This window comes from Chionomys nivalis, chromosome 19, assembly GCF_950005125.1.
Source record: "Chionomys nivalis chromosome 19, mChiNiv1.1, whole genome shotgun sequence".
Taxonomy (NCBI): domain Eukaryota; kingdom Metazoa; phylum Chordata; class Mammalia; order Rodentia; family Cricetidae; genus Chionomys; species Chionomys nivalis.
The window spans coordinates 34,856,725-34,958,087 of record NC_080104.1 but is presented as its reverse complement, the minus strand read 5'-3'; the positions used below and the strand labels follow the sequence as shown (position 1 = coordinate 34,958,087).

The 101,363-nt window shown below is 44.6% G+C and overlaps 1 protein-coding gene across 4 annotated transcripts; it reads right to left on the bottom strand.

Moving 5' to 3' along the window:
• Nucleotides 1-9,278: 9,278 nt before the first annotated feature.
• Il1r1 (interleukin 1 receptor type 1) lies at nt 9,279-85,370 on the bottom strand. Of its 4 annotated transcripts, none has more exons than XM_057751857.1 (12): nt 85,116-85,370; nt 36,975-37,050; nt 31,640-31,703; nt 24,933-25,167; nt 24,629-24,818; nt 23,428-23,596; nt 21,033-21,098; nt 17,520-17,637; nt 16,583-16,734; nt 15,246-15,389; nt 12,927-13,094; nt 9,279-12,471 (listed from the first exon to the last, which is right to left on the bottom strand). In XM_057751857.1, exons 3-12 carry the CDS (start codon nt 31,695-31,697, stop codon nt 12,053-12,055), a joined length of 1,719 nt encoding a protein of 572 aa, XP_057607840.1. In that variant the 5' UTR covers nt 31,698-31,703; nt 36,975-37,050; nt 85,116-85,370; the 3' UTR covers nt 9,279-12,052. The 4 variants fall into 4 exon arrangements, with proteins under 4 accessions (XP_057607840.1, XP_057607839.1, XP_057607841.1 ...); XM_057751856.1 differs by lacking the exon at nt 85,116-85,370 and adding an exon at nt 47,301-47,556; XM_057751858.1 differs by lacking the exon at nt 36,975-37,050.
• Between the last annotated feature and the right edge of the window lie 15,993 nt (nt 85,371-101,363).

Genomic DNA, 101,363 nt, shown 5'->3' with positions numbered 1-101,363 from the left:
TTTCTGTGAGCTGTCCCAAGCTCATAGAGTTAAGGTGAGCAGGTGCCAAGCCCTGTGCCTTGCCAGAAGCAACCACCCGAGACTTACATTTCCGGGAGGATCTCCGTGTCTAATAAGTTTTTTTTTGTTTTTTTGTTTTTTTTTTTTTTTTTTTTTTTTGGTTTAAGAATCAATGTCTGGACTTGGAATACGAAATAGATGTGAGGATTGTGTGCTTTTCCATAAACAACATGGTGTTAAGCAAAATAAGAAACGGAAGAAATAGGCGCTACATAATGGAAGTTACACAAAAAGAAAGTGACTTCTGGGTAGATGGAAGGAGCCAGTAAGAGGAGGCTGGATTTCATCGGTGTGAACCGAATCCCAGTAATGTAAACAATTAGCACAGAACTGACGAAAACTTTAAAAATGAAAATGTGAAACTATAACCTGTTTGCTTGCGGAATCTCCCAGAGAAACAGAAGGACGCGAACGTGTGCTTGCTGAGGACAACTTTGGCTGTGTTTGTGACAGCCAGAGAAACCCTGCTTTAGTAGAAACTGGCCGAATTCAGTTTCTTCTCTTGTCCTCTCTGCTTTTCACTGTCATGGCTTTCCATTTAAGTATGCGCCACACAGTTGTTATGCGTGACATAATTCCAAACAAGTCATGTCATGTAAGCAACAGCCGAGGAAGGAATCTTCTCCCGGTTTCCTGTGACTTTCGACCATGACTAAACTGTCTTCTTAAATTGGAGGCTTATTCTCTCCTCCTCCCTAATTAGTTTAGTGTGTGTGTGTGTGTGTGTGTGTGTGAGAGAGAGAGAGAGAGAGAGAGAGAGAGAGAGAGAGAGAGTTCCTTAAGTAATATAAGGTATTCTTATGTAGGTTTTCTTAGCCACTATAAAATTTACTACATTGCATACCGATACTACTTACGTTTTCAAAGAAGCATTATAGTTGTGAGATGTAAACGTTCGGGGTGTTTTCCTTCTTAATGCAGGCTTGTTGTATAGCATCCCATTGTATGAGAATGCACAACTTACATGTCCCTCTTCTTTGGCCATTTTGTTGTTCCGACTTTACATTTTGCTCTTTATCGCAAGAAATGTTGCTGTGTCGATTTCGGCGATGTCCTCTTGCGTGTCTGAGAGCAGTTCCGGATTATTAAATGAATGTGTCTTCATCTGCATTGGCAAGCCTCTAATTGTTTCCATGATAGCATTCTCTAGAAAAGGATTTCATTGCCTTGTGTTCTTGGCAAACATGAAACACATTCCCGACGTGCTCAATGACACACTGAGAACTGGAAACACAGCTCCCAGAGATGGGCCCTTCTACAGCTTGCAGTCATTATCTTTAAAGGATATTCAACTATCAAGAAGCACATATGATGCCAAATCCAATGAAAAGATAGAAAGGGTGTCATGGTCATAGCCTTGCTCCTAAGCAGTGGCCTGCAGCCCAGCAGGTAGATGACTGGGAACAGAGCTCTCCTTATACTTTTTAAGGTTTAATTTTAATTATGCATGTGAGTGCCGGTGGCCATGGGTCTGGAAGAGGGCATCAGATCCCAGGAGCACTCCCCCATACCAGAGGGACAGCTCAGAAATGAAGAGTGTACACAGCTGTTGCAGAGGATCAGAGTTCGGTTCCCAGAGACTGCAGCAGGTAGCTCACTACCACCTGTAATTCCGGCCCCAAGAGGCCAGAAAGAGAAGATAAGAAAGCCTGGGATCAGGAGGTCTTATACAAGCTACATTTATGTCTTGCAAGCTTATTAAAAAAGCACAGCATCATATATACTTTTCCAGGGGAGAAATGGGTTGTTGGAAGGAGCTATCCCAAAGTGGGGCAAAGTCAGCAGGAAGATAATCAAACGTGTTGCACAAGAGGAACACAGAGTATCTCAAGAACCTTACAGACCAAGCACACAGAGGCCTTGGAACTGATAACCAGTAGGTCCACACTGTGGGAAGAATTGGGTTCTCTGCATCTAAAAACACAACTCCCCCAGGGCCCTGGCCCTAAGCCACAACTGGCTCAGCCAAGTATATTCCTGGTTTAGAAAAGGAATTTTGTTCCTTCTCCATGCAGCAGGCCTCAGGGAAAGTCTCGGTTGAGCAGTCAGTCAAACTATCAACAAATACCCAAGGAAGACGTTCCCTTGTTGGGGCCTTTTTGGGAAATATATGCTTGTGACATTAGTTCTCTCGCTTATAGCCTGTGTTTTCCAAAGACACACCAATAAATCATGAAGATCCTTTGTGAAAAACTCTTAATAAGAGGTGGGGTTTTAGGGCCCCAGTCAGGGGACTCCTGAACAGTCTAAGAAACAGGTGAAGTGACCGGGTTTGCCAGTGATAATGAATATTAACATCTGGAGACATATTTCAAGTCTGTACCGATGTCCCAGCTCTTTCTCAATTTCAGTCTAACTTATAGGAAATTTAGAGAGCCACAAACCACACATTGGAGTAGAATCTAAAGTCTGAACATCTGTTGGGTGGAATGGCAAATCCTGGTTTTAGACAAGGCACTGCCTGGTATAATAACCAGCATTATACAATCCACTGATACAGAGATTCTGTGTTTACATTCACACCCATGAATGCACACCTTTTCAGAAGTTCTTCAGTTTGTACTAGAAGGAATTCACTACCTCCAAGAGATCCCACTCCAAACTAAAGTCCTATTAGCAAATCACTTCCCCTATAGAAAAAGGAAGCCTTGCTGCGTGACTTCAGTTAGGGACTCTTGTTCCATCCTCTAGGTCTGTAGAAAGAGGAACCTAGTTTGTCAGAGGCTGTGCATCTAATGTTTCCACCATTCCTCAAAGATCCTCCTTTCCAGAACAAGAAACCAGAGTTAGAGGCGTGGAAAAGTCTTCAGGACCCTCGCTTTAGCAATGTCTCCTGGCCCTTCAAGCCTGGACAGCAGGGAACCATCTGTCCTGGCACTCTCATAGTCATGGGGCCCATGAGCTGGTTCCACCCAGCCCTGCCGTTGACAGCCCAAATTCTTTCTCACTCTTGCTGCTCCTGGGCCATGTTTTCAAAGCACCTTTGACATATTTCCTTATCAAAAATAAAGGGCTCATATTTATCCCTCCTCGATGTTATCTGGAGAAAGTGGGTGCTTAGGAAGAGCAGCTGGCTATCCGGGAGTTAGAGTCCCTGCATCCTGTCTCAGCATCACTAATAAGGGCTAGCATAAACTGGGAGCAAAGGCTGTCCCAAAGGCCACATACTTCCAAGTCAAGTTTTTAAGCACATTAATACTCAACTGGCAAAAAACAAAAAAAAATGTTCTTTTAAAAGGATATTGTTATTGGCCACCAAATTTGCAATGATTTCCAGATGAATGCTCATTCCCACTGCTGCCCTGCATTTGAGAGAGTCGTGCAAAGTCCCTGTGGAATGTTGTTAGTCAAGAACCTGAAGAACCTCTGTCCTTCTGCAACCATACCACGTAAATTCTCCGGAAGGGGAACAGGGTTATTTTTAGGGAGGGCGGTTAGGCTGTGTATATTTAAAACCTGGGGAGGGAGGATCTAGATAGCTAACAGAAACAGAAAAGCCATCCATTTAGCAGGCTTAATAACAACTTATAGAGCATTCTTCAAATATAATAGCACAAAAAAATATTTGGACTAAGGTTTTGTGTGTATATGGATATGTGTGTATGTATAGGTGTGTGTGTGTGTGCGTGTGTGTGTGTGTGTGTGTGTGTGGGCATGGTTCACATGCAGAAGTCAGAGAATAACTTTTGGGAGTCAGTCCTTAACTTTCAACCTTTCACTTTTAAATTTATTTTATTTTAGTTAGTTAGTTACTTACCTATTACTGTCATTATCTTTGTCATCTTGGATGAACTGGAGACAGGTAGGGATAGGAACAGAAGGGATCAGGCTTGCGGGAGGGATGGAGGAAGCGAGAACTGGGAGAGACTATTGGAATTGGGAGGCATTTGGGAGATGAGGTAGAAACCTAGTGCAATGAAAACTCCCTGGAATCTACGAGGGTGACCCTAGGGAAGGTGTCTAGTGATGGGGGGTAAGGAGCCTGAACCAGCCATCTTCTGGAACCAGGCAAGACTTCCACTGAGGGACTGGGACACCAACCCAGCCACAAAGCCTTCTACCCACAATTTGTCCTGCCTTCAAGATGTGCTGGGATAAAGGTAGCAGGTGGCACAGATCTTGTGGGAGTGGCCAAACGATGATCTAACTTGAGACCCATGCCACAAGAGGGAGCCGATGCCTGACATGCCTGGATGGCCAGTAGCCAGAGGCTGGATGTTCCAGAGACCTAGGATAGAACAAAACATGACTGGCAAAAAAAAAAAAAAAAAAAAAAAAAAAAAGTGCCGGGCGATGGTGGCGCACGCCTTTAATCCCAGCACTCGGGAGGCAGAGGTAGGCGGATCTCTGTGAGTTCGAGGCCAGCCTGGTCTACAAGAGCTAGTTCCGGGACAGGCTCCAAAGTCACAGAGAAACCCTGTCTCGAAAAACCAAAAAAAAAAAAAAAAAAGTCAATGAAATGATTCCTAACGATACTCTGCTATACTCATAGACTGGTGCCTAGCATAATCGTCACCAGATGGGAGGAGAAGTAGCGACCCACAGCCAAACATGAGGCTGAACTCCGGAAATCCCGTGGAAAAATTGTAGGAGTCAGAGGGGTCAAGGACACCTGGAGGACATAACCCACAGACTAACCAGGACTCATAGTGTCTCACAGAAACTAAAGCCACAACCAGGGAGCCAATATGGGTTTGACCTAGGTCCTGTTATGTTATAGCTGTGTTGTTTCGAGTACCTGCGGGACTCCTAACAGTGGGAATGGGGCTGTCTTTGTCTTTTTTGCCAGCTTTTGGGACCCTTTTCCTCCTACTGGATTGCCTCATTCAGCCTTGATATGAGGCATGTGCCTAATCTTATGTAACTTGCATGCCATGTTTGGTTGATATCCCTGGGAGGCTGACTCATCTCTGAAGGGAAAAGGAAGAGAAGTGGATATGGGGGGAGAAGGGAGGTTGTTGGGGAGGGGCTGAGAGGAGAGGAGGAAGGGGAAACTGTGGTCAGGATGGAATATATGAGAGAAGAAAAAATAAATACATTTTTAAAACGAATTACTATGGCCACTGCCTAATAACTTTTTTCTCTCAGTTTTTGTTGTCTCGGATGTGGGACAAGAGTCTGTGAATAATAGACAGGCATTCCAGGGTGGAACCTTCTTTTTCCAGTCACAATAATGCCACCTGATTTCTCTATGCCTATCATGAACACTTAACCAATGACATCTGACAAAACGTGCTCCAAAGGTTACAGTCGGCACGGTCAGAATATATCAGTACAAGAATACAGGACTTTTTTTTATCACACTGAGATGGTTAAGGGGAGCCCAGTGCCAAATTGAGCATCATTGAAATCTGTTAAAAATGACTATTGGTATTCATGTTGGAGTCATTAAGATCTTGTTGTAAACATAGTAAACACTCCTGATGAGTTGCTTGTAGACGAGCAACGCTATTTAGGAAGAGGCAATCTGACTACCTAATTTGCTCCTGCTAACCTTACTGCTCTGGCTGCCTTCAGGAAATGGACTGTCAGCCACATAGCCTGACTGTACTTAGGACAACAGAGACCATTTTGAACTCTCCTTGAATGCCTTGAGGAAGCGCCCTAAGATCTCTACTGAGTGTGCTGACTTCTGATGGTGCAGCCTTGGCCAGACAATTCCAAATCATTGTACTTGATTTATCATTACTTTGGGCCTCATTGAACTCTAAAGAACAATGCATATTCTTCTTCTACCCAGAGAGGGAACATGTGCCCTGGTGGCCTCGTAGAGGGATTGCCATGACATGTGTACAGGTGATATCACTGTGATCAACAGTGTGTGTGGCTGCGATTGCTACAAAATGCTTCTCTCTAGCTAAGCATTCTGACCAGACTCGCTTTGTATCTGGGAGGGGTCGCCATCCTGCTGCCCTTCAGTTGCAACACTATGTCAATGGAAGGATTCTCCTGCGTGGTCTCTTCCTGCCAACTTAAGAACCGGTTGAGCTGGTTACATGAATTAGAAAGCAGCAGAGACAGCTGAAGAGTAATCAGGCTAGACAGGCATTGAAAATGGCCTGGCAGCTGGCTGCCCGCAGAGAGAGGAGCTAGTGACAGGACCAGCAGCAGAAGTGGAGAGCGGCTTGGCTGCCTAGCTGCTGGAGAGGAGGAGAGAGATGACGTTTCCTGTAATTTTCCCCCTTCCCTAAAACTTGTTTAGGCATATGCACGTGGGTTCTCTCTCCTCTCTCTCTCTCTCTCTCTCTCTCTCTCTCTCTCTCTCTCTCTCTCTCTCTCTCTCTCACACACACACACACACACACACACACACAAACATCTAAATTCACCCATTTTCCCATGACTTCATTTTTTTCTAGAACTGAGTAGGATTCCTTTCTTAAAATGTGAACTGCATATTTATTATCCATCCACCTGTTGATGGACAACCAGGTTGGCTTTGTTTCCTTGCTATAGTGAACACGGCAGCCATGAACACGGGGGTGCAAATACCTCTATGGGAAGGTACAAAGTTGTCTGGACCAATGCCCTGGAATGAAATAACTGGGTCATAGAAGAATTCTATTTTTTAACTCTTAGGAGCCTCCAAACTGACTTCCATCATGACTCTACTACCTTGCGTTCCCAGCAGTGGAGAATAAGGTTCCTCTCAAGTTCTTTCCAACCCTTGTCTCAGATTTGTTGATGTAAGCCATTCTGACTGAGGTGAGATCCTATCTCAAAGCAGTTTTAATTTGCATTTCTCTGGTGACTAGGGATGTTGAGCACTTTAAAACGTATTTATTGGCCATTTGTGTTCCCTTTTTTGAAATCTAGCTATTCGATTATTAATCATTGGTTGGTTGGCCATTTTGGTTCCTTGGCGTTTACTTTTGGCAACTCATTTTAACATATGGAGATTAGCCCATGAATCTTATTGTAAGGGAAACACAGGACTTCAGAAGCAATCAAGCAGAATGGGGAACTCTGTTTAACTATTAAAAGTATTCAAGGGAGACAGTCACTGTCCCCAGCCCTCAAGGTAAACAGGGTGCTGCGTCTTACTTAGGCTCAGCAAGCAAGCAAGATGGCTGACTTAAGAGGGGGGGGGGAGAAGGAGGAGGAGGAAGAGCCAGGCAGAAAAACAGAGGCAGAGTCCCAAGTGAGCTGGAAACAATCCCTGTGAGCAGGTAAGTCTGAGGGGTGTTATCAATACATGCTGAGTGACAGAAAACCAGTAAGCCCCCAGACACTTCCTAGACCAGGAAACAAAGCCCAAAGGACACTCACAATCACTTCTAGGTAAAAGGTCCTTTAAAAGGTTGAGTAAACATGGCTCCCAGCAGGTTGAGCTCAGAGCAGGAGTCTTCCAGCCTGGAGTCTAGTCATACAGGCCCAACTGGTCTAACAGCTCCACAGTTCAGAGAGTTTCGCCTTCAGCTTTAAGAGGAATGAATGTACAGGAATCAGACCCTTGAGTCTGCCAAGCCTTTCTCAGCAGACCTCCCGAGCAGCCTGGGTAAGAGGAGCAAGCCTTTGTTTGAAAGATTAGTGCTCACTTTAAAGTGCCACCTACTTCCTGGACCGTTTTTCTTCTCTAAAATTTATTTGGGCACACAAACACACACACACACCTCCTCCTTATACACAGGAAGACCTTGATTCTGTTTATAAAATAAATATCATTACACTGCCAAGTGCCTCCCCCACACCCATCTTGCATGCCGTTTCTTTGTATATGGTTTCTACTCCCATGTGTTCTTGTTATGTAATCATTCATTTCTGCACATGAGAAACCTTTTCAATGTACCATTCACTAGCTGCTAAAATTAGGAAGGTATATTTGGAGATCCCGTCCCAGATACTGGATTGAGTGCTCAGTGTGTGACCTAGATGCCTACGAAGTCAGACAGAGGTGCTCCACATGTGACCTAGATGCATAAGAAGTTTTACCATAGCGAGCAAAACGGAGGTTTAAAGCAGCCGGGTGCTCTGCTGTCATTAAGGATTATAAATGGTCAGGAATTCATTACTCAGGTCTTTTTACGTAGGCAGCACTCTTACAGAGAAGTAATCCCAGAGACCTCTACTCCAAGAGAAGCTAGTTCAAAGTAAGCAGGGAATGCCATTTGACGGAAAGGGGTTCCATATGCCTTGTTAGCAGTGTTAGAGCTGACCTAACACATTGCTAAAACAAATATTAATTGGTCAAAGGACAGAAGCACTCTGGGACATTAGTTTCTTTTGATGGGAAATTTAGGAAAAGTAAGTTCTCTAGATACCAGATTGCAAATTTTTGTTTTCCTACATTTTAATTTTTTTTATTGAGTGGCTTACTCAATAAAGCTACGAACACTCTCTGACCATTGAAGTCAAGCAGCTGTACTGCATCCATTTTAGATGCCTTGCTCTTGTCTGAGAGAAAAACACATGGATATTTGCACGAAGCATGAAGGGTCAAGGGGCAATAATAATAACAATAATGATAACAGTAACAGAATATATGGGCTACATTTGTTTACTGATAATTTAGTGCTGTGTTGGGAATCAAGCTCCCGCACGCTAGGCAACTGGCCTACTACGGAACAACAACCTCGCCCTTAATCCACTCCATAAACAAAGGAACAGATGGGGCTACATGAGGGAAATCAGGGCTTATGTGACTGTTTGACCAGTGACCTTAGATCCTGTCATAGAGCTATCAATGTCGTGATAAACACCATGAGCCAAGCCACCTTGGAAGGAAGGGGTTTATTTGGTTCATTCTTCCACATCACTGTTCCTCGTTAAAGAAATCAGGACAGGAACTCAAATGGGGGAAGAACCTGGAGGGAAGAGTTGATGCAGAGGCCATGAGAGCTGTTGCTTACTGGCTTGTTCCTCGTGGTTTGCTCAGTCTGCTTTCTTACAGCACCCAGGACCTCCAGCCCAGGGGTGGCACCACCCACAATGGTATGGGCCTTCCCCCATCCATCGCCAATTAAGAAAAGATTCTACAGGCTTGCCTACAGCTTGATGTTATGATGTTATGGATGCATTTTCTCAACTGAGGCTTCCTCCTTGCCCGTGACTCTCACTTGTGGCAGGTTGATATGAAACTAACCAGCACAGACCTCTACTCCCCTACCCCCAGAAGAACATCCTGAAGAAGGCAGAGTTCTTCGTATCGGGCCTTGGGACGTGCATGCTGAAGAAAGGACACACAGAGAAACAGAATTTCCAATGGTATTCAACGGAGGGTTTGACAATTTATTGGGAAACAAGTTGAGTCTATTGTTCCATAATACACACTGTACATAAATTTGGTAGTTTGTGATACATACTTGGCATCTGCTGAATTATAAAATTGAATTTCTTTAATAAAAAACAACCTTCATTATTGACCAGTATAAATATAATTGATAAAAAAATGTCATTGAAATGGCTCAATACTTTTTCTTTCATTATAAGTGAAATTCAAAAGGCAGGAGAGAGAAAACCATACATTCTGCTAAACCAGTTTTAAACACTGGTAATTAATACATCGTTGCATGTGCAAACTTCTGCAACAGTTGGTTGGCCTTTTTAAAACGCCATCAGTGAACTCTGAATAATGGAGAAAGCATGAAAGATGGCTGAAGCCAGGTACTTCTGGAAAGGAGGGGGATAAGTCAAAGGAAGCCTCCACTGCCTGCATGTGAAGTTACAACTTCATTCTCCCCCCGTGGATCAGGAATGACACTACCCTCCAATTCAGGGTCTTTCTTGGCCCAGGTTTATCCTTGTCTCCACCCCCTACCCCACCCCTAGTTCTTGGTGCCACACTATTTGTGGTTCTCTGCTATTGCTCTCTCCTTATACTTTCTGGCCCAGTTTCCCATTGGCTCTGGATTCACTCATAATATACATGTATGCCAATATATTTTTTTTGGATGACAGACAAAAAATTATCAGCAAAATTAAACTTTTAAAGCATCATGGGTAAAGGATCAGACTTCTGGCTGCCATCTGGGACAACCGTTCTTTCTCTGACCCAGCAATCCAGTGATCCATCCATTCAGTGCTCTCAAGCTGGATCCAGGAGAAAAGAGGTCAAAAGTGGGGAGTTAAAATCCCAAGCCATCTGCTTTTGTCTACCTCTGTGTAAGTGAGAAGTCGCCTTTTAAATAATGTTTGTGCTCGCCCATAGCAGATGTTCAAAAACATCAAAGACAGAAGGGTACTCACATTCATACAATCCTTAAAACTGTGGGTTTCTTCTTGGCGTGTGAACCTGGCTTTGCAATCTTCCAGAACTATTCAAATTATTCTGAAGACAGTCATCGAGTTAAAAACAAACAAACAGAAAGCTTCTGTACCACAAAAAACGATTTGCTTTCCTTTTTAGTTACAGAAGAAATGTTGACCTTTAGGGAACCAGTACTGGGAAAGAAAAACATCAGGCTGAAAATTCTAAAGCTGGTTTTAGTAAATCCCTACACTGAGAAGGAGCGTTGTTTGCTCCTTCTGTGAAAACATTCCCGGACTTGGTTGCTTCCTATAAAACACTCACATCTTCTCCCATGAGGACTGAGGAAGGGGAAGCAGACAGTGATGGATCTGAAATCAAAGAATTGGAGCACAGCGACAGAAGCCAGAAAGTTCAACTTCAAGGCCTAGTTCCAGGAGAGTTAAAAGAGCAATTTTGCCAAATAGGTCAGTTTCCCTGACCTATATATAAAATTAGAATAACTGCAAAATTTAAATGCGATTATCCAAGAACATTTTAAAATAAAGGTCGTGGCCAATCTATGCCATATGTTCACGTTGCAGAAAGTGAAGGGCGGAAACACTCTCACGACAGATCTCGCGCTCAGAGAGGTCTGATTCCTGCTAGCAAAGAAACCACCTTCTGAAGTGAGCACCAGCAGGCAACACTGTCGGCGTGACAGAATGGCTGTAAGACTTAGAGTAAGGAGAGATCAGGCACTTGAGGATTTTAGTACTGAAACAAACTTAGAACTTTAGCAAATTCCTGGGCAGGTGAAGCAAAGGAAAGAGCGAATTCTAGTCACTGGAAGTGGGCGGCACAGCACAGATGGGGTGTGGCAAAGGCGAGGGCTCCAGAGGCAGTGCTGCAGTCCCAGGGCAGGATGGTGGAGAGCAGGCTTGACAGGAGAGGGCTGGGACTGGGAACAAGATGGGCGGGAAGGCTGTGCAGACTTCCGCATCTGCAGCCCCAGCAGGTGAGGTAGGAGCTGAGTCTCCTGCATGAGGCTGACTCCTCAGGCTGTGCTTGCCGCAGAGTGCAGGGAGGAAGCGCTGCAGAGCTGCATCTCCAGAGAAGCCACAAGCAAAGTACAGAGAATAAGGATGATGCAACAGTCGTTCCAGAGTGGACCTGCAAACAGAAGAACCTCGGGAGTAGCTCCCTTCTACAGTCAACTTAAAATTCACCCTCTTCTGCGGAGAGCTGAGATGACTGCCGTGGGGGAACCCATGGAATCCTTCTTCATTGAAATGACAGTATGCACAATCTATAAATAAAGTTTAGTCTTCGAAAACTAAGTTTGGTGGTCAAGATGTCTGGAAAAGGCAAGGAAGTTATGCCTCCTACTGGGGAAGGGGGTGTCAGTAAACCTCACCCGCCTTGGGGCTTAAAGGAGCCACTTCTTTGCCAATGATCCCCAAAGTATTCTCAGATAACCACAGTCCCAACTGCAAGACTGCACGGAATTTACTTAAGTCACCCACAGATGTGGCCATCTCCTGAAGCTGACTTCCCCCGGTTCACTGCCTCCACAGTTAGCAAGCATCCCAGAGAAGCATCCCTGAGCAGCCATTGCTCCGGAGCGTCCCCAATGCTCGCTTCCAACTGACCTAGCCCACCATTGTCACCAAGTCCTATTCCCCGAATGGTGTGATTCCAGGTGACCTGGGGATAAGGGACTACATCGGCGTGTTTCATGACAGCACACGTTCCTGGGAGGCACAGCCTAGCTGCAGCACCGTATGACAGGAGGGATCCCAACGTTCCTGGTCCACTTCTGCCACGTTAGCCGAGAGGCAAGTGAGTCTCTGCCTGCTGTTTCCCCTTAGTGTCCAGCACAGGATCCGGGGTTAGTAAATGATGCCTGGACAGCCGTGATTGCCGTTGGGCTGGCATGTGGTATCGGACGTTTTTCCAGAACATGGTCTTTGCGGACTGTGGTCCCTCTTTAAAGTCCCCTGACCAGCGAATGGCTCCGTGTTTCCGCTTAATGAACTGAATAGATTCTGGCATTTTCTCATAGTCTTGGATGCTCTCCAGCTCCAGCAGGACAACTTTAATTCCTTCCCGGGTGAGAGCATTATATATGGCGATCTGCTCTTCAGATGAGTGGCCCAGCCAGCTGAAGCCGCCCATGTCTCTCACTAAAATGATAATCAGCCTCCTGCTTTTCTTTACGTTTTCATTAGTAACCTCGAAAATATCTGCAAGACACAGAGCACATTGGGGTCAGTCTCGCTTCCATCTAGACGTTCTTTCATGAACCCAGCCCTCGGGAAGTCCTTGGTAACCTCTGCTCTATGACTCCCATCGCTTTTGCCTTGCCTTACTTGAGAGCCAAAGACAGTTTCATTTTACAGACTAGCTTAAGAACTAGCCCACAAAAGATGGACTCTGCTCTTGGAACTCAGAAAACCCTCAGTCAAAAATTTGAAAATGGCTTACGAAATTACTATAATACTCCTGGCTTAGCAAAGTAGTTATTAGATCTAACTAGTTATTAAATTTTCCAAAAGAATAAAAATCAATTAAACGTTGACCCAACAAGCTAAGAGAAAATTTAAAGAAATTCCCTAAAGTCTTCAGATATGTCCAATGGAGCCAAGCCTAAGAACTGGAACTCCGCAGCTAAGTTCACAAAACATCTGGATCTCCATACCTTCCCCAGCAAAGTCGTCTCTTCCACAGATGAACAGCTTGTATCCAAACTGATCCTCCAAGACCTCAGGCAACAGTTTAAACACAAAAGTATCTAAGTTTGAGGAGGCTCCCCCTCCTACAGTCTTGGGATAGAGAATATATGCATCATAGATTTTTCCATCTGAAGCTAAGGGGGAAATAAAATGTATTTAGAACCATGGGGAAAAATAGAAGATTTGATACAAAATCAACACCACAAACGTTCGTTTCAGCTTGGTACAGTCGCCTCACAGAAAAGAACAATACTACACATCTTGATGCCACTTTAAATTCAATAGGGCAGCAATGTGTACTTTTGTTTTCATAATTAACCCTTAACATCACAAGGAACAATAGGCCTTCTCACACATGTTTATGTGTGCATTTGATTTTTTTCCCCCTTAGATATTTAAGTGGTATCCAGATCACTTGTTATTGCTGAAACAAGCTAGCTGCCATTCGAGAAGACAGGGCTTCGGCTGAGAAAGTGCTCACTAGGCTAGTTTGCAGGCAGGCCAGTAGGGCATTTTCTTGATTGATGGTTGATATGGGAGGGCCCAGCACCTTGTAGGTAGAACCACCCCTAGGCAGATGATCCTGAATTGTATAAGAAGTCAGGCTGGGCAAACCAGGGAGAGCAAGCTGTTAAGCAGCACTCCTTTCTGGTCTCTGCTTCAGTTCCTGCCTCCAGTTCCTGCTTGAGTTCCTATCCTGACTCCCTGACTACAAGCTATAAGGTAAAACAAACCCTTTCCTCGCCAAGTTGATTTTGGTCGGGCATTTTCTCATGGTAACAGAAACCCTAACTAAGACCAATAGTCACGAGGCCTGTAATCAGACTGTGATCTTTGACTACTAACAGAAACCTGTCATAACACTCTTTTGAATGGATAAAATATAATCTAAATAATGGAATGCTTTATATACACTAACATTAAAACTTTAAAAACATATGAACAACCTTTTTCTCTTTCAAAAATACATTTCATTCACTCTTTATGAATTTTACACATATGCAGAGTATATTTTGATCATATCTACCTTCCACTGATCCTCTTCAGATCCTCTCCAGCCCCTCCCCTGAGCATTTCCCCTCTTAACTTCTTGTCCCTTTCTTATACCCTACGGAGCCCAGTTAGTGTTCTCTGTACTGGCGTCAGCCTAGAGCCAACTTCTGGAACATGAACAGCCAACCAGAGTCCAAAACATCAAAGAAAACTGACTCTCCCCGGGAGCCAGCAAATGGCTCCTCAGGTAGGAGTGGGGCTTCATGAGCTTCTCATCCTCCATGGTGGGATGTTCACTGGCTGGATCTTGGGCAAACAGCTTCTGCTCTAACATTAGCCATTTGTAAATCGCTCCTGTTTCCTTTGAACTTATCCATTTGACTTTACCTACGGAATAGTGTTTGCTACACTTGAAAGCTTTTTACTCTTCTGCAACAAAAATTACATGTTGAGATTTTTTAGCATCAGCATCTGTTTTCATTAACATATATTAACCCTAAAAATTACGAATTTCATTATGACATTTCCATAGATGTGTATAAAGTACCCAGATCACACTCATCCTCAGGACCCTTTCTTTCCTCCCCTCCCCATAACACCTTTTTAAATTCTCATGTCTTACATGTTTCTTCTTCTTTTTTTAATATTTTTTATGGTTTATTTAACTTTATTTTATGTGCATTGGTGTGAAGGTGTCAGATCTCCTGCAACTGGATCTTCAGACAGTTGTGAGCTGCCATGTGGGTGCTGGGAATTGAACCCAAGTCCTCTGGAAGAGCAGTCAGTGCTCTTAACAACTGAGCCATCTCTCCAGCCCCATGTTTCTTCTTATGTTTTATGACAAAATGGTCCTCACATAGCAATTAATGCACCCCTATATACTTTCAAGGCAACTGTTCCTTTATCACGTTTTTCTTACTCAATTCTCCAAACATCTCAAGCCTACATTCTACTTATTCTTCTTTCTATATTAGTATCATTCTGTAATATTAAAGAAAAAGGTATAGAACTCTCTTTCATTTGACTGTGGACCATGGATCCATAGGGCACACACAGAGCATGCCCTAACGATGGATTCTGGGTAACTAACTTACAAACAGATGCTCTAAACACCTGTGTATCCTGCCAATAGGGAAGCTAGGGTGGTAACTAGCATCGAGGCATATCAGTTATGAAACTAAATAAGAATCAATGTGTCTAAGCCAACACCATGATTAAAAACCTTCAGTAAAAATGCTAGGAGTCATCTTTAACTCTTCAGAGGAAACATTTCATGGGATATAAAATTATACCTTTTGAGGGTAGAAAATGGGAGAAAGAATCCCTGTACCAAAGGACAATGTCAACTTTGAAGATTTTATAGATGAAAACACACGATATAATTATAGCTGTTAAGAAGACAAAGGTCCCAATGATGTAATTCTTGAAATCAGGGGCTACAACAAAAAAGAGGAGAAAATCATGAGAACCAAAAGGAATGAAAACTTTGGTCACGGCAATTTGAATAGGTTTACTGCAAAGAACATGCATTTGGGAACCACTTTACACCCAGAGCCGTGGCCGTGCATCCACTGTCATTGTATCAGTGGACACTAATGAGGGGGGCAGCGAGTGATGCTCAAGTCCATAGAAAATGAAGGTACATTCTTTTAAGTTTCCACCTAAAGCATAATGCACAGTAAGAGAAAACCTTTTGGGGACCATAGAGACAGAGTTCAATATAGCACAACAGGATAGGTCAAAATCATACAAAGCCTGCATGATTCACTGAGGGAGGAGAATCTGACAGGAAGATCTTAAAGATGGGGGACAAAAAGGAAGTGGCCTTTCACATTCCCACATTCGTGTGGTCTCTCCTCATAATTCATCCAAAGAAAAAGAGTGTGGGTGAGAGAGGTGAAGGAAGAGGGAGGTTAAGAGGAAGGAGGGTAGAGAACAATCGGGAAGAGGAAAGACAGAGGAAGTGCCTTTTGGCTGTCAGGGAATGGGTAGCATCCAGAAAATATCTAAATCCTCAAAGACTTTACTTTTCTGCTTTATTTGTTTGTTTATTTAAATTATGTTTATGCACATATCCTGGCTTTTAAGCCCTGTTTTAAATACTGTGGAGTATATTTAAACAATATTTTCAGCACTGGGTTTTGATTATACCAATTCTTGAAAACCAGTGGCTTCAGACATCCTTGTTACAAACAGGATAGTTAGGCTTTCCCTGCATAACCATCTTGTTTGGTCCTCTGCTTTAAAAAATTCATGAGATAATGAATATGAAGTCAATATAGGTAGCTACAGGTCCTGGGAAAAGAATAATGTTAAGAGAAATGGAAAAGAGTTGCTGCGACCAGAATGCATGATGCCTCCACCTGTGACCGGGATGCATGATGCCTCCACGTGTGACCGGGATGCATGATGCCTCCACAGTGGCACCCAAACAGAGGTAGGGAGGCAGGCTCAGACCAGGCAAGAGGGTGGGAAGTTTCCTAACAGAACAGAGAATTCAGGCCAAGAAGCACAAACGATGAGAAGCTGCAGCTGAAGAAGGGGTGAGGAATGTTCCAGGCAAAGGAAACCACAGAAGAATCCACTGGGTTGTGCAATCGGTGAGGTTAAGTAAGCACTTGTTACTTACTTGGATATATTAATATGACATATGCTGACTCCATAACGTTTGTGTTCCTGACGAAACATGTAAATGGATATTTATAAAAGTGGCTCCGGACCGCTGAAATGTTAAGTACTGTAATGAGTGTATACTTTCTTTTGGATGAAGGATGTTTTACACTGTTCAAAAAGAGAGAGACAGAGAAGGGGAGTAATTACGAGTAGGTAAGCTCCGTCAATAGGGAATAAGACCTATGGGTCCAGGTAATTGCTCTATTTGTGACATAAATTATAGCTCAAATAATCACATCCACTCCTCCCATCATGAGCAAACAGTCTATTGGTAAGACGAATCTGAAATTGTATAACCACAAGGTCAGGAATACCCAGTAGCAAAGAAATCAAGTTAAAATTACCAGCTTGCAAAGGAACACACACACACACACACACACACACACATACACACGGGGGTTGAGGGGAGCCTTAAACATTCTGGCCTCCATGGGTGTTCAGGACTGGGGCAGATGACAAAGGGCTGCATATGAAGAGACCAGAAGGAGGAGTTAATAGATCTTTATCCAGCCCATGGAGATTGAAGCAGAGAGACTGATTCCTGATTCCTTCCATAGTCTTTCCAAAGGATTTAATACACATGAAGAGAACCTTACTGCAACGCAGCACAAAACAGAATGTGAGGAAAGAGCTTTGAGCTGGTGTGCAATTTGTACAGTGACACGTATTTTTCTCTTAGGTAATATTTCTCTTAGGTAATATAGTGACACGTATTTTTAACAACAACCACAAAATACAGATTCTCACAAATATTATCTAGATGACTTAGCCAAGCCCAAAGTGGTCAGCAGAAGGCTAGGAATAGTCGAGCACCAGCTAGCTCTCGGTATTAGATTCAAAACTAGAACAAGTGTGGCACAGAATTTAATATTGACATTGACCAGTAGACTCACAGCTGGTAGTCTTCCACTAGGAGAGGATCACCCTCTTCGATCGCTGATCCATTCCACTTCCAGTAGACAAGATCCGATTCCTGGCCTGTGACATTGCAGATCAGCTGTATGCTGGATTCTGAAAAGCAATGTATTTTGAGTCCAAAGACTAATTGGTCCTTTATTACACTCTATGTCTATTTGTAAATGGCTGCTGGATAAACATTTGAGGTGTAGAAGAGCAAAATGAAAGAGGAAAACTTCCCTAATCCTCATCACCCAGAGAACGCCACTGCTTGTTACTTTATGTATCTCCATCTTGGTCTTTCTCCTCACACATCGGCAAGAACTTGAATGGGATCTTATTGTCTATCACTCTGTAATCATTGTAGCCTGGAAACTGCGGCCTCCGTGATTAGTCCTCCTGTTGGTATGAGACTACCTAGCATTTCATAATATAACTATACACTAACAATGTAGTTACTGCTGGACAGAATTTCTGAAGTGTCATTTTTATGATTCATATTTTAAAAATACCCTGCTTATATTACTGTTTTCGCCTATCTGCAAGTATTACTTGGAATGAAAGTCTGGAGGCAGAATGTGCTTACAGTGTACGCCTTGTTGCATTTCCAGTCCTCCTGGGAAGATACAACTTCAAAGCCAAACTCCAAACAAGTAAGGCTGCACCAGACCACTCCCCCTCCAGCCACACATACAACCATTATTCGACACAAACCCCCAGAAAAGAGGGGACATTCAGCAAGCATTGCTCACTGAGAGAAGAAAAATCAAACTCAATTTTCATTTAATTTTTCTTTCTTCCATGAGTGTCTCCAGAGCAGGAACTGAAGGCCTGGAGCACACCAGATGGGCTCTTCATCACAGCCTAGCCGACCTGCATTGTTTTTCTTCAGCTTTATTTATTTTACGTGCATGCATGTTTTGTCTGCATATATATGTCTGTGCACCACATATGTGCCTGGTGCCTCCAGAGGCCAGAAGACGGTGTTGGATCCCCTGGAACTGGAGATCATTGTGAGCCATCATGTGGGTGCTGGGAATTGAACCCAAGTTCTCTACAAGAGCAGCCAGCACTCGTAACCACTGAATCTCTCCAGCACCCCAATCTACACTTCTTGAACTACTGGTAAACACATTTTTCCTAGCTTAGTGTTCGCTGGACCCTCACTGCTCCTCACACGTCCGATCCATTATTTAGCCTCTTTCTCGGAACAAACTCACAGGTTGTCAAGTTGTTCTTCCTTAATCAAAGACACTCACTCTTCATAGACATAAGAACTCCCCAGAAAACTTTCTGGGCTAGCTGTCAATATTTTTGTTTATGAAAACTCTTTGACCTAGACCTTTTGTTTTCTCATGATCAAGATTTCTAAGAGCTATTTTTTCTTTTATCGATCTTCTCTCACTTCTTTCTAAAAACCCTCTCTACTACCAAATCAGGAAAGGACAGAGGTACATATTCAGGGTGTCTGAGAATTCCATTGCCTTTTGTTCTCGAAGCTGTCTAGGATGTAGTGCTCGATCTTCTGGTCTACCTTGAATAAAAAGTTTTAAGCCAGGTAGTTGGATTTAATTTTAGACCATTGGTTGACAGGAAGTTTCTTCTCTAATTTATGCTGCCTTTATGATAGGATAAATTCTCGTTTTTTACTTCAGTCAGAATAAGTATGTATACTTATACACATCCTCCTTCCTGGGTATGTGTGTGTGTGTGTGTGTGCATGTAAGAGTGAATATGTATCTATGTATAGATGTGTGTGTGTGTGCATGTAGGAGTGAAGATGTATCTATGTATAGATGTGTGTGTGTGTACATGTAAGAGTGAAGATGTATCTATGTATAGATGTGTGTGTGTACATGTAAGAGTGAAGATGTATCTATGTATAGATGTGTGTGTGTGTGTACATGTAAGAGTGAAGATGTATCTATGTATAGATGTGTGTGTGTACATGTAAGAGTGAAGATGTATCTATGTATACATGTGTGTGTGTGCATGTAAGAGTGAAGATGTATCTATGTATAGATGTGTGTGTGTGTACATGTAAGAGTGAAGATGTATCTATGTATAGATGTGTGTGTGTGCATGTAAGAGTGAAGATGTATCTATGTATAGATGTGTGTGTGTACATGTAAGAGTGAAGATGTATCTATGTATAGATGTGTGTGTGTGTGCATGTAGGAGTGAAGATGTATCTATGTATAGATGTGTGTGTGTACATGTAAGAGTGAAGATGTATCTATGTATAGATGTGTGTGTGTGCATGTAGGAGTGAAGATGTATCTATGTATAGATGTGTGTGTGTACATGTAAGAGTGAAGATGTATCTTTGTATAGAGGTGTGTGTGTGCATATTTATGCATGTAAGGGTGCAGGTACATGTGTATACACACATGTGTGGATGCTGGACAGCAATTTTGGACATCCTCAGGAATAGTACCCACGTACTGTTTCAGATGGGTTTCTCACTGGGTAGAGCTCACCTATTAATTCTAGACTGGCTGGCCATCCAGCAACAGGTCTGTACCCGTGTCTGCTGCCCCAGCACTGGGATTAGAGATGGTCAACCAGAGACAGGTCTGTACCCGTGTCTGCTGCCCCAGCACTGGGATTAGAGATGGTCAACCAGAGACAGGTCTGTACCCGTGTCTGCTGCCCCAGCACTGGGATTACAAGTGGCCACCCAGCGACAGGTCTGTGCCCGTGTCTGCTGCCCCAGCACTGGGATTACAAGTGGCCACCCAGTGACAGGTCTGTGCCTGTGTCTGCTGCCCCAGGACTGGGGTTAGAGTTGTGTATCACCACCCCCCCCCCCAAGTCTTTACAGGAATGCTGCATCCCAAACTCGGAACCTCACAAGCACGGAGTCACCCCCTCCTCTTTCTGTTTCTGTTGTTTTTAAGTCAGAACCCATTTGTTATCGAGGCTAACCTCAGGCTCACTATCCTTCAGTGCACACCACCACACCTAGCTAAACACAGCTCTCTTCCCAGGAGGAACGAAAGATTGGCTCCATATATGACAGGAAAGGGAATTCCTTGCTGTACTGCTCAAGATGGGTCTTTCTTCATGATATTTTAAAAAACTGACTAACTTGAAAAAGCATTTTTTTAGAATAACTTTCATTGTTTTTGGCATATATAATCTTAGCCTTCTGCCTAAAAGATTGACTCCAATGACAAAATATTCTGTGTCAATTAGATAAATTATATATTATATTCTTAGATATTTTAACTTTAGCATGTGGCTGCTGTTTGCATAGTCAGAAAGGCTCCATTGCAAAGCAAGGGTAGGAAAATTGGATGTGGCTAGATTTTTGCCATAAGAGGCAAAAACTTAAAAAAAATAAATTTAAGAAATAAATTCAAAACATTTTAAAGCCATTTGAATATATGATTTGTGCCACTGTCCTTCCATAGGTGTATCTGGTAACTGTGTGTTGTGAAGGTCATGTTATCTTCACCTTGAGTTTGGAATGATGATCTCGTCACACCTGCCTGGAGCCTGCTTACCTGGTTCTACTTCCATCGTCTCGTTCCGAGGGCTCAGGATCACTGGCCTTTCGCTCTTACTCTCACCTGCAAGGAGAAAGGTCACAGAGCTCCTCAGCTTTTCACCAGACAGAATCCCAAGTGGTACCAGCACTCAGCGAGCACTGAGCTGGATCTGGCCAGACAGATCAAGGGCAGTAGGAGGTAGGTGAGAGAAGACGAGAACCACCAGAAATGAGCGAGCAAACAGAACACCCGAGGCTTGGCTGGACCATATACTCCGTACACATGAATCATACAGGAGTCCCCCAGCCTCCACACATGTGTACACAGGTACACCTACACTTTTACATATATGTAAGTACACACACACACACAAACACACAAAGAGAAAGACAAATGAGCATAATAACACATATCTCTACAAAGTACGAATAAGAATTTATTCTATATACAGCACCTATGTGGACAACCTGGAAGCTGGAAGGTTCTCCTCTCCCTGCAAAGCAGGAAAGGCAGTAGCTAGGACAAAAGCACCTCCTTAAGCAGAAGTGGCCAGTGCTGGGCCTGATATGCTGGGTTACTGTGGTACCAAGCAAACAGTCACTGGTGAGTGACAAACCACTTGGCAGAATTGATTTAAATAAGACAGAAGGCTTTCAAAAAGTTCCGAAGAGGGGGCTGGAGAGATGGCTCAGAGGTTAAGAGCATTGCATGCTCTTCCAAAGGTCCTGAGTTCAATTCCCGGCAACCACATGGTGGCTCACAACCATCTGTAATGAGGTCTGGTGCCCTCTTCTGGCCTGCAGACATACACACAGACAGAATATTGTACACATAATAAATAAATATTAAAAAAAAAAAGGAAAAAAGCTCTGAAGATTAATCTCCTGCTTCTTTACAAGATCAGTTCCGTGGGCTGATCCATGGCTGAGAAGGAAGAATTAGACACAGGCTAGAATGCCTGAAGTCCTCCACAGTCAGAGAAACGAAAAGCACAGGGCAGGAAGTTGGCTTTCATCTTTCCTATAGATAGGGCAACAAGTGCTTGATAAATGATCGCTGAAAGTTAGATCCAGCTGATGCTTGTAGGGCCACGTGAGGGATACATTTGTATTCAATGAAATCAGTCTTTGAAAAAGAAATGCCTTTAATACTGGAAAGATACAGCTATATGTATGTTGATCCTGTTCTGGGTTTGCCTGGGAGAGCCACAACTGTTCCCCAGCATACTCACTCAGAGATGATCTCTCTCTCCCCACAAAAACATCCTGGTTAGGTTAGCTTCTTATTACTGGAAGCTGCCATTTACAGAAAGGTTCAATATTCTGCCTATTCCCAAGTAACTTGTGAAAGTGCAATTTGGTTCATGTTACTGTGAAATAGTTTTTAATGCGCTATATGGGTATGACAAGATTGGGCACCCTGGAAACATTAAGAGCATTCATTCTGCACCTGTTAACTGCCCACCCATTGTAGCAAGGCTTGTTGTGCAGCAGGCACAAGACCACAGGCTGAGCCTGCCTCATCTTTAATCCTCCCAAAACCTTTCAGGCCACACCATCTTCTTACAGATACTTAAACACATACTTAGAGAAGTAGTGATTGAGCTAACAAAAATGTGCATTCTGGATACAGAATATCTCCAGACTTAGGAGGATCTACCCCATTCGTGACTATTCTGTTGGACTTTGGGGTTTGTCTTATGCTGTACTGGGATTTGAATTCAAAGCTTCATACACATGAAGCAAATGCCTCACCACGGAGTTCTTTCCCTGATGTCAGTGACTCCTGTTCAGTTAGATTCCCCTAGGGCAGGCTCACAAATGGTGACATAAACCCACTAAAGGGAGTCCTGAGCTCTCGAAGATCTTCCTTCTGTGATATCTAAGAATGTTACAGAACCCCTTGGAAGGCATAACTCATAACGTGATGGTCTAAGTAGCATTGCATCTGAAGCAGGAATGGAAATGGAATTATAGGACGTTGTGTTGTGGTTTGAAGATGAAATGACACCCCCCCCCCCCGTGGGCTCATTTGTTTGAATACTTGATCCCCAACTGTATCAATATTTGGGAAGATTCTAGAAGATGAAGCAAAGCTGAACAGAGGATGTCACTGGGGGTGGGTCTTAAGCTTGACCCACTTATGGTTCTCTCTCTCTCTCTCTCTCTCTCTCTCTCTTTCTCTCTCTCTCTCTCCAGTTGCCATGCCTTCTTCATCATGGCCAGATGGATTCTCTCTCGAACTGTAATCTAAAAACAAACCCTCTCTTGGTTCTTGTGACTAATCAGTCTTGTGAGTCACTAGCCAATTCCTATATTCAGTTCCTTTGTAAACAATGAAGTAATGGCAACCTGATGGTCTTCCAGCTGTCCCTCATGCAAACCCCTGTGGGGTCAGAGCTACGACTCACCTATCGTGATGAACTCTATCGCTCGGGTGACTGGATACTCCTTTCCCAGGTACGTGTAGGACACGCGGCAAATGTAGTTCCCCCCATGCTCTTCAGCCACATTCCTCACCACCAGCTTATTCTTGGCCCCAACGAAGTTTTCGCTGTCAAGAGGCAGTGGTTTACAATCCTAGACAAGAAGAGAGAAATAGGAGCCTTGGAAACGTCAGGGACTCCCCTGTGTAACCGGAACAGGAACTCTAGTTTTTCACCTTCACAAGTTCCTATCTGAAAAAAGTGACTTGCTTGATTTGGGGCAAAAAATAAATCAAATAAAATAGTTACACTTCAAAATTTCAAGCCCAGAGACCTAGGCCATGAAGACAAGTGAAGACAAATTTATTTCACAGAAGACACAACAGAAGCAATAATGTTGACATTTGTCAACAGCATGGTCCATTCCCGAACTGATATTATTTATTTTGTATTCATTAGTCTCTAAAAGATGACTTTCCTGTAAAAGTTCCACTAGGCTACTAAATTAAAGCCACCAAAGTATGCTGTGCCCACCCTCATGTGTACATGACTACAGACACTACCAGGCTATGTGTGGCACATTTAACTTTTAATTAGTCTTTTAGGATTTAATTTTGTGTTGTCTTTAATTATGAGTAGGTATGTGTGCAATTATGGGTTTGTGCATATGAGTGCAGGTACCCGTGTAGGCCAGAAGGGGGTGCCAGATCCCCTGGGACTGTAGTTAAAGGTAATCGGGAGCTGCCTTCTGTGGATGCTAGGAAACAAATTCCAGTCCTACAAAAGAGCAGTTCAAGCTCTTAACCACTGAGCATCCCTGCAGCCCCAGCACGTAAGTGTTTTTAATTAAACACAAAATAATATCTGCTATTGAAACAAACCATCTCTTAAATGGCTTAAACATCTAATCCATCTTCTCAAACGTGTTGAGTTCTATTACTTTCTTGAAACTGTATCTTAGTCAGATAGAAACAACCATAAGATTATCTTAGAAACAACCATAAGATTTTAGATAAGTTGTAAAAACCAACAGACACAGGCTAACATTTTTGTTTGCTTCTCCGAAGCTGCACCGCCACAGAGCAGAAACAGTATATGAACATGTCAAAGATTTTTGTGGACATATTTCACTGTTCAAAGCAGAAAACGGTGTAAAAACAAATTATCATACTTAAAGTGAAATTACCTTATACCACTGAACTTTGGGTAACTGGTTCTTTTCATCTTTAAAAAAATCCAAATAAGGGCACACAAGACTTCCATCCCCTGCTATGTAGAGGCGCTGTTTGAAGGTGGCTTGTGTGTTGTAACACAAGCCAGGGTCGTTCTCTAAAACCTTCATGGTTATTTTGGTTTTGAGACAGTGAGTTGAGTTTCTAAAATAAAGTAAAATATGAAAATTCATCATTACTAAAGTGATTTTTTTTTCTGTCCTTAACTACCATCGAGGCTTAGGACATGTGTCTGTAATGTATCCATCCCTTCCTTACCTCACTATGCAATAGTAATGTCCCGAGTCCTCGATCTTGGCAGGAACAAACCAAAGCCGTTCATTTTGCTGATGAATCCTGGAACTCTGTTGTACTGATACGGGTGTCTCGCTGTCATTTTTATACCACATTATGGTGCCACGTTTTTCATTCGGGATAAGAGGACAATCACGAATATCAATTTCATTTACATATGAAAATAAAATGATCTCATCTGAATATTCTTTACAGTCATCTTTAAAAGAGAAAAAAAGGGAAGCAATTTCTATAAGAAAAAGTCTCAGTGTTTCTTCATGCAATATCAACATTTGAGCGCATTGGTTAGTAAAGATACCAGCTCCTGCCAGATCTACAGTTCACGGCTGTGTGGTTAAGAGCAGTCTTCAGGGTGGAGACCATTTATGTTCAGTTCCAGCTCCGCCACGTGGTCCCTGTGGGCTGTACCTTGGGCAAATGACTTACCCCCTCTTACTTTCTGCTTATTCATCTAAAGGGAGGAATAATAGAGGAGAGACATTCACTCTGTACAGTGGAGAATTGCAAAGACTAAATATGGTCTCCCATGTGAACAGCTAACAAATGGGCAAGCATAGGAAACAACACTGTTCGAGGCATGACCTAACTCTATCTCCTATTTACTCAAGACACTGAAAGAGACATAAGGCATAGTGAATAGAGGCATAAAACAATTCAGGAAAAAATTTCTAGTAATAAAAAATGCATTGCCAAGTTGAAAATATTCTGGGGAAATAAGAAAACCTGAAGGCATAACATTAGAAAACATTCAAGATTAAACAAGAGGTGGGGAGTGAGCAAGCAGGGCATCAGATCGCTTAGGGCAGCTAGAAAATGTCTAATATGAATGGCTGGAAGAGTGGGGAACACAGAAAACATATTGGAAATATAGGCTGAAATTGCTCAAGATGTGATAAATAAGCTTGGGTCCCAAGACACAGTGAACTCTAAGAAAAGGCAAGACGGCTGGAAAGATGGCCAGAGGTTAAGAGCACTGACTGCTCTGCCAGAGGTTCTGAGTTCAATTTCTGGCAACCACAGGGTGACTCACAACCATCTATAATGGGGTCTGATGCCCTCTTCTGGCCTGCAGACATACATGCAGTTAGAGCACTCATATACATAAAATACATAAATAAATAAATCTTTGCGCCAGAGAGTGTTGGTTCCTTTAATCCCAGCAGGAAGAGCCAGGTGGGTCTCTGAATTAAAGGCAAGCCTGGTAGTGAGTTCAAGGACAGCCAGAGCTGTTACACAGAGGAATCCTGCCTAAAAACAAACAACGAAAAAGAAAAGATAAAGAAAATCACACCAACTGCCTAGTGATTAGATTAACACCAGTGACAAAACAAAAATCTTAGGTAGCCAGAAAGCCTTTAAAAAAATTTTATTGATTATATTGAGCTATATATTTTTCTCTGTTCCCCTTCCTTCCTCTCCACTCCCCTTCTACCCGCTCCCACGGTCCCCATGCTCCCAATTTACTCAGGAGATCTTGTTGAGAGTTCTCTGCTTAGGACCCTACTCCATTTTTTTTTAATTGGGGAACCTGGTACCCTTAGACCGCAGCTGTGACACTCTCATCTGTCTTTGTGACAAATCTGGAGCAGCAGCTTCCCAGGCAGCTGTGTGAGAGCAGGGGACGCCTCTGTGATGTTTTCTTAGTTCAGGCTTTTTCCTTTCAGTTGGATTAGCATTGTCACCAATTAGAGTTCTTTGGATAGGATGGGTCTTGCTGTCAGGGCACCTTTCCTATTATCTCACTGAAGAGTAGGGGTCCTCTTCAACAATATGGATGCATTTTTCTCTGCTCCCCTCTGCTTCTACCCTCTCCCATGATCCCCATGCTCCCAATTTACTCAGGAGATCTTGTCTTTTTCTATTCCCCATGTAGATTAGATCCATGTATGTCTCTCATAGGGTCCTCACTGTTGTCTAGGTTCTCTGGGATTGTGTACTGTAGGCTAGCTTTTCTTTGTTTTATGTCTAAAAGTCAGTTATGAGTAAAAACATATGATATTTGTCTTTCTGGGTCTGGGTTATATCACTCAATATGAGGTTTTCTAGATCCATCCATTTGCCTGCAAATTTCAAGATATCATTACTTTTTTCTGCTATATAGTACTCCGTTGTGTAAATGTACCACATTACCACATTTTCCTTATCCATTCTTTGGTAGAGGGGCTTCTAGGTTGTTTCCAGGTTCTGGCTATGACAAACAATGCTGCTATGAACATAGTTGAGCACATGTCCTTGTGGTATGATTGAGCATCCTTTGGATATATATCCAAAAGTGGTATTACTGGGTCTTGAGATAGGTTGCTTCCTAATCTTCTGAAAAATTTGACATTCTTTTAGCCACGGCAGCTATACTAGTTTGCATGCCCACCAACAATGGAGGAGTGTTCCCTTTGCCCCACAACTCTAACATAAAGCTGTCATTGGTGTTTTTGATCTTGGCCATTCTTATAGGTGTAAGATGGAATCTCAGAGTTGTTTTGATTTGCATTTCTCTGATGACTAAGGATGTTCAGCATTTCCTTAAGTGTCTTTCAGTCATTTGAGATTCATTTGTTGTGAGTTCTCTGTTTAGATCTGTACCCCAAAATAACAACCCAAAAATTTCTGTAAACAGTTCATCCATAAAAGCAGAAAAGGGATTAGATTTGTTTTCTCAAACAAAGGTTTCCAACATTCAGAGAAGCATTCATTAGAAAGAGGAGGAGAAAGGAGAGAATGCTTTATTGCTTCATGAATTAGCTACCATCCGCCTCCCCTCAGAGCCCTAATATGGTGATAACCAGGACCCGTGTGCATGTAGCGACCTTGAACACCAGCAGCCTTGCAAGAGCCAAGCAGGTCTGGAGTTTCTCAAATGTCCCAGGTTACTGACCTGACTCAGAGATCCTTAGCAAGAGTCCTATCCCTGGCATGTTGTTGAACAAACTCAGTGTCAACTATTTAATAAGGCAGCAACTATTTAATAAAAGCTACAACATAGGCTAGAACATGAGAGCCATAACCTAAAGGGAGATTTGAAGGTTCTGGCATATTCGTGAGGAATGAAAAACATATATATCATACATACATACATACATACATACATAATACGTGTGTGTGTGTGTGTGTGTGTGTGTGTGTGTGTGTGTAGATAGATATAGATACAGCTGCTCAACCGGTCCAGAAAAGGTTTCAGACTCACATCTGAGTAACTCTGAGATCACATCTGGGCAGGAAGGCTGAGGTGAGCTGTCTCAGCCCATATGCTGTCCCTTCACAAGGGGTAGAGAATACACAGGCCATAGATCGTCTAATCATTAGCCAATCACAGAATTTACCAGTGACTTCAGGGACCCTACAGCACAGACCTTATGAGGCTGTGTCAGAAAATCCATCAAACAAATGAACAGAGAGAACAACAACAATTTGAAAAAAATGTAAAAACCGGTAACAATGGACTGGAACGATAGCACAGCGGTGAGGTGCTTACTGCCCTGTCAGAGAGCCGGAGTTCAGATCCCGGCACCAACATCAGACAGCATAAGGGCCTATGTTTCCAGCTCTAAGGGATCCAACACTCCTTTCTGGAGTCCGTGGGCATCTGCGTGCACACACACACACACACACACAGGCACATGTGCATACAACAAATTATGATTACATAGGGAGACATCTGATAGCCAGAATTATACATTATGCTTTGAAGAATGTCTAATTATCAGCAAAATGCTGGAGAAGAAATGGGAAAGTGGGGTCCATTCACAGGGCGAACAAAGCTTCCAGTGGAGAATGATTCAGGTGAGTGGGGTGTTACATCACTCTACTCAACAAAGACTCACAATACCTTTTACAATATATACAACACTATTGGAAAACTACCTAAAATATAAAAGAACTATATGACAGCAATGCTTTCCAAGGAGAATATCAAGAGGAAGATTAAGAAGAGAAGGAAAAAGACGAAGAGGAAGAAGGAGGAGAGGAGGAGGAGGTGGAGGAGAAACCATGAAGAGAACTAACTGGAGTCTGGGGTGCAGACATCCCATAAGTAAGATGAAGATCATTTCACTGTAAAAGACTGTACGGCATGTGTGTGGTGCCACAAAAGAAACTTATAAATGACAATAAATCAACTGAGAGTCTTTCATAGTTCTGAGAGCAAACTGACAGGTATATAATGGGAACCCCAGGAGGAAAAGTGTCAGTACAAATACACGAAGAAATAATGTCTCCCCCACACCACATTAATCTACACATCTAATGAGCTTTATAAAATGACAAGAAGGAACTAAAAGACACTTCTACCTAGTACCTCAGAGTCCAATCGTAGAAAGAAAGGAAACTTTGCTACAGTAAGAGACAGATATCTTGTTACACACGGGAGTTCTCCATTAAATGTAATTGTTTCTCTGAATCCACCAGGGCCAGGAGGAAGTGAGATGGCATTTCAAAATGAAGAAGAAATGAAAACATTTACAGATAAACCAAGACTAGGACAATCCAAAAACCATAACTTTCCTATAAACCAAAGAGACCACTTCAGAGAGGGTCGTTCAGGCTGAGACAGTCCAACCTAGACAGCAACTCCTAACCACACAAAGAAGCAAGCAATGCTAGGAAAGGAAACAAATCAGAAAACAAAGCCCAGGTTTCATAAATGTGCAAATAGGCCATTTAAGTAGTTTTTAAGGACATAAATAGTTTCTGACTTATAAATTCTCTTTTTATCATTTGTTTCAAAATTGCATGAAACAATGAGTCTAAAATCACTTTGTTAGAGCAGCATAATACCATATTCTAAGTCATATGCTTATACTGATAGAGAAGTATATCGACCACACCCCTTATCAAAGAAGCTTCTCTGCACAGCAAAAGAAAATCACAACTGGACACAATGTAGAGACCAGTGGATTGTGGTAAGGGGCTCTGCTGCCAAGGACACATCTACATCACAGTTCATGTGTCTATGGCTCAGGGAACATCAAGGGAGAGGGGCAGAAAGATTTTAAGAGCCAGAATACCAGAAAGTCAGCTATGAAACAGTCTCTCCTGGAAATGGCTGCATACACAAGACTGAAGCAATAGTAACATCAGTGGACATTTAACTTGGAAGGGAAAATTTTCATGGGGTTCTATCCCTAGACAAAGAACTACAGTAACCAATGACTGTTGGAAGTGGGGGGACTTTGCTTCACCTAAGGCTGAACCCCATTATTGGTTATCCAATACAGAGTGCTCATCCCTGAAACAATATATGCACAAACTTTTAAACTGCAAAATTCAATAACTCACAGAGGGCATCTTACTCAGCACATCTCCAGTGGACATGTTCCTACTATATTCTCTCACTCTGCTCGGCTCCAAATTTCTGGTCAGACTTGTACTAGTTCTCTGACCACTGAAAGCTTGATAGTCGGTCGCCCTGGAGGAAACCAGGCCTCAGTTGTTGATACAATCTTTCCTTACCACACTCAGTGACCTCATTCTGTCTCTCAGCTCTCACACCAGCTGCTTTTAACCTCTTGGCCTTTGCACGTGCTGCCAACGACATTTCTCCCCTTAGCCTGGAATCTACATTAGTGTGGGACAATTGTCTATATTCTGTCAATTATGTTTTAAATAAACGCTGATTGGCCAGTAGCCAGGCAGGAAGTAGAGGCGGGTCAATGAGAACAGAAGAATTTTGGGAAGGAGGAAGTCCATTCCTCCGCAGTCCTGTTCAGACACGGAAGAAGCAAGATGTGACTACGCCGCTGAGAAAGGTACTGAGCCATGTGGCTAACACAGATAAGAACAATGGGATAATATAAGTTATAAGAGTTAATAAGAAGCCTGAGCTAATGGGCCAATCAGTTTATCATTAATATAGACCTCTGTGTGATTTCTTTGGGGCTAAATGGCTGTGGGACCTGGTGGGAGGACAGAAACCAGGCAGGACGGATACCCAGAAACACTACATAATTGCTTTGTTCTTTACTTCAGGGTGTACTCACAATCAACCTTCCAGTTGAAAAATTTTTGTGACCAGATACAGTATGGAAAAATGAACGTTTTATCTAGTCCTGGACACACACACACACACCCGCCAATATTCCTTGTTTTCCTAGTGTTTCTGCCTAACTTATCTACAACACTGCATGGCGTATGCGATGTGTCCTGCCTCCCCCAGAAGGAAGGTCGCCTGTAAGCAGCTGCTTCCATATATATTATTCCCTGCAGCGATCTCAGCACCTTCCAGCTGATGCATTGTAAAGGCTCAATGCATTTGTGGCAGGAAATGAAGAAGGAAAGGAGACAATGAAGAAACTGGGAATACAGATGGAGTAGCCATGGGTCCATGATTGGTGTTCGACACCTACTCCAGGGTAAGCAGCCCTTACATGGTCCCATGAGCACTGAGGTGATGGGAGGCCTGGACTAGACCCAGAGTCCCAGACAGGAGCTCTTATTGCAGATCTAGAGACACGACCCTGGGTTCTTAATCTCACCAGCCTCAGTTTCCCAAAACACTAGGCATAGAATGAGAGATGAAGATACAGAAAAGGACTTTCAGATGGACAGTTCTGGGGCCAGGAGAATCCTAGGTGTAACTTAAAACGGGAAAGAAAATGTCTCTGATACACGAACACGGCCGTGCATTCTCCCTTGTCCTGGCCTGGAGATGACAATGGTAGAGGAAACAGCAGACTCACCGGTCTCCAGCGACAGCAGAGGGGCGATGACACAAAGGAGCCCAAGTAGCACTCTCATATTCTCCTGGGGAAACAGAAGAAGGGAAGGAGGGCGGGATGTTAGTAACCTGGAAAAGCTCTCGGTTTCCTGACCCCCACCTGCCCTCACCCATTACCCCCAGGTCCCACGGAAGAGCCTTCCTCACCATTCCAAGTTATGTTAGACTTCTAATTAGAAAGTCAGGGTGTGTGTGTGTGTGTGTGTGTGACAGAATTGGGGACAACTTCAGCTTGAAAGCAATTCCAGTATCTTTCCCCAAACACATTTCTAAAATACATTCTCGTCTTCTATTCCACTTGAATCCCCTCAGAATACATCTTACAATCAACATAGACTACGGCCAGGTCTCTACACCCATGGGAGCTACATCTACAGATCCAACCAACTGCCATGTTATATAACTTGAAAGACTGTGCTTTTGTGCTGAAGACGCATGGCTTTTAGGAGGCTGTCAGTCCCTAGAACACAGGAGAACAACTGTGGACATGATACTGACCTCTCATGAGATACGGTAACTACCCCAGAGATGATAAAAGTACATGGGTGGATATAGACAAGGTTTGAGTGTGCACAACTCTTGTGGAACCAGTCTCCCATGGGGAAAGAGGTTAAGTGTACTCACTAAATCCAAAGTAGCTCCCTCTACCTTTGTACAGTTGTGTCCAACCAGAAGGTATTTCCCACACCCAAGACATGCCTTCATTGAAAAACCCCCTATCAATTACCTGTATAACACAATACATAGGGTTGTATCCAAAAATGACTAAAATAAATCATATCAACATATTAGAGCTGCACTTATTCTTGTGGTTTAGGTGGATTTCCCCTTCGCTGGGGATTTTTATACTTTCCAGAAGGTCTATGATGAACGTGTATGAATTTTTTCACAGAGAAAAAAAAGTACCACTGTTTCTGTAAGTGGCTCCGAAGGCCTCACCGGCAGGACCATCAAAAACAGTTAGCATTGGGGATAGCATCCATATTAAACTGAGAGGACTTACTCCCCTTTTAAAATTCTTATCGTTATGTATTGACTTTATGAAGTGTTGAGTTTCAAGATATTTTCATCAAGTGTATGATGTACGTTGATCCTTGCACCCTTTATTACGCTCACCTATCTCCTTCCAATGTCATCTACCCCTCAAACCCCACCTTCTCCCGCCATGTCATATATGGGTTTTTGCTAGGTTTTTGCATATGAAATAAAACACATTTGCCTTTGTTTCTGATAGTACGATCTTCTCCTGTTCCATCCACCTTTCTACAAATTATGTAACTTGGCTCTTTCTCATGACTGAATGATGCTCCATTGTGTATATATAGAACATGTGTGTTACCCATGTTGATAGACACATAGGCTGATTTCATACCTTGGCTATTTTAAATGTGTGGCCCTTTGTCCATCTGTATGGCAGGAAGTGTAACCAGAGCAAGTATTTGCTTAGCCTACTTCAGGGCATGCTCAGCACCTCATATACAAAACAAAGTCCCTAAAACAAATATCAAATTAATAAAAAGAAAAACACCAGACTCGCAGTTTTGCCTGCTACCTCTCAAGTCCCAAAGGAAGGAAACACACACCATAGTCCCCCTGTTCTGCTCATTTTGTTCTCCTCAACAGGTGCCTCATGATGAGATTCAGTTAAGTTCCAGCCTCGTGACTCCATCGAGCTTTTCTACAAATTCACTCAGGGGCACCTGAGAACCCCAATCCCAATAATACAGCAAGTGTTCATACCCCACCAATTTACCCTCCCCTGGAACTCCCTGCCTAGCTGACAGCCATACAGGGATCTGAACCTACTGGGCATGCCCTTAAAAGGGACCTGAGGTCTCTGATTGTGATGCAGCAGTTTCATTATAACACCAGGCTCCTTATTTTTCTCTTTCCCCGTGGATTTATATTTTTGAATCTTATCAACTACTCAATAACTCCCCTAGCCTCCTGGTGCATGGAGAAGAATCCCAAGCATAGGGTTACTCTGTTCCTGGCTCTTTCCGCTCCACCAAATGTCCTTCCCTCCCCCAGATCACCCCACAGCAGCCTTCCCCATGCGCCCCAGCCTCTTAGCCTTATATTTAACTGTTTCCTCTACCCTTTAACTCACTCACTCCTACTCCATCAGATCTCCGCACCCTAGGGTGAGGGGCATCCCAGAGCTCCTGCTTGGCTTCTCTTGGCCTTCCCAGCAACCTGCATGCCTGCTATGCCCTGTGCATAATCTTCCACTTCACCTAGGATGGGGAGCCTCCTGAAGGCAGGAACATGGCTTTCTCATCTCTGTCCCCAAAGCATAGAACACTGTACTTGAAACCCAGAAGTCCTTAACAAAGTCTCAAGGAATGAATGAGAAAAGATGAGCAAAATAAACAGCTGATTCCTCAATGCAACACTGAGCAATGTCCAGAGAAGACTATGAAACTCTTGGCTGGGAAAACAAAGCAAAACAACAACAACAGCAACGAAAACCTGCCCTTGATTCTACGAGACACTAAACGTCTATATTCTCACCTGTGGCTGTACGTAAGGGGGAACACAGAGTCCTTTAACTAAGATGACACTCCTGGAGACCAGCCATCTGACTTAAAGATTAACTGGAAAATGTTCTACGTGAGGAATTACATTAGAAAGTATACAAACGTTATGACACACTTGTTAAACAAAGGTTGATGGGGGGCCAGGTTTTAGCTGAACCTAGCAGACACACCCATTCAGTTCTCGGGACTGTAACCCCAGCATCAGGATGTTGATTCTGGGGCCCGGCTTAAGCTTTGAGATCTACCTTAGAGCAGTAAGACAACATTCCTGACATATCCTGTAACTCTGATCCTCCACCATGAAAACTGATCATCTACCACAATGTCAGTTAACAGTGCTATTGCTGTATCTACTTGACACTAGGTTCGGATGATGACATAAGACAGAAGGCCTTGAAGCTTGTGGCTCGACTTCTACCCTCCTCCTGGGAGCATATGGAAGTGTGTGTCAAGTCTTAGGAAAGAAAGGGTTGATGGGCTCCCCAGTACCGAGTTCTGGCTATTGACTCAGTCATCTTAGGATCAACAAGCGTATTTATAAATAAATCACGTGGATGCTGCTGGTTGCCAATTCACTCAGGGACGAGTTCGGGCTTGTCTGATTATTAGGCAGAAGAAGAAAAATATGCCAGGCTGTCTTTTTATAGTGTGCGGCTCGCAAGTTGGAATTCTAGGTTAACTGCAGATGAACGATCCTTAACTATTTCAAGTCCATGGCCAATGACCTAAGACCACTTCCTTCCCCAGTGATTTATTTACTAAGTGGCAGAGGGACAGGGGGACAAGTTTTCCATCTGCCCCTACCCTGCTCTAGGGAAAAATAAAAACTGAAGCCAGATGTAGGAAACCCTTTGCCCTCAGCAGTAGCTTGTCTGAGCCCTTATCTGTCAGCAGGACCTAGGGGTGGAGGTTCCACACCAAACTGGATTGGGTACCAACGAAGGGAGGACTATAAACCAGCACCTGAGATAGTACTAACTGTGCTCCCAAGAAAAACCAACAAAAGCTGGGTGTGGTGTTCCCTGCCTATAATCCCACCACTGGGCAAGCTAAGCAGGAGAGTCATGAGTCTGCGGTCAAGTTGAATGACCCAGAGCAACTGTCCCTCTAAAACAAATGGGCAAAACAAAACACCAAATAAGCAAACAGACACCGCCCCAAATCAGCACTGACCCTTGACGTCCACCAACAGCGATGTAAGCCCCAAGACAGAGATGACCTAGACTAGACACACTCCAGGGCCAGCAGTTGAAAGACTGTCCAAGTCAAGCTTCCCCACAGAGGTGGCATGCTGGATAAGCTCAACACCTGTACTCAGTGCCCTATGTGACCATCAGAGCTGATAACGGTATCTGTCACTGAGGGCCCTGATGAGGATGAAAGGAGCTGCCACATGGAAACCATGGGTAGCCAAGGTCCCCTCTGCCATTCTCACGAGCACCCACACTGCGATGACAAATTCTGATAGATCTCCAGTGTCCATTGACGTCTTTTCTACCCACTGCCCTGATGAACAATTGTTTATGAAAGCCCATATTCACACTTGGTTCTGGACATAGAAACGGGAATAACGGACCGGACCACAGAAGACGGGCTCGTGGAGTTGGGGGCCGCAGGGGAAGTGAGTGCATCCCTATTCATCCCATCAGATCATGTGTGTACCTGCAGGATGAGACCCGCCCCCCACACAAGGGTGAGAGAGGATGGGGCCCCAACTTGCCTGTGGGCAGGAAGGAGGATATTAAGAAATGTCTCCATTCTGGAACATACTCGGAAGACAGGTGCCAAGAAATGCATCAGGAAAGGTGGGGCTGCTGGTGGCTGCAACAAGGGGTGCACTGAGGGGCTGGCCTTTCATTTGCAGATGGTGGAAAGGCTCTTAAAGATTTCACACAAAGGAGTGGGGTTTGGGTAGGTTTTGATTTTTCTACAGATGCTTTAACCACAATGTGTAAAATAAGTTGGAGACAAGACGAACAATGTGGAGAACAGGCTTCTTGGAGGCCCAGATGAGCAGCAGGGGAGTGGGCTGGGAAGAGAGACTGTGAGTAGCTGGTGGACAGATTTCCTGGGGAGAGGGCCCAAGGAGGATGGCATCACAGGTAGGTGGGCGGGGCTAAGACATGGACTGCTCTGACATGAGTGGAATAGGTTTCCTGCTCCAACCAGTGCTGGGCCCCTAGGGAGGAAGCCAGGCGAGTTCTTTCCTACTGAGATTTGAGGGTGGGATGAAAGAGGCCCCAAACATTCTGAGAGGGCTCTGCTCCCCCACCACCCACCCGCCCGTGAACTCACTTCAATCTGATGGCTGAGGAAGAAAGTCAGCAATGACCACATGACTGGGGGGCAGCAGGACCTAGGGCCACAGACTCCCTCAAAAACCTGACAGCACCTCCCTCTAGCCTTCCCTTCTCCCCTCCCCAGCCTCCGGCATCCACTGCCCTGTCTTTTCTTCTCTGCCATCAACTTTTTGAGCTTCCTTCCACACATATGTGAGATCCCATGGTCCTCGTCTTATTCTGCCAAACACTGTGTCTTCCAGTACCTTCCTGTGTTCAAATGCTGTGCATCCATATAAAAACAAAAATAAGAATTTATCTGATAAAGACACACACTGTCCCCCAAGAAAAATGTGCCAGCAAACATTTTTTTGCATTCAGGGGAGTTGTCCCAAGACTGCCTACAGCTGAGGGCAGAGGTTTCCATTGCTTAGGAGAAAAGACAAACGAATCCTACGGCAACCCAGCCTGTTGTTACCTTGAAGAAGGCTGCTTCCTATATGTGTGGTCCTGCTTCTCAGGAGGAAGTGAGCATCTTTAAGGGGCGTGTCTACCTAAAGAAGAGGAACATAGGTATATTGAATAGGCAGGTAAGTGGAAAGAGCCCCAGAGCCACCCACAAACCAAGTCAAGTCTAAAGGTATTACATCCTCATAAAAAAGTCAAAAAGTCTGTGTCCCGAGGCCCTCCAGGACAGAATGCTTTTAGGAAAACAAGTCAAAGGAGTCAGGAATACGGAGCTAGACACACGAAGGGTTAAATATATGCACCGTGCATTCTACCAGTCAGAGGGACTCAGAAATTGATATAAAAAAAAAATCCCTCAGTACTGATGGAACACAGGGCTAAAAGACTTTGCCACATGCCTGGAGAAAAAACAAAAAAACATGGAAAAGTCCCTTTTAAGAGCAGGCGCAATAGTTTTATAAATAAATATATTTTTCCCTTAAACCAATCACATTCATATGCCTACCCACCATATTACAGAATTTAAAATAATTCCCCCAAAGCTGTTTGCGATTGCCTTTCTAGTATCACACCGCTCATTATTCAACACTGCAGTTTCCTCTAGTATTTTGGAGTCTTTTTTTTTTTCCACCTCTGAGTCATTTCCTTACACCTATAAAAAGGTAGTGGGACCTTTTAAAGTCCGCCACTGGCACAGATGGACCAGATTGATGCTAAACATTTGCATAGACTAAATAATGAAATCCCAAGCTATTAGTCACGCCTTGGGAGATGACAGAACACGGCACCACGTTCAGCGGTCAGAGGCACGGTGGCACCTTATCGTGGGTCCTGTTACAACACGGAATCAAAGAGCACACTCAAGGTCTTCCTGTTCCAGCCAGAGGCCCCTGTGCCCTAATCCCTAGGAGCCTCAAAAATGACTATAGCTGATGGGAACAACGGAGAAAGTATCACCAGGAGGCTCTTCAAAGCGGAAGAAGGGGGCAGGGAAAGACGGACAATTGGGTAAATCTAGGGACCTTCTGCAAAGATGCTTAACCATTCACTCTGACCTGTTTCACTCCTCACCTTCCTCTGTATGCCTGTGCCTTCTTCACACACACACACACACACACACACTCCCCACTTCCTCCCCATGACTGAAACGCCAGCACCACAATCAAGATAGCACTACTGCTGAACGACACTGCCCAAGCCGATGGCTCCCCTTATTTCTCCAGGAAAGGGACCCTTCCATCTCTAGCTCATGTCACCCCGTCTATCTTGACTCCAGGGATGATGTCAACCTTCTCTTCCTTCACAGCTGCTATCTTGGCACTGGTCCTAAGGACCTGTACCATTCTGCCCCCCCGATGCTTCTCTTCAGTTCTCCTCAGCAGCAGCCAAGGGGCTTAAACAGCTTTGAACTGATTCTCATCAGAAACTGACCCTGGGCTCTCAAAGATACCCCCCTTCTCCACAGTCAGGTTCTAGTCACACAGCCTCTCCATGGCACAACACACAGGGGCCCGGAGAGCTGAGGCAGCCCAGCTAGCACCCCAGCAATGAGACTTCTCTACTCAAGATGGGAGAAAGCAGGACAGACCGTCTCCCCATATTCCTGTGAGGAGGGCCCCATTCTTCACAGCTTCCTCATGCCAGGTGTATGGTAGCTATTAGAAGAGAGGAAGGAGGAAGTAATCCCCGACCCGCCATCTTTGACGTCTCCATGAGCAGGCTGTGACAGAAGCAGTCCATCTCTTACTCGGTCTCCTCCACAAGCACCCACTTGCCTTTGCCTGTATCTGCCATGCTAGGAGGCATCACGGGGCCCCCAGCAGATGCTGCCACCTGGCCCTATAACCTACATAAACTATTGTTTACAGATGATCCCTGGTCCAGTATTCTGTGGCAGCAACAGATGCAGCCTTAAAACACAGTGCTGAACTCAGACTCTGAAGCAGAAATGTGAACTAAATTATAAAAAATAGAAAATAAGTACAAGAATCAGTATGACCAATACCGATTCCCAGCAAAGGCCCCTTTCCAAGAAGGCGAGAGGCCAGGACAAGAGCCGTGAAGGACAGATGAGCTAGCAGCATGTGGGAGTGTGCCGTCCTTCATCCCAGGGGTCAGAAGGGAAAGGGACTTTCTCTCATTCTACAAGATCTCCTTTGTCCAAAGCAGGCACAAGAAAAGTGGCAGCTGTGGGCCCTGGCATGTTCCGCAAGGCAAGAGCAGGCCTGAAGAGGGCATTTTTCCTGTAAGTGGCCACACCGAATCTATTAGATACTTTCTTTTATGAATGAGAAATTTCCCACGAACTTGAATTCTCCTCCTCTTCCTGAGGAATTCCCCCACCCTGTGAATCTCGCCTTCCAGGACAGAAGCTAGCTAGGCACAGGCTCTGTCAGATGTATTGAGGCCACACATTGAGTGGGTCCACAGCAGAGGAAACTCCTAACTGTTGCTGGAGGAAGCGTGTCCTGGGACTCAGTGTACAAAAACAGGTTGTACCGGCCCTGTAGTGGGATCTTCCCGGAGCAGGCCTAACAGTGGTCCCTACTGTATCTAATTACTCCCAAACCCTCTCTCCAGCCGGCTCTTTCCACATTATGAGGGGCTCTGAACATATGCACAATTTGAGCCCCTAGTCTCAATTTGGGTACATGTGGGTACATTCCCTTCTATATACCCTGCCCGGGCCTCCAAGGCAGGCATATTGACAGTGGCATCCCCCAAGGCAACTCAGGACAGCCTATGGCAGCCATGGATTGGAGTTCAGACAGTTGGGGAAAAAATTCCAGGGTTCTCTAGAACCTGAAGCATGACCGAGAGGCAAGTGTGATGGTCAGGTCTCTAGTGGGCCTATCCTTTTGGCCTTCTGGACTCTTCACTATGACAAGGGACGTGGCTGGTGAGTTGCAGAGCAGATCTGTACAAATCACTGGACTTTGGGGGAATTTTAGAGGAAATTCTAAGAAAGTCAAACCTCAATGGAAACCCAGGAGCATGAGTATAAAGCAAGAATAAGTTCTTGCTTCTTCTAGGGACCTGACGGAGCCAACCTCCAAATCTGAAATTTATGAAGGAAATCTTAACCATTTTAATCTCTCTCTGTGTTGTTTGTATGTTTTGTGTTTTGTTTGTTTGTTTAACTACTGTGACAAGATTCCTGACCCCAAGCAACTTAAAACGAACAGAAGATTGTTTGGCTCATAGTTCTGGAATCTGGGAGCATGGAGCCAGAATCTGTGCTACGTCACCCATGGCAGAAGGCAGAACAGGGAAAGGCAAGAAAGGGCGAGAGTGAGCAAGCAAGGGAGGGCTACACTCACTTTTATGACAACCCCACTCCTGCCATAATGAACTCACTTCCCTGGGACTGGGACCAATCCATTCATGAGCACAGGGCCTTCGAGAACTAATTGTTTCCTAATGAGTCTTGCCTCACACGGTGGCAGTGGTGATTATATTTCTCACCTGTGTGCTCCGATGACCACACTCAAAGCACAGCACACACACACACACACACTCCTCATTTCTGCCTTCCTCCCTACATGCCTGCCATTCCCAGCAATGCCTCATAGAGCAACAGCAGTTGTGACACATTTGTGACCTCTTGCACCTGACATGTGACTGTATCTGTAGATTTAATATACAGAGACATACTTAGACAACTCAGCTCCCCTTAACTTGGCCATAACTGAGGAAAAGCAAGAGTTTAAGCATGCTTCCCAGTTTATGAAGTGTCAATGCCTCTGTATCTACTAAAAACCTGGTGAACAGTGTGGGTTTTAGTATTGAACTACGTCCACAGGATGACATTTTGTTATAAGTATTCAACCAGATTCTCAATAGCTGCTGACATCCAGACCTAAAAGGTCAGTGTGGTAAAGAAGGCTTAAAGGAATGCACAAAGCCACAAACTATACAACTACAGAAACTCCAATTCTGTACTCACAGGAGCCCTTGATTCTCAAACCAGAATGGGGACCTTTCCAAGAAACTCTACAGCCACACAAAGGACCCGAGTCTATCCTATTGGGGTCATCGTTTTACCCAAGGAGATCTAGGTTGGGGTGTGTGTGGGTGTCAGTTTTATACTGAAGCAGAGGTGGGTGTGCACTGAGTGGAAAGGAAAGAGGCCTCCAAGATCTCCCAAGGAAAAATCAGGAGGCATCAGAGAAACATCCCATAAGGTAAGCCACTCCGTAGGGCCGGATTGGGCATTCAATTTTGATTTCTCCAGTTCAGTCTTTGTATTGAAAGTCTAAGCAGCGCTATCTTAAGTAAATATTCCCTTATCATCTCAGACTTTCCCACTCGTGAGAAATGGAAGCATTGAGGTCCACAGGCTCAAACCCTCAGGACAAGCTAGAGTACCTCCCACTAACTTCTCAAAAGTCCACCTATGTAGGAGTGTCCAGACTCAGGCTGAGAAAGGAGAGGGTGGGGGTGATCTCAGAGGCACCCGGGGACCTCCGTGGTGTGCTCTAGATGGTTTCCATTCTTCAGAGATTAGTAACAAGGAGTCACAGACACTCTAACCGTGGGAACCACTGGAACCACCGGAGAAATTAACTTTACAAAACTACAAACAAGCCTTCCACACAAGAAGGGTCCAAAGAGATTCACTTCTTGGAAGCCCCAAAGAACTTCAAGACTGCAGTTTTCAATCACAGTAAATGGATTTGGCTTCTTTACCCACACAAAGAGGGGGAGGGAATGTCTTTCTAATCACAGAAGAAATATCTTTCTAATCACAGAAGAGTATCTTTCTAATCACAGAAGAATATCTTTCTAATCACAGAGGAGAAATGCTTAAAGATGAAGATAAGGTAAAAATGGCCAAACAGGTTTCACATGCTGGGAAGAAACGTCAATACTCAGCTGTGCAGGGCGCAAAGCCACCAGATGGCCTATTTCAACTAAGGCACATGGGTTTAAGAACAAAAGGGGAAAGTGAGGCAGAGACATGGATACGGTCACAAGAAAAAACACTCAAGAGTAGGCCAGTGGGGGGTGAGACTAACTCTGACTCTTAGCTGAGGATCTACAGACAGCCCAAAGGTACAGCATTCTCCCTCAGAATTGTCATTGTTTTCTCTTATATACTGTTATTGTTATACCGAGCTAACACGGGTGCCTTAGGTGCTCAGTTCCACAAGCTACCAGGAATACATCCTTTATTTCCCACTTTCATCACCCGCCAAAGTCCTTTGTGCTCCTCAGCCATCACCCCCACGTATATGATGCCCATTATTCTGACGTCCATTGCCACCTTTACATGTGATCCTGACAGTTTATGCTCAATGCATCCTAGATGGTCAGCTCCTATACCATGAACTCCTACAGTTTCTCTGCTGGTAGATGGGCCATGCCAGGCTCCACACCCTGACAGGTGCCTTAGTCACACTACAACACGACCCAGTCAGACAGAGAAGGCAGCGGTTCTCAGCACAGCAGGACCCCTGGGAGAGCATTCCAGAAGCTATACTGAAGGAAACACGGGGAGCCAGTGAAGTCCTGAGTGAATGGGTATGGTTGACACTGGCACAGCTATGTCAAGGATGCCCATGTCTGAAGTCCACGGGAAAGCAAAGCCTTCCCTCCTGGGCCCAGGAGTGAATGTTGACATTGTGTGCAGAAAATATCCATCATAGCTTTCTCCCCTCTGGGTGTTTACAGCCTGAAGACTGCTCCCCTTCAGAGACCGATCCTACCAAGACCAATGGAACCTGCTTCCTTGCTCAGTTATAGATAATAACCCCACTTCCTTGTTTATCCATATACAATAAACTCTGTTCCATGTCTATCTGTATACAATAACTCCACCCCTTGGTTCAACTACATATATAATAAACACTCTGCACTTCCAAGGCAATGGGGCTTCTCCATTATCAGAGAGCTCAGTCCACTCAAGTTCCAGTTTTACTCTCTGTATGTGTCTGTCCTTTCTCCATCACCTCTTCCGGTCAGGCCAAGTCCCTGGAGACATGCAGGACGTGGCAGGGGACACCTTGGATGACTATCAAATACTAGAATCAGGTGACAGTTCATGAAGACTTGACCCTGGTCCTTCATGACCACCAGGTGCCCCCCAGATACAGCTGACAATGTACTTGGTGTTTTCGGCTTAACCCTGACAGCATCCCACATTTATAGAAAATGTGGAGTTGGCACAATTTCCATACATACTGAAAGGCTTGGGAATGTTAATCACTGCTGTAACAACTGAGAGGACTCGCCTCTGACTACACCGAGGCCTTGACTAAGAGTTGAGAACCTGCTAAAAGGGTTCATGTGGCCACCGGCTCACCTGTTCCTCTAAAGACTTGAGTTTGCCCCCACACTATTTATTCTGTGGTCAATTCATACAAAGTGCTGCATAGTTTTACCCCAATGTTGTGGGTGGGATATTATTTCAAGATGTGTTACATTTGCTTATGCTGTGGAATATTTGCTTAATGGTGCAAAGATATGTTGCATTCTCTTATGTGGCATTTGCTTAACATAAACTTAACAACAAAAGCTTAACAAAACTGTGTTGCTTTGCCTGTCTAAAATACCTGATCGGTCTAATAAAGAGCCGAAGGGCCAATAGTGAGCCAGGAGAAAGGATAGGCAGGGCTGGTAGGCGGAGAGAATAAGTAGAAAGAGGAATCTGAGAGAGGAGATCCAGGAGCAAGAGAAGGAGGGGAACTCCAGGGGCCACTCACCCAGCTGCACAGCAAGCTGCAAAGGAAGAAGTAAAGAAAGGTATATAGGATAAAGATAAATGCCCAGAGGCAAAAGGTAGACAGGATAATTTAAGAAAAGCTGGCTAGAAATAAGCCAAGCTAAAGCCAGGCGTTTATAAGTGATACTAAATCTCCATGTGTATTTATTTAGCAGCTGAGGGGCAGGCCCCCAAAGAGCCAAGAGACGAAAAACTACCAACTACAGCCGGGCGGTTGTGGCGCACGCCTTTAATCCCAACACTTGGGAGGCAGAGGCAGGCGGATCTCTGTGAGTTCGAGACCAGCCTGGTCTACAAGAGCTAGTTCCAGGACAGGCTCCAAAACCACAGAGAAACCCTGTCTCGAAAAAGAAAAAAAAAAAAAAAAAAACTACCAACTACACCTCAAGTATCAGCATACTGAAATGTATAAGTTTATTACAAACTGTTTTTAATTCTTCTTTCCATTTAGACATTACATCACTGTTTTGAAAACTGTCGTCAGCTAAATTTTATGATGTTATCTTGCACTGCAAACAGACTTTTTAAAAGTAACTGGGCACAGAAGATGAGGTAAGAAGCCGTGACTGAAAGTGACAGGGGGACACTTTTCCCTTCTCTCCCGTAGGAGTCACGGCTGTACTTTCAGGTGACCATGAGGAGGCCAGATGAGCAGAGCTGGGCTCTCTAGACCCTTCCTGTCAGTTCAGCGCCAAGCTGCACTGGAGTTGCCAACCCGCACGTGTGGAATGGGTAACTTCGAGAGGCTTTAACCTTGCCTTCCTTTCCCTTTAATGAGAACCAGATGAACGTTTCAACCCAACTTTACACCAAGAATCCTCTCATTCCCCGCAAATATTACACATTTATCTTGAAGACACTAACAGCTGTGGCTTCCTGGGTCATTTTAAACATTTCTAGCCATCATGGGCTCCATGTCTGATGCCCTCTCATTCTCTTTTAATTAATGATATCTTCTAAATCCTTTCTCAAATGGATGAGATAGAAAAAAATGTCTCAATGGTCACGCACAAGGAGGAGACAGCATAGAATCTCAAAGGCAGTGAGTGACCAGGGACTTGGAAGATCCTCAGGTGCTTTCAACACTTGGTGACAACTCTCTCTGGCAGGGCCCCTCTGCCCACTCTCATGTACTAGGTGTGGCTAGGAATCTGGCACTTCCGGAGGCCCCAGCAGGCAAGCAGAGGCAAGCGAAGTTGCTAACACTGCAGATCCTTCTGCTCCAGCACTAACCACTTCACAACCACACGGAGAGGCGAACGCAAACCAAATGCCGGCTTTTAATGACACGTGGGTAGCATTGTGGGGCAGGTCATGGCCCATGAGTCAGGGCTCCCGACAACTTCTCTCCTTTGAAGTGGCAGGTTCACTACAGATCCATCATACAGAGCAAGACACTGATGGCTTTTGCTCTTCCCTCTGCCAGACCCTAGGCCATGGCTGTCTCGCTGCAATGGTCCGGCTTTGCCCAGCTCCTTAACAAGGTGTTCCCTCTACAGAATCTCCATGCAGGTGAACAGACACTCCCTGATCGCACCTCCCATCGGCAGGTTTTACCATCTACCCTGGTTCTCTTGCATAGCTGGCTCATGAGTATATCTTAGCACCCTTGCTATTCCTTGGAGGATCACTGGGCTGTATGTACGACCAATGTCTCTGTGCCCTCTCTATCGGTGATGCTCACTGTCCTACAGGCTATTCAGGCCCACACTCTTTGCAAAGTGGCGAATTTTAAAGTACTGTCTTAGAAGGGAAAAAAAAGGAGCCTTCCAGTATTTTCTAACTTGCCAAGAGAGCCCATGTATGCGAGGAGACAGTGATGGTCATTTGTCTTATTTACTTCATCTTCCCTGGTACTTCCCCCAGTGCCTGGCACATTAGTAGCATCCAATAATTATTTGTTTGATAAATGAGTAAAAGTAATATTAAGCAGTGTCTCACCCGGGACAGAGGATTTGCCAGATGTGACGAGCTTCGGGAGCATCAAGAATACTTTCATGCCTTATTATACCACTGATATATTATACCAGCAAAGCCTATGAGGAATGGGAAGTCTGCTCCTTCCTTACCAAGGCTGTGCAAGAATTTAGAGCAAATGTCCTTTATTGAACTGCACGCTGGCCATCCAACGGTGAGCCTACGAGCAAGTACTTATGTGCACCAGAATGGTAGACAGCTCAGACTAAAAATAAGGCAGATTCCAGGTACCTTCCCCCATCTCAATGGACACCATGTTTCCACCTAGCTTAGGAAGTAGTTGAGGATGTGGGTGTGTATAACATTAAATAAAATACAATGTGTAGAAAATTAAGAAACTAGAAGAAATCAAAGAAGAGAGAGATAGCAGCAGCTGCTTGGAAAGAGGGAGGAGAGGTAGCACTTGTCCCCAGCACCAGGCTGATTCCTCTAGCTCACAGCCATGGGGGTCCATCTGGTGTATCCACCTCCCAGGAAGACTGGCATCAAGCCAGAGTGACTCAGGCACCCGTTCCAGTGACAGATGGACTTCGGCTCCTCTTTATCGTGGCTTGAGTAGCCCAGCTGATTAGATTCTGTTCCTCAGGGCCAAAACTTACAGGATATGCCCATCTGGTGAACGTCCCAAACAGTGCAAAGAGATAGCCTTGGTAGGAAGAGGAGTCCCCCTGTCTTCCTGGGCAGCCTCTCTCACTCCCTTCCCACCCCAGAACTTTAGACACAGGGGTTTGAAGACCCAAGGGCACCAGTCCTTAAACAAAATAGCTGCCACTTAAGCTTCTGCTATAAAACGATGTGATCCTGGCAGCTCACCCACAGGACTGCTGGGAGGATAAAGGGCAGTAAGGGGACATGGCCCTATAAACTGTCAGGCACTGGGCATGTTTGTAAACAATGATCTACATTCCCCATGATCAACCTGTCTGGAGAGAGGATTCATCCCACCTCTTGTCTAATTAAGACCTCTTTTCTAAGCCCACTATGTTAAGTAAAAATAATAAGAAAAGGGCAGCTCTATTGGCGCAAGAAATCCAATTAGGTCAAATCAAGCCAAATCAAAATGTCCATGGTTTTATTAAGAATGACGCTCTCAGGTGGCAGAGCTCATGGTGGGGAGGAGACAGGACAGCAGGGAGCCCACGCAGACCCGAAAACCAAACCACGCGTTTCTCCTCTGGGAGCACACTTAAATACCCTGTGGGAGTGGTCCTGACGCCCCCAGGGAGGGGTCAGGAGCTAGCATGCTGGGATTTGGAGTCCAGACCAAAGCAACTCCCAGGCCAGGGAGGCTGGGATGGATGCCAGGGGCTGGGGGCTCTATTCCCAACTTCTAAGAGGGTTAGTTAGTTACAAGTTAGTTACACTTGGCCAGATCTCAATGCCTGGGAGCAATTTACACAGGGAGACTAGTGTACCTAGAACAAACCTGAAGTTGGGCAATTTAAATTATTTAAATGACCTTTACTCCTGCATGTGCTTTTTCTCTCTTTTTCTCTCTGTCTCTGTCTCTCTCTCCCCAAGAAGACTGAACTGCCATCACCTTTATCCTTCATCCACAGACAACGCTGACCGAGTAACTTAAGAAGGACATTTGTCTGGCCACCCCATCTCCCCAACTCTCCAGTTTTCTCCTACCTGGGCTTCCCCGGGTGCCCCAGTGGGGGTGAGCAGGGAATCTAGCAGCTCCGAGCCGAATCCGCCCAGACCGGGAGCAACCGGAGCCCTGGGAGCCGCGCGAGGGGTGCTCCGGCACCGGCATTCATGGGTCACATTCCTGCCACTCTTGGGGGCAGGCGGGCACCCGCTGGTTTCCCGCCCCTCTTAATCAGAGCGGCGCGCTCTCAGGCTGCTCCCGGGCGAGGGGCACGAGCTGTGTCCGCCAGAGCGACACGCTGCTCCCACTCCTAACCCGGCCCGCGGGGGCGTGCTGCGGGCGGAGACTGCTGGCCGGCCCTGTTAAGCCGCAGGCGCGAACGAGCTGGCCTGGTGCCCATGCCCCGCCCTGGGAGCCGGAGAGGTTGGGCGTTCATATCCCTGACAGGCATCACAAAGTCTCAACACCCTAGCCAAGCATCCTAGAGTCTCTATATCTCCCCCACTTCCACTCCGGGGCATTCCACCCCAGGTTCTCCGCGTCCCTGCCGAGCAATCAAGGGTCTTTGTATCCCTGCCGGGCTTCCTAGAGTCCTTGGGTCCCTGCCAGGTGTCCCGGTTCCCAAACCACTTGGCTCCTCTGAGCAGCCTCGGTGTTCTTAACAAAATTAGCTGAAACAACTGACCTCTACGTAGCAACCAGCTTGGACCACCTAAATAGGATCCGAGCGGTAGATCCCGAGACAAACAACAAACAGTTCTGTGCCCAGCACAAATTCTGGAGCCTGGTGCAGGGTGCCTCCATCTGGCTTTGAGAACTTGGCCAAGTCACTAAGTTTGTGATACCTCGATTTCCTCTTTGGTTATAGAGGCATGCAGTGGGATTTTGTGGAAGGGTAGAGATTGAGTGAGCGCCGGTATAGCCATGGTACTGCAAAGACTTTATACTTTGCTGTGTTACCACTATACACCAAGCTGAACAACACTTTGACTTGTCTTACCATAACCCTGTTAATTCTAGTACTAAACTAGGCAAAGGAAAATTCACGCCCAGAAGAGAAAAAAATAAAAAATAGCCAAGGTCATACGAGACTGATTGCTTCTTTCCTGGTCATAAGGAGCCACCCTGCAATGCAACAGCAAATAAACAATGATTGATTGATTTCTCCTTCTAGAGCACAGGGCCATTTCCTGCCGGTCTTCCAGGCTGGACAGGCCTTGGATTCCCTGCCATACTCCCTTAAGGATCTTTCGGAAACTCTAGGTTGAAGTCACCTGGGGGCAGTTCTGAATCGGGAGACACCATAAAGGAACAAAGCAGCAGCAGTTTATCATAGAGGCTCCCAGTGGCCTCGGAGTTTCTCATTTATCTGTTTCCGGAGGTTTGACCTGTTCCCTTTTCTGAGAGAAGCGGGCTCCGGTCTGCCAGTGACATGGTACTGTGTAAAGTCAGTAACTGTCCAGCCGGTCAGTATTCCACAGAGGTGGTTCTGACAGCCTTGGTTACATTCACAACTGTAACCAGATTTGACCCCTCCCGTGGTCAGAAATGGCATGGTGCAATTACTGAAGACTACCGGTGTCAGTAATGTTGACAACTTCCAGGTGACTGACTCCATTGCGCAGCCCCCATCATGACGCAGGCAAACCGAGTTTTTCACCTCAAGGCTGTTTCAACAGATGTGTCCTGTGGAAGTCTCCACCCCATTTCTTTTTTTTTTAACTACATTTTAACAATGCACAGTAATTCTAGGTTAAACGTGACAATTCACACATACATAACAGTTTGATCGTGTCTACCCCCAGTATCTTATAGTCTCCCTTCTATGGGCATGTCCTTTATTTCTCTTTCATATCTCATATATGAGAGAAAACATGATGTTTATCTTGTTTAGTCTGGTTTAGATTGCCGAACACGATTATCAACAATTCCATGCATTTCCCCTAAAATATGTCTGATTTCATCCTGACTGTATTTAATTCTTTATATTGAATAATACTTAATTTTCTGTATATGCACTTTCTTTATCCATTTATCTATTAAAAAGGTCCCAGACCGATTCATGATTTGATTGTGGTGAATAGCACAGCATCAAAGATGGGTATTCATGTCAGTATCTGCATGCTGGCTTAGACTCTTCAAGGGCCGGATCCAGGAGCAGTTAAGGAGGGTCACATGGTAGTCCTATTATAAGTGGTAGTTTAATGAATGCTAAAAATAGGTGTGTCTAACTCGAAACGGTAGACTGGGGATGTCACTTGGTGGTGGAGCACTGGCCTAGCACATGCCAGGCCCTGGGTTTTATCCTGACTATCACACACAAAACAAATAAATATATGAGCCAGCAATATAAAAGCTTTATGTTGGTAAAAATAAACTTGCCTTAATGTTTATGCATTGATATACTGAAAGATCTTAAAGCAATTTACAAGCAATAAAATTGATTTGTGTGCTAATGTAGAGATGAAATTCAAACTTCATTCGCACTTGGGAAGGTCTCACTGTGTTATCTAGAGTGACCTTGAAATCCTGAGTGGACTCGAGAGCCACCCTCCTCAACCTCCCGAGTAGCAGGGCATGTACCACAGAAATTTCTCCTTTTTGCGTAGCGACCCGTTCCCCCTACCTGTGCCCTACATGTCCTGGAGACACACAGGCCTCTCCATGAAGGCGCAGCTCTCAAATGCACACTCCAAGTGACAGGTTTACACAGCTCCACTCTCCACCTTATGGTCTCAAAGGTTTTACCCAAGACCTTGGTGTCGTCTCCTCCCTCAGACGTGTTAGATACTTTCCCTCGGACCTTTGACCTCCTTTGACTCCCTTTCTCCAGACAGTTTAAGTGTGGCCACTTTACTCAACCCTTCAGCAGAGATCTGTGTAAACACAGCCACTTTCACGTCACCCCTCTCAGTCCTTGAGCGTGCTCACGTGTGTCAGCATGAGACACACCACTAGCTCTGCTTTTGCACACTGTTGACAGCCCTAGAGTTCATCAAGCATCATAACAAAGTCTGGCATGCAACATGGCCTGAGTCAAAGAATGCATTCTATTATAGCCCAGTGTTCAGTAAAGCATCCACGAGTCTCCAGACCTTCCTAAGGGGCCAGGCCTGAAGAGCCAAAACCTGCTGGGGTATTTTTTTAAAAAAAAAAAAAGAAAAAGAAAAAGAAAAGAAAAAGCTACAGAAAATGAGGCTGGAAGGATAATCATGGGCTCGGCTACAGTTTGTAGAAAACACAGGCTGATTTATGGGTCAGAAACCCTCCCTGGAGATCAAGCAACCCTTAATCTCCTTCACTACCCCCAAAGACTTCCAGTTAGAACACCATGAGGGGAAGAATTATGAATAATGTGTTGTTCCTGGCAAGGACTCTGGATCTTGAATCAGTAAATGTGAAACAGCTCTGAAGCAGTAATTTTTTTCAATCACCATAAAGAGTGAGAATTCATAAGAAACATATAGAGAAATGCACATGCATTTGTAGACCATGGTGTTTTGACAGACAGGGCCTCTGTGGCGCTTAACTTGCTACGCCTATTTTTGCTGCTTGTGGGACTTCCAGGAACCTCTCGCAGAACCACAACGCAGATGTCCCAGATGTCCTTGAACAGCCCAGTCTTCCTGCTCCTGTCACACGTTTTCCATCGACCAACATCCAAACAGGCACTTCTGAGCCCGTGCTTCAGCCCTGAAACATCCTAGCCTGAAGCAGTTCAATGCCCCCCACCCCTCCGCTTTCTCTAAGCAGTTTTTCACGGACTCCTGAGATTGTCTTTCTAGTCAACGCACTGTGATTTTTTTTTTTCTTTCAGCCCTTTATCAAGCAGAAAGCCCGTCGGCAAACTGGATGAAAGCCAACGTGACTGCGTAGCAGACATCGGGGCAATGAGCCGTTTCTTTTTAACTTCCTTCAGAAGTAGAGCTTCATTGCAGTTGGATCTTGCTCAATGAAGGCAAAAAAACTGAAAGAGCTTTGGGGGCCTGACGGGTATCATATATCATCAGGGACGCACGTCCACATACTGATGCACCTAGCAGAACCAGATAGGCGGAGGGCGCTCTCCTCCCAGCTTCCTGTCACCCTCCTCTCCCTGCCCTTTTCTTCTTTACCCTCTCCTTCCCCACCCCCGCTTCTCTCAACATGTGTCTGTTCCATGATTGCTCAAACTCACAGCACCAATAACTGAAATTTTGTGGCCCAGTAGGCTGTTTCCCATGATTCTCCCCGTTGCCTAGGAAACACCTATTGAAGCCATTGGACTCAGTTACATGCCAGACAACAAGAGCATGCCCCCCCCCTTAAGTCCCCTTTTATTTACTTTCTGTGTGTTTATACTGAATGTAGGTGTATATATGTTCATGTGTGCAAATATGGGGAGGGATAGTTTCTGTACATGTATGTGCATGCATGTTAGGGTCAGAGGGCAACCTCGAGTGTCATTTCTCAAGCTCTGCTTTTCTGTCTCTGCCTCCCCAGCGTGGATATTACAAGTGTGCCAGTACCCCATGCATGGCATTTCTCACTTGGGTTCTGAGGGTTGAACTTAGCCCTTGCGCTTGCCAGATAGACACTGCACTGACTGATTCTCTCCTTGGACTCCTAACTTACTGTGAAAGTTGGAGCCTAAATGGCCTCACCAGCTTTGTTCCTATAAACAGTCTTTAAATTATGTCTGTGTTCCTTTTCTCTATAGGCGTCTGTCAAGCCCACACTTCCATGTTGGAGTCTTTCAATTTGCTGATATTGTCTAAACACAACTAAAATGTAATTTCTCTAAGTGGCCTTTCTTTAATTTGATCACTGCAGTCAGTTAAAGACAACTCTTTAACCTTGAGGAGCTGTATTGAATTGCTCCCCACAGAATATGTAAATGTAATATTTACTTACCTTCCCTTGAATCTGGATTGACTTTAGTGAGTTACTCAGCCAATAGAAGGAAGGAAGTGGAAATGGCTTCTGAGGGCCATCAAATAAAGTTGTTTAACTAGTGTTAGAGAAGGTATGGCGTGGAGTGGTGGCGAACCTCTGTACCATAGCATACCTCTGTACCCCTGTGCAGTCAGAGGCAGGAAGATGGGGAGTCCGAGGCTACGTAGTAAGCTGCACATCAGCCTTCTTGAACTGCACAGCAAAGCCAAATGAATGGAAGGGAAGGAGGGAAGGAAAGAGTGTCAGAGGGAAAGGAGAGGAAGAAGAGGAGAGGGAGAATGGGAAGGGAAGGGGAAGGAAAAGAGAGAGAAGGGAAATGAAGGAGAAAGGAGAGGAAAGGAGAAGAGGGAATGAAGAGGAAGCTTGGGGAAGGAAAGAGGAAAAGAAAGAAAAGAGGGAAAAGGAGTATATCATGTTTTTCTTTCTTCCCTGTCTATGGAAGTTGCAAGACTGGTACTTGAAAGACCCAACAAAAGGCAGTGATTTGTGGATGACCTTGAAACAGACTCCTAGAGAGGATCTAAACCAGGTGTGATGGGGCAGACGATGCCAACAAGGACACTGTCAGGTACCCTGTGCGCTTAGGGGCACAGGCCTGTCTGCCATTGCTACCACCTTACATATAGAACTTATGCATTTTGTCAGATTTATATCTAACTTTTCATATTGCTGACATTCTTGTGGAAGGTATTATTTTACATATTACTTCCTGCATGTTCCACTCCTGATGCATGGTTATTTTTGTACATTGTAACCCTCAAAACTAACTAGACTAGTTACATTATTTTTTGTGTGTGTGGATGCCTATCTAGAGACCTATGCCAAGGCTGTGGCATCTGTCTCCTTCAGCAGCTACATGGTGCATCTCTTTGACTCCACCTGCTCTTCCTGTATATCTCTGTTCGGATTTCCCTCCTGGCTGTACTCTGGTAAGCGTTTGGCTGAAACAGCTTTATTCATTATCCAATAAAAGCAACACATATACAGAAGGACTTCACACATCAAGAATACAAGCTGGATTTTGTTAACCCCTTCTCTGGCATCTATTTTTCAGTTTTGTTTCTATGGTGGATTACATACATCAGTTTTCCAGGACTGAGCCAGTCTTGTTTTTAAAGATAATTAATCATTATGTATTTATCTTTTTAAAGGGTGCTGGATTTTGCTTAGTAGTATTCTGTTTAGAATTTGTATGTCTTAAAAAAAATTGCATGTCTTAATTCATGAGAAATACTGACCAATAGTGTTTCTGTATCATATTCCATAAGCATTTCTGTATCATATTCTCTAGTTTTGATGTACAGGAAATAGCCTTGGAGAGTTGGGAAGACTTTACAAATTGAAAATTATTGACTCCTCTTCAGTTTTCTATGAGTTCAAATAGAATTGCTGTTGTGTCTTCTTTAAGGGCCTGGTAGAACTGTTTGGGACTGTAGTTTTCTGTGTGGGATAGGTTGGTATAAATACATTTCATACCTTGGATTACTCTGCTTATCTCTTAGAGAACATGTAATACAGTTATAGTTAACTTTAATGCTCATGCACTCTAATTATAACATTTGTATTAATCTTTGGCTGTCTCGTATTGATTTTTCCCTCTGGTTTGCATATCTGAACATTTTTAGGTGGATGCCCAACATCGTGAATATTCTGGACTTTGAATTCTTTTGCCTTCAGGATACAGTTGATTTCTTGAACATTGTGTTTTTGAGGCCTTGCATTTAAGAAATTAGGTGGGAACATAGCAAGCAGCATTTGGTCTAAGACAGTTTCCCTATTGCTTGCTGCTTCTGAGTCCTCTATAAAATGTCTTTGAATCCAGACATTTTATTGTCATCTTGTGGCAATGATGGTTGTTCCTGGACTCGTGTACTGTTTTATCAAATGTTCTTTTCCTGGATAGGATAGCTTTTCATGCGGGTATGGGTCAGTGCTCTGCTGAGTTCCTACACAGGACTCTGATGGTCTCTAAGATGCCTATTCTCTGCATCTGTTCCACCACAGCCTCCTAAGGTCCCTCTCATCAATTCAGAACTTTGCTGAGCTCTGACTGAGTTTCTTTCCCTGTACTATGACTCATGTTGGTAAACAGAAATGGTCAAGGGCTCACTCAGTTGTTTCTTGACTCCTAGGATGATGGACCTTCACCACTGACATCTAGTATCTTAGAACCCTGGCTTCATGTGCTCTCTCTTGTTACTTGGTTGTTTCCGGTAAGAAAGTTGCTCCAGGCTCTCTTACTCAATCCTGACTGGAAGTAGAAACATGCCAACAGCTTCTAACTCATCAGGAAAACTGACTGGATTCTTCACCTCTGGCAAAATATTTGAAAAGGGGACTTGAACTCTTCATAAAACATAAATCATAATGCAGAATTGATCGATTCTGGCCAAGACTAAGATTTTTGAGGAAAGAAGTTAACTGTGCATACCACAGACAAACATCCTGGCTACTTTTGAATCCAAGAGGCAGAGAGACAAGTTGCGAGGCCCAGGCCAGGGAGGAAAGTCTCCCAAGATTGCCAGCGGAGATCCAAAAGAAAGAAAGACTGTAAGGAAACAATCAGAAGAAGAAGGAGAAAAAAGATGGGAACAGACTCTAATCTACTCTTTTGATCTGGCAAATCCAAGAATTTTGAAAGATGAATCATTAACAATTGCCATTTGGAAGCATATGACAAAGGGAGAAGCTGAGAGGGGATTCTGAGATAATGGCTAAATCACTAAATGTCAGAACATGGTAGGAAATCAATCCATGTGTCCTGCGACAGATGATCAGATAAAGAAAATGAGCACAATGAGTGCGCATGCTTATACACAATGAGATCCTATTCAGTCCTGGAAAGAAGAAAGTCCTGCCATTACCGCATCTTGCGTGGATGGAACTAGAGGGCACTGTAAAGTGAAAACATCAAGAACAGGAAGACAAATACCATAGGATCTCGCTTAGACAGGAATACTTGATTTCCTATTAGTAGAGAGCAGAATGTGTAGGGAAGGGTGGGGAGGAGGGTGGTGCAGAAATGTTGTTTAATGAGTATAAGAAAACAGGTAAGAAGAATGGGTTCTAATAATCTCTAGCATGTGGAGGTAACTATGATAGATGATAACTCATTGTACAATCCAGAAGAGTTAGCCAAGAGAACTGTGAACATTTCCAGAAGAAATGATGAAGGCCTGAGGTGAGAGACATATTGCATTCTTACCCCTAAGGAAGGACAATTGTCAGATGTTGACTAAAAATCAATTTTACATTAGCAAAGAGAAAAGAATATTCTATTTTAGTGATTCTCACAAGGTCCCAAGAGCCACTCCAAGGGTCCTGAAGGTCATAAGTACTTTCTTAGCAGTTCAAAGAAGACTTTTACATACACCCTCTCACGGCATTCAGTAGAATTTCCCGCAAGCTATATGGCATAAAGCATAAAAATAAAACAAAGGAGCATATTTTTAAATTTTTTGCTCTCTTGTGTTAAGCTAAACATGCAAGAATTTCCCATAACAAGGTATACATTGTAAAGCAATGCTACTATTCTTATTTTCAATTTGTTTTAAATTCACAATTATTTTGTAGGAGATACCACATTACTTACATTAATGGGTGGTTGGTTTATTGATGTTTTAAATTATCCACAAAATTTACTTTTAAAATTGCTCAGTTTTAGTGTTTGATACAGTTAACATAAGTAGTATTAATCATGCAGACAGAAGGCTTTTAACATTGCCAATAATTTTAAGAGTGTAAAGTGCCTCAGACAAAAATTTGCTAGCGTCTCTGAAAAGAGGTCACCGGGGAGCTCTGGAAGGAAATTCTGAGGAAAAGGACAAAGGACAAATAAATGTGGAGGGAATCTCCCTGGGAACCAACTGCCCCACTTGTTCCTGTGGCTTTGGAATAATATCTTGAAGAACACCATCCTTAACAAGCCTCTCCCATAGGGACATGGTGTCACCGTTTCACTGAGGTTTTACTATCATTGGGTAGAAAAAGTCCCCTGCTCAATTCCCTCTGAAAGGTACACGGAGTCACTCCGTCATCTGCACTTTACTTGACACGCTTTTTTTGCGAATTCCTTTCCTCACTGCTGGGACCAAACACCTCACAGAAGCACTTGTGTGCGTGGAGGGGATGCAGACTTATTTGGGATCACAGTTTCAGAGGAGATAGTCCACCGTGGTGGGGAAGGCAGGGTGGCTGATGTGGTTTATGGTAGCAGAAGGGGACTTCTAATATGGTGCTGAGTAGGAGGCAGAACACTCATGACCCAACCAGAAGTAGATGCCATCCTCAAGGCCTACCCTGAGGATAGGTGACTCTCTCTCGGAAGATAGGCTTCAGTCTCAAAGGTTCCCCCAACCTTCTAATACATCATCACCATCAGCTGATCTCCGGACTCATGTGCCTATGGGGAAACGTTCATGTCCAAACTGGAACATCTTTCTTACACATCTATCTGGTCCATGCTCAGTAATCAATTGCATATGTAGGAAGAGGATGTATAAGAACCAAGCACATGTGTCTAACCTCAAGGGGGTCTCTGTCATAGGACAGCAGCATTATGACCAAGACTTTATCAACAGCAACTGATGTCACAAATGGGAACAGGAACTTGTCCATGGATTACCGGGTGAATAGACTCAGGGAATGAGGTTTTAACTCACTGTCTAAAGTTGATGCCTCCCATCCACACTGCTGCATTTTACTGGCCCACTGTTGATCACTGCACAGGAGAAATGCCTTAAGATTCGAGGGTATGGGGGATTGCTTTCTAGATCCAGAGGAAGCATAGCATGGTGGTTACTGGCATAAACAATGGAGCCCAACAGCCTCAGATGGTACCCCACTCACATCCCAGTTCTACTAGGACTAGCTGTGGGCAGGAATCAAGTCACATAATGTCTCTTGTATCTCAGAGATAGGCGATAATGTAGCAATCGTGTGGTACTTAATGGCATTTCAGTTCCTGGCAGACCATGTGTACAAAGATGGTTCCATGAAATCATAGGACCTAGCGGCATGATAGCCATCTCAGTTGCTAAAGTCTATGTTGTCCACCGATGACAAAAACTTTCTAAGGACATACTTCTCAGAACACATCTCCATCACTAAGAAATGAGCAAGCGTGGTGGCAAGATTCGCAGCCTTCCTGGATTGCTGTAAGGACTAAGAAAGTTAACTCGTGAAAGAGTTGACATTGTCAGGTGCACACCAGGTAGCAGAGACGCTCTTGATCTTCCTTACAGTGCTTTTAGAGGCCTTACAAAAGTTGTACTGACTCGGGCTTTTTGACTTTAGAAAATAGAAACAATCTTATCTGCCCACTTATGCTAGAGACTTATTGAGAAGACTGCAGGGTCTTAGTGTCCCTGAAAGAGTTTTCCTGAATAATGTCTATGCAAATAAGTCACTACTGATGGGACTTTCTTAGTTATGAACTCAGAGTGTGATGTCTTTTTGGAACAGGGAGTTTTCCAGTAGGGGAAAGAAGTGGCCAGTGCTGCTAGCTGGAAGGCTAGAAACCAGTCACCACAACCGATAAATTCCTCATTCGCCAGACATCAACCCAAACCACATTTCAAAAGCAGGGCATTTGTCCATAAACACTCACATCTGAACTAATCGTATCTGATAGGGTAGAATAACTCCACCTCTGTGAGATAAGGGCCATGAGCTTGGTCCATAATATGAAGAGGAAAGCCAATAGGAACTGAAACCTGAATTCTCTTCAAGATTAATACAAGATTAAGAAGCAAAGGTCAGCCTGTAACAAAAGATTTCACAACATTCTTTATGCAAACTTAGACATTTAGTTATGGCTGGGCCAAAGTGGTTCTCTTATTCCCTGGTTTTTCATTGTTAAAAAGTTTTAGCCAAACTTGAATCACTTCCTGTCTTAACAAGAGCAATATGTCTTTCTTGTTCCTCCTACATTGTTAATGTCCAAATCACTACTGCTGAAGAAATCCCCCTTGCTTGTTGCCAAACACATATCCCAAAATATTAGATGTCTGCTGTTGTTAAAAGTTATACATATGTATGAGCATGAACATGCTTGCGCACAGACACAGTCCTGTATTACTGAAGTCCCTATGAATGCTTACCAGTGCATGTCATCACTTCACGTGACCTAGCTACCTAACTCCTTTCCCTACTAGACCATAAGTCCCATGAGGGTAGAGCTTGGGTCTTTTCATCCATTGTTGTATTAGCATTATATTAAATAAAATCTGAAAGCATATTCCACACTGGTTGACTGCATGGTTGGACTGTTTAATTCTGCCCATCAAAAGGCCCTATGCCTGGTTTCAATGTTTCTCAATACCAGTTTTTTTTTTTAATGTTTTCTTTTTCTCTGTCTCAGTTCTTTCCTCTGACCACTTACGGTTCTTCCACCGTCTTTTCCTCTCCCTTTATGTTCATGAACACTTAAGGGTTAATGTTAGGCTTCTCACCTGACCTGGATGCCTTTGAAGTAGGTGGGAGCAAACTTAGCCAAGAGCTCTTCCGAGTTTTGGAAAAGGTGCTTCTTAGGCCTGACTAAGAGGGCCCCTGGGCATGACAGTGTGCAGGCGAGAAAAAAAATATTCTGAAGTCTAGGTTGTCAATCAAAGTCTAGAACCGATACTAGAACAGACCTCCTGAGGTGTGCACAGCTCCTAAGAACAATTACATCAATGCAAATACAGCTTCTAAAGCTTTTGGGAACAATCACATCAATGCATGGCTGCATGCAGCCTAGCAAGAGAGCCACTGTATTCCCAGGGCCTGGGAAGAGTACACTGGCTACTGTCCACTGAGAATGGCTCCTTCAGACTCTAGAAAGGGTATTTTAGCATAGGTGGGGGCCCTGGGAGATGGCATACCACAGATTCTCTTAAGTTTTGATCATCTTTCTTTTGAAGAACAGATCAGTAGCACTTCCCTCATGAGGTCTTATTTTTGTATTGCTGTTGTTCATTACTGTGAGCCTTACTTCCCAAACCATAGGAGGAATTGACCCAACCACATCGCCTGACATCTCAACAACAAGACCACAGTGGGTCAGGGAAGACCTGGTATTTTGTGTTCCTGTCTCTATTCCCCTTCTTATCTTTCCCTGTTCATGCCACAATGGATAGTCCCACTGACGAGTGTGACATCACTCTGAACAAATCTTCAATACTGCCCATGACCCGTGCTAGAAAATTTTCTCTTTACTCCCTTGGAAACTCAAGAAACAATCACAGAACTACCAAGGTTATCGTGGGCCGTACCCAAAAAGAAAGGAGACATTATTTTGTGTGTGTTCCAAAACAAATCCTAGCTAAGAGTACCTGCCAGTGCAGAAATTATGAAGGAAGATGTGCTTTTCTCGCTAACACAATGTTCCAGGGAGAAGAAACACTATGGCAAACAATCTGGGAGTTCTAGATAAATGTGTAGTAGCTAAGAAGAGCCTCCAGGAGTGTCACCCAGTCGCCAGCATTGAGAGACGCGAAGGAGACTTTCCCCAGCTTGGGGAACAGCGTAGTGGCACGTGACATTTATTTGAATGACCTCACCCAGTGGAGCCCTTCTTATTTCCCTCTTACCCTTTCCAACTCATTCCTCTTTCTTCCCTCTTTCTCTCATAGCTCTATCAACTACTACAAAGCCCTCTAAGACTCAGTCTTTGCTTTCTGTCAATGGAGAAAAACCTCCATGGGACAGATTCCCATAAGTTCTCAAGACTTCATTCACAGGTAGCCTTTTAAATGGCCATGTAATATTTTTGTTTGTAGAGTATTATATTAACCTTGTTCATAATTATTTCCCTTAACTCTTTCATCTACAGATCTAGTAATAAAGCCTGTTCTTAATGTTAATATCTTATTAATATTTTGATTTACCCAAATGTCTTAAGCATGGGACCCCAGGAATATTTTATTTTGACAAGCTAAGCGTTTATAAGATAACTCATATGTCATACTACTTTTACAGCAAACAAAAACGCAGCGTCATGTGCACTCGAAACTCAATAGAGCAGAAGATGTTCTGTTCTGAAGCCCAGCACAGAGTTCAAGTCCCCAATTGGTCAACAGCTGTAGCACGTAGAGTCGGAAAAGAGGACCAGGACCCCCCTTGCGAACCTAGAACATATCTATTTCAAGAAGCACCCTAACTTTAAAATGGCACAAATTAAAAGGAAGTCCTAAATGGGTTGATATGAGGCACTAAAATAGGTAGGTCTTTGCTAAAAGACAAATGTTACATTCAGGCCGGCATGCTTGTTCCACGTGAGTGCAGAGTCTGAGGTTGATATTGGGTCTATCCTTGATCACTCTCCATCTTTACCTGTTGAGACAGGGTCTCTCACTTAATCTGAAGCTCATCAATTCAACTAGGCTGACTCATCAATCAGATTCGGGGATCCTTCTGTTTTATCTCCCTCCCCCAACCAAGGCTAGGCTTACTGTCATGGACTGCCATGCCCAAAGTTTTCAAGTGGATTCTGGAGATCTGAACTCAGGTCCTCGTGCCTGCAAGTCGGGCACTTTATTGACTAACCAAGGCCTCTAACTCCTCTCCCCAAGTATGCTTTTAAGCATCCCAAATTGAATTTTACACCTCAACAGCTATGGAAAAAGGTTAGGTTAGCAGAGCACAAAGTAGACCAGGAGGTCTGCCTCCCACAGAGCTATCCAGGAAGGTCCCTCCCAAGTCTGGCAGGAAAGACTCACAGATGGAGAGATAGAAAAGGAAGGCAAGAGCTCAGATCTCAAAGTAGATCCCCACCTCCAGCGATGATTCCACCTCTCCCAAAGGAGCCTGAGAGAATCACCCCTCAGAGAAGACAGACTCACTGAGACCTGCTACAGCAGCCACACAACTGCGAGAACTGCCGTCAGTAAGAAGAGATGCTGCCAAAGCTTCTAGACCACCGACAGGGCCTAAAGCTACCAAGAGAACCTCAAGGGGCCTGGAGAGAGGTCAGGAGACTTGAGGCCAGGGCTTAGGAAGGCCCATAGTTAGCTGGAGACCCAAACTCCTAGCGACACCAGATGTGTCAGGTCATATACCTGAATCACCATGGACCAAGCAGGATGTAGGCAATATTTCACTAAAGCCGACTCCACGATCCCCGTGAAACTAGATGGATACTTAGCAAGAGAGCCCCAAGAGGGGTAACCCTGGGAGGCTGTTGAGCAAGACATACCAAGATTTGAGAACCCCTGCATTTGGTGAACCCCCTTGGCTTGAGCTAGACACTCTGGAACTCATTTATTTTTATCCTTAAACAAGATATATTCGCCATTAAACATTTCCCTTGTGGCCATGGTTTGTATGAAGCAGTGTCCTTGTCTTTGAACTGTTTTTGGAAACAAATCAGACAAAATCCCCACTTCGTGCAAGGTGTGGACAAATAACACACAGTTGCCAGGATGGAGGGGAAGTTGCACAGTGAGCCAGTGAGCGAAGAAGTGAGTGTGGAAGAAAGCGAGAGTGTGCCTGGGGAGACTCCAGCCTTGAGGGCAGGTATCTAGTTGCACCAGATCTAATCCCACCTCTCTTTCCCACCACTGCAGCCTCCCTCTGTGTGATGCTGAAGGCTGGACAAATAAACACTAAGTGGGTCTTCAAGAAACTGACAGTTCACTGGGAATGTACACTATGGGCCTCCCACAGGCAGGATGACATCCTCTCTCCCATCCACCAAATATCTCTTAAACATCTAGTCAAACAAGTCTGTTACTAGGCACTATATACATGACACATTCATCACACACTATACATACTCACAAAACATATACCACACACAACATACAAAACACACTATACATAAAGTATATACTATATACACTCACCAAACATATACTATACTTGCAACAGATGAACTACACAGAATCCATACTTTAGATTGCATACACTCATCAGATATAGAATATCTACTGCACACACTGTACCAATGTATACAACATACTCATTCACACAACAGATTTATATAACATATATAAAACACATAGAACGCTTACATTATACACTCAAAAGACATACAGCAGACATACTTACAGAATACACAATATTCTCATTGAAGTACAAGCAATATACACAGATCACATGCTTTGAAAACAGCATACAATAGACACTTTCGCAACACACACACAAGAAATATACACACCACATATACATTAGCACAATGCATAAAAAGTACACACCATCACCGCAACACCCACACACTTACACATATTCATACACACATCCCTCAAAGGCTGTGTATGAAAATACTTTCACTTTAAACACCACAAAGGAGTGTGGGCTGCTGTAGCCAGAAGAGTGCTGAAATTATTTGATCAAATGCACAGGGCAGTAAATGAAAGACCTGATGATAGTCGGAGGAGGCTTTGGGGTTGAGCTGTTCACACAGGCTGCCACAGAACTCCCACGCAGAGTAGTGATCACAGGCATGATTTATTGAAAGAAGAATGGGAATTAGGGCTGGGCAGGGGGAAACAATGGGAGATGTGGGTCAAAGGGTACAAACTTGGCAACTGAATGAATTACTTTTCTCACAGCTATGACAAAATACCCAATAGCAACCAATTAAGGAACTGTGTGTGGGTGATGGTTCCGGAGAGAGATCAGCTCGTTATGACGGGAAATGCAGGGCCATGTGGATGAGGAGAAAGAACAGGCCCAGAAGCAAGGGTTACACCTGTCTGTCCATTGCCTTGTTCAGTTGAGCTGTTTGCTATGGAAACCAAACTGCTGTTTCTTTGAACTGCCCAAACTGAGAGAATACAGTCTGTGCAGTTGTAAACTTCAAAGGCAAGCTTTTAATGACCTACTTTAGCCAGCCAAGCCCTGCAAAGGCTTCTCTACCTTCAGATTAGCACTGTCAGTGCTGAGAGGATGGCTCAGTGGGTAAGGTACTTGCTGGACATGTATGAGCAAGTAGCTGGGTTCAAATCCCCAGCACACAAATGAAATCCAGGTGAGGAGTCACATGTCTGTAACCCCAGTGTTTGGAGGCAGGAGGGTGAAGACAGGTCTAAAACAAAGTGTTAGCCAACTGGTCTACCCCAAATGGGAAGCTCTAAGTTCAGTGAAAAACCATGTCTCAGAGACTAAAGAGCCGTAGGTGCAGATACCCAGCTTCTACCTCTGGCTTCTAACCGTGCATGCATGGGTGCATACACTCGCCCCCACACATGTGCACATATATGCACCACACACACGCATACACACACTAAATATTTTAAAAAAATGATAACTAGAGCCAGGTATGGTGGCACATACCTTCAATTCCAGCACTTGGGAGGCTGAGGCAGGCAGATCTCTGTGAGTTTGAGGCCAGCCTAGTCTACAAGAGTTCTAGGACAGCTAGGACTGTTACAAAGAGAAGCTCTGTCTCAAAAAACAAAAAAAATAAAAAATAATAATTAGAAATATAGTCCCACAAAATGAAGTCTTAAAACTTGAGCTATGGGTGACAGTTGAGACTTAAGTTATAAGTGACATTGTTTTGTACATTCATTGGTCATAAATGTTCTGCCCACCGGAAAAAAAATGATTGCTCATATAAGATGATATGCCAAGTGGCTTGATTTTCTGGGCTCATTTTACAATAAATAAATTCATCGGGCCACCATAGTATGCACCTTAAAAAGCTGCAGCTTTTGTTTGCCAATCAAACTCAATGTAGCTAGGAAATTAAAAGAAGTAAAATCTATCTATTCAACCAACTCTTAACAGTCTGGGCTCATCATATAATTTCCGTGAAGTCCCTTCAAATGAAATCCCTGTTGGGCGGAGAAAGCCACCTGGCACCAGCCTCGCCACATATTTCCCAATATAACAGATGAGTGTGAGATCTCTCTGAGACTATCTCTGAGTCTCGATCCAGAAATTAATCTTGTGTACTTAAGTTCAAAACAATTACCTGCAGACTACACATCTTCTCTGACTATTAGCGGACCAAGGGCAGTGTGATTTGGTTCCCATGGTGAATCCCCAGGCAGCACAGAATGTTTTAAAAGTAAAACCCTCCACAGATAAAGGAGTGTTTGGAAAGTGTGGTAGAAGCTCAGTTTAAACTGTATTTAAATTCGCCAAAGAAAGGTATCATCTATAATAATGCTAGCACGAAGATGTTATCTTGGCCATGCCTTAGATACCTAAATTGCTACTTGCAGAGCTGGCTCTGTGTTATTTTGATAAAGTTAAATGCATATGTAAAATAAAGTCTTCTTCTTGTCTTTTGAAACACTTGTGCTTACGTGGACTCCATAGTCAGCGCCGGTCTGTGACCAGAGGCATGGAGATGTCCATCCCCCTGCAAGGAATTCTCCAACACCAGCTGGGTGTTCTGCAATTCAGTTCAATTCCGATACTGACAGTTGTTCATGAATACTCCAGAAGCAGAGAGCCTGGTCACCAAAGTCAGCCTCTGATGCTGCAAATACCAACTGCCCGGGCTAGGTTGTCACCCTCCGCTACCCCGTGCCAAGGTCCCTACACCTTCTCGCGGTCTGGGATAGCTTCAGAACATAGGAAAACAAGTTCAGGTATTTCTCATACAATTATGACTATGACAAAGAACACAGATGTGCAGCCAGATGATGAGAAACAGAAGGCAAGGTATGTGGGAAGGGACTCAAGAGTCCATGCCAGGCAGGCTTCTTATGACGTGTTTAACACCCAGAAACTCTCCCAACTCCCTGTTCATACAGAATCTTCACCACTTGGGGATGATCAAGCAAGCAATCAGTCTCCCCTCGCTAAAGCTAGGGAGCAGGCAGAATGCTCTGAGCTTCTCAACCTGGTTTGATCTTCCTGGTGCCCAGCCCACCACGCTTAAATAGAATGAGAATGTCTGCTTATGTCTCCTAACGTAAAGGTACTTCTTCCAATCAGGAAAGTTTAAGGTACTGGAATTTCAACTGGGTGCTGTGAGCAGGGAGAAAGTGGGCTACTGTGTGTCTATCCGTGCCTATGTAGAGACATAAAGGGATTCTTTACAGGAAAGGATACGCACATTCTGTTGCACCAGAGGTCTGGTTTTGATGGAAAATTCCAGGAGGTAAGCACTCCAATACTTTTCCAAGGTCTTAATAAAAGAGATTGACTCTTGAAACAAGCACTTGCTTGAAACACAGGACTAAGCAAATGTTTTCTACCCAGCAATTTCCACACTCAAAGACCCTTTCAGAGAAATCCATTTAACTTTTCCCTAAGGAGACTTCCCAGGCCTGAAATTTATCTGCCTACATTCATCTAAATAAACCAAAGATAGGGGAACACGCAGGAAAATGGCCAGGAAGACAGTCCCAAAGCGCCTCTTTGAATTATAAGTAACTGAAGACGCATGCTGGCAACAGTTTCACGATCCAGGAAATCCAAAGAAACTAAACAGTGATGTTTGTGTCCATTATACTTTGTGATGTCCACAAAGCAGTCAAATGCTAAATGCCTCTGGGGGAGGATCCCTTCAGCTACCTGGAAGTTTGGTTGGAGCAGCCTAAGGACATGGCCAGCACTGCCCACTGTGCTTCCTGTGCTGACTGGTAGCTGTCACAGAGTAAACACTTTGCTGTGGTTATCTTTTGCTTACCCCACAGGCTGGCAGGGAAGGTGTCACAATTTTAGGTACGCTCTAAATAGGAAAGAAGTTATTGTTTATCTAAAACTAGGCATGGAGCTTGAGGGAGGAAAAAAGCAGCTAATGGGGACTGGGGTGGCTCAGTTGGTAAAGTGTTTGCCGTACAAGCCCAAGCACTTAAGTTCCAACCCTAGCGCCTATACAAATAAAACTGGGCACAGTGGTGGAAATTCCCAACCCCGGGGAAAACTGGCCAACCAGAAGCTCACTGGCCCACTAGCCTAGCTCAAGGAGTTTTGAGACAGTATTACCCATTATTTGAAACCAATTCATGAAAGCTTCAAGGCCTTCCAAGAGAAGAGAGATACCCAAGACCTTTCACTACATTGCTCCCTTCCGCAATTGGGCTTCTACCCTTCATTGGGTGGTGAAACAGCACCTTCTGAGCGTGATTTCTTTTTATTCCTTATTTATGTAAGAGTCTTTCAAATACAGCCAAATGCATGTCACAAGGGGGGGGGGGGATTATGAATCGACAACAGAGCACGAGGAAGTGGCATCAAGAAACTACAAGCATGCAAATTTGACGTGGAAAATGTCATAATTCCAAGGGCCAAGTCAGGCCGGCTAACGTGATTTCACCCCTTTTACCAATGAAAAGCAGAAAACCCAGACAGGGGAGAGGAGTCCAGAACCATTCTTTTCTTCCTTTGTGTCCTTCACACTTCTAACACAATGTCAGGCACTGAATAATCAGATCTAGCGAGAGAGAGAGAGAGAGAGAGAGAGAGAGAGAGAGAGAGAGAGAGAGAGAGAGAGATCTCAGCTACAGGAAAATCAGTCTCTCTCTTCCTCCCCTTCTTACCTCCCCCCCATTCCCCTTTACCTCTCAAGCACTTTCTTACAATTAAAATTCTCACAGTATATATTTATAGACATTCAAAAGCAAAAGAAAAAATACTTTCTGATCATGCTCAAATCTCACTGATTCTCACCCTTTTTTTTTCTTATATTTGGAAAATAAAACAGTCATTGACATTTTCTAAGGAGTCAGTATAGCCCAGCACTGTACAGTCCGTGTGGCGCTCACCACCCAACCTCCAATATCACTTTTCCTTTCTATCCTCAGGTCTTTGCTGCCACTGCTAGCAGCACCAAGATGATGCAGGGGCAGAAGAAGGGCCCTCTGCTTCTTAGGAGAGGGGTTAAGAGCAGAGGAAGTGTTAGAAGCTAGAGGGAAGGAGAGAGGAAGCGATGAATGGGGTTGCCTAGTACTAGGAGAAGCCCGACTACCTGCCTGCCTAGTCAATGTCAAGCTGAGGCCTCTCCCCTCTCTCCAGTTCCTTCTCTCTCACCTCTGTGCGCACATATGGAGGCGCCACAATAACCTCGAATTCCAGTCTTTTCTTCAGCTTACTTGTGAAAAGGGTCTCTTGTTGCCCCTGGCTGCACAGTCCACACTAGCTGGCCAGAGGCCTTCCACGGAGTTTCCCATCTGTCTCCCATCTTGCTGTAGGGCGCTGAGATCACAGAACTACACTACTGCATCTGGCTTTACGTGAGTTCTGAGGATGGAAACTCATGTCCTTGTATGGTGAGCGTGTTACCTACTGAGGCTTCTCTCAACCCTGGGCCTTCTGTTTCAAATAAGTCTCTTAGTTTGTCCTTGAGGTGACTATGGTTATTAAGTGTCCTTGAGACCTTCCCCAGCATCCAGCCTTTCGCCTGCCCTTGCAATTTCCTCTTAGAATACTGTCCTCCTCCTCTTCCTTCCCCTCCCCCTCCTCTCCCCCTCCTCCTTCCCCCTCTTCTTCCTCCTCCCCATCCTCCTCTTTCCTCCCAAGTCTCCTCTATCTCCTCATTCCTGAGACTCCCAAAGTAGATTTTAGGACACTCCCAAACTCTGTCCCTGGAACAATGCAGAGCTCACCACTCCAGTCCCACCCTGCCTGAGGCTCTTCATATCCCTGCTTTGCTCTGCCCGTAGTCTCTTCTCTGCTGCTTGCTAAAGACACTTAAAGCTATTTTCTATTCAGCTAAGGAAATCAGATGTTTAACTGTTTGTCAAATGAACGCAAGCCACCCTGTTTACATGCCTAATGCTCACAGTTCCTGAGGAAGTGAGGAGCACACTCAGCAGGCCCTAGCTTTCCAGAACTTCCAGGGCCAAGGTCTTCTGAGAAACGGACTTAAATATCCCCCAGCAGGCAATATTTGGCAATCCCTCTAGACACGCTTGATTTAGCCTGCTCCCTGTTTACTTGGGTAATTGACTGGCTTAATAGCTGTCAACTCCCGGGTCAGTGATTCCCAAGCCGTATTGTGCAGTGAAGGCCGCACAGTATAACCGCGGAGTCCTGAAAGCCCTGGCCGCACTCGGCCCTTTGTGCTCAAACCCCTGGGGGTGGGTGAGATCCAGGCCTTCGTGTTTTCAAGGCTCTTCAGCTGATTTCCACGCGCAGCCAGGACTAGCTGCAAATGGCCAAGCGAGAGTGAGTGATGTTGCTTGGATCTGATCCCAGCTGTTTCCTATCCATTGCTGCAGACTGAGGCCATGCCAGGAAGAGAGTTCAGGTCTCGCTGGAACAATTAGGTGTGAATCCCGCCCTACAAGAAGCGCCTGCCTCCTCTGTCCGACTTCCTGCCTTGTTACACAGGCCCGTGAACCTAGTTTCTGCATCTAGGGCACAGGACCCTGCCAAATTGTTAAAAAGCATCACGCTGGGGCACCAGCACGCAGGCAAGTCCGGGCAGCAGAGGCACCGGCGTGCAGGCAGGCCCGGGTGGCGGAGACACCGGCAGTCAGGCCCGGCAGGCAGGCCTAGGCAGCAGAAGCACCGGCGCACAGACAGTTCCGGGTGGCGGAGGCACCGGCAGGCAGGCCTAGGCGGCGGAAGCACCGGCGCGCAGGCAGGCCCGGGCGGCGGAGGCACCAGCACGCAGGCAAGTCCGGGCGGCAGAGGCACCAGCGTGCAGGCAGGCCCGGGTGGCGGAGGCACCGGCAGTCAGGCCCGGCAGGCAGGCCTAGGCGGCGGAAGCACCGGCGCACAGACAGTTCCGGGTGGCGGAGGCACCGGCAGGCAGGCCTAGGTGGCGGAAGCACCAGCGCGCAGGCAGGCCCAGGCGGCGGAGGCACCAGCACGCAGGCAAGTCCGGGCGGCAGAGGCACCAGCGTGCAGGCAGGCCCGGGTGGCGGAGGCACCGGCAGTCAGGCCCGGCAGGCAGGCCTAGGCAGCGGAAGCACCGGCGCACAGACAGGCCCTGGCGGCGGAGGCACCAGCACGCAGGCAAGTCCGGGCGGCAGAGGCACCGGCGTGCAGGCAGGCCCGGGTGGCGGAGACACCGGCAGTCAGGCCCGGCAGGCAGGCCTAGGCAGCAGAAGCACCGGCGCACAGACAGTTCCGGGTGGCGGAGGCACCGGCAGGCAGGCCTAGGCGGCGGAAGCACCGGCGCGCAGGCAGGCCCGGGCGGCGGAGGCACCAGCACGCAGGCAAGTCCGGGCGGCAGAGGCACCAGCGTGCAGGCAGGCCCGGGTGGCGGAGGCACCGGCAGTCAGGCCCGGCAGGCAGGCCTAGGCGGCGGAAGCACCGGCGCACAGACAGTTCCGGGTGGCGGAGGCACCAGCAGGCAGGCCTAGGCGGCGGAAGCACCAGCGCGCAGGCAGGCCCAGGCGGCGGAGGCACCAGCACGCAGGCAAGTCCGGGCGGCAGAGGCACCAGCGTGCAGGCAGGCCCGGGTGGCGGAGGCACCGGCAGTCAGGCCCGGCAGGCAGGCCTAGGCGGCGGAAGCACCGGCGCACAGACAGTTCCGGGCGGCGGAGGCACCGGCAGGCAGGCCCGGGCGGCGGAGGCACTGGATGCAGGATAGTGCGGGCAAGAAACAGTGAAGCCTGCACTGAGAACAGATTGCCCCGCTACAATTAAATCAAACCCAATAGATAGCATCGGTAAGAGGAGATGGGCAGACGCCAAGGCAAGAATTCACCCAACAATCTGAAAAACAACATGAAAACACCAGAACCCAATGATCTTACAACACAAGGACTTGAACACCCTATCACAGGAGAAGAGGAAAAAACTGACTTTTTGAAAGCAATAGAGTCCCTTAAACAACATGTAAAAAACGCCCTCATAGAAATGGATGAGAAGTATAACAAAAAGTTTGAAGAAATGAGTAAATACGTAAATGATACCCTGGGAAGCCAAGAAAAAACGATCAAACAGGTAATGGAAACAGTCCAAGAATTGAAAACTGAAATGGAAGCAAGGAAGAAAACACAAACTGAGGACCAGCTGGATATGGCAAATATAGGTCAACGAGCAGAGACTACAGAAACAAGCATAATCAATAGAATACAAGAGATAGAAGAAAGAATCTCAGATTCTGAAGACAACATAGAGAAAATAAACGGACTGATCAAAGAAAACACCAAAACCAACAAATTCTCATCAGAAAACATTCAGGAAATATGGGACACAATAAAAAGACCAAACCTAAGAATAATAGGGATAGAAGAAGGAGAAGAGGCACAGCTCAAAGGTCCAGAAAACATTTTTAACAAAATTATGGAAGAAAACTTCCCCAACATAAAGAAAGATATTCCTTTGAATATTCAAGAAGCATACAGAACACCAAACAGACTGGATCAAAAAAAAACATCCCCTCGCCATATAATAATCAAAACACAAAATATACAGATTAAAGAAAGAATATTAAGAGCTGCAAAGGAAAAAGGCCAAGTAACTTATAAAGGTAAACCGATCAGACTTACACCTGACTTCTCTATGGAAACCATGAAAGCCAGAAGGTCCTGGATAGAGGTACTACAGAAACTAAGAGACCATGGATGCAAACCCAAACTACTATACCCAGCCAAGCTATCGTTCACTATCAATGGAGAAAACAAGACATTCCAGGATAAGAACAAATTTAAACAATACGTTGCCACAAATCCAGCCCTACAGAAAGTAATAGAAGGAAAATCACAACCCAAGGAATCCAACATTGCCAACACTGCCTACAATAACCCAGGCAACTAGTGACCCTTCAACAGCACAACTCAAAGAAGGGAGACACACAAACTCTTCTACCAAAAGCAGTAAGAATAACCGGAGTTAACAACCACTGGTCATTAATATCACTTAATATTAATGGTCTCAATTCACCAATAAAAAGGCACAGGCTAAGAGATTGGATACGAAAACAGGATCCAACAGTCTGCTGTTTGCAAGAAACTCATCTCAACCACAAAGACAGGCATCTACTCAGAGTAAAGGGTTGGGAAAAGGTTTTTCAAGCAAATGGTCCTAGGAAAAAAGCAGGTGTGGCCATACTAATTTCTAACAAAACTGACTTCAAACTAAAATCAATCAGAAGAGATCGACAGGGACACTTTATACTCATAACAGGAACGATTCAGCAGGATGAAGTCTCAATCCTGAATATCTATGCCCCTAATATAAAAGCACCCACTTATGTAAAAGAAATATTGCTAAAACTCAAGGCAGACATCAAATCACACACACTAGTAGTAGGAGACTTCAACACACCTCTCTCACCAATGGACAGGTCAATCAGACAGAAAACTAATAGAGAATTAAGAGAATTGTTGGAGGTAATGAATCAAATGGACTTAACAGACATCTATAGAACACTCCACCCAAATAGGAAAGAATACACCTTCTTCTCTGCAGCTCATGGAACCTTCTCGAAAATTGACCACATACTTGGAAATAAAGGAAACCTCCACAGATACAAAAAAATATCAGTGTCCACCTGTGTCTTATCAGATCACCACGGATTAAAGTTAGAAGCCACCAACAAAGCTACCCCCAGAAAGCTGACAAACTCATGGAAACTGAACAGTCAACTACTGAACCACACCTGGGTCAAGGAAGAAATTAAGAAAGAAATTAAAGTCTTCCTTGAATTTAATGAAAACAAAGAGACAACATACTCAAACCTATGGGACACGATGAAAGCAGTGCTAAGAGGAAAGTTCATAGCACTAAGTGCCCACTTAAAGAAAACGGAGAAAGCATACATTGGGGACTTAACAGCACACCTGAAAGCTCTAGAAAAAAAAGAAGCAGACGCGCCCAGGAGGAGTAGAAGACTGGAAATAATCAAACTGAGGGCAGAAATCAACAAAATAGAAACACAGAAAACAGTCCAAAGAATCAATGAAACAAAAAGTTGGTTCTTGGAGAAAATCAACAAGATTGACAAACCCCTATCCAAACTAATTAAACGACAGAGAGAGAACACGCAAATAAATAAGATCAGAAATGAAAAGGGGGACATAACCACAGACACAGAGGAAATTCAGAGAATCATTAGATCTTACTACAAAAGCCTGTATGCCACAAAACTGGAAAATGCAAAAGAAATGGACACTTTTTTAGATAAGTACCATATACCAAACCTAAACCAAGACCAGGTGAACGATCTAAATAGACCTGTTAGTCGCGAAGAATTAGAAACAGTTATCAAAAATCTCCCTTCCAAAAAAAGCCCAGGGCCAGATGGTTTCAATGCAGAATTCTACCAGAACTTCCAAGAAGAGCTAATACCTATACTTCTTAATGTATTTCACAATATAGAAACAGAAGAGTCATTGCCAAATTCCTTTTATGAAGCTACAGTTACCCTGATACCAAAACCACACAAAGACCCAACCAAGAAAGAGAATTACAGGCCTATCTCACTCATGAACATCGACGCAAAAATTCTCAATAAAATACTGGCAAACCGAATCCAAGAACACATTAGAAAAGTTATCCATTATGATCAAGTAGGCTTCATTCCAGAGATGCAGGGCTGGTTCAACATACGCAAATCTATCAATGTAATCAACCATATAAATAAACTGAAAGAAAAAAACCATATGATCATTTCATTAGATGCTGAAAAAGCATTCGACAAAATTCAACACTCCTTTATGATAAAGGTCTTGGAGAGATTAGGGATACAAGGGGCATACCTAAATATAATAAAAGCTATTTACAGCAAGCCGACAGCTAACATTAAATTAAATGGAGAAAAACTCAAAGCCATCCCACTAAAATCAGGAACACGACAAGGATGTCCACTCTCTCCATACCTCTTCAATATAGTGCTTGAAGTTCTAGCAATAGCAATAAGACAACATAAGGGGATCAAGGGGATCCGTATTGGAAAGGAAGAAGTTAAGCTTTCATTATTTGCAGATGATATGATAGTATACATAACCGACCCCAAAAACTCTACCAAAGAACTCCTACAGCTGATAAACACCTTTGGTAATGTGGCAGGATACAAAATCAACTCCAAAAAATCAGTTGCCTTCCTATACACTAAGGATAAGGAAGCAGAGAGGGAAATCAGAGAAGCATCACCTTTCACGATAGCCACAAATAGCATAAAATACCTTGGGGTAACTCTGACCAAGGAAGTGAAAGATCTATTTGGCAAGAACTTTAAGTCTTTGAAGAAAGAAATTGAAGAGGACACCAGAAAATGGAAGGACCTCCCTTGCTCTTGGATTGGGAGGATCAACATAGTAAAAATGGCAATTCTACCAAAAGCAATCTATAGATTCAACGCAATCCCCATCAAAATCCCATCAAAATTCTTCACAGATCTGGAGAAGACAATAATCAACTTTATATGGAAAAACAAAAAACCCAGGATAGCCAAAACAATCTTATACAATAAAGGATTGTCTGGAGGCATTACCATCCCTGACTTCAAACTCTATTACAGAGCTACAGTACTGAAAACGGCTTGGTACTGGCATAAAAACAGAGAAGTCGACCAATGGAATAGAATAGAAGACCCTGACTTTAGCCCACAAACCTATGAACACCTGATTTTCGATAAAGGAGCTAAAAGTATACAATGGAAAAAAGAGAGCATCTTCAACAAATTGTGCTGGCAAAACTGGAAGTCAATCTGTAGAAGAATGAAAATAGATCCATATATATCACCATGCACAAAACTCAAGTCCAAATGGATTAAAGACCTCAATATCAGTCCAAACACACTGAATCTGATAGAAGAGAAAGTGGGAAGTACTCTACAACACATGGGCACAGGAGAACACTTCCTACGTACAACCCCAGCAGCACAAACACTAAGGACATCATTGAATAAATGGGACCTCCTGAGACTGAGAAGCTTCTGTAAAGCAAAGGACACTGTCACTAAGACAGAAAGGCAACCCACTGACTGGGAGAAGATCTTCACCAACCCCGCAACTGACAAAGGTCTGATATCCAAAATATACAAAGAACTCAAGAAATTAGACCGTAAAAGGTTAATCAATCCAATTATAAAATGGGGCACTGAGCTGAACAGAGACTTTTCAACAGAAGAAGTTCAAATGGCCAAAAGTCACTTAAGATCATGCTCAACTTCCTTAGCAATCAGGGAAATGCAAATCAAGACAACATTAAGATACCATCTTACACCGGTCAGAATGGCTAAAATCAAAAACACCAATGATAGCCTCTGCTGGAGAGGTTGTGGAGAAAGGGGCACTCTCATCCATTGCTGGTGGGAATGCAAACTTGTGCAACCACTTTGGAAAGCAGTGTGGCGGTTTCTCAGGAAAGTCGGGTTCAACCTACCTCTTGACCCAGCAATACCACTATTGGGAATATACCCAAGAGATGCCCAAACATACAACAAAAGTATATGCTCAACTATGTTCATAGCAGCATTGTTTGTAATTGCCAGAACCTGGAAACAACCTAGATGTCCTTCAATGGAAGAATGGATGAAGAAAGTATGGAATATATACATATTAGAGTACTACTCAGCAGTAAAAAACAATGACTTCTTGAATTTTGCATACAAATGGACGGAAATAGAAAACACTATCCTGAGTGAGGTAAGCCAGACCCAAAAAGAGGAACATGGGATGTACTCACTCATATTTGGTTTCTAGCCATAAATAAAGGACATTGAGACTATAAATCGTGACTCTAGAGAAGCTAAATAAGAAGGTGAACCCAAAGAAAAACATATAAGCATCCCCCTGAATATTAACCTTCATCAGGCGATGAAAGAAGACAGAGACAGAGACCAACATTGGAGCACTGGACTGAAGTCTCACGATCCAAAGGAGGAGCAGAAGGAGAGTGAGCACGAGCAAGGAACTCAGGACGGCGAGGGGTGCACCCACACACTGAGGCAATGGGGATGTTCTATCGGGAACTCACCAAGGCCAGCTGGCCGGGGACTGAAAAAGCATGGGACAAAACCGGTCTCGCTGAACATAATGGACAATGAGGACTACTGAGAACTGAAGAACAATGGCAATGGGTTCTTGATCCTATTGCATGTAATGGCTTTGTGGGAGCCCAGGTAGTTTGGATGCTCACCTTAATAGACCTGGATGGAGGTGGGTGGTCCTTGGACCTCCCACAGGGCAGAGAAACCTGCTGGCTCTTTGGGCTGAGGAGGAAGGAAGACTTGATTGGGGGAGGGGGAGGGAATGGGAGGTGGTGGCGGGGAAGAGGCAGAAATCTTTAATAATTAAATTAATTAATTAATAAAAAAAATCAGCAAGAAAAAAAAAAAGAAAAAAAAAAAAAAAAGCATCACGCTGGGGGAAGTCTCAGTGTGAGGCTGATGATCCCCACTGCCTGTGATTCCCCTCAGCTATTGCCTACAATAGCAAAAACTGTGGCTTTTCTTCTTCCCTATGAGTCAGCCCAGGAACTCATATAGAAAAGCGCTTAAACCTTAAGGGAAATTGATTCAAACAGGTAGTTATCACAGGTTCACATGAGATTTGAAGTCAAAGAAGTCTCGATATACGTCCTGTCACCGCTGAGTGCAATCATAGGATAGAATTGTAATGTCCTTTAGTGACTAGCTAAGTTCAAAGGCAATGCTAATGGCGAGACCAGCTTTCTGCCCCCTCCCCCTTCTAGTAGAATCTGTTTAACTAGTCCACAGAAATTGCTAGTGGGTTTCCCATGATGCCTGGATGTATACTTTATTATTAAATAAAGTACACATTGGTGTGGGCATAAATTGCTGTCAAACTTCTCAGAGGCTTTCTGCTGATCCTTTCTGGGACTGAGAAATAAGACTTTTACGTGATACCTTTTTAAAGAGATAGCGTATTTACAGGTTCCAGTGGGGGTAATATCCACCAGGGTTGATAGAAGGAAGCCTGAACCTGCTTGGTGTTAGCAGGCTGGAAAACTTCTAGCCCAGACACTGTTCTCCTGTAGACTGACTCGGAGTCACCGGGTCTCAGCTCGCAATTTACACCTTCCCATGCTCTTTCAATAGACATTGTGCTTTGTGTTGGGAGTTTGGAACTCTTGCTGGGCTGCTGGTTTGCAATGTCATACTTAACCAATGTTGGGCAGCTGCAGCAAGATTCTCAATCAGCCAGGTCGTCAATCAACAGACACTCGAGAGTATGCTGTGCTCCGAGCAGCGATGTTTGGCAAGGCCAGCTGATTGTGTGCGCTGTCTGGTAACAGTTCCAATTTATGTTCTGCTTCTCAAGATGTAATCCCATCACAAATTCAAAAGCTTCAATACCTCTCTTTAAAAATAAACTTTATAGGGACTCGGCAGTTAAGAGTACCTGCTACTCTTACAGAAGTCCCGATTCAGTTCCCAGCACCCGTGTGGTGGTGACTCACAGCTATCTGTAATTATGAAAGGAGTCAACACCTTCTAGTCACTTCCAGGAGCACATATATTCATCAGACACATGTGCATACCCATAAAAATATGTAAAATTATTTTTAAAAATACATTCACAAACTACTGTTTTTCTTCCTTGGGTCACTTTGCCACATCTGCAAAGAGTCCAAAATACCAGCTTTCAAATCCAAAGTCTTCTGTTGATTTTCCCAAGAAACATGACTCCTATCCCCAAATCCCAGTATCCCTAGGAAGAAATTGAAAATTACAAAACCCATGGGAGAAATGTAAGCAATGCCTTAAGAACCCCCAGATGTCACATGGAGGAGCTGGATGTCTGCTAACCCTTTGTTCCAGGGCTTCCTGGAGAAGCAGTCCCTAGGCCAAGAGGCTAGGCCAGAAGGTGCAGCTTCCAAGACTAGATGGCCACTCATCCATCTCCAGAGCAGCCAGCGAGGTCAACAGGCCAGCAAATAAAACTGTAGGCCAGAAAGCATTTAAGAGTGGTTGACTCATGATTTCCAGTCAGGTTCTACAATTATAGAGGCAACACCAACCTCTGGGGGCATAATTATGGCTCTGGAATGTGTTGGCTTTGTGGTTACTTTGGGCTATGCTCTGGGGAGCAATGCCTGAGCAGCCCCACTGCTAGCCTCAGACAAGAGTAAACAATGTAGTGCCAAGAGGTTCAGTGCCTCTACAGAAAAGCCATGTTCAAATCTAACAACCCTCTGCCCCAATGGCAAACGAGCCAGGCACCCACAGAGGATGTAAACGTGCTGCCATAGCACTAGAACAATGTCCCACAGCACTAGAACAATGTCCCATAGCGCTAGAACAATGTCCCACAGCACTAGAACAATGTCCCATAGCGCTAGAACAATGTCCCATAGCTCTAGAACAATGTCCCATAGCGCTAGAACAATGTCCCATAGCACTAGAACAATGTCCCATAGCTCTAGAACAAAGTCCCATAGCACTAGAACAATGTCATTGCTTGTTCTTTGGCTGCTTCTGGTAGTGTTCAGACAAACCTCAGCAGAAATCCCTGGGAAGATTTATTATTATTATTATTATTATTATTATTATTATTATTATTATTTAAATCTGTTCACATCGTCGTTGTGAATTGATGAGGCATGGTGTCTCAGTTTGTTGTGACTGCTGTAACAAGTGACCATGGACACAGTGGTTTAAAAAACAAATGAATATTTCCCACAGTTCTGGAGGCTGGAACTACAAGGTCCAGGTACCTGCAGATCCACTGTCCGGTGACAGCTGGGCTCCAGGCTCGCCAGCGCCTGCCTGGCTTCTTGCTGGGTGTGCACATGGCCAAATAAAAGCTAGGCAGCTTCTAATTAGCTTCTGTGCTAATCACATGTATGAGGGCCTCAAGCTCAGAATTTAAGTATCTCCAGGAGACCCTGCCTTCGAATATCAATGCACAGAGATCAAAGGCTAAATAAGCATCATGTGTGGGTTGAGGGAAACCAAACACCAAGAATCCCTAAATCCTAAAGTATGTGTTTCGATTAGAATTTCTACAGATATATGTCAAGCTTTATTGTTTCCTGGACTCTCGTTTTGTAAAGAACTGGCTTTTCAAATCCATACATTCTACCTTCATTTGTTCAGACAACCACGGGTGGGAAATATCCAAAACAAATATATCTGTGCTGACCATGCACAGATGTTTTTTCTTGTCCCTATTCTGTAAACAGTCTAGCATGATAACGTGTGTGTAGCATTTACACTGTCTAGATGTTAGACTATGTAGAAACAGTGTAAGTAGTACAAAAGACTATCTATCTGGAGATATATTTTGTATAATAGGTTGATCATTCTTGAACTTTGGTGCCTCAGGTACCAGTCCCTTGCAGACAACCAGAGGCTACTACACTCCTCTTACCTCTTTGATGCACAATTAATAAAAACCCAGGGTCAGAAATTGGGGTTCAGTCTGAAGATCTGGCTTTTACCTCGACCTCGTCTGAAAGGGTGACCCTGCCTCTCGGAATCTCAGAATGAGACTGTGTCTGAGAGCTGTCTTCCCCCATCTTATATCCCTCTCTAGGGCTGGGATTAAAGGCAAGCAGCACTGGGATTAAAGATGCGTGTCGTTGTGGCTACTGGGATTAAAGGTGTGTGTTACCATAACCTGGTCTGTAAGGCTGACCAGTGGGGTTGTTTTACTCTCATATATTCAGGCAGTCTTTATTAAAATACCACTGAAATGCCCCTACACCTCTTCACTCAGTGTTGTCGATGACACCTTGAGGCTTCTGTTGAGTCTGCCTGGAGCAGTTCTGTCTGGGTCATGTGTTTGGAATTGGCTTACCGAGTCACTTCTCAGAAATAACCCTTGTTCTCCTCCCTGGACCAGAAGGCAAAGCTGCTACAATGTTAGCTGTCCTGACAGCTACCTACTTGCTGCCCAGGTACACCTGGATCCGCAGAAACCTGCTCCATCACTGCTTCCCCAGGGTCACATTGACTAAAAACTATATCCCAAACATCCCCACTCCCACACACAGACACATTAACTCTACCCTTCCCTGGCCACAAATGATCACCTAGGACAGTTTCACCCTAGAGCTGGGACTGAGTGTCTGATCAAAACCGTGTTGTCTCTTTCATAACATGGGCTTAGAGTCACTAGGAATGTAAGCCCTCGTCCAGCCCACACCCAACCAACACTGTAGACTCATAAGTAAATCCGCCCACAGTAATGGTCCAGAGGGAGAGATGACTTGTAAGAGAATTCCAGCTCACTCTCTCTGTGGTCCACAGGACTTCCTCGAAACTTTGTTCAGCTCTAAAGGATAATTGTCCATGCTCATTGTTCATCAAAGTCGGGAAGTCTTGGCCTCCCCATTTCTCCATGCAGTGGTGCTGAGGAAGAGTTGACCATAACTCCACCCCCAGCTATAGACAAGGATCTAAAGGATGACACACACAGCTGTCTCCAGGTCTTGAGATGCTGAGGATAGTACAACACCAGACAAAATCTCAGTGACATCAGCAGCCATGATCACTAAGTCTAAGTTTTTATCTGCTACCCCCAAGGTGACAGGATCCTCCTCACTACCCCCTCTCTGCATTCATGTTGGTAGTCAGCAGCCAGTTCAAGCTCAGGGTAGACTGACAACTGCTTACAATTTTCTTTCTTTCTTTCTTTCTTTCTTTCTTTCTTTCTTTCTTTCTTTTCTTTGTTTTTTTTTTTTTTTTTTTTTTTTTTTTTTTTTTTTTTTTTATGCTCCCATTCCTCTCCCACCTGTAAAGCCTGGCACAGTGCTAAGCACAGAGTGGAGTGGAGAACTGGCAATTCACCCAGGGAGTCACTTCTCTGAAATAACTCCTGTCCCCTTCACTGGACCAGAAGGCAGTGACCGTATGTCAAATGGTCGATCAGTTTAGCAATAGATGAGAACGCTGTTTGTTAAAGGAAGCTTCGCTTCTGGGAAACATAAAATTTATTTTAATAAAAACGCCTCTATGGCCATTTTATCATTTGTCCCATGCTGAGGTCAGGGCTTGGTAAAGCACAGGTCATTCACCCAGCATCACCCCAGACATGATCTCTTGAGGTAAAACAGCAGGTGCTGGTGCATAGGGTCTACTGGTCCCCAGTATCACCCGGGGGAGCAAGCGCAGTCCCCAAGGTTTAAGTATGGAGGCTCCCACTCTATCATCCCACCCTACAACCTAAGTCCACCTAAAGTCTGAGTCGCATTTGGCCTACAGGACTGTGTGCTTAAACTTGTGCAAAGTGATAGGGGCAAGCTGTTGTTATTCATTGCAATCCTGACGAGAACAGCAAAAGGCTACAAGAAAGTAGTGGGCACCCATAAAACAGCCCGCAGGAAAGCAGCTGTAACAAAAGACCAGAGAAAGAAGGGGCTACAGAAAGGAGAGAGGTGAGGGACACTTTGCCGAACAGGCTCTTAAACCACAGAAAGAGGTAAACTGTGTCACCTAGTTAAAAAAAAAAAAAAAAAAAAAAAAAAAAAAACAGTAGCAACACAATATTCTTTCCATCTAGATGATCCCGGAAGTTCCATTTATGAAGGAGATGTATAAAGACCATTAAACTATCTGCTGTTAGTACTTAGGTATTTTACATTGAAATTACAAGGTTTTCTTCAGGCTGAAGATGTGGCTCAGGGGTACAGCTGCTTGCCTAGAGTGCAGAAGGCCCTGCTTCCAATCCACAACACTGCTAGTAAGTTATTTATATTCAAAATTTCAACAGTTCATGGAAACGTTTAACCAAAAGTAAACAAAAAAATCCACTATAATTGTGTTCGTGCCCATATCATAACCAGGACAGCTAAGTAGAGGGAAGACAGAGAAACTGTTCCTGAGAAACCATAACTGACTCCATTCCTAAGCCTGCACCCAGCCTTCTCAGGGAGTCTCTGAACTTCCTTGGTGATGGTGTGGAGGCTCTGCAGACGGAAGCAGAAAACAGGTTTCTGCCTATTTTAAGCACCTATCATTTTTATGTTGAGGAGATAAAGCGAATACCCAGACAGGGTATTCAGCCCCTGTCGACTCAGAGAAATTAAGGATGAGCACCCCCTCACCTCCACGGGAAGGCCGACTTGCCTGAGATTGCTGCCTCAATGCCTCCCAAGGCAGCAGAACTGTGATCTCAGGACTTTTGATGGAAGAAGCATGAACATTAGGGCTCAGCTGTCCAGGATCCATGGTCCATGGGTTTGAAGCCAAGCACACTTGATAGAGGTTAATGGGTTGCATGGAGGGCTATTTAATGACATTCTGGTTCTTGGCTTGCTCCTCTGGCTCAAGAGGAGAAAAATAATGAGTATCCTTTACTTGGCCTGGGACAAAAGTATCTGAGTATGTGGGATTTTTTTTTTCTCTTCACATTTTGAACTATGTGCGTGAAGATAAAGAGACACCTTGATGGCAAGATCTATGTATAGACACGAGGTCCACTTGTTTGACCTGCATCTCCTGCACACTATTTGGCAGAACGTGTTGAGTAATCTTTTGTATGAAGCAAAGTTTCCTGAGTGGAATTTTCCACTTGTGGCATCGTGCAAATGTGGCTCATAAAGTTTCAGCTTTGGGATTCATCTTTGGTGATGCTTAAGTTCATGAGAAAAATATGGGATATCATGTATTTTTAAAAAAGAACGAAAGAGAAAACCCATGACATGCACACACACCTAAGTGAAGCACACGGACTACAGCAGCCTAGAACCACATGTCATGGCATCCTCCCTGAGTCCACTGGGCTCCAGAGTAAGGCTGTCTGCACCAAGAATCCTACCTCCATGCCAACTTCTGATGAGATTTTACCCAAGTCACTTCTCTATGCCTCTGCTTCCTAATCTTCAAAACAAGCTAGCAATAATGGTTCCTCCCTGTGTGGTTGTAAAAGGGATGGAGGCTGGGTCTCAGGTCTGCAAGTGCTTTGGCCAGCGGAAGCTCTCATCCCCCAGGACAAACATCTGCTAGGTCCTTATGGGCAGAGGAGGGCTGGGGAAAGAGTCAACCTCTCTGTTCTCCTCCCTCTCAAATCATGTTCAGGTCAAGTCCCCGTTTCCTTGCTTAGAAACACCCATTAAGAACTTCACAGGCACACTCAATAGAAAAAAAAAATCAATCTGGTCACCCCAGAAAAGCCCTATCTGGGATGATTTAAAAACAAAAACAAAGCGTGCAGACGGCGATGATGCCTGTGAGAGGCTGGCATGATGTCCTAAATGCACATGGACCACAAAAGGACAAGTTGGAGACTGTTTTTATATCCAGCATTCCACGTGCAGTTGTAGCAGAGCAAAGGCTGCTGCTGAATCTAAGTCAACTCTAAAGACGAGATAAAACCGCAAACATGAGGTGGTCCCCCACCACCGCAGGTAAAAGTCAGAGCAAAAGAAGCAAGCCCCACCCCCTCAGCACACTTTCAAAGGAGGTCACAGACCTCTGAAACTGGGTTGGCAGAAGTTACGGTAAAAGGTCACTACTTTGATGTTAAATAACCAGAAAAGAAAAAAAAAGATAAATTGAACCCAAAGGACAGAGAAGCCAGTTCCAGAAAGGCTTTCTTTCCTAAAGTCAATCAACACAATGAAAATTCCCTTTGCCAACTGTTCAGGCTAGCACAATTCAGATAGAGATAGATAGATAGATAGATAGATAGATAGATAGATAGATAGATAGTAGATAGATAGTAGATAGATAGATAGATAGATAGATAGATAGATAGATAGTAGATAGATAGTAGATAGATAGATAGATAGATAGTAGATAGATAGATAGATAGATAGATAGATAGATAGATAGATAGATAGATAGATAGATAGATAGAAAGAATCAGGGCTAGTGACAATGCTGCCAGATTGTATTCATACATCAGGGATGGGGACTTATATAGAGCACTCCTAGGATAAATTAAGCAATGGGCTCTACCTCTTGGGACTTATCCCAAGGCGATATTCACCAGGAGATTCAACTGCAATGATGCTCTTTATCACAGTGCTGATAATAGAAAAGAAAACAATGTCTCATCGACCAATAAGACTGAATAAGATTTGCAGCATGTTTTAAAACCCTGTGGGGCCCAAAGTGTACAGTGACACACGTGGACATGTATGGAGGCCAGAGGGTGTCCTCTGGTGTCTTCCTCAACCATTTTGCTACCTTTTTATTCCACCTTCAATTCTGAGACAGGCTTCTCATTGAACCTCGACCTCTTCAGTTGCCTAGACTAGCTGGCCTGTGAGCTCCCAGGCCCTGCCTGCCTGTCTCCCTGGTGCTGGAGTCATTGACACTCGCTGGTACACCAGCTTTCACTGGATAACTAAACATAGTTCCTTGTCCTGGCACTGTGAACTCTCTTTCTACCCACTGAGCCATCTTCCCAACCCCTAAAGCTCTAGTATAAAGAAATCCATTACTATGGAAAGTTGCTCACATTATATTGCTGGAAGATAAATTAAGGTAATAAAATATAAATAGTATGGGTTTATTTCTTAAAAATGCAGACATATTCAGAAAGCAAGATACTCACTAGCGGTACAGGTTAAATCTCCCATATCTGAAATGTTTGGGACCAAAATGGTTTGAATGTCAGCAATTTTTTGGTTTGGAAATATTTACACAGTCTTCAGCCATTGAGTCTTCATAATCCACAACACTGAAATCTCCGAATCCAGACTGAAACATTCAGACCAGATTCTTCAGACAAAGGATGCGCAACGGCTCGCTCACGTGTTCCTCTTGCAAGCATGTGTCGTTCTTCTCTATCTTTTATTATCTGTATATACTTACCTGTGTAACCATGAACAAGTACTGTCTGTCAGTTTTTGAAAGGCATCTTCTAGAAACAGCCCTTCACCATAAGGGCTTCCTTGATAACGGCAGTCATGTTTTTCTTCTAATTTGGACTGTCAGGCTTCTGCCAAGAAGGTCTGTGGGCCCAGACTGTTATGTGCATGTGTGGTTGAGAATGACTTTATGAATCTTTCAAAAATGACTTACGCTACTAGAAGGAGAATAATAATCTCAGAAACTATTTCCCAACCTTCTGGACCTTCTCGTTTCCTCGTTTCCCAACAGATCATCATGTTTATAGTGAACATGGAGGATTGGCGCTGAACACACAGCCCACAGGTGGCCAGTTCGTAAATGCTGGCACATACCAAACTCTTTGGTCCTTGATTGTCTTCACTTTTGGGAGAATTCCTCCCCACATGCTAGCAATCCAAAAGCTCACAACACAGCACAAAACTAGCATCATTCACAAAATAACTTGGGATCTGTGAACCTCAAACAAACTGAAGACAGTACACTTCATTTTGTTCCCCCTCCCTCTCTTTGTTTTCTTATTTCCTGTCTTTATTCTTTCTGGCTCTGCCCCATTTTTGTTGTTGCTGTAGTGATCAGAGATATAACTGGTGAGATACAAGGTTAAGGCCTCCAGGAAGAAATCAGGGCAAAGCTGACACTCCTCATTGAGAGCACACACACAGTCTTCCCTATCGCCATATACACCACTTCCCAACAGGGAGCTCCATAGTGAGACTCTGTCTCCACAGTGAAACAAAGAGGGAAGCGTGCACATGGTTTTAAGGCTGTGTTTTAAACCTCATTGAGGGAAGTGTACGCAAGTGTTGCCTATAGAGTACATAATGACTCCATAGGGAACCAGCAGCTCCGGGGATAACTACACAGGGCCCTCAACAAACTCTCGAGTGAGAGCGCGTCCCTCTAAATGGTGGCCACTAAGGCGAAGTGATGCCTCAGTTCTCACGTACACAGCGGCGTTTCAAATGACCTCACAAAATGCCCTTCCCCTTATAACCATCGCCACTGATGCAAAGCCAAGACTATGATAACTTAAAAGTAGCAAGGTGTAAGTGGCGTGAACTGGTAAGGAGTGTATACCACCATACAGTTTCTGTATATTTCACAGTGAATCTCCCACATAATGAAACCTAATCACAGGCGATCTTAACATGCTCATGCATGCATCTTTATGGTAAGTGTGCCCACAGAGACGCAGAATATCAAGAAACCCCATGTCTCCTTTCAGTGAACAAAACAATGTAATCTTTACTCTGGTTCCATTTGTCCCTCCCAACTAGCTCATCGGCGTGTAATTAAACATCTCTACTCACCCCAAAAAGAAGGAAAAATACTGAGACAGAAAACCCTAAAGCGAAGCGAGCCATCTTACCGCTGGTGTGGTTCATGGTTCGGGGCACCAGGAACTCTGAAGATCATCCAGCACTGATTCTTCCCGGGATGAAGTCTGCTGACCTGATGCTGGCTATTCAAAACAAAACTCCCTTTTGCGGTCAGTCCTGGACAGCATTACTTGTTTCTTTCCTTCTAAGAGAGCACTGGGCCGGGTCTGGGGGGCAGCACAGGAGTGACCGCTCACATCTTGTCAGACGACCCAGAGAAAGTGGGTTCCTGATGACGCCTGTGTCAGAACCCTCTTGGGGCTTTAATCCTGCCGTGACACATCTGGGGAACTATGAACAGGAAATGCAGAGCTAGGCAGCAAGCCAGAAGCATTCAGCAAACGTGTCAAGCCCTTATGAAATGTTAGTACCGGGACTGCACATAAGTCTCCCACGTTTCACAAGGCAGGCTTTCTCTCCTTGTCTAACCTCACATTAAATCTAAATGAGGCCATACCTACACCCGGTCTAGAGCTACAGACCTGCTCTGAGTTCTTCACAGACAGAACCTGGCCTGGGATCTCCTCCCATCCCCCTACACACACACACACACACACACACACACACACACACACATATACAGGCTGCAGAGCAATGTCCACTGAGACAAGTCCCCAGGCAATATCATAAGACATCATTCAGTTCGACAGAGGGATGGGACTCAGGGCATCACACCCGCCAGCCTGGTGCATCCTGAGAGGGAGGATAGGGCAGGGTTTACTCATGTACTGCCCCTCGTGGGCCCTGCACTCAAGAGAATGCTATCAGCGTCACAAGAGCCTGGCCTGTCACCACGCTGATCTTGACTCTGTCAGCACAGCAAGCAAGTCCGCTAACTCCCTACTCTGGGACTGAGAAGCCCTGTCAACAGGCCTTGATGGGTATCCTGGTCACTGTCATTACCCTTTCCCAGATGTCTTTATGCAACTCCGAATTACTGTCACACTAAGTGGAGAAGACAGTGGCTGACCTGTTCTTGATGTGAGTGCTTGAACCCCTTTGCTGCCGCTTTCCTTCCATGGGACCCCACACAGAATCTCTCCCCCTCCTCTTTTTCCATCTCTTCATCCAGTATTTTCCACTCTTCCCTGGAGAACAGCCCCTTGGGCACGCTGGGGTGATGCCCCCTCTTTAGACTTTGCCTTCTCTCTGCAAGGGCTTGCAGGGATCAGGGTCAGGTTTTCTTCTGAGAAATGGTTTTCGACCCATTTAGAAGATGAGCCTGCTATATTAAGTTCCTTTCCCAAGATGCCTTAGCGGGGCAGCGGTGGAGCCCCATCTGCTGTAGTTCTTTGAGTTTTAACCGTGAACCAGACGAATGGTTTGGGAACAGGGTTTGTCCAGTCAGGAACTGTGTGGTTTTCTAATAATCTACCTCACCCTTCTGGGTGCCCTTTCCTGGAAGGCCTTGTGCCAGGCAGCCACCAGGCAGCTGTGATGAGCTGGTAATTAACAAAAGCTAAAGATCCAGGTAGGCACAGACAGGAAAGACCGCAACCCTGAGTGACTGCCATGCGATGGGAGGGCTAGGTAATCTTGGGGTGTTCTTGTGCCAATTTCAAGGCTCCCTACAATTGGAGACAAGTCGGGGCCACACGGTGAATCCATGGACGCTAAAACCTAGCCTTGCAAGACAGCTAAAGGTGGCTTTCCACCCTTGCTCCAGTGTGGAGCGGGTTTGGGAAGGACTGACCTGTTCCAGCACTGGGTTCAGCCACAGGTCTGAAGGAAGGAGGCCCAAGGACAGACTCACAGCAGGTCATCCTTGGCTTGGTGTATGCCTTCAGGGCTAGACCAGCCAAGGGAGATAAGTCTAGTTCTGGGCAATAATGGAAAGCTTACCCTGAAGACAGGCACTATTGGTGCCTTTTTTTTTCCAGAATGTCATGCATGCTTATAATGTATTCTGATAAATACAGTTTTCCTTCCTTTGTCAAGCCTTCCTGAGACAAGCACAGATCTAATCTCAAGAATGGAGTCCACACACTCAGGGACGACCTTCCAGGGAGGACAGAGGAAGTACCCTTCACCAATCTGACCCAGATTATCTCTGGACTTTAAGAGATGGAGCTGGTGTATCTTTTTGGCATTTTTAGCTGAAGCAGGTGAACCAGGGTTTAGTGATCTGAACCCCGACTGTCCTGAGAGCCACAGAAGAGAGCAGTGACAGAAGGGCAAGAGGGAGCCAGCTATGGAGAAGGAGCCCTCCCTGCCTTTCCTCCTTGCCCATTCCAGTCACAGGCTCCTCCCTGGCATCTGCTTCTCTCTCCTCCACCCTTCCTTCTCCTCCCTTCCTCCAGGTCCCTTCCTCTCCTCCAGTCCTTTCTCCATATTCTTCCTTATCCTCCATGTCCTTTCACTTCTGCTCTCTCCTCCTCTCTCATATTCTCCCCCTGCTTCCCCACGCCACCCCAGTCCTTTCTCCTGTTTCTCTTCCTTTTTTTTTTTCTCCCTCTTTTGGTTTTCTTCCTATGAAGATACAAAGTAGGTAGGGAGCCTCTGAGTGGACCAGAAACCATCAGAGAACAAAGGAGAAGTTGCCTCCTGGGGGGTGGGGCTTGCAGTCTGCTAATGTGCTTACAGTCAAGCTAAAACATTCAGAAACACAGTATCTTCTGGGAGCCACTGACTTAGAGGGTGAGTATAGCTTCATTCCAGAGATGCTTCTGACTTCATAGGGTAGGCAAAGCAGAGAGTGGGGTGTAGAAGGACACAAAAGGGAGAAAAAGGGAGGAGAAAAAGAAGGAGGAGATGAGGAAGAAGAGGAGGAGGGGAAAGAGGAGAAAGAGAAGAAGGGGCGGAGGAGAGAGGAAGAAAAGGAAGAGGAGGAGGAAGAAAAAAGAAGAGAGCAATAAGGAGGAGGAGAGAAGAAGGAGAAGGAGAAGAAAGGAAGAAGAAGAAGAAGAAAAAGAAGAAGAAGAAGAAGAAGAAGAAGAAGAAGAAGAAGAAGAAGAAGAAGAAGAAGAAGAAGAAGAAGAAGAAATAGCCACTAAGCCACCCAAGTCACTAAGCATTATCCCAAGGTAGGGACTATTATCCACACTTCTCCCTCTAGCCAGTTCAGCCTCATCTTATTGAACAGCTCAGAGGAGAGGGTCCATATGAAGGAAGTTTCTGGTCATCATTTTCTACTGCAGATTCTTCTCCCACACTGAACAAGGAGTGATATATTAGGAATATAGACAGTCAGTTAGCAGATAGGAAACCCACACATACACTCCTGCCTAGTCACCCCCAGAGTTTAGGGGAAACAAACAATCATAGATGCCAATAAAAAGTCAACACCAGAAGCGAATGGAAAATTTCCCAGACTCCAGGTTTCTATCCGAGTACTAGAGTCCATGACACTCTGAGCCAGCTCTAAAGAATTTAGTGTTAAAGGTGTCAGACAGTGTTGTTATAACACAGCGTCACTGGAAAACATGTCGTTGGAAGGATTCTATTGTCTGTATTTATATATTAGTGCACTAAAGGTCACAAATAACTCCCAGAGTTCCTTGGAAAAATGAGCAACTCAGAAGTGGTGTGCATTTATAAATATGTTTATTGAAACTAAAATCCATGTATTTCCTCCATGAGAAAGGGGGCTGAAGAAGCATGGACAGTGTGATGTACATGATGAGGCATGAACATATGTTTACATGCATGTGCAACTCTGTTGCCAGGAGTCTAACCTTGGATCTATGGGTCATCTAGAAAAAACAATAGGTTTCTCTTTCTCTGGGTCTGGAAATTAGCTGCTCCCTACAGTGCCTTCCAGTGACATTTTCTGTTGGTTTAAGCTTTGTCCTCCTACACAGGGCCAGCTGCCTTGCATTGCCCAATAGCCCTTGGCAACCTTTGTGGTCAGCCTGGGGGAGTTAGGCTTAACTGCTTGCCTGCAGACTTTACTCTTGTTCTAGGCAATGGCCCAAACAAGTTAGATCATTCTGTGCCTCCCCCAATCTACCAGACCCCCGAGGAGAATGTGTATCCTCGATCCTCCATACCTGTAGCTAATAACTTTCCCTCTCCCAAGCTTCTGGGATGTTTGAAGCCAAGATCTTTGAAGGAGCAGGGACATTTTCAAGTAAATTTTCATTGGGCTTGTCTTCTGGTGCTCACAGAAGACAGGCTGCCGAAAGAAATCGTGAATCGACCAAGAACTAGGCAAGTAGAATGAAACTCATAAAACTTTTTGTTCCATGAGGCTTTCCTGGCGGAGATTAAACAGGAGTTAGTGAAATAGGGCTTCTTGAAACTAGTTTGCAAGTCTTGTGAGTAAGGTGCACAAGGTGGCTATTGGGGCTGGATACAAAAGATGTCCATAAATGGGTCACCTGGGAGAGTGGGGTCTAGCAACAGTCTCCAAGTTCTACAAGCGATCCCTTCCTGACTCTCGCGTGCGCAGCAGACGCTTTCCTCCCAGGAAGGAAGCGGCCGAGCAGGACATAGACATGCTCAGGGCACGCTTGAGTTGTTCAGAGCCAAGGGACACAGAAAGAGAGAATAAGTGAGAAGAGACATTTTCTCAAAGTGCTATGGCTTGATGTAATTAGTCTCTGAAGGTGCCTGCATCAGAAGCCTGGTTGTCCCAGGGTAGCAATTTAAAGAAGTAAGGGGGGGGGCAGGGAGTGACAGGATCTTTAAAGACGTGGAATTTAAGGCAAGGTGGTTGAGTCATCATCCTCAAAATGGAGTGATGCTTTTAGTTCCCAAATGAGAGATATTAGGAAAGAACAAATCTGACCCCTCCTATCCCAGACTTCCTTTCTCCCCGTTGTCATCTCTCCTTCACACAGGTGCAACCACCATGATGATGTCACCCATCATGTGACACAATCAAGGGCCCATCAACCGAGTCAGAGTCAAGCCATTGGAATCGGAAGCCTCCAGAGCGTGACGTCTTTTGTCTCAAAGTGCCTGGCCTCCGGCATTCTGTTACAGCAACAGGAAACAGATGTTTGCAGAGTTGTAAGGTTGAAGTTCAATTTAAAGAAGCCAGATGGTAGAGTACCGAGGCCATGGATGAAGACGGGGTAGTTTCTCAAAGCAGATGCAAAGGAGGGAGATGGGGAGGACAACACTGGTTTTTACAGCACACAGGCAGCCCTGCCAAGCCTAGTGCACTGTGTGGATCCGGATGCATAACGGCAAAGTCACCAAATGGTCATATCCAAGTCCCTGAGTAATCCGAATTCCAAAAGGATGGAGTCATAGGCCAAACGTAACACTATGAAATCAACACAGACAAATCAAAAATCCACCTTACTTTTTGGGTAAGGCAAGGCACACATCTACAAAGGCACGGGTAGGAAAGAAAACCAACCAAACGTCTGGGCTGCCATTGACTGGTATGACTCCTGTATAAATGGAGACTGTGCTCAGCTGCCTTGATACACTTACAATAATTAATTAATGGGCAAGGTGGTGGTCATCAAGGCTGTCTCCAAAGGCAGTGTTTTTAAAGCACCCTCCCATCTCCCATCAGAGGAAACACCATCAAGGGCTGCTCATAGTCAGAGAGGACCAGCAGGGACATCCCATCTGCAGGAAGGCTACCTGAATTGTCTTCTGTGTACCCAAAGTCATCAAACCAAGGCAGGAGCCAGCTCTCTGTAGATAGTAAGGGAAAATGGCCATTGGTAAAACTGCAAGTTGTTGTAGTAGAATTCATTCTGGGATTAAAAGGCAGATTAATAATTAAAATGGCAAAGCTTGAAGCAATGAAGATGATAACAAAGAGGCTGCACAAGCTGGGGATGAGATAACCAAGCTGAAGAGATAAAGGAAGGACAGAGCTCTGGGCCAGTGACAGAGGCCAGCTGTGTCCTTCCCTCAAGCCTTTGAAGAACGCATAAGATACTACTGTTCTTCCGTATATTGTGGCATGATGCAGATAAATGTAGCAGAGAAGAGAAGAGAGGTGCCAAGAAAGTCCTGCCCACTATTTCAGGCCACTCTGTAGACAAGAAGATAATGAAGAAGACCTGGCGCTGCTTCTTGGTAACTATGAAGAAAAAAGAGTTTTGTGTGTAATTAGCAGCACTTGAGACACCTTCAAGGTCAGAGGTAGCAACCCCAACTAGTGATGAATGGCTCCCAGTAAAGGTCAAAAGCCAAAAGCTCTGAAGTCAGAGACACGCCTGATTAGTGTGTTATAGACAGACCTCATGATAACTTCCCTGGGTTCAGCCAGAGGGGCATGCTTAGGGCATGTGAGCCTCCAATGACTGACCCAGGAGAGCCCAGAAAACTAAGCAATCCTAAAGCAATTACTCCAACCTTGGACCAGATTTTGACATGACTCTGTAAAAAGCCACAGACAAAGAGGCTCAATGGTTTACTTTTTTCCCCTCTTGGGAACCCTTCCTAATCTTAGGAATATCTCTCTTTCTTGATTCCTTACTTTTGGCTAATACAGCTTCCTAAAGCATTACGTAACGGTATCTTCACCAGCACGAGAGTGTGAACTCAGGTACCGCTCTCTTGGGTTGGCTTTTGATGGACACCAAGCCTCTCGCATATTAGGTCCCTAAGTCAGGCACAACTGAGGCAAGAAGGGTCCCAGCAAACTCAAAACAGCCCGAGTGATGGACTTCAGCAGTGGAACCAAACAGCAAGCTAGACCATTTGGGAAAGCAATGAAGCCAGAATCTGAAACTGTGCAGACCTCAGCAGTGATGGGCCAGACCCAAAGACAGCACATTCCTGTCCTCGAAGAACCCAAACAAAGGCCTTCACGTTAGTCTCCAAACCACAATTGCTCTGCTGTCTCCTTCAGGCCCTCTGATTGGGACTGTTTGTCAGGTTCTTTATTTTGTTTTGATTTCACGACACATCAAGGCACTAGAGAAGGCATAATCATACTACGTGACTTGAAGTAAAAATCCACAGTCATCAGGGGCAAATCTTAAGAATCGGAACCTATAGACTTCACCTCCTTTTCTCTCTTTATTCTAAGTACCTAGATCTACATTTCTGTGAACTTTGGATGGTATCTTCAGTTCTGACAGTGGATTAGGAGCTTACTCTTTGTAATACTGGAAGGCAACCTGTTATGGTATTCATTATGTTTAACCACTAAATATGAGTCACGGACCAATAAACATGTCTGAATTGCTGTACTTCTAAATGTTATATAAAACTGCATTTTTCCCAGCCATTCTCTGGCAGGACTTAAATAGTATCACTAGATTTTTAAAGCAATTCAAAAGTACAGAGAATAAAATATATAACCATGATACTTAAGATATGGAGAAGTAAGGTAAAGAGGAGATTTAAAAGTCATTCAAGATCTTGTCACCTAATCCCCAATAATCTTATCAGCGTTTTGAAACATATGCTCATTTTCTTCTACTCTCTAGGGTATTTCTGTTGCATGACTTTTACCTGGGACACATGGGCAATATCTATTTACTCCAAATAGGGCACTGGTTGCAGACCAAAGAGCGAGTCTATCAAATCTTGTTTAATGGTTCCCGTGAGCTTACTAGAGTAACTCACAGGGTTAAGAGGGAGGGGTGGCTTACAGGAGCGCGGATAACTCAAAGCCAGCTGCTAAAGAGCCCAGAACGGTGACAAACTACAGAAGCTGTGTCACCAGAACCCCCTGTTCAACTGCTAGGGACTGTGTCGGGGTAGGAGAGTCTCAGTTACCGCTGGTATAACCCATTGGGAAGCAGCTTCATGAATCCTCCAGGCCGTTTCATACACGTATATAAGAGATTTTAATTCTTCTCACCCTGGTGATCCTGGCTCATTCCTCTTTCTTCTTCCAGGGAAACCTTTCTTCTTCCCAACAAGATCCCCTCCTGTTTTCACATCTCTTTTCATGTATGACCCACTGACTTGAGTTAGGGCAGCCTGCATGAGGGCGGGTAGGAGATTGTTTACTAGAATATGGATGATGTAGTGCTGGGTACAACGCTCAAGAAAGACGCACTTTTCACCAGTCAACATGAGCTGTCAGTGGTGCCTCAAGGAAGGTTAGGGCCTCAGAAGCCCTTTCCCCTCCTATGATGTCATGCTGCCAGGCCCAGTCTTGTGCACGTGACCGCAGCTGCAGTGAGTGCCTGTATGTGGTGGTGACGTCATGTCTAGAACACATTCCTCTGCAGCACTTCTCCCTAGTCTCTGGCTCTTACGTTCTACCTACCCTCTCTTCCAAGATAGTCACTGAACCTTGCAGAGGTAGGGGTGATACACATGTTCTATTTAAGGTCCGGGGCTCCATAATCACAGCCACAGGTTCTTGATCAATATATATATATATATATATATATATATATATATATATATATATATATATATATATATATATATATGTGTGTGTGTGTGTGTGTGTGTGTGTGTGTGTGTGTGTGTGTGTATGTATATATATGCAAAAAGAAAAGAAACTAAACAGTTATCTCCTTTGGAGTGGGCCTTAAACTCAATCAGAAAGCAATCAGTTACCCCTATAACATTCATGATGCTATTGCCTAATGGGAACACATCTTGCCAGGGTGGTCATTGCTGTACCCAACATGGTTCATGGCTGGGCAGGACATTTTTATAACCTGCCCTGTTGCCCCAGGAACCTACATAGCACCTTCCAGCTCTATAAAAGCTAGCCAGCAGGGAGAAAGCGTCCAAGCCAATTCCAGCTTGACTTCCTTATATCCCATAATCACTTATTATTCACTCTTGGATCAGTTGTCATTCTTTGCATTAATCACTGTCCACAGCAAGAAGAAGAAGAAGGAGGAGGAGGAGGAGGTGGCTTCTCTGATGAAGGCTGGGAGCTACTAATCTATGGATATTAAAAAGTAAATATTTAAAAGGCAATGTGATACCATGACTATTTAGCAAAATAATCAGTCAAAAACAAAAATCAAATTCTCACTCTTCCCACCCCTTTAATAATTAGGTCCAGTCCATTTGAGGCCTGAACCTGTGGTGGCCACTATGTCTCATGTAGATATGTAGAGTCTTAAGTTTTAAGGACCTATGGTGCCTTCCACAAATTTCTAGTCTCAAGAGAAACAACTCTCAAAGGTTATCAGCTATGATGATAAAGATTCAGAGCAAGCCAGCTTCTCTTTCAGGCTTCTAGAAAGGAAAAAGAGGCCACTGGCATGGACAGTTCCCCGGTGAGGTCTACACCAGCAGAAGTCAGGAGTGTCCTAGCTTGTTTCCTATTGGTGTGATAAAGACCATCACAAAAAGCAAGTTGGGAAGGAAGGGGCTATTTCACCTTACAGCTTACAACTCACTGAGAAGTCAGGGCAGGAACGCAAACACGGCAGGACCGTGGAGCCATGCTGCTTTCTGGCTTGCTCCTGTGGCTTGCACAGCCTGCTTTCTCATATAACCCAGGCCCATGATTGACACCACCTAAGGTGGCCTGAGCCCCACCACAGCAATCATTAATCAAAAAAATGCTCAGCAGACTTGCCCAAAGGTCAATTTGACGGAACAATCCATCAATTAAGGTTCTGTCTCTCTGGGTCACCTAACCAGCACGCTCAACTTTATCAGAAGGAAACATCTGCCAACCAGAAGAACCTGATCCTGATGAACAGTGAGTGCAGGATCTGAGCTCAAAACTTGCAAATTTAGCTCAAGAGCTGTGAGTTTAAATTGCAGTTTAGGAGCTGTAAATTTGATTTCATTTTCATCTCTCCATGTTCTTATTTTTTTCATCTGTGAGTGCGCACTCACAAGGAGGCCAGAAGAGGGCATCAGATCCCCCTCGAGCTAGATTCATAGGTGGTTGTGATACCCACCCTGGGCCCTGGGGACTGAACTCAGTTCCTCTAAAAAAGCAGGAAGCATTCTTAAATAGTGTGCCATCTCGCCAGCCCTGGAAGTTGTAAATTTTAAAAGGTCCAACTTCTCAAAGTAATGGCTGACGACGGTCTTTAATAATGGCAGGCCACAGCCCTCGCTCCTCTCACTTCCTGGTTCTTTATCCTCTTGTAACTTTGGGTGAGGTTTATCTCTCTCTGGCTGGTTTCCCTGGGGTTGTGCTCGCCTACCTGAGCTCTCACCAGTAGAAGCCCTGATACCCATTCAGTTCAGCCAAGCTGAAGTCATTCAACTCAGTCTCTAGTGTCCACACGGTCATGAGCACTTGGGCTCATAAACTGGGTATTAAGGTACCCGGCAAAGGAGGTCAAGGTGACAGACAGTTTTGAGTCCCCTTCCCTGCCGTAGAGAGCTGCTTCTCTACCCAGGAAAATCTGCCTCCCCTTCTCCTATCACAGCTCACCCTTGTTCAAGGTCGTGAGGCACGGAACTCAGGAGATACTCTCTCTCACCTTTCTTGGTGCCTGGACTCCCCCTGAACCCCTTCCCCCACCACCATTCCTACAGAGCCCATGGCAAACCCTGGCTCAAACTGAGGGGAGGGGAGAGAACCAGCAATGTGACTGGAGGCTGTTGAGTACCAGGGTGGGGGGTGGGGGGTGGAGGGTGGGAGGGATAGGAACAGAGTGTATACACAACCTCCTTTCCGGCCTGCACCAGCCATGATGGACTCACCCAAAAGCCCCAGAGCAAAATGAGGGCATGGGCACTGTACTGAACCAAGTGAACGGGGCTGCTCTTGCTGCCATTTTAAAGGATAGGAACCTGGTCACGTGTTTCTAGCCTTCTGCTTTTCTAGCACCAAAGGAGGCAAAGCAAAAGCTGGTAAAGACTTCCAAAGTGGTGCTCACTGTTGTTGACAGTTTGGTTTCTAAGGACTTTGGCTCAGCTAAACAAAGAGAGATACAATTGCTTGCTTAGTCTGAATCCACACAACCGTAGTAAGGTAAGGGGGACAATATCTTTTCCATCAGACTTCCATACGGTGCCCATGTAGCCAGTTCTTTCCCCATGCCCCCAGTTCTTCCCTGGGCTACTGCCTCCCCAGCAGAGGCTACCAAGGCCTGACTGGAATGATGACAAGGGACTTCCTTTTTCCTCCACAGACCTCTTAGAGTTGAAAATGGACGGGACTGCACAGAGCCTAGAAACAAAGGGCTGTTGGACCAACGGAAGCATCTACAGGTAAATTTCCACAAATACTTCAGTGCATGCAGATGGGGTCACACCGCAGCCTTAGTCAGACAGCTCTCTATGAGATGGGAGGTGGTGATATCAGTCAACATCCCTCTGCCGGCCCGCTGCAGCTCACAGTGTGGGTATTTCATTGCCTGTCCGTTTCTCCTGACTTGGGGGTCCTCATGAGGTGTAAATGGGAACCTCGCTCCTCAACCCCTTGGCCTTACTGGGGTTTGTTTCACTCCTCACTCACGCTTCTACGGCTGCAGTTCCTCAGCAGGAGCGAGCAAAGCATACGCACCTAGAGCTTGTGTTCCAGATGCTCCCCTGGCAGCCTGATTTGAGAAACTTGATGGTGACAGCGAGTTTGCTTCTTCCTAGACAGCAAGTCTTTCCTTGTTCTCACATCCAATCTGGGGTCATGTTTCAGTTTGTGACCTCAGGGTCAGTCTGGCCTAACCTGCCAGACATTTGGGTCCACTGTGGCTGACACCAGAAGGCAAACGGGTTTCATATTCACAGACATGAGGCCCTCTCCTCGCGGGGGATTCCCCAGCATGGGGCATTGCCTTTGTTCTATGGAGGATGAATGAGAGGTCTATTGCCCACTGGGGACGCCTTCAGCCAGTACACAAGTAGACCCACAATGGCTCACACACTATCCGTTGCCACCAACTTGCCTTTGGGAAGTAGTCTTGAAAAATTGCTGTAAATGTGGCCTGAAAAAGATAGCCTACTTGGCAAAGTGTTTGCCTTGCAAGCCCAAAGATCTAAATTCGATCCTCAAAAGCCACATGAAAAACGCAGGTGTCTGAGGTTGGAGAGATGGCTCAGTGATTAAGAGCACCGTGGCTCTTGAGAGAGCAGGGGTTTTGTTCTCGGTACCCACGTGGCAATTCACAACCATCAGCCACTCCGGTTCCCGGGGATCTGACATCCTGTCTGGCCTCCACGGGCATTGCAGGCTCTTGTAGACCAGACACCGAAACACCTAGTATAAAAGTAAATAAATCTTGAAGGGAAAAAAAACAAAAACAAAAACGCAGGAGTGGTGACATTCACGTAGGATCCCAGGGAGAGGCACAAACTGGCACACCCCTGAGGCTCCCGATCCTGCCAGCCCAGCCAATTTGACAAGTTTCGGACCAATGCGAGACCCATAACAAAAAGACTAATAATAATCAACTCAGACAATGCGGGAAGTTTCTGGAGAATACACACATACACACAGGGGGTGGGGGAGGGGTCCTTCTCTAAATTGGATCCTAAACCCTAAAAATGAAACAATATATTTTCTTTTACAATACTGACCCTATACACAATCTCAAACAGGAACAGCTTGCTTTTGTTGTTGTTGTCATTTGTTTTCTGTTGAAATTTTGAGTAAAGGAAAAACAACCATTTGCTGCCTCCTCCAGGTCCTCTGGAAAACACATGTCCTTATTACCCAAGCTACAGTTACAAGGAGAACATACAAAGACTTTAGCTCTTTGTGTTTTGCTGCCTGATTTGATATCTAAAATCATTAAAAAGTCTTTTTAATCTGTGCCATTTCTCAAGAAATGTAACATTCTAAAACTTAGATCCTTATAAGACCAAGAAAGACAGTTTAGTAAAGAGCCTTTAAAAAAAAAAAAGCAACCATAAAGTCCACCCAAGGACTGCCAGCAAATAAAGTCCTAGAGTTTAAGCTGTTACGTTATATCATAATATAAATTAGATTCAATTCTTTTACTGGATAGGACCAATAAGAAGTAAGAAGGGAAGAAGTAAAGAGAGGCTTTTTTTTCTTTTCTTTTTTGTTTTGTTTTTGTTTGTTTTTTGCATAAGAAAAATTTTTTCATGATAAAGTAAGGTTTTGTTGTAAAATAAAATTATTAGATATCTCCAAAATGAGAAAGATGAGAAGCAAAAACAAAACAAAATTCTTAACCACATAATAGAAGATCCCAGTGAGTCACGGGGAGTTTACAAGAGGTGTATAACAATTGCACTGTTTGAATTCCAAAGGTCAAACTTCAGCACTGTTATGAGACTAAAATGTAGTCCTCCACTTCAAACAATGAGGTTAACTGGTCATAAGGCTGAGCATTAGAAACTACGAAGCTTAGCCCTAAATGAACCATCTTCGGGAACCACCCCCAAACCCCACACCAAGGCTCCAGGAATATTGAGCAAGAGGAGGCATAAAGAGGGTACCAAGGAGGAACTCGGTGAGAAGCTATTGCCCTCAGTAACTCCCATCAGCCACTGTAGCAGTACAAGACACACAAGAAGGAGCCAGCAGAAATGCTGGCATAGGTGGGAGAGGGGTTCGCCAACACCCACCGCGCACTAAGGGGCTCTTGGCAGTTTGCAGCTCCTGGGGACGAGATGGTCATTCTTCTCTGAGGGCATGGCCACTGGTAGGTTTGCCCATGCCCTAGTGGATGGCCTCACAGCCATACACGTATGGACAGTACTAACTGAGCTTACTGAGTGAGAGGTTGAGGGAGGAGCCTAAGTGGTAGACATGAGCACATTTCACTGTAAACATGCATAGATTCTCAAAGAACAAAAACTTATGATGAAAACAAATTAAAAGAATGAGGTTCTCTTAAGATACTGATCTGTTCCTAGTAACATTTATAAGAACTGGCTTTAAAAAAAAAACAGAGTTTATGTGCTATCAAAGTAATTACTAATGTTTTCTGCTAGGGCTTTTTAATTGTTAAGGCACCTGAGTCATAGCAATATCAGAATTTATTTCAAAATACATTTGTTTGTTTTTTGGCGAAAGCCTGTCTGAAGATGGCATATTTTTTGTATGTTCATCAACCAAAGCTGGGAAACCTAAGGCCACGAGGTCAAATGGCTAAAGAGAGAGCTGATATTTTGACACTTGCTCTCCAGGATAAGGGAATGCTGAATCTCCTCTCCTCTTGGCAAAGAGGCCTTGGAGACCCCAGAGGTTGAGCTTTAAATATATCCTACAAAACAGATAATTTTTAGAAGGGAAAAGGGATTGTGTGCTTTGAATGGGAGCCACGTAGTCAGTAAGAAACTGACTCATCCCAGCAGATGGACATCTGGTAGAGAAAACAATTTAAAACACCAAGGAGCTCCTCCTAGATTCTCAAGTATGACACCCAATGAGTCTCAAGTCTCCTGAAAAAGGGGAGGTGGTGTTTTTCCATTTCCATTCTCTCAAACACCCAAGAAGAAAGATAGTTAGAAATATCACAGAACAACATCTGTCCTCGCCTTAGCAAGATTTCCATCCCTCTTTGTTCAGTTGAGAACCTGGGGCTCCCAAAGGCCAACGGAGAACATCCTTCACGCAACCCGCTTTCACCAGTTTACAAAGGACCTTATATGGTCTCATCAAATTCTCCCATGGCCAGACTCCTGAGAATGGTAACTTAGTTCAGCTGTGTGGTAGTTTGAACGTAATTGGCACCCATAAGCTCATTAGGAGGTATGGCTTTGTTGGAGTAAGTATGTCCTTGTTAGAGGTAGGGTATCACCGTAAAGATGAGCTTGGAGGTTTCCTATGATGCTCAGGATACTGCTCAGTGTCTCAGTTGACTTCCTGATTCCTGTAAGATGTAGAACTCTCAGCTACTTCCCCAGTACCATGTCTGCCTGTGTGCTGTCATGCTCGCCACCATGATGATAATGGACTGAACCTCTGAAACTGTAAATGAGTCCCTAATTAAATGTTTTCCTTTATAAGCGTTGCTGTGGTCATGGTGTCTCTTCACAGTAACAGAAACCCTAACTAAGACACTGTGCATGCTATAAAACCTTATTTTCCAGAAAGAGCACAAGGTGAGATACAGGAGAGCCAGTTGGAGCTTAAGTCAAGGACTGACATGTTCTCTTCAAAGGGAACCCAAGGGTCAACTTCAGATAAGTAAATCTAGTGATCCATAACCCCTGATTTTGGAATGACCCAAGTTGGAGATGTCTTGATAACACTTATGTCCATCTCTATCCCGTGCCTCCAGCCAATCCTTTCTAAATGGTCCAAAAATCTTTTCGGGACATTCTAGTCTTTTATCTAAACTAATTCACTGAGCTCTGAGAAAATAAAAATCCAGTAATCTATTTAATGTCTCTTTCATCATTACTGGAAAAAATCTCCATCCCAATAGATCTGTCCCATTCATCCCCGGGCTCTGTCTGCATTGTTTTTGCCTTACCCTACTCTTAAAACACAACTTTTAACTCCTATGACAAGTCACAGGACGCAAAGGATTCCAAAGGCATCACGGGTGACTGATACACACCTATTATCTCTCCCTTAACATGACTCTCTCCTACCTCAGAGGTACTTCCAGAAAAAAATAAGAACCAAATCCTTCACTTTACTGGCCCATTTGGCTCTCACCTCCCCTAGTGGGTAGAACTCCATGCCAGGTCTTGCCTATCAGTTCTTCCCAGTCATTATTTGAATAGACATGTCATCTCTTATCCCTGCAGTAAAGTGTATACACAACAGTCCTGGTCTCTTCCTCCTTCAATGTCTAATCAAATTAGTTTCTCCCCAAATCCAATAGATTAAGTTTCCAAAGGTTATGTGAAAATAGACTTGTTTATCATCTCTCCCAGGCCAGATGCTAAGATATCACATCCAGTGATCAAACCAAACCAAACTTCTGTAGGATCTTCCAATAAAAAACACCAAGTGTTTTATATGTCAATGGGATACTATAGATTCTTTCTTGATTTTTGAATTCTGTTCTATGTTTGTGTGGCCCTTGCCTATGGTGGACCATCAACACCAGTGGGACCTTTTTGTAATCCTATGACTCTATGATGGACCATCAACATTAGCTGGGACCCCTTTGGTGCTTCTCCTCAGCTCTGAAGCAGCTTAAGAGATAGGTCATTGTCACCTGTCAATGACATAATTTTGCTGATCTCTCAGGAGGTAACTAGGAAGACAAAAGACCAAAACAAAAAGCCAAATCTCCATACTTTGATAATCAGGCCAAGAACATTTGGTCCCTAGTGACCAATAATGTCTTAATTAGCTGCTGGGAGCCTAACTTGTACCAACTCGCTGATGTCTGGCAGGTATAGCCCGTCTGGAGCTGAATAATTCATGAATTTCATCTAACAAGACAGTGACTTGCCTACTTATCTATCCAGTTCCCATACAAATGCCCCATAAGATAAGACCAAGTAGCTTTCCCCTCAACTATTATGAAGGACTTGCATCCTCTCAGGACGGTGACTCCCCC

What these genes read in the sequence shown, in the direction of transcription:
- Il1r1 (XM_057751857.1), bottom strand. Translation starts at nt 31,697, where the DNA reads ATGAGAGTGCTACTTGGGCTCCTTTGTGTCATCGCCCCTCTGCTGTCG. An exon ending in TCTGCTGTCGCTGGAGACCG is followed by an intron (nt 25,168 to 31,639) that starts GTGAGTCTGCTG and finishes TCTCTTTTAAAG; the next exon opens with ATGACTGTAAAGAATATTCA. An exon ending in GATAGAGTTCATCACGATAG is followed by an intron (nt 21,099 to 23,427) that starts GTGAGTCGTAGC and finishes TTCTCCTTGCAG; the next exon opens with GTGAGAGTAAGAGCGAAAGG.